Source organism: Moschus berezovskii, chromosome 11 (assembly GCF_049115385.1).
Source record: "Moschus berezovskii isolate FMDL1 chromosome 11, NW_MosBer_1.0, whole genome shotgun sequence".
Taxonomy (NCBI): Eukaryota; Metazoa; Chordata; class Mammalia; order Artiodactyla; family Moschidae; genus Moschus; species Moschus berezovskii.
Window position 1 is genome coordinate 59296634 of NC_142470.1, and position 144179 is coordinate 59440812.

At 42.8% G+C, this 144179-nt stretch overlaps 2 protein-coding genes across 4 annotated transcripts; one reads left to right on the plus strand and one right to left on the minus strand.

Annotated features, from left to right (window-relative positions):
• The first annotated feature begins 31573 nt into the window (after nucleotides 1-31573).
• RMND5A (required for meiotic nuclear division 5 homolog A) lies at nucleotides 31574-95691 on the plus strand. 2 transcript variants are annotated; one of them, XM_055399295.2, is made up of 10 exons: nucleotides 31574-32241; nucleotides 52675-52817; nucleotides 67315-67449; nucleotides 69477-69577; nucleotides 83289-83455; nucleotides 84245-84410; nucleotides 87883-87985; nucleotides 90296-90450; nucleotides 91230-91317; nucleotides 92381-95691. In XM_055399295.2, the coding sequence occupies exons 1-9, from the start codon at nucleotides 32100-32102 to the stop codon at nucleotides 91291-91293; spliced, it is 1176 nt and encodes a 391-aa protein (XP_055255270.1). In that variant the 5' UTR covers nucleotides 31574-32099; the 3' UTR covers nucleotides 91294-91317; nucleotides 92381-95691. The 2 variants fall into 2 exon arrangements, with proteins under 2 accessions (XP_055255270.1, XP_055255269.1); XM_055399294.2 differs by having other exon boundaries at nucleotides 31584-32241; nucleotides 91230-95691.
• A 9530-nt stretch (nucleotides 95692-105221) lies between these two features.
• CD8A (CD8 subunit alpha) lies at nucleotides 105222-119836 on the minus strand. 2 transcript variants are annotated; one of them, XM_088841363.1, is made up of 7 exons: nucleotides 119722-119836; nucleotides 112648-112934; nucleotides 112181-112546; nucleotides 111478-111594; nucleotides 111172-111282; nucleotides 109707-109737; nucleotides 105222-106550 (listed from the first exon to the last, which is right to left on the minus strand). In XM_088841363.1, exons 2-7 carry the CDS (start codon nucleotides 112697-112699, stop codon nucleotides 106499-106501), a joined length of 729 nt encoding a protein of 242 aa, XP_088697489.1. In that variant the 5' UTR covers nucleotides 112700-112934; nucleotides 119722-119836; the 3' UTR covers nucleotides 105222-106498. The 2 variants fall into 2 exon arrangements, with proteins under 2 accessions (XP_088697489.1, XP_055255906.1); XM_055399931.2 differs by lacking the exon at nucleotides 119722-119836 and having other exon boundaries at nucleotides 112648-112952.
• Between the last annotated feature and the right edge of the window lie 24343 nt (nucleotides 119837-144179).

Here is a 144179-nt window from a genome sequence, read left to right on the forward strand (position 1 = left end):
CCCGCCAGGTTCCTCTGTGCATGGAATTTTCCAGACAAGAATACTGGAGTGGGTTGCCATTTCCTACTCCAGGGGCTCTTCTCAACCTTGAGATCAAACCCACTTCTCCTGCTTCTCCAGCACTGGCAGGTGAATTCCTTACCACTGAGCCACCTGGGAGCTGTAAGGAAAAAAAAATTATATAGGCATTCTCTGAGACCTGAAAATTATTTCAAGAGTTCCTCTGGAGGGAAAAGATTGAGAAAGATTATGCTAGTGAAACTCTGCGTGGTATCTGAGAATTGCTCTGTGCCTTTCCTTCTCAATACAAAATATATTGTATAGGACCCATCACTGAAAATTCTTTAAAAAAGAAAAGATGAATCATGTTCATGGCATCCTGTAGTAAGTACATTGTGATATGTCACAACATACAGAAAGTAAAATAAACAGTATATCACAGGGTCAGTTGACAAAGTTGTTAAAGAGAAAACCAGGGCCCAAAGTGGCATCACTTTTACTAAAGCCCAGGATACCAAACCTAGATTTAATACCTGACCCAATTTTAGTTTCAGCTTTTCCCAGGAATGTCATCTTAATGGACCTGGGGTTTTCTGATCAACACCAGTGAGGTTATCTGGTGGACCCTCTCGCTACCCAAATCCCACCCCCAGAGGAAGAATGCATAATGAAAGCTGTTTTGTTCCCTTCTCTACAAAAGAAGATGGCTTGGCCTAAAATAATCCTTTGTTTTCTTTTGCTAATCCCTTCTTTTCCCATTCTTCTGGTTATAAAAACCTCCCATTCTGTACAGCTCCAGAGAGTGTTTTTCTCTTCATTAGATGGGGTGCTGCTGATGAATCATTGAATAAAGCCAACTAGATCTTCATATTTACTCAGTGGAGTTTGTTTTAGGCTTGCCTGGTGGCTCAGTTGTAAAGAATCCACCTGCCAATACAGGAGACATGGGTTCGATCCCTGGGTTGGGAAGATCCCCTGGAGAAGGGAATCGCTACCCACTCCAGTATTCTTGCCTGGGAAATCCCATGGACAGGGGATCCTGGAGGGCTACAGTTCACTGGGTAGCAAAAAAATTTTACATGAGTGAGCGACTGAACAACAACAACAAATACTAAAAAGATTAATTTGTTAAGGATAGATAATTTTAATTTATATATTGTGTAATACTAGAGTGGGTTGCCATTTCCTCCTCTAGGCAATCTTCCAAATCCATGTCTCCTGCATTGGCAGGTTGATTCTTCACCACAGTGCCACCTGGGAAGCCCATATGTGTAAATTGTATATTAAATTAAAACCATATATAATTTTAATAATTTATTTATGTATCTTAACAGATCATTTTAATAACTTCTTTCTGTATTCTAGCAGATCAAGGGCATACACACTCACTTTGGAAGCTACTGTCTTAATCACAGAATTCCTGCTGCTGCTGCTGCTAAGTCACTTCAGTCGTGTCCGACTCTGTGTGACCCCATAGACGGAAGCCCACCAGGCTCCCTCTTCCCTGGGATACTCCAGGCAAGAACACTGGAGTGGGTTGCCATTTCCTTCTCCAGTGTGTGAAAGTGAAAAGTGAAAGTGAAGTCGCTCAGTCGTGTCCGACCCTTAGCGACCCCACGGACTGCAGCCCACCAGGTTCCTCCATCCATGGGATTTTCTAGGCAAGAGTACTGGAGTGGCTTGCCATTGCCTTCTCCGCACATAATTCCTAGTCACACCCATATATCTAATGTCAGTTGATTTTCAACAAAGGTGCCAAGATCATTCAATAGTGAAAGAATAGTCTCGTCAATAAATGATACTGGAAAACTGGATGGCCACAAGCAAAAGAAGGAAACTGAACCCATAATTCACACAATATACAAAAATTAATTCAAAATGCTTTAAAGATTTAATATAAGAGATAAACCTATAAAACTCTTAGAGGAAAACATAGGGGTAAATTTTGATGACTTCAATTTGGCAGTGGATTCTTAGATATGACTCCAAAATCACAAGCAACAAAAGAAAAAAATAAGTCAGACTTCATCAAAATTAAAAAAAAAAAAAACTTTTGTACTTCAAAGGGGGTTATAAAGAGAGTGAAAAAATCCACAGAATGGGAGAAAGATATTTGTAAATTGTATCAAAATTGAGTAGGACCCTGGAGGGCCCTCCTGAGTACCAGTCCCTCTGTTTCCCCTGTTTCTTGTTTGTAGAAAGAGGCTTTAGTTTCCAAGCCCTTCATTAAGTTCCAAAGCACAGATTCGTTACTAATTAAGAAAGTGAAGGAATGCAGATAGAAAAATCAGACAGGCACAGAAAGTAATGATAGCTTAAACAATTGTTTGTTGTTCAGTCACTAAGTTATGTTTAACTCTTTGCGACCCCATGGACTATAGCAAGCCAGTTTCCTCTATCCACCACTATCTACCAGAGTTTGCTCAAATTCATGTCCATCAAGTCAATGATGCTATCTAACCACCATCATCCTCTATTACCTGCTTCTCCTCCTGCCTTCAATCTTTCCCAGCATCAGGGTCTTTTCCAGTGAGTCGGTTCTTCACATCAGGTGGCCAAAGTATTGGAGTTTCAGCTTCAGCATTAGTCCTTCCAATGAATATTCAGGGTTGACTTTCTTTAGGATTGACTGGATTGACCTCCTTGCCATCCATGGGACTCTCAAGAGTTTTCTCCAACACCACACTTTGAAAGCATCAATTCTTTGGTGTTCAGCCTTCTTTGTGGTCCAGTTCTCACATCCATACATGACTACTGGAAAAACCATAGCTTTGACTCTATAGACCTTTGTCAGCAAAGTGATGGCTCTGCTTTTTAAGACATTGTCTAAGTTTGTCATAGCTTTTCTTCCAAGGAGTAACCATCTTTTAATTTCATGACTGCAGTCACCATCCACAGTGATTTTGGAGCCCAAGAAATTAAAGTCTGTCACTGTTTCCGCATCTATTTGCCATGAAGTGATGGGACCAGATGCCATGATCTTAGTTTTCTGAATGTTCAGTTTTAAGCCAGCTTTTTCACTCTCTTCTTTCACCTTCATCAAGAGGAACTCTTCTTCAGTTCCTCTTTGCTTTTTGCCATTGGGGTGGTGTCATCTGCATATCTGAGGTTGTTGATATTTCTCCCAGCAGTCTTGATTCCAGCTGAGTTTCATCCAGCCTGGCATTTTGCAATGTACTCTGTATATAAGTTAAATAAGGAGAGTGACAATATATAGCCTTGATGTACTCCTTTCCTAATTTTGAACTATTCCATTGTTCCATGTCTGGTTCTAACTGTTGCTTCTTGTCCTGGTTTCTCAGGAGGCAGTTAAAGTGGTCTGGTGTTCCCATCATTTTAAAAATTTTCCACAGTTTGTTGTGATCCACACAATCAAAGGCTTTGGTGTAGTCAATGAAGCAGAAACAGATGTTTTTTCTGGAATTTCCTTGCTTTTTTCTATGATTCAGTGGATGTTGGCAATTTGATCTCTGGATGTACAAGCTGGATTCAGAAAAGGCAGAGGAATCAGAGATCAAATGACCGCATAAGGGTGTCGAAATTTCTCAAGATTTGGAAATTAACCATCTGAAAGGATTAGAGGAACTCACACAGGGACAGGAACTAGGCCTGTTCCTATAAGCCAAATTGGATAGCCTCATAATTTATGGCACACTGGGTGGAGTACTTAAAAGGATCTCACCTCAGTAGTAAAAAATAATTAACCTTTGACTACACATGGCCCTGGTCTCACCCAACAATTGTAAATTGAAAGGTTCAAAGTGTTTCCAGTTATCTTAACTGCATTCCAAAACAAAGTTCAGAGATATACACAAGGATAAAAATAGCCACCTCCCAACAAGGCAAAACTCATAATGTCTGGCATCCAATCAAGAATTACTACACATACAAAGAAGCAGGAAAATATGACCAATGATGATGAGGATTAAATCAATAAATTAAAACCAAACCAGAATTTACACAGTTGTTAGATTATCAGTCAATGACATTAAAGAATTATTATAACTGTGTTCTATATGTTCAAAAACTTAAGTTGAAATATAAAATAGATTTTTAAAAAACACCTAATTGAATTTGTAGAGATGAATACTATAGTGTCTGTACTGAATGTTGTTAATGGCAGATTATAAATTAACATAAAAAGATTAGTAAATATCAAAGCATATCAATAGAACCTATCTAAACTGAAGCATAGATTTAATAAATAATTTAATAAAAAAGGCACAGAAAATCAGTGATCTTTAGAGCATCTTCTAGTAGCCTAATATAAAAGTAACTTGAGTCCTCAACAGATAGGATTGGGGATCTACAAAACACTTAAAGAAGCATTGGTCAAACTTTTTTTTCACATTGATGAAGACTATAAATTCAAAGGTTCAAGTAGCTTGACAAACCCCAAGCACAAGAAATATAACAATAACTGCATCAAGGTACATCATTTTACAAAAAAAAAAAGTGATTAAAAACAACTAGAGAAAAGATACATGTAGAAAGAAACACCAGGTTTCTCTTTGGGAACAATACAAGTTAGATGGTAGAGAGCAGCATGTTTAAAATACCAAAAGAGGAGCTTTCCTCGTGGCCAGTGGTAAAGAATCTGCCCGCTAGTGTTGAAGACACAGGTTCCATCCCTGGTCCGGGAAGATCCCACATGCTGCAGAGCGACTGAGTCATTGAGCCACGCTACTGAGCTTCAACTACTGAGCCTCAACTACTGAGCCTGAGTGCCATAGAGCCCAAGAAACCCCAGCACCACAACGAAGAGAAGTTCCTGCTCACTGCAGCTAGAGAAAAGACATGCAACCAAAAGTAAATAAATAAATAAAAACAGAGAGCTCTCCTGTACCATGACCTTCTAATCTCAATTTATAGCTGAGGAAACAAAGTCACAGAGAAGTAAATGTCTCACCTAATGTGAAGGGCCAACTCGTTGGAAAAGACCCTGATACTGTGAACAATTGAGGGCAGGAGGACACGGTGACAGAGGAGGAGATGATTGAATGGTATCACTGACTCAATGGACATGAGTTTGAGCAAGCTCCGGGGAGATAGTGAACGACAGGGAAGCCTGGTGTGCTGCAGTCTGTGGGAACGCAAAGAGTTGGAAGTGACTGAGCAACTTAACAACAACAAAGGCCAAACGAGTGGGAGAACTGGGCTGGAACCCCAAACTTTTGACATTTATGTTCCATGCCCTTTATACTTCTTCATCTTCTTCCTCTTTCAACTATTTCTCTATTTCAACTCTTCAACTATTTCTCTCTCGATTTCTTTTAAAAGGCTCTCTGCTTAATCTCTTCCATGATTCGACACTAATATTTTCATTTATTTTTTTTTCCCCTTTATTATTTGCTATGTTGTTGCATTTCTCTGGGAGGAGCAAACCCATGTGGTCTGAAGACATTTTTAATAGCCTTGTTTCCCATCCTGAACATGACCTCTTTTGATAAGACCACCTATCCTAATTTATCGTTCTCAGGTCTTGTTTTGTTTTTATTTTCTTCCTGTGGATTGAGTTGCTTCAGTATCATTGTTTGAGGTTCTTATGATCTTTTTTCAATTTTTTCCTTTTCTTTGGGCCCTTGAGGATTAAAAACCTTTCCCTCATCCCTGTTTCGCTTTGTAAATTCATGTCTTATTTAAGTTCATTCTGCTTGTTTCCCATAGTCTTACTGTTATATTGTGAAGAAAGCTGATCGCCGCAGAATTGATGCTTTTGAACTGTGGTGTTAGAGAAGACTCTTGAGAGTCCCTTGGACTGCAAGGAGATCCAACCAGTCCATTCTAAAGATCAGTCCTGGGTGTTCATTGGAAGGACTGATGCTAAAGCTGAAACTCCAATACTTTGGCTACCTCATGTGAAGAGTTGACTCACTGGAAAAGACTCTGGTGCTGGGAGGGATTGGGGGCAGGAGGAGAAGGGGACGACAGAGGATGAGATGGCTGGATGGCATCACCGACTCTGTGGACATGAGTTTGTGTGAACTCCGGGAGTTGGTGATGGACAGGGAGGCCTGGCGTGCTGTGATTCATGGGGTCACAAAGAGTCGGACACGACTGAGTGACTGAACTGAACTGAACTGAACTTTTATATTAGTGGGTTTTTTTTTTTCAAAACACTCATATTCATTCCATTTCTTTATAGACCCCTCCTGCTTATAAATTACAAACTATCATGTGAAGTAAATCATGAGTAGTAATTGCAATGGTGATTCTGGTCTGACTCCAGTTAGTGAACCATCTCACCGAGTTTTAATTGTCTCTCTAAAAGGATGAAAGCTTTTTGCCAGGCACAGGAAACAAAACCGGTATGACATCAAATAAAAAAAGAAACATGAAAATAAATTTTTTAACTTAAAAAAATACTGGACAAATAAGATATCACCATCAGGATTATCCATTAGCTAGCATTACTGATTAATTAACTAATGTTGAACTTTAAAGTAAACCATAAAGGATAGTTACATGTATATTATAGTTAATTAAATGCTGGTTTGTTGGCAACATGGAGTGGATCACTGTCCTAGAATTCCTTTCCCAGAATCACATTCCAGAAGACAGTTTTAAAAAGTTGGAAAACAATTGAAATGATAACAAAACACATGATACATTCTGATTAATGTAATGCTCATGTAAAATAAAACGTGCTCATTTTCTTGTAATATACAAATTTTATATATAAAATTATGTATATAATATATACATATCTATTTTGTTGTTGCTGTTTAGTCGTTAAGTGGTATCCAACTCTTTTGGGATGCCATGGACCTTAGCCTGTCAGGCCCCTCTCTCCATGGGATTTCCCAGGCAAGAATATTGCTCTGGGTTGCCATTTCCTTCTCCAGGGGATCTTCCTGATCCAGGGATCCAACCCAAGGCTCCTGCAATGCAGGCAAATTCCTCGTAACTCCTTCTGGGTCCAGATATCTGGGTAACAGGAGAAGACCAGCCCAGGAAATTGTTCTAGAGTTTTCATTTTGGGAGTTGTTGGATAAAGGCTTTATCGCTTCTTCTCTAACAGTGTGTTGAGTCTTGAATTTTACTGTTAGTGTGAAAGTGTTAGTTGTTTAGTCATGTCTGACTCTTTGTGGCCCCATGGACCATAGCCCACCAGGCTTCTCTGTAGATGGAACTCTCCAGGCAAGAATACTAGAGTGGGTTGCCATGCCCTTCTCCAGAGGCTCTTCCAGACCCAGGGATCAAACCTGGGTCTCCCATGTTGAAGGCAAATTCTTTACTGTCAGAGCCACCTGGGAAGCCTCCTAAGGAAGGCAGATGCCAGGTGTAACACTAATGCCCTGAGTTAGAGTTGTGGCTCGGCTGGTGAAGAATCTGCCTGAAATGTGGACGACATGGGTCCAATCCCTGGGTTGGAAAGATCCCCTGGAGAAGGCAATGGCAACCCACTCCAGTATTCTTGCCTGGAGAGAATTCCATGGACAGAGGAGTCTGATGGGCTACAGTCCATGGGGTCACAAAAGTCGGACATGACTGAGCGACTAAGCACAGCACAGCACTATACTACTTAAACATTGTGGTAAGTTGGGAGAAGTGAAGGAAAGAGAAAATTTAAAAGAAACCTGTGATTTAGTTATGGAGTATGATGAAATCAGCTATTTTTCTGTTTCCCAAAAGGGATACTGTTGCTTTAAATGTAGTATGATGCAAACCACTGAAATCACACACACAAGCTCGAGTGCTATAACTTGCCAAGGAAAAAAATTGTTAAACTGGTAACTTAAGTCAGTAAATAAAAATTGCCAAACAGACTCCCTGTCTGAGATGGCCATGGGAAAGGGTAAAATTAAGATGAAGTTTTCTAACTGATTGAATATTACCTTCTGTTTGGCGGGAAATATGTAAGAAGTTATGGCTGCTGACTATAAAAGTGTCCTATGTATATTGTACAGAGAAATGACTGGAGAGCAAAGTAAGAGAGAGGTTGAAAAATTCTGGAAAAAGTTTCCCAAGAAAGATGAACAAAATCTGTCACCATTATAGTTTACTTCAGAAGTTTGTAGATGTTTTACTTCTGAGCCCAGGAGTAGTCACATAGAACCCTTGCCAGAAAAAAGTAGTAAACTTGACAAGTTGCTCACAAAAGGACTTAGTTTAAGTAAAAATCCAGGGAAATTTGAAAATTGCAGAGTTTCACAAATAAGAAACCACAAGGCAAGGAATCCTCATGTATCATGGGATACAGATATACAAATGTGTGCACAGGCACATATACTATACATAATATTTTTAGTAATATATGCTATAGAAATATCAACTTTAGGTGACTTGAATTTGAAGTTGTTTTAATTTATTTCTGCATTGTGATTTGGATGTCTAATTTTAATATTTCAGGCAGAAACCTACCATTTAGTTCAGGAAAGTCTCCTTCTGCTCCTGCCGCCTTCAACTTCAAGAATATGCAGCACTGTTTATCACCACCTGGTAGCACTGTACAGCATCTGCGGATCAAACTCCCACTTTACAACCTGTTCATCACCACCACCACGGGTCTTTGAAAATTGAGAACAAATATCGTGACAAGATGGCTTTATGATGGACACATAGAAAATGTTAGATGATAACTTAAAAATAATATTTGTTTATGAACCAAAATAAGCAGTGACAAATTTTATCTGCAAGAGTAATCCACAGGTGACCTACTGTGGAGCACAGGGAACTCTACTTAATGCTCTGTGGTGACCTAAATGGGAAGGAAATCTTAAGAAGAGGGGATGTATGTAGTGACAGATTTTCCGTTCTTGGGCTCCAAAATCACTGCAGATGGTGACTGCAGGTGTGAAATTAAAAGATGCTTGCTCCTTGGAAGGAAAGGTATGATAAACTTAGACGGTGTATAAAAAGCAGAAACGTCACTTTGTCGACAAAGATCTGTACAGTCAAAGCTATGCTTTTTCCGGTAGACATATATGGATGTGGAAAGAAAGCTGAGTGCCAAATTTATGCTTTTGAACTGTGGTGCTGGAGAAGACTCTTGAGAGTTCCTTGGACATAAAGGAGATCAAACCAGTCAGTCCTAAAGGAAATCAACACTGAATATTCATTGGAAGGACTGATGCTTAAGCTGAAACTCCAGTCCTTTGGCCACCTGATACAAAGAGCCAACCTATTGGAAAAGACCCTGATGCTGGGAAAGATTGAAGGCAAAAGGAGAAGAGGGCAGCAGAGGATGAGATGGTTAGATAACATCACTGACCTGATGCACATGAGTTTGAGTAAACCCTGGGAGATAGTGGAGAACAGAGGAGCCTGGCATTCTGCAGTCCATAGGGTCACAAACAGTTGGACATGACTTAGCAACTGAACAACAACAAATAGCTGATTCACTTTGCTGTACACCTGAAACTAACACAACACTGTAAAGCAACTTTACTCCAGTGAAAAGTAATTTTAAAAAAAGAGTAATCCATAGGAGACAGAGATCCAAGAGGGTCCCCATGGTGGGGGAGGCTTCAAGGAAAAATCATCATATAAACTATTCTCTGAAGGGTAGGCTCAGAATTCAGGGGATTGAAAAGGGCGTTAGATTAGCAGAGGTGTGGGAGGAAGCAAGGACAACGTGAGCAGAGAAAATGAGGAGACCCATTTAGATCAGAACTGAAGGTTCATTCTGGGAAGGAATTTCGAGAATAAAAGGGTCAGTAGTGAGCAGGACAGGAAGGTTATCAGATTTAGTAAGTGGGCATTGCTCAGAAATCCCTAGAAGTGCTATTTCAGGAGACTGGCAGTCACAGACAGAACTAGTTATTATTTATAATTTATCATTTGATTTTTTATAAATTATATTCTTCATTGCTTCTCAGGAAAAATAAAGCTACTACCCTGAAGATCTCTATAGGTTTTTATTCCTGTGTTTGGGAAGGAGTAAATACTGACAGGGGCTTCCGAGGTAGCACTAGTGGTGAAGAATCTGCCTGCTAATGCAGGAGACTCAAGAGAGTCGGGTTTGATCCCTGGGTTGGGAAGCTGTCTTGGAGTAGGAAATGGCAACCCACTCTAGTATTCCTACCTGGGAAATTCCATGGGCAAAGGAGTCTGGCAGGCCCCAGTCTATGGAGCTGCAAAGCGTCAGACACAACTGAGCGGCTAAGCACACACAATACAAATAAGAACAGGGTACCAGGATCTTTTTCTTTTTTTTAGTTTTTATTATTATTATTTAACAGAAGGGAAATTTTAAACTGAAGTGACTGTAGAATTTCAGAAACCATATTCCTTTTCATCTAATTAGAATTTTTAAATGGTTTCTTGTATCAAAACTAAATTATCTGACCTCCCTTTGTAACATTCATTGAGAATTCTGATTTTGTAAAGTACAAGATATGAGTAAATGAAACTGAGTACCAGGATCTTTAGTTCTGAGAGATGAAGTAGCTAAAAATCTCCCTTTATATTGATCATTTAAATCTAAAAACTAAAATTTGTCTTAAAATCCCAATGTTTTAAAATACGAAAAAGATTTTCTAACCCACTGGACTGGGAACAAGAGAAATAGATTTTAATTATTGTGCCATCAATACACACTCCTTGAGGAGACCTGTCAGCTTCAGTGTCAATTTCTCTGGTTTTTCTCACAGCACTGAACTCAGGTCTTCATAAGGAGAAATCCCCTTCTGTCTCCCCTTTCTCCAAGTGCTCTGTTGCAACTGCTGTTACAGATCAAACCAGAGGCTCCATGGCAAAGCAGATGGCTTTTGCTTATGCATTGGGAAAATATGTCTCAAGGACAGAGAGCAAGGTATGTCAGATATCTACTTTGTTTCATATCACAGGTGAATGAATGCAATTATAGCTAGAGATTGGAGAAATGCCCTATAGACGACTGAATGAGAAGAGTTCTATATGTTTTTATAATTTTATTTATTTATTTATTTTTGGCTGTGCTGAAACTTCTCTTGTGGTTTCTCTTGTTTTGGAGCATGGGCTCTAGGGCATGAGGGCCTCAGTAGTTAAGGCACATGGGCTCAGTAGTTTTGGCTCCCTGGCTCTGGAGCACAGGTTCAATAATTGTGGTTCAGTTCAGTTCAGTTCAGTCGCTCAGTCGTGTCTGACTCTCCGCGACCCCATGAATCACAGCACGCCAGGCCTCCCTGTCCATCACCAACTCCCAATAATTGTGGTACATGGGGTTAATTGCTCTGAGGCATGTAGGATCTTCTTGGATCAGGGATCAAAGCTGTGTCCCCTGCACTGGCAGGCAGATTTGTACCACTGAGCCGCCTGGGAAGCCCAAGAAGAGTTTTATTTGAATGCAATGCTGTGTTTTATTTGGTTGTACCTTCTTGGACAATCATAATTAAGAGTTGTTTTGGAAAAAAAGAGTTTAAATTATCCACATTTCTTGGCATCATGAATCCAACTATAAATAGACAAGATAAAAATTATGTGGATGAGCTTATTGAAATTTAAGATGTAAAATTAAGTTTTACCTCCTGATCTCTTGGAAGAGTGTCACACTCAAACCAAATATGAGGAAAAAATTAAAATGATGGATGTTTAAAATTTGTGTAATTACTAAATTCTCCAAAAGGTTTCAAGGCACTCACAATAAAGACTCAGAAAAATTTTGTTCTTTATTACATTTTTATTTATAGAATTTTGTTCTAGCTTAAGTTTTAGTGACAAAAGATTCTATACTTTTCCTTCACAACACAGAAGAAAGTGACCGTTTTCCTTTTGTTCGGATCTGTAAGAAAAGGTGGCAGTAGTTACAGTCCCTGCCTATAACGAGATGAGACTTAGGGAAATAACGAGTACAATTTGTACATGGGAAGAATGTGGATCACTGGGCAGGCAGCCTCTAAAATAGGCTCCAGGGAGCCCGGCCTCCTTTTATTCTTGTTTTTGTGTAATTCCCTCACCTTGAGCATGGGCTGGAACTCGTCTAACAAATAGAAGGCAGGAAAGGTGAAGGATGTCACTTCTGAGATTAGGTTAGAAAATCAGGGTGAATTCTCTTGCTCAGCCTGTCTTGCCGGTTCATTCAATGGAAGCCAGCCACCATGTTGTGAGCTGCCAGTGGAAAGGAACTGGAGGTGGCCAACAGGTAGTGAGGTACTGAGATCTGGGTCCGACAATCCGTGAAGAGTTTAATTCTGCCAACAACCACAAGATCCTCCCTAGTGGGGCCTTCTGCCAGCCGAGCCAACACCTTGACTTCAGCCTGATAAGAAGCCTGGAACCAGGGGAGCTACCTAAGTGTTTCCAGATTCCTAACTCACAAAGCCTTAAAATCATGTTTGTTGTTTTAATCATTAAGTTTTGGAGTAATTTGAATATAGCAATAGATAACTTACACTGCCCTCAAGTAGTTTATGAGCCAATTAAACATATAAACATATAAATAAAGAAAATGGGGACTTCATCAGTAGTCTAGTAGTTAAGAGTCCACCTTATAATGCAGGAGGCTCAGATTCAATCCCTGGTCGGGGAACTAAGGTTCCACATGTCATATGGTATGGCCAAAAATTTTTAAAAAGAAAATAGTTAACACATAGTACTTATTACTTGCCAGATGCCTTTTAAAGCATTTTACATATATTGTTTAATTTCATTCTTACAGCAACTCTATGAGGTAAATATTATTATTATCACCATTTTATGAAAGAGGAAATTGAGGCAACAAGAAGTTAAATAACTTGGTCATGGTCACACAGCTAGTGGAACTGAGATTCAAACTCCGTTTGATGCCAGAGTTCAAGTTCTTGATCACCGTATTGCACTGTTTCTGTTCCACTTTATGTGTCACAATAGAGGCATGTTGGCTCTACAGGAGTAGCATGGCATCATCATCAACACGTACTCAAACGTGTCCGATTCTTTGCAGTCCCATGGACTGTAGTCCCCCACGCTCTTCTGTCTGTGCAATTTCCCTGGCAAGAATACTGGAGTGGGTTGCCATTTCCTCCTGCAGGGAATCTTTCCAACCCAGGAATGGAACCCAGGTCTCGTGCATGTTTTGCTTTGCAGGTGGATTCTTTACCACTTGAGCCATCAGCATAGGAAATGATTATATCTGTCAGATCAAGAAAGGGGTCAGAAGGATTCAGACACCTGGGCAGTATTTGAAAGATGAAAGTAAGGCATTCCAGCCAGATGGAATAGCATATGCTGAGGTACGGGGACAAAAGACTTGCCCCCAGGACACATTCCTTTCAAATGTTTCAAATCAGTATATGCACTTCCTTATATCCTGACCTTTATTTCTACTGGTAAACATTACTCTCTTGGAGTTTTACTAAACTGTTACTCTTTTCCAAAAAGAGTAATGCCTGATTCTCAACCAAAGGTAAAGGCAAGAGCTCAGAATAAGTTGAGCTTGTTTCAACAAACAAGATGATTTAGGGGATTAGTAACCAAGTCATTGGTCTTTGCCAGCAACAGAAACTCACTGTTTACATACTTCCCATGTCCTGTCCACTAGGGAGTATGATGCTCTCCCTTCGCTTGGGACAACAAGGAAAATCAATCATAAGTTTGAGAACTGCAATCAGAGTTTCTATATTTAAAGATAACTTTAAATAACCTTGCATCAAGCCCAAATAACCTATTGATAATTTGATGGGCAAAATGGAGAAGACAGAAGAAGGGGGATTAAACATAATTTAGAATTAATCACTGAGACTTCCCTGGTGGCTCAGTGGATTAGAATCTGCCTGGCGATGCAGGGGACACGGGTTTGATCCTTGGTCTGGGAAGATTCCACATGCTGCAGTTGAGTCTGTGCCCCACAACCACTGAAGCCCACTTGCCTGGAACCTGTGCTTCGAAGCAAGAAAAGCCACTGCAGTGGGAAGTCCACATACTGCAACTAGAGAGCAGCCCCTGCTCACTACAACTAGAGAAAGCCTGGACAAAGCAACGAAGATCAGTATAGTCAAAAATAAATAAATAAAATTATTCAAAAAAATATTGATGAGGGTATGGAGAAAGGGAAACTGTACTTAAAGAAAATTAATCACTGGAAAAAGGAGCCAGGTAAACCTAAAACCCAAGGAGAAGAGGCTCTAGATACAATAATTAGAGGCATAAATACTAGTTGCCTTTCTGCTTTATTACCACGTGTGCATGCGTGCTCAGTAGCTCAGTGCTGTCCGACTCTTTGCAACTCTTTGGACTGTAGCCTGCCAGGCTCCTCTGTCCATGGAATTTCTCAGGCAAGAATACTGGACATTATTATTCTCAAAAGGCCGGTTAAATTTTTTTTGAGATAATTATGGATTCCTATGCAGTTATAAGAAATAATGCAGAGAGATCCTACATAGTGCAATATCACAACCAGGATACTAACACTGGTACAATGCATCAAATTTACTTAGTTTTAACACGCATGTGTGTGTGTGAATGTGTACATGTGTATGATGAATCCTACTTCTATGCTAATTTATCACATAAGTAGAGTTGTGTGGCTACCAGAAGTAAGATCTAGAACAGTTCTATCATAAAGGTCCCTCAAGTTCCTCTTGCATAGCCACAGACACCCTTGCCTCTCCCACTATCCCAGTCCCTGCCATCTCCAATCTGTTCTCAATCTCTATAATTTTGTCATTCAAGAATGATATATACAAATAATTTTAAGACAAACTGAGTTTGAGCAAACTCAGGGAGATAGTAAAGGACAGGGAATCCTGGCGTTCTGCAGTTCATGGGGTTACAAAGAGTCGGAAACGACTTATTGACTGAACAACAAACAATTTTTGAGACTGGCTTTTTTTTCACTCAGCATAATTCATGAAGATGTATCCATGAGGTCATGTGTATCAACAGTTCAGTCCTCTTAACTGCAGAGTAATATTTCATGGTATGGATGTATCACAGTTTGTTTAATCCGTCACTTGTTGAAGGACATTTGGGTTGTTTCCTGTTTGGGGCTATCACAAAAGTAAAGCTTTTATGAACATTTGCATACAAGTTATTTTTTGTGTGGATCTGGAATAAATGCCCCAAGGTACAACTGCTGGGTTATATGATAAGCAAGTTCAGTTTATAAGAAACTGCCATAGTCTGGTCCAGAATGACTGTACCTTTTTTTCCATTTTCAGTGTGTGGGTGATCCAGTTTATCTTCATCCTCACCGGCAACTGGCATCTTGCTACATTTTGTTTTAGCCATCCTGATAGGTATAATATGATACCTCATTGTGGTTTAAATTTGTATTTTGCTAATTGCTGCTCCTGCTGCTGCTGCTAAGTCGCTTCAGTCATGTCTGACTCTGTATGACCCCATAGATGGCCTCCCACAGGCTCCCCCGTCCCTGGGATTCTCCAGGCAAGAACACTGGAGTGGGTTGCCATTTCCCTCTCCAGTGCATGAAACTGAAAAGTGAAAGTGAAGTTGCTCAGTCTTGTCTGACTCTTAGCGGCCTCATAGACTGCAGCCTACCAGGCTCCTCTGTCCACGGAATTTTCCAGGCAAGAGTACTGGAGTGGGGTGCCATTGCCTTCTCCGTTGCTAATTGCTAGTTTTTCCTTTATTTTGTTTTTTTAAAAAATATATTTTATATAGGATTAACAATGTTGTGTGAGTTTCAGGAGTACAGCAAAGTGCTCAATTCTCTGTGATAACCTACATAGGAAAAGAATCTGAAAAAGAATAGATACATGTATAATTGCTAATTATTTTTGAACAGCTTTTTATTTGTTTATTTGCCATCTGCAAATCCTTTTCAGTAGCATGTATATCCACATCCTTTTCTTCTCTTTAATATTTATTTATTTGGCTGCGTTGGATCTTCATTGTGGCATGGGCATGAGAGATCTTAGTTGCAGCATGCAGGATCCAGTTCCCTGACCAGGAATTGAACCCAGCCTCTGCATTGGGAGCAAGGAGTTCTAGCCCTTGGACCACTGGACACCCTTTGCCTTTTTTCTGATTGGACTGTTTTTTCTTTTTTAAACTGGTGAGTTCTGAGAGTTCTTTATGTATTCCAGAAACAAGTCCTTTGTCAGATACAAGGTTTGCAAATTATATTCTCAGTCTATAGTTTGTCTTTTTATTCTCTTTGCAAGATCTTTTCAAGAGCAAAAGTTTTTAATTTTGATGAGGCTCAATGAATAATTTTTTCATTTTATGGATTATACTTTTGGTGTCAAATAAACATTCTTTGCTTATCCCTGTGTCCCAAAGACTTTTTGCCAAGTTTTTCTTTTTTTAAGTTTTAGGTGATCTGTTTAACATTTAAGTCCAAGATCCATTTTGAGGCAATTTTTGTAAAAAGTATTTGACTTAGATTGAGATTCACTTGTGTTTGGCCTATGAATGCCCAATAACTCCAGATGTATTTGCTGAAAAGGGTATTCTTCCTCTTTTGAATTTTTTCTAAACCTTTGAGAAAAATCACTTGGACGTATTTGTGAGTCTGTTTCTGTTCTCTATTTCTATTTCACTGAACTATCAGTCTATCCCTATGCCAGTATCATGCAGTCTTGGTTACTGTAGCTATATATTTAGACTTAGCATTGAATAGAATGACTTATCCTAGTTCATTCTTTGTTTTCAAAATTATTTTAACTATTCTAGGTGCAGCACTTTTGCATATAAATTTTGTAGCAAGCTTGTATATGTTATACCTTGCTGAGATTTTGATCAGAAGCACACTAAATCTATAGGAATCATATTGGAAAGTATTCATATCTTTACTGAGTAATCATACATTACACAAACACAGTGTGTTTATCATCATACAAATACAGTAAAAATACATACAAATATATCATACAAACACAGTATGTTTATCCATTTGTTTAGGTAGCTATTCAGTTCAGTTCTGTTCAGCTCAGTCGTGTCCGACTCTTTGCGACCCCATGAATTGCAGCATGCCAGGCCTCCCTGTTTATCACCAACTCCCGGAGTTTACCCAAACTCATGTCCACAGAGTCGGTGATGCCATCCAGCCATCTCATCCTCTGTCATTCCCTTCTCCTGCCCCCAGTCCCTCCCAGCATCAGAGTCTTTTCCAGTGAGTCAACTCTTTTCATGAAGTGGCCGAAGTATTTGAGTTTCAGCCTCAGCATCGGTCCTTCCAGTGATCACCCAGGACTGGTCTCATTTAGAATGGACTGGCTGGATCTCCTTGCAGTCCAAGGGACTCTCAAGAGTCTTCTCCAGCACCACAGTTCAAAAGCATCAATTCTTTGGCGATCAGCTTTCTTCACAGTCCAACTCTCACATCCATACAGGACCACTGGAAAAATCATAGCCTTGACTAGACGAACCTTTGTTGGCAAAGTAATGTTTCTGCTTTTTAATATGCTGTCTAGGTTGGTCATAACTTTCCTTCCAAGGAGTAAGTGTCTTTTAATTTCATGGCTGCAACCAGCATCCGCAGTGATTGTGGAGCCCCCAAAAATAAAGTCTGACACTGTTTCCACTGTTTCCCCATCTATTTCCCAATGAAGTGATGGGACCAAATGCCGTGATCTTAGTTCTCTGAATGTTGAGCTTTAAGCCAACTTTTTCACTCTCCTCTTTCATCAAGAGGGTCTTTAGCTTCTCTTCACTTTCTGCCATAAGGGTGGTGTCATCTGCGTATCTGAGGTTATTGATATTTCTCCTGGCAATCTTGATTCCAGCTTGTGTTTCTTCCGGCCCAGCGTTCCTCATGATGTACTCTGCATATAAGTTAAATAAGCAGGGTGACAATATACAACCTTGACGTACTCCTTTTCCTATTTGGAACCAGTCTGTTGTTCCATGTCCAGTTCTAACTGTTGCTTCCTGTACTTCATATAGGTTTCTCAAGAGGCAGGTTCGATAGCTATAGGGCTATTCAAATGATCTGTTTAGGAAATTCCCTTGCTGTTCAGTTGTTAGGACTCTGCGCTTTCACAGCTGAGCGTGGGTTCAGTCCCTGATTGGGGAACCAAGATTCCACACGCCAGGAAGGCAAAAAAAGAAAGAGAGAAACATAAAACAAAATGATCTATTTCATACCGCGCAAGTTGTGGTAGTCTGTGTTTTTGAGGTTTGTTTCATCTAAGTTGTTATATTTATGTGTATAGAGAGTAGAGGTGTAGCGTTTCCTTATCTTTTTTGAGGGGGCCGCACAGCATAGCATTTGGAATCTTAGTTCTCTGACCAGGGATTGAACCCACTCCACCTGCAGTGGAAGCTCAGAGTCTTAACTTCTGGACCACCAGGGAAGTCTTCTTATTATCTTTTTAATGTCTGCAGAGTCTTTAGTGATATCCAGTTTTATTCCTGATATTGTAATTAATGTCTTCTTTTATTCCTTGTCAATCTTATTGGAGGTTTGTTAATTTTCCTTTATGATTTTCTCTATTGTTTTCCTATTTTCGATTTTATTCATATCTGCTTTTGTATTTATTATTTTCTTCTTCCTGCTTGCTTTCAGTTTATCTTGCACTTCTTTTCCTGGTTTCTTGAGGTGAGACCTTTTTTTAACCCTGTATTATTTAGAAGTGTGTTGTTTAGTTTCTGAGTCTTTGGAGACTTCCTGTTATCTTACTGTTATTCATTTTTACTTTAATTCCACTGTGTTTGGATAGCATACTAGGTATGATTTCAATTGTTTTAAATTTATTGAGAATTATTTTATGGCCCAGGATATGATCTATCTTGATAAATATTTCGTGGACATTTCATAAGAATGCATATTTTGCTATTATTGGGGTGGGTATCTATAAATGTTGATCAGATTCTGCTAGTTGTCAGTGGTGTTAAGTTCTTTCATATCTTTGCTTACTTTCTATCTAGTTGTTTTACTAACTATTGAAAGAAGGTTGCTGAAGTCTCCAGCTATTAATGTGAATTTGTCTATTTCTTCTAGTTCTATCAGTTTTTGTTTCACATAATTTGTAATTCTGTTGTCTGGTGCACAGGTAGTTTGAACTGCCATGTCTTCTTGGTGGACTGACCTTGTTATTATGATATAATGCCCACTTCTACCTACAGAAGTTTTCTTTGCTTTGAAGTCATCTTTATATGATATTAGTATAGCTACTCCTACTTTCTTTCAATTAATATTTGTATGGTATGTCTTTTAAAATACTTTTATATTCAGCCTGTCTATATGATTATATTTGAAACAAGCTTATTGTAGACATAAGTTCGGTCCACTTATGTCTACAATCCACTTTGCCAATCTTGTCTTTTAACTGGTATATTTAGACCATTTATATTTAATGTAACTAACAATATGTCAGAGCTTAAGTTTGCCATTTTATGTTTTGCTTTCTGTGTTTTTGTTTTCTATTTCTCTAGTTTCTTTTTTCCAGCCATACTGTGGATTACTTGAACACTTTGAAAGAATTCCATTTTGACTTATTTACAGTGTTTTTCCCCAGCTTTATTGAAATATAACTGACATATATAACATTGTACAATTTAATAGGTACAACATACTGATTTGATACATTTATATATTGCAAAATTATTACCACTGCTACATTTTTAAAATTAATTATTTTAATTATTTGTGTTTAAGATTTTGGCAAAATATACACTAACATAAAGTTTACCATATTTAATCATTTTAAGTATGCAATTCAATACATTCACCATGTTGTATAGCCGTCATCTCTATCCATTTGAGAACTTTTTCATCATTTCAAACAGAAACTCTGTACCCCTTAAACAATAACTCTTCCTTTTCCCATTATCAATAGTATTTTTAATTTTACTTTTTGTATATAATTTTTAGTCATCACTCTAGGCATTATGTTATACATACCTATTAAATTCTTGTTTGTTGTTTAGTTGCTAACATGTGTCCAACTCTTTTTGTGACACCCATGGATGGCAGTCCACTAGGCTCCTCTGTCCATTTGATTTTCCAGGCAAGAATACTAGACTGAGTTGCCATTTCCTTCTCCATATCACCATTTACTTGCGTCATTTTATCAATTCAACTTAAGCATAGAAACCTTACCTCCCTTTATGTCTTTGTTCTCCCTGTTAATATGATTGTCTTAAATATTTACTTTACCTACATTTAGAAACACATCAAACAGTGTTATAATTTTTGCTTTCAGTGCCAATTTAGAAATTTAGAAAACTCAAGAGAAGGGAAGTTTATTGCACATACCAACATTTTTGCTTATTATATTCTTTCTTCCTTATGTTCCATTTTTTTTGTTTGTTTGAAAAATATTATTTTTGGTATGTCTGTGAGTGATTTTCAGTGGACATAGAATTCTGGGTTGACAACCCTGTCCTTTTAGTACTTGAAAAATTCTGACCTTCATGGTTCAGATGAGAAATCTGCTGTAATTTGTATTGGTTTTCCTCTCTACAAAATGGTGTCATTTCTTTTTGGCTGTTTTCAAGGTATTTTCTTTGTTTTTCAGAAGTTTATCATATATCTTGAAGTAGAATTCTTTGGGTTTATCATACAGTCTTTGGTATTTGTTCAACATCTTGAAATCATAGGTTTATGTCTTTGCCAAATTGGGGAAGTTTTCAGCTATTATTTCTTTGAATACATTTTCAGTCTTTCTCTCATTCTCCTTTCCTTCTGTGACTACAATGATATGATTGTTACTCAAAAAATAATATCCCACAGTCCCTGAGACTCTGTTCATTTTTATTCCAGACTATTTTCTGTTGTTCAGTTTCAATAAGTTCTATTGGTCTGTTCCTCAAGTTCACTGATCCTAACCTCTGTTATCTTCACTCTATTTTTGAGTCCAAACAGCAAGTTTTTAATTTTACTTATGTATTTTTCAGTTCTATAATTTGTTTCATTCTTTTAATAATCTCTATATCTTTGCTGAATTGTCTTTGTTTCAAGAAACTTTGTCAGTGATTGCTAAAGTATTTTTGATAGCTTTAATGCAATTATCATGGGCTTACCCAGATGGCGCTAGTGATAGAGAACCTGCCTGCCAATGCAGGAGATGTAAGAAATGCAGCTTTGATATCTGGGTTGGGGATTCTTTGGAGAAGGAAATGGCAAGCCACTCCAGTATTCTTGACTGGAGACTCCGATGGACAGAGGAACCTGGCAGGACAGGATTGCAAAATGTCAGACATGACTGAAGCAACTCAGCACTAATGTAATTATCAGATAATTCCAACATTTGATTCATTTCATTGGTATCTATTGATTGTCTTTTCTCATTCATATTGTGATTTTTCTAGTTGTTGGATGAGTAATTTAAAAAAATCACATCATGGACATTCTGGATAGTATATTAACAATGCCCTGGATCACATTTAATTTTCTTTTTCCTTTAGAGCAGGCAGTCCCCTATTGAGATTTAACACATGGGCTGCTGGGTATGTATGTTTAGCTTCCAAGCCCTGCCAACACACTTTGGCAAAAGTGGAGCCCTGAATCATACTGCCTTGTTGCAAAGAGGTGGGGTGGAAGTTCAGTATTCCCCTTGCTCCCAGTAGAAGGGTGGGGGGTAACAACTCCCACTGTCTGTTGTCTCTTAACCAGGGGTATAAACTCTGGTACCACCTGCTGGGGCAACTGGAGCACCACCTGCTTTTGCCAGGCAGGAGACAGAAGGTCAGCTCCCTACTCTGCCTTGCCAAAACCATCCTGCAGAGGAATTGGAGCGCTGCCTCCAGGTCCATGGATTAAGGTGGGGGTTGAGTGGAAAATTATGTCCCTGCTCAGCTCTGCTGATATCATGCTAGGGGGAAAGGATGCAGTTTTTTGTTTGGCTGGAATAGGATGGATATTGCCAGCAAAATTTTCAGTGTTAAGCCATCCCTTTTCCCATGCTTTGGTTAGGGAAAATAGGCTTTCTTGGAGACTTTATTGTGTGTGCCTGTTTGTGGTGCTGAGTGGGAGTCTTTTGCAGTACCCCATCTGAGATATGGGGGCTTCCCTGATGGCTCAGTGGTAAAGAACTCACCTGCCAATGGAGGAGATGCAGGTTTGATTCCTGGGTGAGGAAGATCCCTGGAGAAGGGAATGGCAACTCACTCCAGTATTCTTGCATGGAAAAATCCCATGGACAGAGGAGCCTGACAGGCTACAGTCCATGGGGTTGCAAAAGAGTCAGACACGACTTAGCAACTAAGCAACAATGACAACTGAGATATGGGAGAAAACCTGTGAATTAACCACCAGGTCATTCTTCAAGTCCTAAGATCCCTATTCTGCCCAACTTCTTTCTACCTTTCAAAATATTCCTATGTTTCTGTGCTATGTCCAGGGTTGTTTTTTTTTTTTTTTTTAGAAGCAACCTGGAGGAATGGGATTAATTCGTGTTTGTGGAACTGGAAGTCTCAAAAGGCCATGTTTGAAGCACTTGCTTAGTTTACTATCTGGAATTTCCCCCAGGTTGTCAAAAATCATGAATCTTGTATGTCAGCAATTTACAACCTAGACTCTGCCCTGAATAGATGCGGTAGGAAAAAGCAACCCACTCCAGTATTCTTGCCTGGAAAATTCCACGGAGAGAGGAGCCTGGTGGGTTACAGTCCATGGAGTGGCAAAGAGTTAGACATGGCTGAGCATGCATGCATGCACACAAAATACATAAACAGATGCATCAAATACATAAGTAAGAGGAAATAACAGCACCCTGGATTTTTATAGGGCTTCATGGTTTATAGAAAACTTTCTGTGAATCTATAGATATATATTCTTATACATTTACTAATTACATGTATACATTTACCATATAAAACACATTTAAATTACTTTAGAAATAAATATATATAACTCAGTGATGTTGCAAGGTGGGTGGATTGGAAATTGTTATTAAAAAAAAAATAAGACTGTTGGGTTAAGATTGTTGCCAAAAGTGTAAAAGCTGGCAAGTAGAAGTGTTACAATTTCTGTGAATTTTAGCCCTAGACTCTTATTACCTAACCACATTACTTAGAGTAAATGATCCTTTGTGTTATTAGGAACCACATGCTTAACAAGTAATCATGGAGCATAATTTTGCTTTTCAGAGGTAGAGTGCTAATGGGTTTTGGAGTCAGACAGATTTAAATTCAAATTCCGGCTCCACTGTGTATTAGCTATCTGATCTTGCAGAAATCCCTCTCTGCTTCAGTTTATTCCTCTGTAAAATAGAGATAATATAATATTTACTTCCAAAGTTGCTTCTGATAATCACATATTTAAAGCAAAGTGCCTGGCATACTGTAAGCACTCGATAAATGGTAGGTATTATTATTACTGGAATAAATAAACAAGGCCAAAGAGTGGTAAAAATTACACTTTTGCAATGAGGTGAAGTAGTGATTCAGCATCAAAATTTTCAAAAGCAGGGAGGGGGAATTCCCTGGTGGTCCAGTGGTTAGGACCCCAGCTTCCACTGTAGGGGACACGGATTTGATACCTGGTGTGGGAACGAAGACCCCAAAAGCCACAGGGTGTGCCCCCCAACGAGAAAAAAAGCAGGGAGGGTATATCTGTCTATTCCTGCTTGGCTGTGTAGTGCCTCCCGTGTTGCCTAATAAACACCGGCATCTCTGTAACTTTAGAACTGGAAGGAACTTAAAGGTCATCTATTTCAAGCTTCTTATTTTATAAATAAGGAAACTGAGGCTGGGCAGGGTGGAGTGAATTATTTCAGAATTACAGAGCTATCACCCTTCCTGCTATATCTGTAAATCACACAAAAGAGCGAGCAGGAAACAAGTATAGAAAGACACCCAGATTCCAGAAAGAAAATGGTCAGATCAATAAAACTTGTGGGACCAGGTCCAAAAGGTATAAAGACCCCCCTACAGGGTGTAATATATGAGGAAAATGCCTGCATATCATCCTCACAGAGATCTTTAAGGGGGTGTCTACACTAGAAGGTGGGCTTCCCTGGTGGTTCAGTGGTAAAGGATCTACCTGCCAATGCAGGAGACACAGGTTCAATTCCTGGGCTGGGCAGATCCCCAGGAGAAGGAAATGGCATCCCACTCCAGTATTCTAGCCTGGGAAATCCCATGGACAGAGGAGCCTGGTGGGCTACAGTCCATGGGGTCACATAGGAGTCAGACACAACTCTGAGACGAAACAACAACAAAACCAGAAGGCAGCCAATGAGAAATGCCCTGGCCTCCAGAAGGGATGAAGGCCACATTGGGGAGGGCTTTGCTGTTGAGAGAGGCTGTCTTAAACAATCATTAGTGGTGCTGAAAGAAGGTGGTAGTACAGAAGAAAAGGCATTGTTGGCAACACAGACTACCAGTAAGGTCATAATGGCAGGCAAGGTATAATCCAACCAGCCAGCAAACAGGCATGTAAGTGGCAATATGCCCAAACCACACAGGAGATATAAAAGAACTGAAAAACATTCTGATCAATATTTTTTGCTGGTAGTTATGCTTTCACCCATTTCTTAAATTAGTCTTAGCAGCAATTTCCAGAAATGTCACATGTGGAGATTTCGGTGGTTTTTTTTTTTTATGGCTTGAGAATGATGAAAATTGATTTTAAAATAAATGATGAAAAGGAGTGTTATTTTCAAAATTTGATATTTCATAATAACACATTTTGTCAATTTAACCTTAGTTTTTTGTATTGGCTGTCAGAACAGTCAGGAAATTAGCAAGGTTTAGCAAGGTCTCTTTCACAAGTTTTTTTTTTTTACAATTATAAACATAGTCTTTCTTACTCACATCTGAAAGTGCATTTTGCATAAAAAGCATATTTTAAACGTTTTATTTATAGATTCTCAAATTTGAAAGAAGAAATGTTTACTTTTTCTATCTTGTGTCTACTTTCAAGCATCTAAGAGTAAGTCAAGATGAAAAAAAATATGTATGAGATATACTGAATAACGGTGAATGCTAAGCTCTAGTGATGCATAACAGCTATTAAACATTTCGAAAAGATGTCACAAGCAGTTCTGAAAACTTTTTGTTAGAGAAATGAGTGTGCTTAGTCACTCAGTCGTGTTCCTTGGACTGTAGCCCACCAGGTTCCTCTGTCTGTTGGATTCTCCAGGCAAGAATACTAGAGTGGGTAGCCATTCTTTTCTCCAGGGGATCTTCCCAACTCAGGACTTGAACCCAGGTCTCCTGCATTGCAGATGGAGTCTTTACTGTCTAAGCCACCAGGGAAGCCCCAGAGAAATGTTTAGGACAACAAAAACAGTCTACAAAATAATTCTAAATAATGAGAAACATCCTTCACCTATGGGCCTATCTGTATATGCAAGAAAAAGTCTGGAAATTCATCCCAAGTGTTAAATCTAATTTTTGTTTTTCCTGGGTCTTGGGATTTCACTGGATGATTATTTCTGTTAACCTATTTGTATTTTGTAATTTTCTAACAATGAAAATATATTTTGGTCATAAAACAAAAGGATTTTTTTTTCCTTTCTTTTGATTGTTTTCTTAAATGTTACAAAGAATGGAATTTGGGGTGGAGGGGAGGACCAATGCAAAGTCTAGAATGATTGCAAATGAAATGGTCTCTAGATTGAACAAATTATCGGGGCAGGAGCTCAGTTGATAGTGGATGGGGTTTTTGTTTGTTGGTGTTTGTGTGTGAGTGAATTATTTTTTGCTGTGTGGTAAAAATGTAGTCATAGAAAAATAATTTGCAATTGTTCTGAAAATGGAATTTTTCTGCTGTTATTTCTAGAGACTCTTCTCTGAGAAATCAAGGTTTAGGCTGAAAGCGATTATGCACTAGGTAGGAAGGGCCAATACAAAGGAAAAAGGTAACAAAGATCTCTGCCCTTACAAGTACTGTTTTTCTTTCCTTGGTTAAATTTACAGTCTCTTCTCTTGTTGGGCTTCCCAGGTGGCACTAGTGGCAAAGAACCTACCTGCTAATACAGGAGTTTGATCCCTGGGTCAGGAAGATCCCCTGGAAGAGAGCAGGGCAACCCACTCCAGTATTCTTGCCTGGAGAATCCCATGAACAGAGAAGCCTGGTGGGCTCCATAGGGTCGCAGAGTCGGAGAGGACTGAGGCAACTTAGCACGCACACACTCTTCTTGTTTGTCTTCTTTCCTTTAACAAGTACCTAGGGCACTTTTTCTGTGCTGATTAAATCATGGGAGAGAAAAGAAAATTCATCTATGACCTAGGAGCTAACAATCTAGTTAGAAAACAAGATACATTTTGGAAAAGTTAACTAAAAATATGGGGGCAGTATGCACTTAAGCATTAAATGGCTTAACAGAGAAGTCCTCCAGCAATTAAAGGAACAGCTGGTAACCCTTAGGGTCATGGTCTAGATCAGAACTGTTCAACTGAACTTTCTACAGTAAAGAAAATGTTCTGTGCTGATTAACACAGTAGCCACTAGCATCTGTAGTTACTGTGCAGCTGAAATGTGGCTGGCACAACTGAAAAAATGAATCTTAAAAATTTAATTTAAATAGCTACATAGGGGGACTTCCCTGGTGATCCAGTGGCTAAGACAATGAATTCCCAATTCAGGGGGCCCGGGTTTGACCCCTGGTCAGGGACCTAGATTCTGCATGCCACAACGAAGACTGAAGGTCTGGCATGCCACAACTAACACCTGGTACAGCCAAATACATAAATAAATATTTAAAAATATAGCTACATATGGCTGATGATTACCATATTGAGGAGTGGCAGACCAAGATCTAGAAGGTATCAATAGCGAAAGATATTGATAGTAATAGGATCTGTCTTATTACTTCAAGAAAGGGAAGGATTTGAGTAGCTGAGAATAAAGAAAAGCATTTGAGGAGAAGAAAAAGCATGACAAAACTGTGCTTAATTCATCCTCAAAGTGTGAAAGTGCCCAGTGTTTGGATGGGGGATTGTGATGTGTTGCTATGCTGGGCAGACCACACAGCTAAGAATCAGGATTTGAAGCTGCAGGTAATGGGAAGTCTTGATTATTTCTCATTGGTGGATAATAATAGCTTTTACCATATCAGTTCAGTTCAGTTGCTCAGTCGTGTCCAACTCTCGGTGACCCCATGAATCACAGCACACCAGGCCTCCCTGTCCATCACCAACTCCCGGAGTTCACTCAAACTCATGTCCACAGAGTCGGTGATGCCATCCAGCCATCTCATTCTCTGTCGTCCCCTTCTCCTCCCGCCCCCAACCCTTCCCAGCATCAGAGTCTTTTCCAGTGAGTCAACTCGTCGCATGAGGTGGCCAAAGTATTGCAGTTTCAGCTTTAGCATCAGTCCTTCCAATGAACACCCAGGATCGATCTCCCTTAGAATGGACTGGTTGGATCTCCTTGCGGTACAAGGGACTCTCAAGAGCCTTCTCCAACACCACAGTTCAAAAGCATCAATTCTTTGGCGATCAGCTTTCTTCACAGTCCAACTCTCACATCCATACATGACCACGGGAAAAACCATAGCCTTGACTAGATGGACCTTTGTTGGCAAAGTAATGTCTCTGCTTTTTAATATATTATCAAGGTTGATCATAACTTTCCTTCCAAGGAGTAAGCGTCTTTTAATTTCATGGCTGCAATCAGCATCTGCAGTGATTTTGGAGCCCAAAAAATAAAGTCTGACACTGTTTCCACTGTTTTTCCATCTATTTCCCATGAAGTGATGGGACCAGATGCCATGATCTTTGTTTTCTGAATGTTGAGCTTCACGCCAACCTTTTCACTCTCTTCTTTTACTTTCATCAAGAGGCTTTTGAGTTCCTCTTCACTTTCTGCCATAAGGGTAGTGTCATCTGCATATCTGAGATTATTGATATTTCTCCATATACCCAGCATTATATTGAGTGCCTTACATGGTTTGTCTGACTTAATTCTTATAACAACTTTTTCAGGAGAATGAAGATTATTATTTTTTGAAGATTCATTTGATGGTACTGTAGAGGTAAGAGAAGCAATTATAATCTTGGAAGGATGACAAAAGTACTAATGAATGGACTTCCCTGGTGGTCCAGTGGTTAAGAATCTGCCTGAAAATTCAAGGGACATGGGTTCAATCCCTGGTACATGAACTAACATCCCACCTGCCATGGGGCTACTAAGCTCATGAGCCACAACTACTGAAGTCCACACAGCCTAGACTCTGAGTTCCACAACAGGAGATGCCACCTCAATGTGAAGCCCATGCACCACAACTATAAAGTCTGCTTGTAGCAACAAAGACTCAGCACAGCAAAAAAAATAAAGTACGAATGAAAGTGAGGCTCAGATGGTTAAGAATCTGCCTGCAGTGCAGGAGACCTGGGTTCGATCCTTGGGTTGGGAAGATCTCCTGAAGAAGGGAATGACTACCCACTCAGGTTTTCCTGAGCTTCCCTGGTGACTCAGACAGTAAAGAATCTGACTGCAATGCAGGAGACCTGCGTTCGATCCCTGGGTTGGAAAGATCCCCTGGAGGAGAGCATGGCAACCCACTCCAGTATCTGCCTGAAGAATCTCCATGGACAGAGGAGCCTTGTGGGCTATAGTCCATGGAGTCACAAAGAGTCAGACATGACTGAGTGACCAATCACAATGAAGGTGAAGGAAATAGAAACTGAAAAGCCTCATTTAAGACATTAGGAAGTTAGACTCAACACAGAACATGTGGAGAAAATGTGGAGGGTGAATGGAAAAGGAAGTGAGACAATCTGCATCCCTAGCGAAACTGATGAGGACATCTGGAAAGCACCAATAATTCTAGGGTGACCGAAGGCAGGTTACTTAGTGAAGGGATCTTGAAAAGGACATAGGTGGCAATGGAAACAGGTCAATGGAGTCAAGGAATCTGATGGAGTAAAGGTTTTCAAGAACCCTAAAGGAAAGTTAAGGGCTTCCCAGGTGGTGCAGTGTAAAGTATCTGCTTTCCAATGTAGGAGATGCAAGAGACATGGATTCAACCCCTGGCCAGGAAGATCCCTGGGGGAGGTAATAGCAACCCACTTCAGTATTCTTGCCTGGGAAACCCCATGGACAGAGGAGCCTGGTGGGTTGCAGTCCATGGAGTTGCAAGGAGTTGGACACGACTGGGCAATTGGGCACACACACATGCGCATGCACACACACAGAGACAGAGGTAATTAAAAGATGAAGACGGTGAGGTGGCATAGGAACATGGGAAAGTTAAGGTAATGTTGACAAAAAATGAAGAGTTAAGAGGAGGAGAGTCAGTTTTGGAAGGGAAATATGGATTCTGTTTTGACATGTTCGTTGGAGGTAACGAGTTCTCTGGATGACGATGTCTTGCTAGTTGGGGGGAATGCGAAGCTAGTTTGTAAGAACAGATCAGGACAATTTTAATGTGCTCTCACAGGACAGCAGGTAGACAGAAAACAAGGTTGAGAATAGAACCTGGGGCGAACGCCCATCCATATACGTGACTAAATGAGAAAGAAGAGCCTGTAAGAGAGAAGGGGTGACTGAACCGTTCCACGGCAATGCCCTGGAGGTCAAGGAAGGATTTTAAAGGGGATGGTGATTCGTAATTTTCATGTGTTGCAGTGAGATCAAGGGAAACAAGACCGAGAAAAGGGTGACTCCAAGGGTGACCCTTGGAGAAACAGGAGGAACACATGTACAGGATTTGCTTGGGCAGTTTGGCCTTGAAAGAACTGAGGAAAAGGGAAACAGATTGAGAAGGGTTAAATGAAAGTTCCCCCTACATTACCAGGTCAGGCGACAGCTTAGGAAGGGAGAAGGGACTCTTGTTCCTTCTGGTACTTGACAACAGTTCACAAAATGGATGGTATCAATAGACATATTTTGAGGAAAGGATTCTCAGTGAAGCAGGACTCAGGGTCACCTGCCAAGAAAGTAAAATGGGCAAGGGAGGGAAGAGAAAGGAGGTATGTAACAGCCACAGTTGGGGCTGCTCTTGAGAATCACCAAGAGATAAAGGATTGGGTGCAAGATCAACATGATTCCCTGACTAAACTGCCATCTCAGATTTATTCCTGGGAACTGACATCAAACACCACCACCATTCATCATGTGGTTATCATGTGCTGCTTTCTGGGTGTTTTCATAAATTATCTCACTTAACTTTCCTAACAATGGAGTTAAGTATTATTAATCCTAATTACTTCCGAATTATAAAAAAAGGAAATTGAGGCTCAATGAGATTTTACCTAAATTAAAAAAAGAAGATAGCATACCATGTCTTCAGGCACTGTTTCCTGCACAGAAAACACAGGCAAGGGGACTGCCTTATTGGAAATCTATTGAAGAGCTACAGACAGCAAAGTAAACGAATAAAACTAGGGAAAGGTCTTTTTTATTTCATTACCCATTCTTTACTTGAGAACCAATGGGATATAAATTATTCCCCAACATCAGTACTAAAAATAAAAGCACGCTGTGAGCATTTTTTCCCTTCTACAACTGGAACAATTCCGGGAATCGATATTTATTAGTTGCTTGTCTGAGTTAATAGTTTCCAACTCTCAAAGAGTTTAATTTTCAGATTAAAGAAATTATGATGTCACCTAATCTTCGAAATAACATTTTAAGTTGTTAAAACGATAATATACTAAATAAAAATGAAAAAGAATAAGCCATTTAATACGAATAAAGACTCACCTATGTAAAAAAAAAAGTAAATAACTGAATCAGATCATTTCAGATTTTAATAATGGGGCGCAAAGAATAAAACTGATGATACAATTGGTATTATAATAAATGACATAGCAATGGAGGAGGGAGTGTGGGCGGGTAGAGGATACAGTACTGCGGTCTGGGGAGGACCCGCAGTGGGACAAGGGAGCTAATTTTAGGATGAGAAGGTAGAAGAGTTTTCCAGGCCAAAGAAAATGCAAGTACAGAGGCCCCGCGGCAAGCAGCAGCTTGGCTCCTCCTCAGCTGCAGCTCAGTGAGCGAGTAGGTGTAGGCCAAGGCTGGAGGCACCATCGCCAAGTCAGGGAAGGATTTACGCAAAGGGGTAACTCTAACCTATTCAATGGAATAAGGCGCCCAAGAGGCAGGGGCCAGACTCCCCCAGTCTCCTACTCGTGTTTCCTGTCCGCGAAGCTGCCCGTCTTACACGCGGGGTGAAACACCCGATCAGGAGAGGCTCCAGGCCCAGGGGCCCAAGGGCCGAGGCCTGCGGGGCTGGGGTGGGGGGTGAGGCGTGTGATCTCCTAGTGTCGCAAGAGTCGAGGGAGCACCGCAGGCTGCGCCCGGCCACCAGGAGCCGCCTTCTACCCCACAACCTCCGCCGCCTTTCATTCTCGTTAGAGACCCTCGCCCGTAGCACCTCCCACCCCGTCAGGCCCAGCTGGATTCCCCTCCCCCCTCCCCCCGGGGCGGCGAATCCGTCTCCCAAAACTTCGGAACGACCGTACCCCCTTGAGTGATGGGGAGATGAAATAATACAAGGCTAGGGCGAAGTCCTACAGGAAATGGACCTCTTTATTTCTGCCTTGTTTTCCCTTATGGCCTCCCAAAAACGCCTAACTTCCCGGGATGCTCTCCAAGTCACCCCCTCCAACAACGAGTCTATTGGTTTGGCCCTTAGTCCCGGATTGGCTGAAGGATTACGCCTCGGCTCGGGATTGGAGGACGTTGGCTCCTTGTGTGTTCCCGGCGCCCATTGGTTCGTTTTCCCCGTTTCTGGGCGGAGTCGTTAGGGCCGGTTTCCACCCACTTGTTTACGGAGCGCGTAGTTGTAGCGCTCTCGGAGCTCTGGGGCTGTCTCTAAAGTTCCCAATTTAGCTCTTTGGACCAATTGGGGGCTGGCTCCACCCTCTCCCGTTCCCTCGCACGCCTCCCGCGTGGTACGGCCCGCACCTTTAGAGCGGCGGCGCGAGCGACTGTGTTCCTCCGCCCGCGCTCGCCGGGCTGACCCCCTTCGACGGTGTGCTTGGTACGGCCCGCGCCGCCTCCTTCTCTAGCTGGGGTGGTTGCCCCCCTCGGGTCGGCGGCGCTTGGTGCCGCCCGGGAGAACCAGGTCATCGGTCGGTTCCCGTGAAAACAAAAACAATCGGCGGCGCCGCGGCGGGCAGCCGAACGTGGCGAGCGGGGAAGCCGGGGCTCGGGGCCGGGTCTGACCAGCGAGCGAGAGCAGCGGCTCCGCGCCGGGGCCGGGGCGCCATGGGGCAGGCGGGCGCGGGCTTCGCGGGGCTCCCCTGGCGCCGGGGCTAGCGCCTCCGCCGCCTCGGCCTCTCGCGCCGCCCGCCTGGGGGACGAGGAGCAGGACGCGGCCTCGGCCGGGCCCGGGCCGAACGGCTGCGGACACTCGGGAGCCGGGGAGCAGAACACCGCCACCGCCGCCTCCGGGATGGATCAGTGCGTGACGGTGGAGCGCGAGCTGGAGAAGGTGCTGCACAAGTTCTCGGGCTATGGGCAACTGTGCGAGCGCGGCCTGGAGGAGCTCATTGACTACACGGGCGGCCTCAAGCACGAGATCCTGCAGAGCCACGGTAAGGCGGCCCGGGTGGTCGCGCGGGACCGGGCCCACCCATCCCGAGCGCCTCGGGCCCAGGCGGCCAGGAGGGTGCCTCCGGGCGGCCAGACCCGGCCTTCCCCGGGGCGCCGAGATCCCCAGGCCCATGTGACTTTTCCTCTTCCTCTCCCCCCGATCTATCTCGAACCTACCCCGACCTCGTTGTTAATTAAAAGTGAGTGGGGAACCATCCGGAAACCAATTCTGGAGCCTTGGGTTCCATCCAGGGTTAAAATCGGGCGTGGGGCCGGCTCGTCCCACCTGCAAACTGCCTCCTCCCTCCTGTGGTGGGCGCCCTTAGTTAATTGCCTTGGGCCCGAGGATCCGGGCGAAGAGAGGGTCAATGCAGAGAGCCCCACCCCTCCTCCTCGCCCTAAACATTTAGCCACGGACTGACTTTCCTTGTCTTTCTTCATTTTTTAAAATTAGAAACTCGCATGTTATTCTTAGCTGTGGGTTAACAAAACAGCCGCTGCTTCAACTCCATAATTTGACTCTCTGTAGAAGAAACCTTTCTTTCAACTTCGCAGAGGCCCTGATGTGATTCCTAAGAAACTGGCTAAATCAAACTGTTAAGCTCGCCCAGTTGCATTCTGCGATGAGACGGGAGGCAACCTCCCCAGAAACATATTGTGGAGCAAGTTGTTAGTTACATGAGTTATCTGGTCAAGTTTTTACTTGTTTTCCTTTCAAAAAGCAGGTTTTCAATGGAAGGTGTTTCTTCTCTATTATTATAGCCCTAGGCCCTGGGGGAAGATACTTAGTTGCAGTTAACTTGTGGAAGCTGGGTGGGATTCTTTGGGTTTGGGTTCTTTAAATAACATGAAAAGTCTGGTATTCTTTAGGTTATCTGTAGTAGTGATTCTTTGTGGGCAAGAAGTAATGGACTTTGTGGAATGGATTTTTGAGTTTGGGGGCCCTGCTCCACTCAGAGATTGAACAGGAATTTTTGATAAGGAAGGTTTGGTAGCTGGGGTCACATGTGGACCCTGGAGCAAGTGTGGTTGAGGACAGTGGCGCTGGCTGAATTTCTGTCTGCCTCTCCTTCCTTCCTGTACACTTTCCTTTCCCAGACTGCTTTCAGTTGAGAGTTAGTGCTCATCCATGGTGCCTGGGTGCGTGCTCAGTAGTATCTGACTTTGCGCCTCCATGGACTGTAGCCCACCAGTCTCCTTTGTCCGTGGAATTTTCCGGGCAAGAGTAATGGAGTTGGTTGCCATTTCCTCCTCTGGGGAATCTTTCCATCTCAGGGATCGAACTTGCGTCTCCTGCACTGGCAGGTGAATTCTTTATCACTGAGCCACCTGGGAAGCCCCATCCATGGTGAGGGAGTCTTATAACAGCATCTCATCCTGGACACGGCAGTCACTTGTGAACTCCAGGAAGGACGCAAACCCAGTGACCATGGTGGGGTTAGGACTTGAAATATGAATATGGAAAAATGAGCAGCCCTAGACGGCTGCCTGCAAGGGGGAAGGAGATGTGGGCTAGGATGGGACTCCTGGGAAGGCTCTGGTGAACTTGGTTTGGGACAAGTGAGAAACTGAAGGACCAATGAAGGTAGTCAAGGGCATCATGTTTCCTGTTGACTGAAGATGCATAGATGGAATTTGGGAGCAAAATAAGGTTTAAGATGGTGTCCTGCTGTCCTTCTACAAAGGAGAGTGAAGGAGATCATTGCACAGAGGAAAGACAGTGGGGTCTAACCACATTCTTGAACTCCCCTTGAACAGTGGAGGTCCTGGAAGTGCCAGCAGAAACAGAAAGGACAGGCTTAGGTTGGTCAGCTGGTGTTTGGCTACTGGGAGTCAGTGACCCTCTTTGCAAGCAGTTTCATAGACTTGTTAAACTAGATGACTAGGAGTTAAGAAAAATAATACAGATTGAGGTGAGAGGGGCTGCTTAAGTAAGGGGGCTCAAGGTGTGCCCCCTCCGCCCCTCATCTGGAGAGGTAGTCTTTTTGTATCGTTGAAGACTGAAAAGGGACTTCCCAGGTGGCGCTAGTGGCTTCTGCCTGCCAGTGCAGAAGACAGAAGAGCCGCAAGTTCGATCCCCGAGCCAGGAACATCCCCTGGAGGAGGGTATGGCAACCCACTCCAGTATTCTTGACTGGAGAATCCAAGGAACTTGGTGGGCTACAGTCCATAGGGTCCCAGGGGTTGGACAAGCTTCACGTGCAAAGACTGAAAAAGGTAGGTGAAGTAGGTGAAGGGTGTAGACTTGGAGAGGTGGAAGGAATGATTTCATTTTTAGGGGACAGGTTGAATATTAAGGGCTTGCAGAGTTTAAGAGAGAGAGAAGATAGAAACAATTAAATCCCTTTCTTCCATGAGAGAGAGAGAGAGAACATATTAATTGAAGGCGAATGTGATTTGAACTTCGTTTTAGGGGATTTGGGGCCCATCCCAGATGGATAAAATACTTTGGAGAACTTGCTGAAGCAGGAATGTGATTTAGACTTCTTTGCTTGGGACTTTTCGAGGAACTTATGGTTAGAGGGGTGTTAGCCACAGAGTTTGCTGTGTTGTTCAAACAGTCTGATGTGAATTGTGGCATTCCTATTTTTTACCTTCTTATCTAACAAATTGAAATTTTATATTGATAATCTCTTTGATTTTCTTTAATTCTTTAAGAATAGGATTAAGACTAAGGAATTCTCCAGGCAAGAATACTGGAGCGCATTGCCATGCCCTTCTGCAGGGGATCTTCTCGACCCAGGGATCGAACCCTGGTCTCCCGCATTGCAGGCAGATTCTTTACTGTCTGAGCCACCAAGAAAGCCCCTAAGAGACTAAAGGCAGCAATAAAATATGAAACAAAAATAAATACCACACAAGTGCTAGGTTTAGTTTTCAAAATAAAATCTTTCTTATGATGTTCCATTGTATGAAGACAAGAGATATCATGCCTTGGTGTCTGGGAGATGGTATTTTTCAAAGCAGAGGATTTCTAAAGTTCTCTGCAGACAATGTGGGTGTTACATTGAGTCTTAAGTATACCCTTCTTAAAGCTATATGGACTGATATCTGATTTTGGAACTCCATTTTCAAGTTTAAAGGAAGTTTTCAAAGCTCTGAATATACCTGTCTGGGCAAGTGATGTGGTGGTTTCTCATGACCTGATGGAGGGGCTCCAGTTGGCACCCTCTATAATTAGGCTTATTATAATCTAGTCAAGGCTATGGTTTTTCCCGTGGTCATGTATGGATGTGAGAGTTGGACTGTGAAGAAAGCTGATCGCCGAAGAATTGATGCTTTTGAACTGTGGTGTTGGAGAAGACTCTTGAGACTCCCTTGGACTGCAAGGAGATCCAACCAGTCCATTCTAAAGATCAGTTCATTGGAAGGACTGATGCTAAAGCTGAAACTCCAATACTTTGGCCACCTCATGTGACAAGTTGACTCACTGGAAAAGACTCTGATTCTGGGAAAGGTTGGGGGCGGGAGGAGAAGGGGACAACAGAGAAGGAGATGGCTGGATGGCATCACTGACTCTGTGGACATGAGTTTGAGTGAACTCCGGGAGTTGGTGATGGACAGGGAGGCCTGGCGTGCTGTGATTCATGGGGTCACGGAGAGTCGGACACGACTGAGCGACTGAACTGAACTGATAATAAGCTCATTCTTTGGGTTCATTTGTGATGATATTCTTGTAAGAATGTGATATGAATAAAGTAGAATCTTGGGGACTCTGCAGATCCCCCAACATTGCATCACACTGTTGGTGAGTGACTGCCTGATTCAGTAGTGTTCTTTAGTGAGGGCCAGGGGGTCAGGTCAGTTTTTGAGGTTGAATTACATTTTCTTATGTTTAAATTTCTCGTTTTCTAAAGCTGTGAGCAGACAGCTCTCCCACGTGAGGATGGTTAGGATGGCTTGTGGTGGAAACTGATCAACCATCAGAGGAAACGCATTGACAGCCGTGGTCCACTCGCACCACCCTTGTTCCAAATCGTGCTGTGAACTCTGCCCAAAGGGGGCTTGCCGGATCTCCCCTAAGATCTCTCTCATCTGCTCTCAGTTGCCCCCCATGGCATTTCCCTAACTCTGAGGGAAGAGGAGAGCACTGTGGTTTAGTTGTGTCCTCCTCTCAGTGAGTTTCCCTGTGAGCGTGACGTTGCTGTAAGACTCAGTGCAGCTGATGCTGTGGCTGATTGTTCTCACTCTGCCCTTGATCTCATTTGGATGATGCCCTGGTTCTTCTCAGACTTCACTCGCACGTGCACACTCTTATTTTTCAGGTAGAGTCACAGTTTCACTTCAGTAGATTTATCCTCCTTCTGGGCAATAATTGTGAAGTCATAGATTTGGCATGTTGGGTATAATCAACCTTATATTAAATATGTTAAAATACTCCACATACAGCTAAAGTCACCATTCACATCATTGGTAGGGGAGCCACACTTTGGACAGCCCTTGACTAACAGATAAGTGGTATTAGATACATTCTGGTGATTTGCCTTGTGGGCATTTATTGTTAACTTTTGGGGGAGGGCAAATGTATTTATATTTTGTTAATCATTAGCACTTCTGTGGTGGAAAGGAGAACACAAAAGAACCATAAACGATGTATTGCTAATATTCTGAATTCATGTTTGGTGATAGAAAATTAGGCTGGAACAACTAGGTAACTGTTTTATTACATGTATTTCAGTTCAGTTCAGTCGCTCAGTCGTGTCCGACTCTCTGCGACCCCATGAACCACAGCACGCCAGACCTCCCTGTCCATCACCAACTCCCAGAGTTCACTCAAACCCATGTCCACAGAGTCGGTGATGCCATCCAGCCATCTCATTCTCTGTCGTCCCCTTCTCCTCCCACCCACAACCTTTCCCAGCATCAGAGTCTTTTCCAGTGAGTCAACTTGTCGCATGAGGTGACCAAAGTATTGCAGTTTCAGCTTTAGCATCAGTCCTTCCAATGAACACCCAGGGTTGATCTCCTTTAGAATGGACTGGTTGGATCTCCTTGCAGTCCAAGGGACTCTCAAGAGTCTTCTCCAACACCACAGTTCAAAAGCATCAATTCTTCGGCGATCAGCTTTCTTCACAGTCCTCAACTCTCACATCCATACATGACCACGGGAAAAACCATAGCCTTGACTAGATGGACCTTTGTTGGCAAAGTAATGTCTCTGCTTTTTAATATGCTATCTAGGTTGGTCATAACTTTCTACTTGAAAAAAATTGCGATGTTTATAAGTGTAAAAGATGTACAGTATTTAATGAAGTTGTTATTTTGGGACTGTTATTAAAGGGAGTTCGAATATGGTTTCTGAAAGTGATTGTCAAGGAATTTTCTAAATTGAAAATTGTATTTTTTTTGAGTAGATAATACATTTAAATGGTATAAATTCAAATGATAAAAAGGATATCCAGTAAAAAAAAAAAAAACTCCCTCTCTGTCATTCTTATTCTCGGACCACCTAGTTTTCCATCTTGCAGCCAAAGATTTGGCTGTTTCCAAAAAAAATTTTAAGAAGCTTCTGGGAAATGATAATTTATCACTGTTTATTTTTTCTCTAAGGCATTGGACATTTAGTTCTACATACTGTGATTTAGGCTTAGTATTATCACAATTTGCAAGTTGGTAGAGATTGTTTCATTTGTGCATGCAATCAATATATATTATCAGCTAAAACTGTGTGTTTCTGTGTGGTCTAACATTTAGAGTATGATCTTCTACCTTTATCTCTTTGGTGAATCGAAGAGAATTTAATTACTAATTGCAGAATTGCTTCTTTTTTTGTTCTTTTAATTTGAGAGTGATAAATGAGAAGTAAGCAGTTAAACATGAAAGAAAAAGCAAATTAGATGGTCACGTTTTTAAGCTAATTTTTGTGATATAGTATTGGGTCAGTAGACAAAAAAACCAGAGGTCCAGGGTTACATGTTAGGTATAACTAACTTTACATTCTAGAATTTGAATTGTATATATTACATATATTTATTGAAAAGTTTATTTATATACGCAGATTCTCTGCTTTTCAGCATCTACCAGTGTTGAGTGTCTGTGTTGAACTAATTGTAAAATTAGTTCAAGATCAGGATTTGGTGGACTAGTGGTTTGTCTTACTTTGTTATCCTTATTCTTTGGTGTACTTTAAGTAGGCCGCATAGCTTGGTCCCCCATTTGTTAACTAAACTTTTTGCTAAGTACAAGACACTCTTAAAAGAATAACGCCGTTCAAGTTTTGAATAAAACTTGGTATCTCCATTTAGCATCTTATCTGGAAAGTAGCAAGATAAGTAGGTCAAAAAATTTTGTGTGAATTAGCCGTTGTTCAAAAACTCAAAAGAATAGACCAGTCACCGATCTACTTGGGCTGTTTTATAGATGGTGAGAATCATCTTAATAATAGGCTAGTGTTGGTGTTTCCAGTTGGGTTTAGAAGCAGATTTAACTTTGTCAGCCATTCCTTTCCAGGCTCATTTAGGAGGTAACTCTGTCATTTGGCACCTTACTCATTCAGACTGCTATATCACTCAGGATCCTTTTGGTTGCAGGTGGCAGAATGGCTTTAATTAAAATGGAATTTGTTGACTCATATCTAAAAAGGCTGAGGTTAGGCCAGCGGCTCCCGGGGCACAGAGGGTGTCATGAGAACTGGTTTCGTTCTCTTCCTCTCTCGCCTGTGCTTTCCTCCATGGTTGGCTTCATCCTCGGCAGAACTTTTTCCACATGGAAGCAAAGATGGCCCGTGGACTCATGTCATTCTTGTACTACTTGTAATCCCAGAGACAGGGACATGCCTGTTTTCTGTATTTCCAACAAAATTACCGGGGAATATTTCTATTGTCCTAGTTCAGATCAGTAACAGGGGCCGCTGGGTGGAGTCCATTCGCCACCTTGGGCTGTGCTTCCCAAATGTCAGATGATTCATGACCATGTGACCCGCCGTTGCTCAAATAAAGGAGAGAGTTCTAGAAAGGAAGACTTGCACCAGACAGAAGTGATAGGTGCCCATTGTAGTTGAGCCAGCTGCAAGTTACATCGATAACAGTATTCTTTGAGATGGTTTCTTGATTAGCCCAATCTTTACTTCTCAGCTTTCGCCTTGACTTCTAACTGTAGTGTTTAGATAATTCAAGCCCTGAGTTGCTGGTATGACTTCACGTATAGACTCTGAGACTACAGCTTGATTCATGTTACCTTTGGGAACTTACTTGAAATTACTTTAATGCTTGGTATAATAAAATCATTTTCCTAAGGTTATCTTATTTCCTGAGTAGTTTCTAATTCTGGATAATAACCTCGGTAAGGGGGAAAGTTGTCAGCACTTCTGTGATACTATCTTACTAGAGTTAATAGAGAAATTTCTGTTGTTTTCACGTTGTAGTCACTTAGTAGTTAGCATAGTGAAAGTGGTGTTTTAGGCAGACTGCTGTTCATTTGGGATATTGAAACTTTACTTGTTTTTATTTGGGGCCCTGCTTCTTCATCTGTAAAATCTTTGAAAATGACCCCAAGAGGCAGTTGTAGGGAGACCCGGGGAGTCCTGGGCATAAGCTATGTACTTGGAGGCCTGTAGTACTCCATGTTACTCCCCAAAGTTGAATACTGGGGAGGTGATAACTCTCAACAGAGCATTTCTTCTGGCCTTCTTAGATTACGTGCTGGTCTAACGGCTCAGAGAACAAGAGACTAGAATCTCTGGCAGCACTTGAGGCTTTTAGAAATAAGCTTCCACTCTGTTTTGGTTTAGTGATCGTATGGCTGAGCTCAAAGTGGTTCTTTGGGAACGTTGTCTGGGAAATCCATGTTTTCTTTTGCCAAGTCTTTCTCCACCTAAGAGGCCTGGGGCACAGTATGTTCTCTTTGATGAGTTTGCTATATCTGTGCAATCCATATAGATTTTAATATCTTATTATTGGTCTGCGAAGACGTTTGGGAGGAGATAAAGAGAAACTTTTTAAAAAAGAAGCATGGTATGAATGTCTTTAGTCTGTCAGGAAGGTAGAGGCTAGTTCAGGAGACAAGATGTGTCTGTGCTTGTGGAGAAGAACGTAAAGTTTTGTCCTTGAGCATTTCTGCGCAGTTGCGTTCAGCTCTTTGTCACCCCATGAACTGCAGCCTGTCAGGCTCCCCTGTTCTTCCTCCGGGGATCTTGCCAACCCAGGGATGGAACCCGCGTCTCTTGTGTCCTGCGTTGGCAAGTGACTTCTTTACCACCAGCACCACCTGGGAAGCCCTCAATGCTTCTACAATCTCACTTAACCTCTTTCCTCCTCAGTAGACTGATAGCTTATGTCATGGGTTGTGGAAATTAGATAGTATGAACTAGCTTTGAACTCTGTAAAACAAGGTTTACTCATTATTTTTAAGGTCTGTACCTTTAAGCAGTGTCTTAATTGAGGCACTGGGTTTAGATCTCTTTATTACTGGTGCATGTTAACTACCACTGTGTCCAGTGGTCTGCTTAACACTGTTAGGAATATTCGAAAAGTATTACACAACAGTCTTCAAGGAACTTTATTTGGATAATGAGGACAGAGTTTTACAACTGAGAGGGGAAAAACCATGGCCGTGGAATAGTACACAGCCTGATACTAAAGGGCTTCCCTGGTGGCTCAGACAGTAAAGAATCTGCCTACAATGCAGGAGACCTGGGTTTGATCCCTGAGTTGGGAACATCCCCTGGAAGAGAGGGTATGGCAACCCACTCCAGTATCCTTGCCTGGAGAATCCCCATGGACAGGAGCCTGGGGTCGCAAAGAGTTGGGCATGACTGAGTGACTAAGCACACAGCACACTTAATATTATTAGATAATAGTGCTTCTGGTTGGTGTAAACACTATCAGTTTAGAAAAACAGGAAGAGAAGGAGCCCTTAGAACGAACTGCTTAGAGGTGGGCTGTTTCATTTGCACTGTAGAGCACTTGGTCAGTAGTTACTAATCACCAGTTATATGTGAAACTGGGCTAAATCTTGTGGGAGTTACAGAGGACAAGCAGTCATCCTCATGCTCCAAGCACATTCCAAGTAGTTGGGGAGGTGAGCCCAGTATGTTTTTACAGTGCAAGGCCACGTGTGTACGGTAAATGCTGATTGAAGGATACCAACAGCAGGGTGGGATTTGAGACGGGGACAGGCTCTTCTAACCCGTGGGCAGTTTCAGTGTCAGAGACTGAGTGAGCGAGTGGGAAGATCGGACGGGGTGCTAGGGGAGGAGGCTGCCAGGACAGAGATGCAGAGCAGGGAGGGTACAAGAGGCATCCTGGGAACAGCGAAGGATCCGGGTGGGGAGGCAGGAAATAGAAGAATGAAAATTAAATTGGACTCAGGTTTTGTAGAGTCAGGGCTGTCAGGGAAGGTGGTAAACGAGAAGATACTGAGAGACTTGGGTTGGAGGCGGTGAACAGGGAAGGATAGGGACATGATCTGAGGCCAGTTAGCATTTTGGGTGATTGGAGTTGGGAGTGGAGTTTGACTAGAGGCAAGAAGACTAGTTAAGGTTCCTTGTCAGCATGCGACTGATGAAATAGGGGCCTATTCTGGGGTCGTGGTAGAGATGTAGAGACGCAGGCGTGGAGTCTCCTGAGGGAAGACTCGGGACATGGTGCAGAACAGGAGAGAAGGGCTGGAAAAATCAAAGGTTCATCTAGGGTTCTGAGCATGAGTGACAGACAATTACAGAACCAGGAGGGAAATGGGAAGTTCAGGAGAGGGGAAGGTAGAAATTTGAGTTTGATTTTTAAACAAGAAACCCATGTTCAAATGCTATAAGAAGCCCTATTTGGTTCACCCATTCATTTCAGAGATAAATAGATGTCTCGATTAATTCTCTACGTTTCGAATTTGAAGGGAGTGAACAGGCTCTCTCAAAATATCTTGTTGTTTAGTCACTAAGTTGTGTCTGACTCTTTGCAACCCCATGGACTGTAGTCCGCCAGGCTCCTCTGTCCATGGGATTCTCCAGGCAGGAATACTGGAGTGGTTGCCATTTTCTCCTCTAGGGGATTTCCCCGACCCAGGGATCGAACCCGAGTCGCCTGCATTGGCAGGGAAGTTCTTTACCACTGAGCCACCTGCTGCTGCTGCTAAGTCACTTCAGTCGTGTCCAACTCTGTGTGACCCCATAGATGGAAGTCCACCAGGCTCCCCTGTCCCTGGGATTCTCCAGGCAAGAACACTGGAGTGGGTTGCCATTTCCTTCTCCAATGTGTGAAAGTGAAGTCGCTCAGTCATGTCCGACCCCTAGCGACCCCATGGACTGCAGCCCACCAGGCTCTTTGATCCATGGGATTTTCCAAGCAAGAGTACTGGAGTGGCTTGCCATTGCCTTCTCCGTGAGCCACCTGGGAAGCCCCTAAAAATATCTAGCAGACATTTAAAAGCTTGTTCCTACATCTTCCTTCTCTTCTTCTCTGGCCAGTTCTTGCCTCACAGACTATTGTAGAGCTCCCTTTTCTTCCTGTGCCCATCACGTTGGTCTGGCTCTCTGCTCCAGAAGGACTGTTAGTCTGCGCCACATCATTTAGCTCTTAAAGATAAACTGAGGTGATTTGTTTTCTCTTGTGTTTGCCCTCGGCTGTTATTTGGTGCAGTGGATCCGAATACCCATCTGTGAATCTACCTTTGGGGTGGACGAACAAATGCTCTACTCTCCTTTTCTAGGTACATTTGCCAGCTGTTAATATGCATCACCGACTCGATGGACATGAGTTTGAGTGAACTCCGGGAGTTGGTGATGGACAGGGAGGCCTGGCATGCTGTGATTCATGGGGTCACAAAGAGTTGGATACGACTGAGCAACTGAACTGAACTGAATATACCAAAAAGTTTATTTTGTTTTCAGGGTGTACTGCCTCTAGGGAAAAAAAAAGAGTGTTTTCTATTTGTGCCTTTTCCTGCTTCCTCTGAGTATATCTCTGTTGAGTGGCTACTGTGTCCTAAGTGCCACGGTAGCACATGAGAAGCCCAAAACCTCAATGGGCCACAGTTTGGCTTGCTACTCGGGCTTCCCTGGTGGCTCAGACAGTAAAGAATCTGCCTGCAGTGCAGGAAACCCGGATTCGATCGCTGGGTTGGGAAGATCCCCTGGAGAAGGGAATGGCTACCTACTCCAGTATTCTTGCCTGGAGAATTCCAGGGACAGAGAAGCCTTTTGGGCTACAGTCCTTGAGGTTGCAAAGAGTCATACACAACTGAGTGACTGACACTATGGTTTGCTATATACAGTATGAAATACCCCTTTATTATTATTTTTAATACCAACCTTACTTTTTAGAGTTTCAAGTTTTTCTGTTTTAATATCTTGCAAGCATATCCATGTTCACCTTGTCAGTGACTTTTTTTTTTAATTTTTAATTGGAGGATAATTGCTGTACAGTGTTGTGTTGGTTTCTGCCATACATCAACGGTGAACCAGCCATAAGTATACATATATCCCATCCCTCTTCAACCTACCTTCCAACCCTGCCCTCCATCCTACTCCTCGAGATCATGACAGCCAGAGTACCAGGCTGAGCTCCCTGTGTTATACAGCAGCTTCCAGTTAGCTGCCTATTTTACACATTGTCAGTGACTTCTTTAGAATCAGTCTTATCCTTGAAATTGAGACGGTGTAGTACACAATCTATTATTTTTCTATTCATTCAGTAAATAGTTATTGAATGCCTAATATGTGCTGGTTTCCATGCTAAATATGGGAAATTAAATACTTATGTTTTCTACCTTCAAGTAATTTCATGGGAGTGATAGACAAATAAATATTTACAGTGTAGTGTGAAACCCTGGTAGAGAAGTACAAGAAGCTATGCAAGCAAATATTTTTCTAATTTACTGTTTCCGGGTAACTAATGGACATAAGGGCTTCCCTGGTGGCTCAGAGGTTAAAGCGTCTGCCTCCAATGCGGGAGACCCGGGTTCGATCCCTGGAGAAGGAAACGGTAACGCACTCCAGTATTCTTGCCTGGAGAATCCCGTGGACGGAGAAGCCTGGTAGGCCACAGTCCACGAGGTCGCATAGAGTCAGACACGACTGAGCGACTGAACGGAACGGAACGGAACGGAATGGACATAAGTCCTGAAATGGATAGGCAGTGAAGCTAAGGGCAGAGCGTGCAGTCTTAACTGGGTTCTATAAAAACACCTTCGTGTTGCCTGCTTAATTGCTCAGTCATGTCTAACTCTGTCACCCCATGGACTGTAGCCTGCCAGATTCCTCTGTCCATGGGATTCTCCAGCCAAGAATACTGGAGTGGGTTGTCATTTCCTTCTCCAAGTAATTTTCCTGACCCAGGGATCAAACCCATGTCTCTTGTGTCTTCTGCATTGCAGGCGGATTCTTTACCACTGTACCACCTGGGAAGCAAGGTAAAAATCAATTTAGAAGTTAGCTCACATATGTGTAATTTAGTTTGGCAGATGTCTGATTTTGGAGGAGACCATGCCTATTCTCCCATCCAAGTACTAACCAGGCCCGACCCTGCTTAGCTTCCGAGATCAGACGAGATCGGGCGCGTTCAGGGTGGTATGGCCGTAGACAGACCATGCCTATTCTAATTTCTGAGAATATCATGTTTAAATTTTGTTTATAAAAGGTACTATTCTATTACTCTAAAAGGAAAAGTATCTTTAACTTAGACCAAATGTGTATGTTGATTCTTTGCTTGGATTTAAGATCGATTATTGCCATACTAATTGTTTTGCTTGTTGAATCAAGTCAAATAATAGAATTGACCTTAAAAATAGTATTTTTGTGTTACAGCCAATTTGGAAGATGGTTTGGTGTTTTGTTACAAAACTAAACATTATTCTTACAATAAAAGGCAACAATCGGCGTTCCTTGGTATTTACCCAAAGGAGTTGAAACTTATCTCCACACAAAAACCTGCACCTGGATGTTTATGGCAGGTTTATTCATAATTGCCAAAACTTGAAGACAACCAAGATGTCCTTCAGTAGATGAGTGGCTGAAGTGTGGTTATACCCAGACGATGGACTAAATAAGAAAAGAACTCGAGGCTGTACATTTGTGGAGGCAGGGCATACTGGGAAATCTCAGTGCCTCCCTCTCAGTTTTGTTGTAAGTAAAAACTGATCTTGAAAAATAGTCTTTGAAAAAAAAGTATTTGTGGTGACAGTAAAAGGTGAGTGATTTCTTTTCATACTTGTGTATGGGTCCTGAGTCCATGGAGGTTTATTGCATTGCCAGACACACTTGGCACAGGACTTCATCCTGGGTGAAAACTGACCACTCTCCTAGTGGCCAACATGGATCCCAGTGTTCACCTTCAGCTCTGGTTGTTATGGTAAAGATGGCTGTCACAGGAACTGCCCAGTTTTACTTCTAGGAACTGAATCCAGTTAGTTTTCTTTCACAGAGAAGCAGGTTTCTGTTTCTCTTAGAAGCAGGTTTTGTTTTCAGATAAGTAAATGGAAAGAACATCAGGCCTCTCCCTTTAGGACTTAGAAGTTTGGTCTCAGTCGGTTTGGCGATGACAGTGATTTCCAAACCTGTTTTTACCTTTGGCTGCTTTCCACCGAATCCATTTGAAAATGCATTAGTGGAATCCTTCTCTCTGAACCGGGCTTTCCTGGGGTTCTCTTTCAGATTATGCCATTATACTTTTCTTCTGCTTCCAAATACTTTGTAGAAATTATTCTCCTTGGGGCATACTGAAAACTCAGTATTAATTAATTGACCTTATATTCCATCCATCTATGATTTATAAACGTAGCAAACTGAGTCACTGAAATTCGAAAATATCAATGGATTTTGAGGTTGGGGCCTAGAAGTTCAACTGGCAAATCCCAAAGGACCTCCCTCCAGCTTGAGCTTTGCTCCAGCGTTCCTTTAACCTTTTGTTTGTTGTCTACTAATTGTGGAAATAAACATGTACAGATGTTATGGTTTGCATTTTTAAGCGTTTTAAAAAATTAAGTTAAAGTTCACATACCACAAAACCACCCTTGGAAAATGTGAAATTCACTAGCTTTTAGTACATTCAGAGTTGTATAGCCATAACCATTATCTGAGAACATTTTCTTCACTCCAGGAAGAAACCTCTCATTCACAATCATTCTCCATTCCACACTTCTCCAGCTCTGGCAACTATGAATCTCCTCGCCTGTTCTGGACATTTCACACAAGTAGAGTCAAACAATATGTGGCCTTTTTTTGTGTGGCGTGTTTCACTTAATGTTTTCAAGGTTCATCTATGTTGTAGCATATATTAGTGCCTCCTTCCTTTTCATAGCTGAATAATGCTCTGTTGTATGGATTTGCCACATTTTGTTTATCGATTCATCATTTGGGTATTTGAATTGTTTCTATTTGGGGGCTATTATATGCTGCTGTGAACATGTACAAGTTTGTGTATGGATGTATGTTTTCATTTCTCTTGGGTATGTACCTCGATGTGGAATTCTTGGCTCATATGGTAGCTTTGTTTAACTTTCTGAGGAATGTTTTCTACAGCTTTTGCACCATCCCTCAGCAATATATGTGGGTCTAATTTCTCCACATTCTTGTCAGCACTTATTATTGTTGTCTACCTTTTTTCGTTATAGCTATCCCAATGGGGGTGAAGTAGTTTCTGACTGTAGCTTTGGTTTGCGTTTCCCTATTGATTAATGATGCTGAGTACCTTTTCCTGTGCTTATTGGTTATTTGTATATCTTTTGTTTTGGCCATGCCACATGACTTGTGGAATCTTAGTTCCATGATCAGGAATTGAACCTGGCCATGACAGTGAAAGTACCAAGACCTAACCATTGGACACCAAGGAATTCCCACTATATCTTATTTGGAAAAAAAATCTATTCAAATTCTTTGCCTATTTTTAATTGAATTGTTCATCATGGAACAACAGACTGGTTCCAAATAGGAAAAGGAGTACGTCAAGGCTGTATATTGTCACCCTGCTTATTTAACTTATATGCAGAGTACATCATGAGGAACGCTGGGCTGGAGGAAGCACAAGCTGGAATCAAGATTGCTGGGAGAAATATCAATAACCTCAGATATGCAGATGACACCAACCTTATGGAAGAAAGTGAAGAAGAACTAAAGAGCCTCTTGATGAAAGAGGAGAGTGGAAAAGTTGGCTTAAAGTGCAACATTCAGAAAACTAAGGTCATGGCTTCTGGTCCCATCACTTCATGGCATATAGAGGAGGAAATAGTGGAAACAGTGGCTGACTTTATTGTTTTGGGCTCCAAAATCACTGCAGATGGTGAATGCAGCCATGAAATTAAAAGACACTTACTCCTTGGAAGAAAAGCTATGACCAACCTGAAGTGAAGTGAAGTCACTCAGTCGTGTCTGACACTTTGGACCCAATGGACTGTAGCTTACCAGGCTCCTCAGTCCATGGAATTTTCCAGGCAAGAGTACTGGAGTGGGTTGCCTTTTCTTTCTCCTAGACAGCACATTCAAAAGCAGAGACGTTACTTTGCCAACAAAGGTCCATCTAGTCAAGGCTGTGGTTTTTCCAGTGGTCCTGTATGGATGTGAGAGTTGGACTGTGAAGAAAGCTGAGTGCTGAAGAATTGATGCTTTTGAACTGTGGTGTTGGAGAAGACTCTTGAGAGTCCCTTGGACTGCAAGGATATCCAGCCAGTCCATCTGAAGGGAGATCAGTCCTGGGTGTTCATTGGAAGGATTGATGTTGAAGCTGAAACTCCCAATACTTTGGCCACCTGATGCGAAGAGCTGACTGACCCTGATGCTGGGAAAGATTGAGGGCAGGAGAAGGGGACAACAGAGGATGAGATGGTTGGATGGCATCATCGACTCGATGGACATGGGTTTGGGGTGGACTCCGGGAGTTGTTGATGGACAGGGAGGCCTGGTGTGCTGTGGTTCAAGGGGTTGCAAAGAGTCAGACACGAACTACTGAACTGAACATCCTGATATTGATGAGTTGTAAGAATTCTTTTTGTATACTAGATATTAGACCCTTATCTGATGCATGATTTGCAGGTATTTTTCTCCCATTTTGTGGGTTCTCTCTTCATTTTCTTGGTAGTGTTTGAAGCACAAAAGTCTTTAAGTTTTGATGAAGTGAAAATCGCTCAGTTGTGTCCAACTCTTTGCGACCCCATGGGCTGTATAGTTCATGGAATTCTCCAGGCAAGAATACCAAAGTGGGTAGCCTTTCTCTTCTCCAGGGGATCTTCCCAAACCAGGGATCAAACCCAGGTCTCACGCATTGCAGGTGGGTTCTTTACCAGCTGAGCCATAAGGGAAGCCCTTGTTTTGCTGAGTCCAATTTAATTATCTTTTTGTCTGGTTGCTTTTGTTGTCATATCTAAGAAACTATCACCCAATCCAAGGTCAAGAATAAATCCATTTTCTTCTAAAGGAGTTTGATAGTTTCAGCTTTTAATTTCTGTCTTCTTTCCATTTTGAGTTAATTTCTGTCTATGATATGATTTTTTTGCAAATGAGTATCTAGTTATTGCAGCACCATTTGTTGAGTATGACTTTCTTTTTAACTGTTTTCTCCCCCTTACTTTATTTACCATCAATCTGTATACTTACATTAATAGCACCTGCAAATGTGTAGGGTATATAAGACTGTGGAGTATACAGTTTAAGAACTTGTCTTCCCTTTGGTTCTTACAGCTAGTTGAGACTGATGGTGTATATATCTGAAATTGTTAAATGGTGTTTGATTCTGTGCCAGAGGAGTGGTGGAGAAAACAGAATTCATTAGGAATTGAGAAGACTGAGTAAGTCTGTGGGCAGAGAAGTTCAAAGAGAAGATAAAGCCATTGAGGTTAGATACAGAAAGAGAAGAAATGGCCAAAACAGAGCTTACTGAAGCAATTAGGTTCTTTTAGCCCAAAGTATGTATAGGACATGTTTTAGACAGATTTAAAATTTTTTCCTGGATTACCAGGTCTTCCCTTAGCGTAAACTGCATCACTAGAAATTGGAAGCACCTGATACATACTTTGTGCTGTTGTGTTTAGAAATAAGGGCAATTTCTGTTTTGGCCACCCCATATTGAATTGGGTACCTTGTGGATACATTCTTCTGTTTACTTATTTTTTTACTTCTCTCAGTGGTTGTCATAAATGCTGGAATGCTTTCCCCTGTAGGGAAGTTTACATCTACCCTTGTGAGTTCTTGGCTGAGACTCCTATAATAAAATAAAAGACAGACTAGAGAAAAGCAGTGTGTTAACACATATACCTCATGTGCATGTGGGAGATGCACTCAATATTCCAGGGAGTAGTGAGTAACTCAAAGAGGTGGCTTCGAACTCAGGCTTACAGATCAGCTTCAGCTAAAGACAAAAGAAAGGTAGGTGTGGGTAGGCCAGTAATGGGGAGGTTAGCAGGAAAAGCACAGTAAACAGGGGTAAGGTTTTTTATGTAAATCTTAAGTCTGAGCTTTCATAAAAATTTCTTGTGATTTAGGAGAAGGTAATGGCAACCCACTCCAGTGTTCTTGCCTGGAGACTCCCAGGTTCCCAGAGGAGCCTGGTGGGCTGCCGTCTATGGGGTCAGTCACACAGAGTCGGACATGACTGAAGCGACTTAGCAGCAGCAGCAGTCATTCTTCTCTTCCTCATACAGAGATACCCTTAGAAGTGGAGGTTTATTTTATACATTCAAATTTCCCTTATAAAAGGGTCACTTCTACTGTTTTCAGAGCTTCTCCTGTGTTTGTTGTTTCTCAGAAACAATGAGCTCAAGCTCATCCTTCTGCCAAAAGGCTATTTTGGGGTGGCATATTCCACTACCCTTCCCCCCCTTCTTTCATGTTTTTGCCCGGATGTCACTTCCTCAGTGAGGCTTACCACGTCCACCTGTTTAAGATTACAGTGGCTCAACCCACAAACACTCTCCATTTGTTTTACTCTGGTCCTCTGCCCCTGCCAGGAGCACGTATCCTCTTTTGCAGTATTGTATAATTGACCGACTTCATATTTATCTTGCTCACCAGAAGTTATAGTTTGCTGGGATTTTTGCCTGGACACAGCTGTACTTGTCACATAATTGCTCAATAAATAGCTGTTAGGTGAATGAAGATCCTAAGACTGCTTTTACTTTTGGACTATTCTCTTTCAAATTCTTGGGCTCTATCCCAGACCTCTTGAATCAGAAACTCTGGGGATGTGGATCCATCTATTTTGTCTTAACTAGACCTGCAGATCACACTGATGTAAATTATACTTTTAAGAACTACTCAGTAAGATTTCAGGGGCTAGGTCTGTTGCTTACAGGTGTGGATGTGTAGGTCTATACTTGGGGTAGCTGACAAGTGTTACTGAATACAAATTCAGAGAGATAAAGAGAATACAAATAAAGAGAACAATCTCTTTTCAGACTTCTCTTCCTCCTGCTGCCTTTTTTTGAGGAGATAGCACAAGGAAAAGAGGATATCAGCTGTAGTAACTTTCTGTTGATTTATCAAGGAAAGAGTGTCCCCAAGACTACTTTGTAGTCTATGGGGTCACACAGAGTCGGACACGACTGAAGTGACTTAGCACTTAGCAGCAAGACTACTTTGTTGTTTAGTCCCTAAGTCGTGTCCAACTCTTTGTGACCCCCGTGGACTCCTGCACACCCCACTTCTCTGTCCTTCACCATCTCCCAGAGCTTGCTTAAACTCATGTCCATTGAGTCAGTGATGCCATCCAACCGTCCCATCCTCTGTTGCCCCCTTCTCCAGGCCTCAGTCTTTCTCAGTATCAGGGTCTTTTCCAATAAGTTGGCTCTTTGCATCAGGTGGCCGAAGTATTGGAGCTTCAGCTTCAGCATCAGTCCTTCCAGTGAATATTCAGGGTTGGTTTCCTTTAGGATTGACTGGCTTGATCTCCTTGCAGTCCAAGACTACTGTAGATTCCAGTAACTCAGGAGGAGGCACTGGACTCAACAGGTATTCACACACATACTCATGACTAACATTTGTTACAGCCAAAATGTACAAGACAAACAGCCGGGGAAAAAAGCACACAGGGCATTGTCTAGAGGAAACCAAGAGAAAGCTGCAAAGAGTCCTCTGCCAGTGGAGTCACACAGGGCATACTTAATTCCTCTAGCATCAAACACAAGTATGAAGTGTTATGGTATTCCCCTGGTGACTCAGTGGTAAAGAATCCACCTCCCAATACAGAAGACACAGGTTCGATCCCAGGGTCAGGAAGATCCCCTGGAGAAGAAAGTGGCAACCCACTCCAGTATTCTTGCCTGGGAAATCCCGTGGACAGAGGAGCCTGGCCAGATATAGCCCATGGGGTCGCAGAGTCAGATACAGTGACCAAACAACAACAACATGAAGTGTTTATCTCCAAGGGAAGCTCATTTGGAGACATAGTCTTTTGGTGTTTACTGGGTACTGTCATGTAGGTACCCCTGTCTGCTGCTGCTGCTGCTGCTAAGTCACTTCAGTTGTGTCTGACTCTGTGCGACCCCACTGACGGCAGCTCACCAGGCTCCCCCGTCCCTGGGATTCTTCAGGCAAGAACACTGGAGTGGGTTGCCATTTCCTTCTCCAATGTGTGAAAGTGAAAAGTGAAAGTGAAGTCGCTCAGTCGTGTCCGACCCTTAGCGACCCCACGGACTGCAGCCTACCAGGCTCCTCCATCCATGGGATTTTCTATGCAAGAGTACTGGAGTGGCTTGCCATTGCCTTCTCCGACCCTCTGTCTAGCAGATACCAAAATTCCAGACTACCAGAAGAAAAGCAGTTCAGCACAAACCACATTTTACAGTTTAGGCACAGCAAGCCATTCTTAACCAGTTAGAGTGGTGGGAACCCTCCTGAAATCCAAATTCCCGGATGCCCACCAGAGACCAACCTTGCAAGCCAGTCTGAGGCTGCTAATCCTTAGAAAGACCTGCTTGAAGGGTGGGCCCTTGGCTGGCATCTGGGAACTCAATGCCAAGAGTTCCAGAGAGTTCCTCCAGAGAGTTCCTCCCACCCTGACTGGTAGGGATGGCTCACTGAGGCTTACAGGTGGGGATATATAAACTCTTTTCTGCTATGTTCACTGTTTCTTCATGTTATCCAAAAAAGTTTGTTTTTTCTTCTTTATGTAGAACATAAAGCAATTAGACTTCTCTCTTCTTAGGAAATTTAGTAATAAAATGTTGTGAGAATGACTTGGACAGTTTAAGCGGATTGAATAAGTGAGTTTATTCACTGAGACATATTTTCTTAAAAATGCCTTGACAGTATTATTCAGTATTACTCAATTTAGTAATCACATAAGTGATTTATGTCATAGTAAAATTTTAAAATATATTCCAAACGATACAAAAATTAAAGTACTTTTCTTACTGTTTATTTGCAAAATATCACCTATGATGTTACCATCTGTTTCAAAGCGGACAGTTGATTTTTCTTCACATCTACCTTTTCATCTTCCAGAGGGCCAGTGTGATAACTTGCCATCTTTGGGTTTGCTTTTGTGAATAGACAGTCTTCTTTCTTTCTTTTTTTATAGGTCAAGATGCTGAATTATCAGGGACACTTTCACTTGTCTTGACACAGTGCTGTAAGAGAATAAAGGATACTGTTCAGAAGTTGGCCTCTGACCACAAAGACATCCACAGCAGCGTCTCTCGGGTTGGAAAAGCCATTGATAAGGTATGGTGTTGTCGGGAGTATTTGGTGTGTTCTAGCATCATCCACTGTTTCCCATGACTGCTTTCATCATGTTAGCTTTCTCATTGTTTATACTGTTTCTTTCATCCTTGCTTTTAGTAATACGGTTTTACTATGGTACTCTTGAAGTTCCGTGTTGCTGTTATTTCAAAAAAACAAGAATAAAAGCAAACCAAAATTTTTAAAAAACAAAACATTTTCTTGTATGATGACCACTCCTAGTGTCAAGGTGAGTCAGTTTCCAAATTTTTAACTTACTCTGAGGGAGTTTGTTTATAGAAGTAACTTTTCCAACTTCCTGAGTAATTCCCAGGGTGTGACTCAGCCTCTGTTATGGGATGATTGGGGTAACAAAGCTTGCCCTGCATCATCCTAGTCTCCTTGTCTTCCTGTGAGCTTGCTGGTCACTTTGCTCCAGTGTTGTTTGCTGTGTGAGTGGGTTGGTTGCTAGCCAGCAGAGCTGGTCACTTGAGTGATTTTCTTGTGACGTCTCTTAAATCTTTGACTTGGAGGTTTGCTTGTAAGCAGTTACCATTTTTAGCACTGGGCCAGTTTTGCCCTTGGAGTTCTTAGTCTTAGTAGAGCCCAAGAGAAATGGCTTAAGGTTACTGTGTGATACCTTGGAGTGTTTCAGCAATTGGGGAGTGTGTGACTGGTTGTGGACATTTTTGTTCACACGTTGTAAACTTCTGGGAGAGTAGAAAGAAATTTTGGGGAGAGCTTTTTGTAGTAAAACATGTCTTATGAGCTGCTCCATCTGTATGCATGAGGACAGTAGCTGTAACATGGAAACTCGTGGAATCCAGAGAATGGCTCTTAACTCATGCGCTAGCCTAACTGTTAGAAATAATCTGACAAAGTGGTAGTGTTGGCTGGCTAGACTCAAGGCAGCCCGAGTGAGAACTATAACAGGGATTCTTTTAAGGAAGTATTGATTGCTAACTTGTAGGAATGGTATGACAGGACTGAATGGCTGGGGCTCTGTAGATGGTTTGGGTATATGGGCCTTCAAAAGTGTTAGTGACCTTTGGGAGAGCTCTCAAGACTCCCAGTGTTGCTGAGGGCTTTGACTCAGCGAAAGAGGCCAGAGAAGTGGTGTTGCCTGCAGCGGTCCCATTTTTGGATCTATGATGGCAGTTGTCAGCAGAGGCTAGAAGGCAGTGTTCTCTGAAATAGCTCTGAGGTTGTGGGGCCTGTCTGCTAACTCTGAGGATGTAAACAGAGCTTTGGAAGTGGCTTTGGCTTCAGACCTTTTGGAGACTGTGATGTTGTATGTCTTCAGTTGGTGCCTGAAGTGATTATTGCTGTGTACTGATTCAAGGACCTTCTGGAAGAGTGGGGTTGGGGGCGCTTTAGAGATGATCTTAAATCTCTGTGAGTGAGGAATCCTCTTTAGGGTTCTTTAGGATGAAGTAACTACTGGTGATGTTTAGGAAGTTTCAGATATTGGCGACTGACAGTGACCAAGGCATTCTAGTGATGTTTCAGACCCCAAGAGGTTCCTGGCAGTGACCACTGGGCTACCTGCAGTTATGACAGTGTGGGGACAGGCAGGGCCAGAAGATGCCAGGACTGTGAGAGTAGCTGAAGCCTCCGAAGCAGCCAGTCAGAGAAAAGATCCCAGATTCTGGCCTAGGTGGGGATGGCTTCGCAGTCATACCTCGTGTATGGTCTCCTGGCTACCAAGATACAGGGCTTTGCCTGGTGCCACTGGTAGGGGGGCCATGTGTCCTCATTTCCTAGCTTATGTCTTGTCTGATCCTAATTACCATCAGTGTTAGTCCCTCTGTCTTGTCTGACTCTTTGCAACCCCATGGACTGTAGCCTGCCAGGCTCCTCTGTCCATGGAATTCTCCAGGCAAGAATACTAGTGTGGGTTTCCATTCCCTTCTCCAGGGGATCTTCCTGACCCAGAGGTTGAATCCAGATCTCCTGCATTGCAGGTGGATTCTTTACTGTATGAGCCACCAGGGAAGCCAGTTATCATCAGAGCCCTCTTTTACTCTTGTCCCCCAGCTACTGGTGACTTGCTTAAAGTGTCTTCTTCCGGATTTGGCAAGTCTTTATACATATTCGTAAGGCTTGTCGTGTTTTGGCTAATTTTTGAGACAAAGTATTTAAATGTATTTGGCGCTGGAAATGGAAGTATCTTTTTGAAAGTGGACAATAAGGGATCCACATAGTAACCTACATTCTGACCTTTTTAGTGGGGAGGTATTTGAGGTGAATATTGCTGATTAAACATTTTAATTTATTCATTTCTGTTTTGAGTATATTTTTCATGTACTTGGAAGTTATAAGGGCTTTTGCAGGTAATTTTTTGGGGGCAGGGTAGTTTTATATGTTCCTGTGAAAGTAGTTTAGTTTCTAGGTGACCTGGCTTCTAGATTCTTCTGATCTATCATGAAATGACACCATTAAGTTGATCCTGGGGTCACTTGGTAAATTATAGCCCTGAGGCACAGCTGAAAGCTTGGATGTCTTAGTGGAGTTCTATAACATTTTTCAGTGTATTCTCTTCCCTTTTGGGGGGGTTAAGGGGCGGCATCTACTTAGCCTTAGCTGTAAAGGAAGCTGTTACCCCACTAGAACTACCTAGACCTTGTACATGAACTTCTCGTGCACCTGAGGAATTCTGTGTTGACTGATGTTGTCCAGGATTCCATTGGTTTGTAAAGTCTTCCTGCCCTTGCACCTCATAAATTTGTGCAAGCTTCCGGGGCCACCTGTCATAAAGGCTGGGTGGACTCGTGGGTTGGCGAACAAACAGGATGAAGCTGAAGCCACTGTGGCTTAAGCCTTTAAGTATCACAGTAAATAGCCTTGAGTAATAAACTGGAATGTCGTCCGGCAGCCTGTGAGCACCATGTTAATGGGCACATGTTCCCACCCTGCAGAGAGGAGGACAATAAGGAAGCTGGTGACTCGTGTATGAGCGGGCTGGTTGTTGAGTGAGGAACTTGAGTAAATTTGTGACATGCTTAAAAAATTTTTTTCCTTTAGTGTTTCAATGCTTCCTTTAAACTTTTTTAGTCATCACTTCCCTGAAAACGTATACAGAAAAGTTTATGATGTTAGGCAAGACACTTTCTGGGTTTTAATTATTGCCGACATAAAAAATTATTGAATATTTCTGCTTTAATGTGTTGACAGTTTTCAGATGTCTGTAGTATAATCACAATTTAAAATAAATATCAACCACTGGGTTCTGTAGCCAAAAAATTGTTTTTTGTTTGTTCTTTTTAGTAAAAACAAATGTGTTTTTTATTTCCTTCTCTATTTTTAAGAAAATCTAGAATTCTTTACTATTTAGGATATTTTATTTAGTGTTTTACTTAGTCCTTTGACTTTTTTTAAGTTTAATTCCTAAGTAAGAAAAGTCAGTAAAAATACTGCTTTAGACTTCTGTGTGTGGGTGGATGAAATAATGCTAAGATTTAAGTATCTAGCATTTGCTGTGGGACAGTTGAAAGTGGAAAACATAGTACATGTTCTTTAGAAAATTGTGGTGTAGTTTATTTGTGTAAGGGTGCTTTTTGTACATGTCAAAGAACTGAAAAGATTCTGAGGCAACATACAGTAAGTTTGCTTAGTACAGACTCTGCTTACTGATAAAAAGTAAAGAGATGATCATTGAGTTCTTGATTAAGGTTGTGGAGTTGATATTTTATTTTATTTATTCATTCATTTATTTTTGGCTGTGCTGGGTCTTTGTTGCTGAGAGTGGCTCTCTCTAGTCGCAGCAAGTGGGGGCTGCTCTTCGTTGTGCTGTGAGGACTTCTCATTGTGGTGGTTTCTCTGGTTTCAGAGCACGGACTTTAGGCACACGGGCTTCGGTAGTTGCAGCATGCAGGCTCAGTAGTTGTGGCACATGGGCTTACTTGCTCTGAGGCATGTGGAATCTTCCCAGAGCAGGGATTGAACCTGTCTGCATTGGCAGGCAGATTCCTATCCACTGTGCCACCAGAGAAGTTCCATTTAGTTGTTTTTAATTTTTTAAAAAGTGTTTATATTTTTGGCCACCCCACAAGGCGTATGGGATCTTAGTTCCCTGACCAGAGATTGAACCTTCGCCCCCCTGCATTGGAAGGCAGCATCTTAACCACTGGACCACTGGGGGAGTCCGTGGAGTTGATATTTTTACATTTGACTTGTGAGAGTGGGTAAGATTTAGCACAGCAGAGCAGTGAGGTGTGGTCTTCTCTGGGGCCAGGCAAGGAACTGAACAGCTGAGAAAATGCTTGACTCCTGTTAAAGACTCTCAACGACTGACTTGACAAGAGCGGCTGCCCCTGTCAGGCAAGTTCAGGCTGGGGAGAAGGCAGTGATGGAAAGCCTAAAGATTTGATCCAAGGAGATTAGGGGGAAAAGGGAGGGAATGATAAAAACATTTGAGGATTTGCCTACCCTCCTTAAATAGGATGAAATTAGACTAAGGAGAAGGTAAAAAATATAGCTCTCGCTTACGGAGTATTGACCATATTCCACATACTGAGCTGAGAGTGTTACATACATTTAGAGGGCTTCCCAGGTGACGCTAGTGTTAAAAGAATTCACCTGCCAATGCAGATGACATAAGAAACTCCAGTTCGATCCCTGGATTGGGAAGATCCCCTGGAGGAAGGCATGGCAACCCACTCCAGTATTCTTGCCTGGGAAGTCCCATGGACAGAGGAGCCTAATGGGCTGCAGGCCACAGGGTCGCAAGGAGTCGGACACGACTGAAGCGACTTAGCACACGCACACACACATAGCCCATGACGCGTGTTAGCCACTCAGTCGTGTCCGACTCCTTGCAACCGCGTGGACTGCAGTCTGCCAGGCTCCTCTCTCCATGGAATTCTCCAGGCAAGAATACTGGAGTGGGTTGCCATTTCCTTCTCCAATAGCCTATGATACTAGCACATTATTCCCTTTTCACATGTGAGGAAACTAAGATTCAGAAATATTAAGTAACATACCCCAAGGTATGAAAGTGGTAGATCAAGGTTTGGGAAAAGGTTTCCCTCAAGAGTTTGTTTTAAACACTGTGTTGTACTAGGAAATCAGGCCATTGCAAGGCTGGTAATGTTTTAAGGGGGCAAATAATGGTTAAAAAAAAAACCCTTTTTGTAAACCACTTTTCCTAAACTGATCTGCCACTAGATGGAGCATATGCATTGGTGAAGCAAAATGATGACTGTGTTCAAAAAAATGGCGTAAGGCTATAATAAAAATGAAATAGAGAACATTGTAAAATAGTTCTGAATGAGCCTTTTATATAGGTCTTACTGGGGTGTAAGAGGAGAAAAAAGTAATGGCAGGAGAACATTTTTTGTGTTTAGTCTTAAACAATAGTTAGAATGGGTGAGGTCCGCTAACTCTGAAGTACTATTATTATATAATGGATAAATCCTTATGTAGTAGAGAGATGTTACTGTTCATCAAGGAGGGAAATGAAAAAGGCTAGAAAACTTACTCTGAGCAAGGTGAAAAAGATCTGAGTTCTGAAATATAGGCAGATAATTTGATACATGTATTGGATAGAATTTTCAGAATTACTGAAAAGAAATGGCTAACAAAGCTGTAAAAAGATCACAGTGATTAGAAGCTAGAAACTTATTCCATAAAAATTAAATAAAACATCAGACTAACCACACCCCCTAAAAAGTTACTAGTAAGACATTTAGTAAAAATCTCATATTTTCTCCCATTCTGAGGGTTGTCCCTTTGTTTTTGGTTTCCTTTGCTCTGCAAAAGCTTTTGAGCTTAATTAGGTCCCGTTTCGGAGAAGGCAATGGCAAACCACTCCAGTACTCTTGCCTAGAAAATCGCATGGACAGAGGAGCCTGGTGGGCTGCAGTCCATGGGGTTGCTACTAGTCGGACACGACTGAGCGACTTCACTTTCACTTTTCACTTTCACACATTGGAGAAGGAAATGGCAACCCACTCCAGTGTTCTTGCCTGGAGAATCCCAGGGACGGCAGAGCCTGGTCGGCTGCCATCTATGGGGTCGCACAGAGTTGGACACGACTGAAGCGACTTAGCAGCAGCAGCAGGTCCCATTTGTTTTCATTTTCATTACTTTAGGCAGTAGATTGAAAAAGATCTTTCTGTGATTTATGTCAAGAGTGTTTTGTCTGTGTTTTCCTCTTAAGTTTTATAGGATCTGGCCTTGTTGCATTCAGGTCTTAATCCATTTTGAGTTTATTTTTGTGTATGATGTTAGTGTTCTAATTTCATTCTTTTACTTGTCGCTGTCCAGTTTTTGCATAGTATCTTTTTTTTGTTGTGTGTGAAGTAGTAGATAACTTTTCCCAAGCTGCAAGGAGCCAGAGTCCAGGTCTTCTTCTTCTCAGTTAAATGTTCTCTGCAGTACCCCTTTCACTGCTAAACCAGATTAACTAGGTGCTTGGAAGGGAAATTGATTCCTGGTAGGTGCAACAAGAGCACATTGTTAGGGTCCCATGCCAGTTTTTCTACCAGAGTCGATGGAGAAGTTTTTTAAAAATTAGCAGTATTAAAGAATTGGCAGGGACTTCCCTGGTGGTCTAGTGGGTAAGACTCCTTGCTCCTAATGCAGGGGGCCCGGGTTCCATCCCTGGTCAGGGAACTGGATCCCACATGCTACAACTTAATGGTTCTCATGCTACAACTAAGACCTGATATAGCCAGATAAATAAATATTAAAACAACAAAGAAAAAGAATTGGCACTGAGGCGTTAAATACTGAGTTTTATCATATCCTTCTTTTGTCACTACTTACTCAGTAATTATAATTTAATAAAATGTATTTCAGAAAGGGATTGATTTTGGATGGTGAGCAGTGAAAGCCAGTCCTTAAATCTAATTAGTTCATAAGCATGTTTAAACAAACAGGTAGGGTGGTTTGTTTAGATTTCATAGTCTTATAAGGATCATCTAAGTTATTTACTTCTCCTCTGCCTAGCCTCCAGATTTTAAAACCTTTAATCCGTTAAAAATGTGAATGATACTAAAAGTACATGAGATAGTATACAAATTTGTGTGTCCTGCATTTCTCTTTTTAAACTGTAATATCTTCTCTAGACAGACACACCCTTGGATATGTGCTTTTTATCTTTTGAGAATGTGCCTTCACATTTAAGAACATCCTTCCATGTTTTTTCTTTTCCTTTATAAAAGGAAAAATGTAGTATAACAGAAGTGCTAATAGACAGGTGTTTCTCTTCACTGTCTACTTCTTGGCTGATTCGCGATGCTTCTGATTTCCTGGGCAGCCATGTAGATGAGTTTGGTCACCTAGCAACAGGGCCTGGAACTGATCCTTGCTCTGATGCAATAGTAAGAACGTGCAGTTATAACCAAAGGAGTTCTCATACTATATTACATTTCCTCGACCTCTTTTTACAATTTTAGCTTCAATTTTTACTACATGTGAGCAGAGAATAAGCCATGAAAAAAATTTACTCATCCACTTTAGTGGTTTAAGCTGCAAAATCTAAATGATAGAAGGGAGCTCAGAAATTTTCATCTAATGCTTTGCTTAGTCATGCTTAGTTGTGTTTTCCAAGACTAGCAAATAAGTTTATAGAACTTGAATGTCATATAGATGTCTTGAGTGTAAGGGTTTTTGATTTTTCTTACCACCAGTGTAGTAGTGAAATAAAATTTTATGAAGAGCATCATTGTAAAAGTGTTTACATTTGTTTAAATGTTAGACCATTTTAAAATTTTTCTAGATGATCAAAATTTACTTTTGGTAAGTATATGAAGGAAAGATTTGGAGAAATTGTTTTGTTTGAGCAGTTACTGTCTGGTGGTAGCTATTGGAATTATGACTAAATGTAAATGTATACTGCTGAAAAAAACTATTTTCATATGGTCTGTGCTTTGGAGTTGACCATTGTGTCTTCCAAAGTTATTTCTTTCTTTCCTGCAGAATAATAGACATCTGATTTGTTGGGGGTTGATGTGATTGGGGAATAATCAGTAAATGAATCAGTAGAAATCTGAAGGTTGTGTTTGGATTGAATGAGGTTGATAGATCAGTGAGAAATCGAAGCCTCAATGATTCTTGCCTACAGAGTGCATGCAGACACTTAGAGAGTTACAGACAGATTCCTGAGTTGGTAATAAATTCTGTCATCCTCTGATACCATTCCTTTATTCATTTGATTAGCCTTTTATCTGGGGGAATAAAATATGGGTGAAATCTGTAATATTGTTACTGAACCCAGGTCTGACTGTGCCTCGATAAGGAGGCCAGGTTGGTGAGAAGAGAAGTTTGCTTTGTTTTGGATGCTGGCAGCAGGAGGCGGGGAATGCTTGTCCAAAGGCTGACTCCCCACCCCCAATCAGGGGCAAGAGCTTTTATAGACAGAGGGAGGGGCTCCATGCAGAAACAGCACAGTCAGCTCTGACAGTCATCTTGGTCATCAGTGGTCTAATCAGCGTCATCTTCCTTGTTTTAAGAACAGTTAGTCTTCCATTCCAGGATTGGTTTGTTCCCATTTCCTTGAGGCCAGTTCTTGGAATTGTGCAGCTGTGTCATGGTGGCAGTCTGGTCTTCATGTAGTTAACTTCTCTACCTGGTAGTGGTTTCAGTATCTACAAGGACAGCTCACAGGATATGGCTCAGAATATTATCTATAGCCTTTGAAAAGAAACTGAAGGTCCCTGACTATACTTAATGACTAAACTAGTATTATTTGGTCTCCTTTGACTGTTTTCCTTTGTTTCTGTATTTTCTCGCTTCTCTGATTAAACTTAATTCTTTGGCTGAAGTTTTTCCACAGGCAAAAGGCAGGCTGAGGACATGGCGGGCAAGGCCCTTGGGTCCTGCTCCGTTTTACCATCAGTCACCCTTGTAGGCCTGTATCCCGCCCAGTCCAGAGGAGGAACAAGGTAGCCGCATCTTTACTTCTAGTGTTCTGGTTATCATAGACAGCATAAAGATGTAATAATTAGCTTAAAGGTATTGATAAACTGCTATAAAATCACCTCTCAACAGGCAGAATCTGGTAAGCAGATTGGATGAGGAAAGTAGAGAGCCACAACCAAGCAATTCTGATTTTTTTTCAGTGCTAGATACAGTCTCTTCAGTATGGGCATGGACGCTGTTACCTTAGCATCTAGGTACTCTGTATTATTTCATTCTTTAGATTAAGTACCAGGCCAAGAAAGAGGTCTATAAAAAGAAAAGAAATAAAATTTTAAGATTCTAAGAGTAATTTTGCTTTTTTGTTTCTGTGTTGAGTAATTCCAAATGTTAAATGTGTATATTTAGTTTTAGGCTACTGACTTGACATCTAAGAATAGATAGATCTTTAAAGAAAAGTGGGCTGAATTTTGGAGAAGAGAGCTGTGCTGTGTTGTGGTGATTGTAAATAGTATGTGGTTTGCATTTCTATTGCAGATTACTTACCACCTGTTCTTATGTGCACTGTAAAATAACCCTGTGTTGCTTGTACCACGCTTAAACAATGATTAACTAAGGATTGAATTAATAATTTCAGTTTAATATAAACATTAATTAAATTTATGTGCTTAAAAAACAATTCAAGAGGCTTCTCAGGGTTAAAAAGTGAAGTGAGGTCGCTCAGTCGTGTCCGACTCTTAGCGACCCCATGGACTGCAGCCTACCAGGCTCCTCTGTCCATGGGATTTTCCAGGCAAGAATACTGGAGTGGGGTGCCATTTCCTTCTATGAAAGATAAGGGAGTGGAAGTAAAATTGGGCACAGAAAACTTTAAGAGGTAGATTGGCCAATTTCTTTACTCTTGATGTTTCGAGTTGCCTTCTACTGGGGTAATTTCCCTGTTGTCAGAAGAACTTTAGCAGTTCTTTTAGAGCAGGTCTTCTTTCAACAAATTCAGCTTCCCTTCATCTGAGAATGTCTTTATTTAATCTTCATTCCTAAAGGATATTTTCACTTGATATAAAATTCTGGGATGTCAGTTCTTTTCTTTTAGTACTTGAAAAATGTGTCACTTCTTTCTGGTCTCTGCATGGTTTCTGTTGAAAAAATCTGTAGTCCTTTTTTCTTTTTTAAAATATGAAAGTATGATAACACATTTTCAGGAGATTTGGAAAATACAGAACAGAGTTGCATATGGTTCCACTATGTAATTTTTTTAAGTATATAAATTAAGATTTTTAGTTGAGAAATCTGTAGTCATTTGAATTATAGTTTCCCTATAAACAATGTATCACTTTTCCCTAGCTACTTTCAAAATTTTTCTTGGTCTTTAATTTTTAGCAGTTTGATTCTGAGATGTCTGAGTTTGGATTTCTTTGAATTTATCCTTTTGGGAGTTTGCTGAGCTTGAATCTGTAGATTTATGTCTTTTGACAAAGTTGGGAAATGGTCAAAAAAATTTTTTTTCCTACACTACACTCTTCTCCCTCTAGCAATCCATTGACATAATGTTAGATCTTTTGTTATTGTCCTACAGGTCCCTGAGATCCTATTCATTGTATTTGGTTTTTCAGATTAGATCATTTCTATGGATTTCTACTGACTTTTGTGCTGTTCACCTCTATTCTGCTGTTAATTACATCCTGTGAGGTTTTTTTTTAAAAAAATATTTATTTGGCTGTGCTGTGTCTTAGTTGCAGCATGGGAGACCTTAGTTCCCTAACCAGGGATTGAACCCAGGCCCCTTGCATTGGGAGCAAGGAGTCATATCTACTGGACCACCAGGGAAGTCCCCATCCACTGAGTTATTTTAAGTTTTGATTTAGTGGTCACTACCTTGTTGTCCGTCTAGTCAAGACTATGGTTTTTCCCGTGGTCATGTATGGATGTGAGAGTTGGACTGTGAAGAAAGCGGATCGCCGAAGAATTGATGCTTTTGAACTGTGGTGTTGGAGAAGACTCTTGAGAGTCCCTTGGACTGCAAGGAGATCCAACCAGTCCATTCTAAAGGAGATCAATCCTGGGTGTTCATTGGAAGGACTGATGCTAAAGCTGAAACTGCAATACTTTGGCCACCTCATGTGACGAGTTGACTCACTGGAAAAGACTCTGATGCTGGGAAAGGTTGGGGGCGGGAGGAGAAGGGGATGACAGAGAATGAGATGGCTGGATGGCATCACCGACTCTGTGGACATGAGTTTGAGTGAACTCCGGGAGTTGGTGATGGACAGGGAGGCCTGGCGTGCTGTGATTCATGGGGTCGCGGAGAGTCGGACACGACTGAGCGACTGAACTGAACTGAACTAAACCTTGTTGGACTCAGACTACAAGTTCTGACCAGTCTTCTCTGAGTTGTAGTTTCAGTGTCAGCTTATTTCCAAAGCTATTACAGAGCTGTTCAGATATGTCTTGTTAATGTGCAAACCAGTGGTCATTCTAGGACCTGGAAGCTAGGTCTGACCCCTCGTTCCTCTTTCAAAGTCTGTGCTATGCCGCTGAGGGTCAGACCCATGCCTGTGCCACTTGAGGGCAAGCCCAGGGGTTCATAAACAACTCGGGATGGGAGTGTTACTTTTCTGAGTTTCTTCCTCTCTCTCATCTCCCTGCTACTTTAGGGTTCTCTAGAGCTTCCTATTTAGTCATCCATCTAGAGAACTGGGCTTTATATACCCTGATCAGTTCAGTTCAGTCACTCAGTCGTGTCCAACGCTTTGTGACCCCATGGACTGCAGCATGCCAGGCTTCCCTGTCCATCACCAACTCCTGGATCTTACTCAAACTCATGTCCATCGAGTCGGTGATGCCATCCAACCATCTCAACTTCTGTCGTCCCCTTCTCCTGCCTCCCATCTTTCCCAGCATCAGGGTCTTTTCCAATGAGTCAGTTCTTTGCATCAGGTGATGTACCCTGATCCCCTGTATTTTATCATAATTCTGCCTGTATCTGGGGCTACGAGGTGGAGGGACAGAGAGAAAAGATGCGAGAGGAGTTTTGGCCCCTCCTTCTTGGGACCATCGCTCCTCTGATTGGAGAGAAAAGATCCCTTCCCTCAGAGTTTTAACTTGCCTTCTGTGGTGGATTTCCCAGGTGGTGCTAGTGGTAAAGAATCTGCTTGCAAGTGCAGAAGACATAAGAGAAGTGTGTTCGGTCCCTAGATCGGGAAGATCTGCTGGAGGGGAGGGCATGGCAACTCCAGTATTCTTGCCTGGAGAATCCCCATGGACAGAAAAGCCTGGTGGGCTACTGTCCATGGGATTGCCAAGAGTCGGACATGACTGACTTAACACGTGCAGAGCTCTGAAGATCTGCCAGGTCTTGTTTCCTGCTTATTCAATCAAACATAGTCTAGGTACTGCTGTGAAATTTACGACACCATTTCTTCTTTTTTTTTTTTTATGACACTATTTCTGTTGGGGAAAAAAAAAAGCTTACAAATGCTCCTTATTCACAATAGAAGCTTAACTGCAGATTGCCTTGAGCTAGGGGGTGCAAGAAAATGGAGGGAAAAAAGCATGTGATTTATTTCCACCCCCTTCGACGTGATAGGAAAACCCACTCCTGTTCCTCATGCCAGCCCTGGAGTTCTTCTCCTGGAGGTGCCTGCCCTGTTGTGGGTTTTAGTTGTACCACCTCCAGACTGATAGATAGATGTTGGAGGGAGGAAAGTAGTAAGCTCACCTTCAGTTCTTTGCTTTCCTCCCCAATCCACTTTGCTGTTCAGAGTTGCCTCGAGTAGCCCCTCCATTCAGTGCTGATTTTGGAACTGCATTCAGAGAGACAGGGTGGGCTGTACTTGCTTGATCTTACCCAGAACCAGAACCTTCAACACCCTCTCTTTTTGAAATAGATTTTGATGAAATCCTTTAGCTTGCTCTAAAAGGAATGTTTGCTCTTTGTGTAAGAGTGGTTATCTCCAGTGATAATCTCTGCTAGTACTTTATATATTCTTTTCACATTTGTTCTGTGAGCATTTATAAGCTTTTTTAAAAACAGAGATGGTGTCATTAAAAAAAATGGTGTCATAATTTTTGTAGAAGTTGCTTTTTTTTTCCACTTAAGGGCAAGAACATTTTTCCATGTTACTAGATACAGAGCAATGAACCTTACTTTTTAATTGTGAACAGTAATACTAACAAAGTAACAACTACTATTTCATTGCACCAATAAGACTATACGTTCCTGATCAAGGTGTGGCAGGCAGGGTTGGTTTCTTCTGGGGCCTTTCTCCCTGGTTTGTAGATAGCCATCTTTTTTTCATGTCATTACAAGGTATCTTTATCTGCTTGGGCTGCCATGACAAAATTCCAAAATTCCATTTAAACAACAAAAGTTTATTTTCTTCTGGTTGTAGAGACTGGGAAATCCAAGGTCACGGTGCTGGGCAATCACTGTCTGTTGAGGGCAGGCAGCCTTTTTCCTGGCTGGCAGATGAGCACCTTCTCCCTGGGTCCTCATGTGGTGGAGAGAGAACAAGCGAGTCCTGGTGTTTGTTCCTTGTCTCATAAGAACCTGGCCCTACTGGATGAGGGCCCTACGCTTATGACTTCACTTAACCTTTATTACCTTCTCCCGGACTCTGTCACGTGGGTTTATGGGGCTTTGTTGTAGGATTTGGGAGGGACAGGCATTCGGTCCATAACAGGCGGTCTTCCTTCTGCACCTGGCTGTGTCCTGCGTGCGCGCACGCGCAGTCGCTTCAGTCGTATTCGACTCTCTGCAGCCCTGTGGATTGTAGTCCGCTGGTCCATGGGATTCTCCAGGCAAAGATAACTGGCGTGAGTTCGCCACTTCCTCCTCGAGGGGATCTTCCCGACCCAGGGATCAAACCTGTGTCTCTGTTTCCTGCATTGGCAGGCGGGTTCTTTACCCACTAGCGCCACCTGAGACATCAGTTGTATTGGATTAGGGCTCAAAATGGTCTCATTTTAACTTTATAAGGTGCTGGGAGTTAGGACTTGAACACTGGAATTGTGAGAGGATACAGTTAAGTCCATAAAAGTATTTTCTCTACTTAAGCTGAGGCTCAAATATCTTGAGTGATTTGGCCAAGATTACACAGCTAGTTAGATGGAACCAGGATCCAGACCCTGGTGGATTGGCTCCAGAGCCTGCTCTCTGAGCCATTTGTCCAGTCTTTTTCCCCAACCCCCACCTTGGCACTGCAATTGTTGGGATGGGCCAAGGATTATTGAATAATCCTATGTTGGATATAATGACTCTTCTTTTTTTTCCTATTAGACAATGCTGCATTGAACATGCTTTTACAATTATCACTATACACCTGTGAAAATATTGCTGTCATATAATGCCTAGAAATCAATTTATTTATAGAATCATTATAAAGTTTATTTTTCCAAAATACCCTCAAAAATGAAAACATTTACGCTTGCAGCAATAATGAATGAGAGTGGGGATTTCAGAAAAGAACAGTGGAAAAAACTGCTTCCTGTCACAGGCTGCAGACAAATTGGAATTGGGGACTTATTGGAGGTGTTGCAGAGTTAAACAAAGGTGGTGGTTTCTGTTAAGGTAGGTGGGGTGAAAACGTATCAAGTGATGCATCCTGGTCAGTTCATGACTCGCTATCTTGTCTTTCAGAATTTCGATTCCGACATCAGCAGTGTGGGGATAGACGGCTGCTGGCAGGCAGACAGCCAGAGGCTTCTCAATGAGGTGATGGTGGAGCACTTCTTCAGACAAGGAATGCTAGATGTTGCTGAGGAGCTCTGCCAGGTGAGGATGAAATGAAAACAAGGGAGATCCCTGCTGTTTTTAAGTTTTCTAGCTGTAGGTAGATTCTTACATTTTAGTCACCAGTGCTGACCTCAGTTTACTAGGAAGTCTCTCTCCTTTTTTTTTTTTTTTTTAAAACTTGGTTAAAAATTATAGTCCTTAGGATTGGGGGTGGGAGGAGATGGGGACGACAGAGAATGAGATGGCTGGATGGCATCACCAGCTCGATGGACATGAGTTTGAGTGAACTCCGGGAGTTGGTGATGGACAGGGAGGCCTGGTGTGCCGTGATTCATGGGGTCGCAAAGAGTCAGACATGACTGAGCGACTGAACTGAACTGAAGAACTTGTTATTCTAATAATTTCCTTATTCTGGCCCGAGAATGTTGGTCCCAGGTCATCAGTCAAGGGTCAGAAGTGACGCTACTTTTCCAAACATCTCCTCTTTTATTTTTTGGGAGGGAGCCAGTGCATTTTACGTAATTTTTTAAATCAGTTGGGTTTTTTTTTTTATTATTGTACAGTTAATTTACAGTGTTGTGTTAGTTTCTGCTGTACAGCAAAGTAAATCAGCCATATGTATATATCCACTCTTTTCTAGACTCCATTTCCATATAGATCATTACAGAGCACCAAATAGAGTTCCTTGTGGTATACAGTAGGTTCTTACTTTTTACCTCTTATATATAGTACTGTGAATGCTCAGTCATTTTAGTCATATGTGACTCTTTCTGACCCTGTGGACTGTAGCCCACCAGGCTCCTCTGTCCACGGGGATTCTCCAAGAATACTGGAATGGGTTAGCATTTCTTCCTCCAGAGGATCTTCCCGACCCAGGAGATCGAATCCTTTTCTCTTACATCTCCTGCATTGGTCGGTGGGTTTTTTACCACTACTGCCATAAAACATCTCTTTGACAGGAAGGTTAGTATAGCAGAGAAGAGGACAAAGAGAATTATATTTGCTCTTCTAATCTGGCCCAGCTTAAAGAACTTTATCAAATGAATTTCAAGCTAAAATTTACTTTAGGTGAGCAGCTTTTGTCTTTTATTCCTATTAGACATGAATTTAGAACAGTTTACCAATACCACATAGTCATAATATCAGCATAATATGTATTAAGTATTTACCACCAGCCAAGCCCTGCCTTTATTCCTTATTGCAACCCTGTGAAGAAGAAATTATTTCCCCCATTCTACAAATGAGGAATCTGAGGTCTAGAGAAATAACTTGCCCAAGGCCATATAGGTTCTTAGTGGAGGATCTTGGATTCAGTTCCAGTTCATGTGTCTTCAAACTCTGTTCTGTGGCTTACACTTTGTGCTGTGTTGTATTTTCCATTTAGAAGAGTGAAGGACCATAACGTTTAAATAATTTAAAGCTAGTCTGTAAACCAGACCTCTAATCTAAGACTTTGCTATTTTAAACAATTTAGATAAGCAGTAACTCAAGTCTTTCTCTGTACATTACCGGATTCTGTGTCCATATAAATGTCCTAAAATAAATTGTGTCATTTAAGATTGTTTACAAGTATCAGAGACCCAAAATACCAATGGCTTAAACAAAAATGAAATTTATTTCTCTTACACAAAAATAGGAGATAATAAGCCATCCATGACATATGTGGTAGCCACACACCATGAAACTCTTAGGGATCTCAGCTCCTTTTAGCTCTGCTGTTTGCAAGGTGACCCCTGTCCTCATGGTCCAGGGTAGCCAGAACCCCAGCTTGACCTCTTTGTATTCCAGGAAGGGGCAAAGACATATGCTTGTGTTTCATTGGCCAGAACTTACATTTTGCAAAGCCCAGCTTTATTCCATATGCTTACGTGCCCAGCTAAAATATGGGGTTTACTACTGTCATAGGAAAGGAGGAGGAGGGATACTGGGGCTTAATCCTCGGTCTCTACCAGAGAAGTATTTGTTAAAAAGAAACTATCTTTAATGATTTAACTCACATTTTATAATGTAGAATATGCTTTTTACTCTGACTTTTGCTAACAAAAGTTCTTTTGATTTTTTTTCAGGAATCTGGTCTTTCTGTAGACCCAAGCCAGAAGGAACCATTTGTGGAGCTAAATCGAATATTAGAAGCGTTAAAAGTCCGAGTTCTGAGACCTGCTCTGGAGTGAGTTACTGAGTTTGTTTTCCTTTAAATACTTTGTGAGAACTCTGTAAAAAAATGGAATTAGAAAACACATTGAAGATTTTGAGATCTCTCAATCTCATGTGGGGTAGACCTCAGAGTAATCAAGGAAGAATTATATTATTTCTTTTAGTCGAGTGAATTTGGGGGATATGCAATTTGAGAAAATGGTTAACACTCATTTCACTTATCAGTTGGTCTGAATTCCCATAAGAGAAGAGGGTTTCCTGTAGCCAGACTAGCTTTGTAACTGAAGGACTGTAGTTCAGGGGATCTGAATTTGATATTTGAACTTCCATAATGTGTGGGGTTTGGTGTACATGAAGAGAACAAACATTGCGGAGTTTTACTCTAATTACCATCATAAAATAGTTCACTGTGAGCTTGTCATTGATGTGAATTCTATGAAATTAGTGGGTTAGCTCTGTTCAGTATTATCCTAGAACAGGGTCAAGCAAAGTTTTTCATTAAGAGCCAGATAAATATTTTAGGCTTTGCAAGCCACGTATGATCTCTGTTGCATGTTTTTCTTTATTTCATTTTATAACCTTTTAAAAATGTGAAAAAAAAAAAAAAGACAACAAAACCCACCTTAGCCATGTAGCATACGAAATAGACAGCAAGTCCTGTTTGGCTTGTGGCCATGGTTTCTAGGACCCCTGTCCTAGAAATTTTTAATATGATAATTACGTTATTTGTTTTAAAAAGGAAGAAAGGAAGGAAAGTTACAAACTAAAAGAAAGAATCTGGGTAATAGAAGCAGTGATACTGTTGTGAGGGCACAGCCTTAGAATCGTAGTATTTTAAAACTGGAAATACGTGAGCGCATTGTTATCAGGGGGAAGATATAGTTGGAAAGATCCTTGATGAGTTTTATAAAATACACCTTTTTTCCTTCTACTAACCCATTTAAATCTTCATAGCTTAGTTTTTTCTGTTTCTCATCATTTCTCAGTTCTTAGGAAATTCTGAAAGTTCTAAAACCAGCCTAGATGAACCCAGGCAGAGATAGTAAAAGTCACTCAGTTGTGTCCGACTCTTTGTGAACCCATGGACCATACAGTTCATGAAAAATTCTCCAGGCCAGAATACTGGAGTGGGTAGCCTTTCTTTTCCAGGGGATCTTCCTAACCCAGAGATCAAACCCAGGTCTCCTGCATTGCAGGCAGATTCTTTACCAGCTGAGCCACAAGGAAAGCCCAAGAATACTGGAGTGGGTAGCGGATTCCTTTTTCAGCAAATCTTCCCAACCTAGGAATTGAACTGAGGTCTCTTGCATTGCAGGCAGATTCTTTATCAACTTTCCCTGAGCTATCAGGGAAGCCTTGACAGAGATAAGAGTCCTATGTAAATTTATAAATTACAAATTTCTATATAAATTATAAATATCAGGTAGCTCATTTATTTTAATTCTTTAAAGATATAAATGTCACCCAGCACCACTGTGTACTATGCATATCACTTTTTAGTTTATTTTTATAATTGATTTTTTAGCAAGTTTTATTGTGACACACCCTTATAAGATGAAGTTTAATCAAATGCCTCAAACACCCTCTTAAATATGGCAGTCACTCTTGTCTCTACTTTCATATTCCACCTAAATGATTAAAGGAGAGTGAGGGAGCCTAAATACAAAAATGTGATGGGTTTCTCAGTTGTTTTATAGTGATTTAGAAATTATGTGTAAGTTGTTAATTGAGATAATATTCATTTATCCATTAATTTCTTAGATTTTTCATCAGACTTTTCTTGAGTGCTTATTACTATGTATCAGAGACTATACTAAGTATTTGGACTGCCTTAGCCCTCAAACTACTCAGGGTTTTTTCCTTTTAGACTGAAGAAAATTCATAAGACCCTCTTAACTGTGTACTTTTTCTGTAAGATCTCAAGTTTCTTACTGATAACTATATTATATATATCAGTTATTTCTGTAAATGTCTTTTGTTATTTGTAGCCTTAAGCAGCGCCTCTCAGGCAAAGGAAGGACTCATTCCATCTGCCTGGCAGTAACAGTAGAAATTTCTCTGTGGTCGTCTCTTAGTATACATGGGACATTGGTTCCAGAAACCTCTGTGGATACCAAAACTCACAGATGCTCAAGTCCTTTATGTAAAATGGCTTGTTACTTTTGGCCCTTTGTATTTGAGGTTCTACAACAGTGGATGCTGAGGGCCAACTGTATAACAAAAGTTTTCTTGTTACATTTTTCTGGGAATAATGCCACATTAAATACCTGCACGTGGGATATAGTGATAATTACAGTTATCTCTCTTGGAGTGCTTATTATTAATATATGCCTCATGTTGTTCTAAACGTTTTGTGTGTATTAACTTATTCAGTCCTCGTAATAACCCTATGAAGTAAGTACTCAGTTTACAGAGGAGGAATTGAGCCTGGAAGATACCCCATGGGAAAAAAAGGATATGGAGTCAGAAGATGAACTGAGGAAAGCTTCATGTGATAGTCTCTAGTACTCTCCTCTGAAGTCACTTTAGCATACCAGATGGGCCTTCTGCAGTTCTACGATAAAGAAACTCATTTAACTCAGTGAAATCCGTGTTTCCCGTGCATATTTAACCAAAGAACCCTTCTCTCCTTTCACCCCCAATAACACCTACTAAATAAAACTCACAAAATTTGAGATCTGTGGAACTATAGGGGTTTCCTTGATGGCTCAAATGGTGAAGAATCCACCTCCAAATGCGGGAAACCCATAAGTTTGGAAAGTGTTAGTTTAATACAAATATCTGTTACAGAAACTCAAACTTTTCCAATTCTTGCCAATTACTGGTGGATGCAAAGCAGATATTTACTCAACATCTTTTGTGGGCAAGGTTTGTACTTTCCAGGTGGCTCAGAGGTAAAGAATCAGCCTGCCAATGTAGGAGACGCATGAGACGCAGGTTCGATCCCTGGGTCAAGAAGATCCCCTGGAGGAGGAAATGGCAGCCCACTCCGGTATTCTTGCCTGGACAATCCCGTGGACAGAAAATCCCATGGACTGTAACTGGTGGGTTACAGTCCACAGGACTGCAAAGAGTCAGATGCAGCTGAGCCACTAAGCACATAGCACCCACGTGGGCAAGCACTCACATACGCAACTTGAATCAAAAATTTAAAAATGTGGGACATGAGTTTCCAGGATTCTGGTTCAGAAACACTGGAGAGAATCTTCCATATTTCATGTGTGGCATCTTCTCTTTGTACCTGGAAGCATCGTGGCACCACCCAGGAGCGGAAGAGGAAGGTGAAAGACTGCAACAGTTCCTTCAGGCAGCCTGGGCAGTTGAGGCCGAGGCCAACCAGAAAGATTGATATGGCTGGAGTTGACTAGATGAGAAGGACTAGATGAGAAGGAAGTCTGGTGAGCGTTGTCAGCTGTTAATTGCAGCCAGTAAAAGACAATGGAAAGAAGGTGGTAAAGAAGGATGATATGGCAGAGAGAAGTGACAGAAGATCAACTAATTATATATACAGTCAGGATCTTGCCTACTCTTGTTCCTGCCCCTGTGTTTCTGAGTTTGTGTGCAGATTTTTCTCAGATCACCCAATTTTTTGAGTTCCTCTTGGCACCTCGCAGAGTGCTTATTTCATTGTAGGCATTCAATAAATGATGGAATAATTTGTAGAAGAACTTTGAACAAAAGTGAACTCTTCCTTCATGTGGCAGATAGAAGCAAAATAAAAAACAATTAGTGTTGATGGGAGAATAACAGCAACTTAATATGACGAGATGGAGAAAATTAGAAAAATAGAAACTGTCCTTGTCAACATGTACCAGTTGTTGACATTTTGAAAGTGCTATCTTAAGGGGAAGCCAGATGGTTGCCTCCTAAAGACATTTCAAAAAGTAATACTGCCTTGGTGGATTTGCCACGGTCTAGAATTTGACTTTCAACCTTGCATACTTGGAAACCCATTTTCTTTTTCCTCAAACACCCAGAGCAGGCCTGGGGGCCTCATAGCACTTGTTTAGAGGAATTTGAAGTTCTGTTTGTAAAGCTTCAGGGAATGCCATAAGGAAACAGAAACTAATTGAATAATTATAATACTGAGAGATGTTCTAGAATTTTTTCACAGAAGAAAGAGTATTTCATTAGTCTAGACCACTGTAGAGTTTTAGATTGAACAGGCCATGAATAGTACAGGTAAGCTTTGAAATATGAGAGGACTCCATCTCTAAGCCTAGCAATTAGGTGAAGCTAGAGGTAAAAACCACAGAGGGGTGTGAAGTGAGCTTGCTATTGTGGTTTCTTGGTGGTGCGTGTGAACAGTGCTTTTGAAGGGAAGAAATTACTTGGTGGAATTAGAGAAATTGTGGTATTAGTGACTAAAACACTATTTATAAGCAGAGAAAAGTTTTAGAAAATGGAGGTTTTAGAAAAGTTTTTGAAAAGCCAGCAAGGATGTCTGGTCATGGAGCCTTGACTGCTACTAGAAAAGAGAGTGACAGTGATCGAGCTGTTTCTGGTGTCTGTTTTATTATTAGTTTTGTCTTCATGCAGGAGGCAGTCTTACTGACTCAGGTACTTTTAATAGCCATATAGAACCACAGAATAAAGGCTCTGATAGGTGTTGCCTGTCCCATTGGAGAAAATAAATCAAGGTTTGAACAAGTTGGGGTTTTCTCCCCTCAGTTTGAGTGTTTTTGTTTTGTTTTCTTTGTTTTTGGTTTTGTTGAGTGGCGTGTGCATGCTTAGTTGCTCAGTCATGTACGACTCTTTCCAACCTCATTGACTGCAGCCTGCCAGACTCCTCTGTCCATGGGAGTTCTCAGGCAGGAATACTAGAGTAGGTAGCCATTCCCTTCTCCAGGGGATCTTCCCAACCCAGAGATCGAACCCGGGTTTCCTGCATTGCAGGTGGATTCTTTATCATCTGCGTGGTGGCTCTTTTTAATTCTGAATGGGCCAAAGAGGTAAGTTGAGGAATGGGATACAGTTTTAACTCACTGTGTCCATGCACTGAATCCAGTGAAGAAAGAGCAACTCTGTTAAAAAGAAGCTATCTTAAAATGGAAAGAGGTGCACAGTGTAAAGGAGACAGGAGAGAAGAAAGGTCAATGGAATATAAAGGCCAAAATGGAAAAAAAAAATCTGGTGTGAGCACATCATTTTCTGTTGTCTGGCCAAAGTTTGCGTGAAGTTGCAAGGACAGTCTTTGCTTCTCAGGAGGAAGAAGAGACATGGCCATCTCTTATCTGGATCCATCGTCACCAAGGACTTGAGGATTATTGGAAACAAGTGGGCAAACCATGACTACAGGGAGACTGAGAATCTTCTTTTTAAAAGAAGGGAAAATTGAAATAAATTATCCGTGAGAGGAAGTATTTAAAAGAATAAGGAGCTGAACTAGGCCAGGAGGGGAGCTCAGGAAGATTCTGGAATTTGTTCTTATAAAATGCTGATATGTTATTAATTTAGGCTTATCAAACACTTGGTTTTGTGGTGGGAAATTAGCATTAAATAAGGCAATGTCATAGTTAAGTACTTTATTAAAAAATCACCAGTCTGTAGAACTGTACTGTGCAACATGCTGGCCACCCATGATATCTGTTAGGCATGCCCACCACACTCTGCGTGACTAAGACCCTCACGAAAAAGTTAAGTGAATGTGGTGGTTTAAAGACGTTCAAATGTGAATCACTGCCCTTTGTGTGGTTTCTTAAATAGCATGTAAGAAGGACAGAGATTCACACCAGCTCTGAGATAAGTGAAGTGTTAGTAGTTCCAGCGATGGATTCAACTCATACCTGAGGAGTTACCATTTGCCAGTAACCTCAGAAATGAAATGTTAGCTATCCTAAAGCAAAATGACAGGGTTCCTCACTGTTTTGGGCTGAACTTTGGTTTTTGCCAATCTCTGAATTTTTAAGCCCTTGATTTGGTCACCAGTAACATTCAGCCAAGTCTACCCCTGTGGAGTAAACTCCTGCCACTCATTTCCCTGACCTTCTGCTTTTACCCCAGGAAGATAGCCCCAAGATAGAAAAAGGAGACATTTTGTGAGCCTTTTAAGAAATGCTATGAGACTTAGAGAATGAACTTATGGTTGCCGGAGGGGAGGGATAGTTAGGGAGTTTGGGATGGACGTGTACGCACGGCTATATTTAAAATGGATAACCAACAAGGACCTATTGTACAGCACATGGAACTCTGCTCAATGTTATGTGGCAGCCTGGATGGGAGGAGATTGGGGGAGAATGGATCCATGTGTATTTATGGCTGAGTTCCTTCACTGTTCACCTGAAACTGTCACAGCATTGTTAATCAGCTGTACCCCAGTACAAAATAAAAAACTCAAAAGGAAAGAAATGCTGTGAAAGATTGTAGTGGAATGTGCCGTAGGAACTGGCAAGAAGCATTTTTCATTGGAAAAGACTCTGATGCTGGGAAAGATTGAGGGCAGGAGGATGAGGTCGTTGGATGGCGTCACTGGCTCAGTGGAAATGAATTTGAGCAAACTCAGGGAGATAGTGAAGGACAAGGAAGCCTGGCGTGCTGCAGTCCATGGAGTCGCAAAGAGTCAGACACGACTTAGCAACTGAACACCACCACCAACCAGAAATAGAAACCACCCCAGGATGGTGGGAGGAGAAAGGTAAACAGACCAGTGCTGTCAGTTAGTCCTGGGAAAGAACAGCTAGCTTGAAGGTGGAATCTTGTTTTAATTATTTTTGGATTAATAAGGAAATGCTAAACATGGAATGAACAATGGGCCAAGTGCCTGTGGAGGCCTGACAGTGAAGATAATGAATACTTCCCATTTCTGTGTGATAATTGCGTGGATGTGGGTTGCCTCTGACTTCGTCACCTAAGTAAGTAGTGGTGTTTTGGGATCTTTTTATGGAAGAGGCCCAGAAGGTCTCTTTATTAGCACTGCAGTGAACAGAACTGTGACATAGGTGACCTTACTCGGTGTCATTTTGTTTGCAGTGTTTCTCTAAACCCGGAATGGTTCCACAGCTGGCAGTGCTGTTGTGGTGAAACCTGGGAGATTTGGGAGCAGATTATTTTTTTAGAAACTATAGTAAAGCTAATAATTTACCTGAATGGTTACATTTAGCTTGCTGGTTATAGTGTGAGTGCATGTGTGTGTTTGTGTGTTAATGTTAGTTGCTCAGTCGTGTCTGACTCTTTGGGACTCCATGAATTGTGGCCTGCGAGCTCCTCTGTCATAGAATTCTCCAGGAAAGAATACTGGAGTGGGTAGCCATCCCCTTTTCACGGGGGTCTTCCTGACCCAGGGATCAAACCCCAGTCTTCTGCATTGCAGGCAGATTCTTTACCATCTGAGCCACCAGGGAAGCCGGTTATAGTATAGTGGGTGTTCAGTTCAGTTCAGTTGCTCAGTCGTGTCCGACTCTTTGTGACCCCATGAACCGCAGCACGTCAGGTCTCCCTGTCCATCACCAACTCCCGGAGTTCACTCAAACTCATGTCCATCGAGTCGGTGATGCCATCCAGCCATCTCATTCTCTGTCATCCCCGTCTCCTCCTGCCCCCAATCCCTCCCAGCATCAGAGTCTTTTCCAGTGAGTCAGCTCTTTGCATCAGGTGGCCAAAGTATTGGAGTTTCAGCTTCAACATCAGTCCTTCCAGTGAACACCCAGGACTGATCTCCCTTAGGATGGACTGGTTGGATCTCCTCGCAGTCCAAGGGACTCTCAAGAGTCTTCTCCAGCACCACAGTTCAAAAGCGTCAATTCTTCGGCGATCAGCTTTCTTCACAGTCCAACTCTCACATCCATACATAACCACTGGAAAAACCATAGCCTTGACTAGACAGACCTTTGTTGGCAAAGTAATGTCTCTGCTTTTTAATATGCTGTTTAAGTTGGTCATGACTTTCCTTCCAAGGAGTAAGCGTCTTTTAATTTCATGGCTGCAATTAGCAGCTGCAGTGATTTTGGAGCCCAGAAAAATAAAGTCAGCCACTGTTTCCCCATCTATTTGCCATGAAGTGATGGGACCAGATGCCATGATCTTAGTTTTCTGAATGTTGAGCTTTAAGCCAGCTTTTCACTCTCCTCTTTCACTTTCATCAAGAGGCTCTTTAGTTCTTTGCTTTCTTTATAAGGGTGGTGTCATCTGCATTATCTGAGGTTACTGATATTTCTCCCAGCTTGATTCCAGCTTGTGCTTCGTCCAGCCCAGTGTTTCTTATGATGTACTCTGCATGTAAGTTAAATAAGCAGGGTGACAATATACAGCCTTGATGTACTCCTTTTCCTATTTGGAACCAGTCTGTTGTTCCATGTCCAGTTCTGACTGTTGCTTCCTGACCTGCATACAGGTTTCTCAAGAGGCAGGTCAGGTGGTCTGGTATTCCCATCTCTTTCAGAATTTTCCACAGTTTATTGTGATCCACACAATCAAAGGCTTTGGCATGGTCAATAAAGCAGAAATAGATGTTTTTCTGGAACTCTCTTGCTTTTTTGATGATCCATCAGATGTTGGCAATTTGATCTCTGGTTCCTCTGCCTTTAGTGGGTGTTAGTGTTTTAAAAAAAATGAAAGATCAGAAGAAGTCTTCTGCCAGAAATGCCATGAACCAGAATACAGCACCCCATTCCTTTATTAACTGTTTTTTTTTTTTTTTTGGTCTTTCTGTTGTGTGTCTTCCGGTGCTGTGTAGACAAGTAGTTTTTGGTGCTGAATGTAGTTTTGTGCTTTTGTAGTTTCATGTGCTTCATTGTTTTTGGATTTGATGGTTTTCAGGTTAATTAAGGTGGTGACTATCTTCTACCCCTTACTCCTGCTCAGTGAATCAAACACCCACAAATTCAGTGTGAAAATTTCAAAATTTTTTGAAGGGAGTTAGGTGGTACATGCTGATTCCCAGAGAGTTGTTTCTAGAAAAATCAAAGTAACACTGAGTATTACATGGAAGTGCCCAAGTAACTTTTAGATTGTCACTTTCTAATTAATGGCTTTAGAGAATATTATGCTTATCTCTTCAGTAAACACATATTAAGTAGCTTATTATTGTCAATTTGTGCCAGTCTCTGGGCTCGCTGCTTTAACTTGCCTCCTCATTTAATGCTTATAACCCTGTGAGTTGCCCCATTTTATAGTAAGGAAATGGATGTGAATGCATTAAGTAACAGATCACCACGATTCACACCACAAAGCCAGCATTTAAATCCATGCATGTTTGGAGAAGGAAATGGCAACCCTCTCCAGTAGTCTTGCCTGGGAAATCCCATGGACAGAGGAGCCTGGCGGGCTATATATATATAGTCCATGGGTCGCAAAGAGTTGGATGTGACTTAGTGACTAACAACAACGACGTTTGGCTCTACTGGCCTGCTCTATCCTGTGCCCCTTCAAAGTAGGTGGGGTGCCGATCTGAGCAAGGCAGAACCCCCGCCTTAAGAGACCATCCTCCCAAGTGGATTGTGTGAAGAGCTGAGAGAGGTTTGAATAGAAAATATCTAGAGTTCAGTGGATGAAGAGGTTATTCAGTTCAGTTCAGTTCAGTCACTCAGTTGTGTCCGACTCTTTGCAACCCCATGAATCACAGCACGCCAGGCCTCCCTGTCCATCACCAACTCCCGGAGTACACTCAAACTCATGTCCATCAAGTCGGTGATGCCATCCAGCCATCTCATTCTCTGTCGTCCCCGTCTCCTCCCACCCCCAATCCTTCCTAGCATCAGATAGAAAATGTGGTAATTGAGCCTTGAATTTTTCAGTTCTGTTCTCAGCTACTCAGTTTGCTCCACTGTACTTTTGTAAATATACAGCTGCCCCCTTCTCTGGGAGAAGGGACTATGGCTCTCATTTCATGGAAGGAACTAGCGTTCTCTCCAAACCAACTTTGCATCACCTAAACGCATCACTGTTCATGGTGATGCAAGTTGCTGCATCAGGTTGTCTGAATATGTTTGCATGTTTTTATTGGCATGCTCTTCTCTCTGCCTCCATCCTGTTCTCAGCAGCCCTCTGAATTTCCTCCTTTAATGCTTCCCACCACATCACAAATGCCTCCAGCTCACCCTGTTGGCTTGCCACTGTGTTCTTCCCTATGTTGCATAACCTCCCCTCTGGGTTTTCCAGCCTCCCCTCCTCTCAGAAAGAAGAATGGATGGGGCGGAGACCTCAGTGATGATGGACCCAGTTTCTCAAACTTCTTTCTTCATTATACCACTCTGGGCCATCTGTGTCTTTATAAAGTAACCTCCTGCCTCTGAAATCCTTATTTTTTTTCTCTACCGAACCTATGGGCAGTTCTTGCTGCACAATTCCCAGTATGCCCAAATTTCACCACAGTTTAGTGAGATAACACCAATTCCCCAGCAACACAGTTCAGATTTCAGTCACCATGGTATATTGTGAGTAGGTACATAAAATACAAACTTCTCTGCCAGCTTTTCAGTCGTGGATCACAACATAAATAACAGATGTGCAGCATGGTCACAGCTAGTCACGTCACTGCTCTTCAGTCTCTTGGGGCTTGGTCACAGCACATTATAATATTATATAATATTATAATAGTAACTGAGGGTTACTCAGTTCACCCTCAGACAGCAAGTGTGTGGCTCTGTTGCCTCCTCGCCTCCTGGTAATAAGCCCATGTGACATTACAGAAAGGGATCATTTAAAGACAGGCTTGGTCAACAGAGATGAATTACTGGAGGTAAAACTGAATGCATTGAGGATGATTTGAAAATGATGACAGCAAGGGGAAGCTTGGATGAGAGCTAGACTTACATGAAGCTGTGGTATGAGGCATATTAAAAAGTCCTAAGGGGACCATGGTGGTGCAGTGGTTAAGATTCCATGCTTCCAGTGCAGGGGGGCCTGGGTTCATTCCCTGGTCAGGGCACTTGATCCCACATCCAGCAACTGAAGATCTTGCGTGCCACAACTAAGATCCGATACAGCCAAATAAATAAATAAATACATTTTTTTTTTTTTTTAAAAAAAGAAAAATCCTATGAATGTAAAAACCAAGTTGAAGTTGCTTCAACACCTTTTAATGTAAATTGCACTAGGAACAGAAAGCTGCTTGTGGTTTAAATGATGGAGCGTTTACTTCTACTTTGGATTGAAGACTAAAAACAAACAAAAACCCAAAAAGCCTTGCCATTCTGGGGACTTCCCTCTGGTGGTCTAGTGGTTAAGAATCTACCTTGGTGTTACAATTGGACTGCATTAACCTTAGTGCCAGTTAAGGATCCAAGGCTTACTTAAATTTAAGTAAAGATTTCCAAGATCCAAGTGATTAGTATTTTAAAAAATTATTTTGATTTTGAGATCAGAGGGGCTTCATGATTAGACTCTAAGATGTGACTGCTTCAACAGATTGGTTAGAATATTGATATATGAAAAAAAAAAAAAGAATATTGATATATGGATTTGCAGCCCTTTGGGGAAGGATAGGATCCAGTGAGGGCTTCCCTGGTGGCTCAGATGTAAAGAATCTACCTGCAGTGCAGGGGACCTGGATTCCATCCCTGGGTGGGGAAGATGCTCTGGAGAATGGAATGGCTACTCACTGCAGTATTCTTACCTGGGAAATCCCATGGACAGAGGAGTCTGGAGGGCTACAGTCCAATAGGTCGCAGAGAGTCGGACATGACTGAGCAACACATGCAGGATCCAGTGAAAGTGCCGTCTGTGAAGTCTAATGCCAGTCAACTGATTCATCACAAGTAACTTGAAACATTTTACTCTCATATTGGGTTGACCCATAAGTTCATTTGAGTTTTCCTTATCGTCTTAATGGAAAAACCCGAACAAACATATTGGCCAACTCAATAGTAGAGTAACTCAGTTTAGATTCTGAGGGTCCTTAGTGAATTGGGTTAAATGGGGAATATTTGTCTAACTGAAGATCAGATTCAGTTCAGTTCAGTTGCTCAGTTGTGTCCGACTCTTTGCGACCCCGTGAATCACAGCACTCCAGGCCTCCTTGTCCATCACCAACTCCCGGAGTTGGAGTTCACCCAAACTCATGTCCATAGAGTTGGTGATGCCATCCAGTCATCTCATTCTCTGTCATCCCCGTCTCCTCCTGCCCCCAATCCCTCCCAGCATCAGAGTTTTTTCCAGTAAGTCAACTCTTCTCATGAGGTGGCCAAAGTATTGGAGTTTCAGCTTTAGCATAAGTCCTTCCAGTGAACACCCAGGATTGAGCTCCTTTAGAATGGACTAGTTGGATCTCCTTGCAGTCCAAGGGACTCTCAAGAGTCTTCTCCAACACCACAGTTCAAAAGCATCAATTCTTCGGTGCTCAGCTTTCTTCACAGTCCAACTCTCACTTCCATACATGACCACTAGAAAAACCATAGCCTTGACTAGACGGACCTTTGTTGGCAAAGTAATGTCTCTGCTTTTTAATATGCTATCTAGGTTGGTCATAACTTTCCTTCCAAGGAGTAAGCGTCTTTTAATTTCATGGCTGCAATCAGCATCTGCAGTGATTTTGGAGCCCAAAAAAATAAAGAATGACACTGTTTCCACTGTTTCCCCATCTATTTGCCATGAAGTGATGGGATCAGATGCCATGATCTTAGTTTTCTGAATGTTGAGCTTTAAGCCAACTTTTTCACTCTCCTCTTTCACTTTCAAGAAGAGGCTTTTGAGTTCCTCTTCACTTTCTGCCATAAGGGTGGTGTCATCTGCATATCTGAGGTTATTGATATTTCTCCCAGCAATCTTGATTCCAGCTCGTGCTTCTTCCAGCCCAGCGTTCCTCATGATGTACTCTGCATATAAGTTAAATAAGCAGGGTGACAATATACAATCTTGATGTACTCCTTTATGTGATATCTTCTGCATGTGAATATGTTTAGAGAAATAAAGCAGTGCTTCTTACCACTTGCTGCAAATTTGATTTTAACAGCTAGCTGATAGACTTTTCTGCTTTAGTGCTCACTTTTAACTGGTAGTCCCGGCTGAAGATAGTTATTCCAACTTTTTGTACTACAGAGGCTGATGTCACTGTACTTTGGATCATTCAGAACTGCATATTGTTCTTTCACACTGCTGGTACAGACCTTTTTGGCACTGTGACACACTGCATGATATTTATATAGCTTTATCAGCCTGATTAGTTCAAAAACACCTTGAGGGTAAATACATATATTTACTATTTTTAATCTAAAAGCAAGTAGCACAAAATCTTGCAGCAGTGAAAGCTTGTTTTAAATTTTTATTGGAGTATAGTTGCTTTGCAATGTTGTATTAGTTTCTGCTATTCAGCAAAGTGAATCCACTATATGTATACACATATCCCCTCTTTTTTGGATTTCCTTTTCATTGAAAATTTAAACATAGATGGTTCTCCTTCAGAATCTTCTGATACATTTATAAATATAACAGTTTTAACAGGAAGAATAGTGGATCTAGACAGCCAGGAGTGAATCTCATGAGTGACATTGGTTTCAACCTGTGGCCTTGTACAGTTCCAAATATGTCAGAGTCGATCTTGTCTTTAAAACCTTATTAAATAGTAATTGTCATATAATTTGATGTTTTTCTTTCTTTCACTGGCTGCAGAGCATCTTTTGGTATAGTTTGTTTCTTTTCTTTACAAAGTCTCTGGTCCTAAGGGTTGATGTTACCACCAACTTCCACAAGATGGCAGACTAAACCCATTTTGTTGTTAGGTTTCAAACCACTTTTAACATACATGCCTGTGTTCTTTATTACTGTTAAATCTTTTTTTGCTTTTTCTTTAGATGGGCAGTATCAAACCGAGAAATGCTCATAGCCCAAAACAGCTCCTTGGAATTTAAGCTACACAGACTCTATTTTATTAGCTTGTTAATGGGTGGAACTACAAATCAGCGAGAGGCGTTGCAGTATGCTAAAAATTTTCAGCCGTTTGCCCTAAATCATCAAAAAGGTGAGTCTAGAGTCTGAGGGTTTTAATGGTTGAAACAGGGCTAAAGCTGCCACTGGAATTTGTTTGTCTTAACTAGCTGTAACATGTATTGCTGAGAAACTGAAACAATTGTAGATGATAATCACTTAATTAAAAAAGCTCTTGACTGGCTCTAGAACAGAAGTAAAATATTAAAGCCTCTTGACTGAGGGAATTCCCTGAAGGTCCAGTGGTTAGGACTCTGTGCTCTCACTGCCAAGAGCCCCTAGTCGGGAAACTAAGATTCTACAAGCTGTGGAGCAAGGCTTAAAAACAAAATCTCTTAATTGAAAAGCCGGAAAGAAACTTTACATTTTGGAGGATTCTGTTAAACTAAGAGGAGACAAAGTATGTTCTTGTTCCACCACTCCCCCCGCCACCCCCTGGGCTACTGTTGTCACCACAGCCAAATGTCTGAAGGCATAGCAAGGTGGCAGCCTTAACCCAAGAACCAGTGTAGGGGGACTGGCTAGCTTTACAGCCAAAGATAGTGATGGCCCCACACGACTCACCTCTGGATAATGGCAATCACACTGTGCTGTGTATAAGAATAAAATAATTACACATTCAATATTTAGTGCTTTCCTTTTCTTATTTTTCTCTGTGCTGTTTCTTTAAAAGGCAGCAAGCTTAAGGACCAGAATTTTAAAAAACATTGTTAATAAGTTATTTTATGCCATGTCCACTGGGGAGATGATTGCCTTTCAGTGTATGACTTGCAAACTCAAGTGTGAGCATTCACGGCTCCAAACCACTGCCGCTTCTGTTTAGACATTCAGGTCTTGATGGGGAGCCTCGTGTACCTGAGACAAGGGATTGAGAATTCGCCGTATGTTCACCTGCTTGACGCAAACCAGTGGGCTGACATCTGTGACATCTTCACCCGGGATGCCTGTGCCCTCCTGGGGCTCTCCGTGGAGTCCCCGCTCAGTGTCAGGTATGGACGCTGGCCTGTCCAGTTTTTGTTGTTGTTGTTGATTTTTGAGGGTTCCCTCTGCTCTATAGTTGGTTCTCGTTTGTTAACTGTTTTTACACAGTAGCATATATATGTTGATCCCGATCTCCCAGTCCATCCCATCCCCCCTTCCCCCTTGGTATCCATAAGTTTGGTCTCTACACCTGTGACTCTTATTTCTACTTTGCACAAGCTCATCTCTACCATTTTTCTAGATTCCACATATATACATTATATACATGGTATATATCATATATAATTATATACATTATAAATTATATATATAGATTATATGTAATACATTATTTATGTATATTATATATACCATATTTGTTTTTCTGACTTACTTCACTCTGTGTGACAGTCTCTAGGTCCATCCTTGTCTCTGCAGATGGCACAATTTTGTGCTTTTTAACAGCTGAGTAATATTCCATTGTATATACGTATCCTATCTGTTTTTTAAACGTTCATCGCATCAGTCAGTTCTGCTTAATTTGCGGTCTAGTTCTTGATGTTCAAAGCTGAGAGAACGTTTGTCTTTCTAAAGAAGAGTTGGTATTTCAGGAGATCATCACACTTGGCGACAGTTTTAGAGGAGCAGTTAGCAGAGTGTGGTCTGTGATCCTTCGGGGGTCTTTTAGAGCCTTTCCCACTGTGTTCACGTGGTGGGTTAATAAAGTCCTTCAACCCTAGCACAGATGAGGGCAGTGGTCCCAAACCCCACAAAGACTTGCTGTATTCCTCACCACTCACACTTGCAGATATTTTAGTTTTACTTAAAAATGTTCTTGACAAACCATTAAAAATCATTCACTTTATTTGTGTGCCTGAATAGGAAGTTCAAATAAAACTCTTCAGCTCATGCTAGGTCATGACATAATATGATGATGTCTCAAGAAAAAGTGTCTGTATAATGTTTGAGTTATGAGCTAAAGAACTAGTTGCTTTTTCCTAGAACACAGTTTTTACTTAAAAATCCACTGAAAGACTGCAGTTATTCAATTCACACTCAGGCTTTTGGCAGATATCTATTCAGATGAATGAAGTGGGGCTCTCATGTCAGGGAAAGCAACTGGTGGTATCTTTTGCCACAGTGATGGAATTTTTAAGCTAAAATAGAAATTTGGGGAAACTTGAACCCACCACGGTGAGCTTGACAGCTTCCCAGTGCTTAAAGACATTTCTAATGAAATTGGTGGTGATAATAATTTTAATTTTTCTATATATAATAAAATGTGCTAGCTCTTAGAAGAGTAGTATGATCTTACAAAATCATGCATGAGTCATGGATTAATTCAGAGTTCAAGACTGTTGGGTTTTAGTAGAGCAGAGTACAAAAAATACTTGACATAACAGCAAGGATTCAGATTCCACTTTGCAGCTAACCTTTTTAACAGACTGTTACTTTGTGGTGGTTTAGTGAGGCATTAATGAAGAATATCCACAATTATATGAAAAGGCAGTTAAAGTGATACATATCTCTGTGAGACTAGATTTTTTTCCCACTTCAACGGAAAGAATACATTGCAACAAATTGAATGCAGAGGAGGGTATAAGAATCCAGTTGTCTTCTGTTAAACCGGAGGTTAGAAAGATATGTAAAAACAGAGAACAGTGCTGCTCTTCTCACAAGGTTATTTTTGGCTTGGAAAATATAGTTATTTTCCGAGAATGTCATCTATCACATGTAATATATTTATTATTTTCAACATTTTAAACATTTAAATTTTAAACATTTTAGTTTTGCTTTCTAATACAATAAATAATGATGGAACCCACAAAACCAAACACCCTCTGAGATCCTTAATTTTTTTTTTAATAAAAAATATACAGCAACTTCCCTTTAGTTATCTGTTTTACATATGGCAATGTGTATATTTCTGTGCTACTCTCTCAATTTTTATTATTGTTTTAATTCATATTTTTTTAAATTTTGGTACCTCTGTCTTCTTTGACATAACACAATGTTTTCAATATTCACCGATGTTGTAGCATGGATCAGTGCTTCATTTTTTTCTTTTTTTTATATTTTTAATTTTTATTTAATAAATGGTACAAAGCACAATGCCAAAAACATTAACAGTTAAAATTTCACCAAATGAAAAAATACTATAGAATACAGTTGTAAAAAGCTACATTAAGTTATTTGACAACTACCTCAGGCTGCAAAAAGAAAAAAAACCCAATGCCATACCTAAGTTATCCCTCTTTCAAAGTAATGCCATTTATGTTATAAACCATGAGCACCCCATCAAAAGACGGGAACTACTTTTGTTAATTCACATATATATATATATATGACTGTATCACTTTGCTATACACCTGAAACAAACACAACACTGTAAATAAAATATAGTGCAATACAGTAAAAATAGGTAACAGACCTTTGGGGCTTTACACCAAGTTAGAGTTCCTATCAGAGGGATAACAGCACCACAGCCGCACTGAATCCACATGAAGGAGGCACGCGAATGACTGGATTACAAGAGTTTACAGGAATGAGAGCTGCCCACTTCCCAGAAACCCCAGCTCACAGAAAACCAACAAATGTTTCAGCCTACAAAGGGGTCCTGGAATCAAAAGGCCTAAGAACCCGTTTCCAGAACTGACTCCTGCAGCCCGACTCATTTGATTCCTCTGGTGTTTTGAATCTCTGCTCCGTGCCAGGCATTGTGTGGGACACAGATGAGTCAGGCGCAGCCTGTGTTCACAGGGGTCAGAGTCCTACGTAGGAGACAGAGCAGTTCACTTGAACGTGCTGTGGGGCTGCAGGGTCAGGTTCCCTGGGACAGACTTGAAATGGGGGGAGGCAGATGTGCAGGAGGCTTACTGGGATCACCCCCTGCAGGCAGCGAGAGCAGCAGGATCAGGCAGAGAGGAAGGCTGAACTCTGATGCAGTGTCACCAGAGGCCTCAGCCCACCCCTGCAGCACTCCGGAGCTGCGGCGGCCGGTGGAGTCATCCCAGTTGGGACAACTTTTGTATCATCAGGTGGAGCTGTCTTAGAATGTGACCCTGGTCCAGTCGCTTCCTTCAGGTGAGGGCAGTCTTGAAGAGGGACTCAGCAGAAAGTTGACCGCCAGCACTTGTAGATCTGAGAAGTGTGTACTTCTGCCCTGGCTCTCCAGGGTGATCCAGGTCTGGAACGGGCTGTGCAAGGAAACGTTTCAGAGTGTCATTAATGCTAAGAATTCTGTTGGGGGGGAGGTGGGGGCCACAGTTCCTGAGGCACTAGCCTGCTGTCAAAGAAATCTACTCTCCTCCTACGCTTGAAAGAAAAAAAGAATGCGCATGTGAGGACGCGCGCACTACTTGAGCAAAACAGGGGCTCTGTCATGCCTGGAGTCCAGTGGGACCCTCTGCACACAGTATGCGGTCTGGAGGAGTCGGTGTTGCCTGGGCCCAAGCTTTCTGCCGCCGGGCCTGGCTTTAACAGTCCCTCTCTGCCCTCCAGTTTCTCAGCAGGTTGTGTGGCGCTGCCAGCTTTAATTAACATCAAAGCTGTGATCGAACAGAGGCAGTGCACTGGCGTTTGGAACCAGAAAGATGAATTACCTGTGAGTGCCATTTCCTATTGGTTATTATCTCTCCCGTCAAGAGAAGAACATGGATGTGATGGATTTTAAATGCTTATTTTGCCTTTTAATCAGGAAATTTTATTGTAGCCATTTGATAGGAATTCTTTTATCTGTACGGAGACATGAGTAAACAGTAAAAGCAGGGTAGGTAGTAGTGTTAGCCACTCAGTCATGTCTGACTCTTTGTGACTCCATGGACTGTAGCCTGCCAGGCTCCTCTGTCTGTGGAATTCTCCAGACAAGAATACTGAAGAGGGTTGCCATTCCCTTCTCTGGGGCATCTTCCCCACCCAGGGTTGGAACCCTAGTCTCCTGCATTGCAGGCAGATTCTTTACTATCTGACCCATAGGTACATTTTGGAGGATTGGAGTTTTCTTCCCATTTTGACTTAGAGCAGCAGTGACAGCTGGTGAAGGAAAAGGTCAGAAGGGGGAAAGGTGGATGTACTGAGGCATGTGTGGTGTTCTAAGAGCTGTCGACTTCAAAAAACGTGTATGAGAGTTGTGAGTTAAGTATTATTGGGGACAGAATGAGGACTGCAGCCTGGGAGGCAGCACCTTAGATAGATATGAGGCGGTGCTAGGACTGGGCTTGTAAAATCAGTTCCTGAAAGGATTTAACTATCTGCAGACCTGCTGCGCCAGTTTTCCCGGAGCAGAGTGCCTCACTCCTGTTCTCCACTCTGCACTACCCTTCAGGGTGTCTGGAAGGTCAGCATCTACTCTAGTCACTTGCCAGCTCTCTCCCTTCTCAGAGTGGTAGTTTGTCTATCTCTAAAATGGGGACCATCCTTCTCTTTATGGGGCTGTTAAAGGCTAGATAGAGGTAACAGAGGAATGCTTAGAATAATATGAGACATACAGTAGGTAGTCAGGTTTTGTTGCCATAGGAGTTATGACATGGAAGCATAATATAGGTCATCGTGTGTGTGTGTGTGTTTCCACTAGGCCTCAGACAGTAGGCACTGAATGTTTGACAGGAATTCTCATTCCTGCCTGACTTGGTCATGGATCCCAAAGGCCAAAAATATGTATTTAGCTTTTTGCTTTACTTCTGCCACCTCTGTGTGCAGGTTTATCTGCAGTTCCCTTGTTCTTCCAGCTGGTAACTGTCAGTTGGTTGCCCCAGCTTCTCAGGATCAATTCTGATTAAAGGTGCAGGTGCACGCCCAGACTTGACTGTGGTCAGGACACAAGCAGTACCTGGCGTGACAGCTGCTCGTTGAAACAAGTGAAAAGAACTCGAGCCTTCCCTCGCTTTGCTGAGGCAGGTGCCTGCGAGAACCTGGCAGTTTCCCAACTGTATTGTCAATGTCTGACACTTGCACCCTAGAACAGAGCACACCAAAATCTGAATTCACCAAGCGCCTGTGTGTCAGGGGAATAAAGTAGTTGGGGGTGGAGGGGAATGATCTGGTTATTTTATCTCGGGATCATTGTTACACTCTGCCAACTTTCTTGGAAGAATCTGGACAATATAGACTTTTCTGTTGATAGCCATTTGAGATTTAGAAGAAAAGAAAACAGAAGGAACTGATGTTTGTGAAGCCTCTGTCACATGCTAACCACTATGCTAAGGTGATTTCATAGCTTTTGTTCACTGCAGTCAGAGAGAGCTGATAGAGTGCTATGGGCGCAGATGGATGGGGTGTGAATTCTCCGGCTGAAATTTAGTTTGAAGCCCTTGTTTCAGGTGGTTTCTCTGGACAGTTGCATACAAAACATGGGAAGCCCAGATCTAAAGCCCACACAGCAATAAACAGTATTTAGTCTGCCTTTAATGAATTAGCACACTGAATTGTATCAGTGCGTTGTGAAAACCATCAGCATTTCTGGTGAGTTTATTCATTTGGTCATGCTGTGCAGCATGTGGGATCTTAGTTCACTGACCAAGGATCGAACCCCTGTCCCGGCAGTGGAGGCACAAACTCTAAGCTCTGGACCGCCAGGGAAGTCCCTTGGTGGGTTTACTCTTTTATACATCTTGATGAGTTTTTAAGAGTATTTGACTTCCAGAGTATTTTTGCCTTGCCTTTGACCTTTGCTTTCAGGCAGTAGAATTTGGTTTGCTATATAGTGTTATAAATAATTTTGACGGTTGATTTAGAATGATGAGGTAATACTTTGAGTCCCGAAGACTGTCCATCTTTGAGTTAGTTTAGAAGAGTGCTGTAAAAAGTTACCTTCGTATGAGCAGTTTTGATGGAATGTTCTTTGCTGCAGAATACATACTGGCATGTGGATGGTTTCCTGAAATATAACTTGAGTCCTTTACCTTTTTAAAAACAGATTGAAGTGGACCTTGGTAAAAAGTGCTGGTATCACTCGATATTTGCCTGTCCTATTCTTCGTCAGCAAACAACAGATAACAATCCACCCATGAAATTGGTCTGTGGTCATATTATATCAAGAGATGCCCTGAATAAAATGTTTAATGGTAGCAAGTAAGTGACTTAACTTTTTTAATAATATATATATGTGGAACTTGTTGGGACAATAAATATAAGGATAAATAAACATAGCTAGAATTTAGAAATATATAGATTTACTTATTTAGTGGGTGGTATCTGATCTTTTCTCAATCTAAAGACTGAGAAGTTTGTTCAAGAATTTATTAATTAGATTTTAAAAAACAATCTCAAAACTCTGTTTCTAGCATAGGCAGCTAGAGAATTTCTCATTGGAGTTCATTTCAGACTCATGACAGTGAAGTCTTTCTTTGAAGAAAAGGTGTTTGTGCCCTTCTCAGCAGCTGAGTGCGGGTGGTTGGCAACTTGGTTCAGACCATGCTGGTTTCTGACGCCACCACAGGGTGTCGTGTGCCACCACGGGCATGTAGGCCTAGCAGCTGGCATCAGTTTTGCTGCGCATGTGTGGATTGTGACATCAGTGCATCTGAAAGTCATTCTGAGATAGGTGCAAGCTAAACCTTGGAGAAAAAAAAAATTGAATTTCTTCTGAAACCCCAAAAGCAATTTCAGAACGGTTGTTTTACTGATTGCCACTGAAGAAGAGCCTTGCAATGTAGGGTCTGTCTTGGACGGTGTTTATTTTTAACTCTTCAAAACATGGCTGTTCTATTAAGGGAAAGCACAGTTATAGATCTGCACAGGCAAGCTTATGTGTGAGTGTAATTGTTACAAGATACTCTGTAACTAGATAAAAATTGAATGCTCAGTACTGATTCTGATTCTTGATTCAATGTTTTCTTTCTTGTCTTTAGGTTAAAATGTCCATATTGTCCAATGGAACAAAGTCCAGGGGATGCCAAACAGATATTTTTCTGAAGAAATAACTTTAGTTTGCAATTTGTAAGTGAAACTGAATCGAGGGTGCATTTCAGAAGAGAACGTTCCATTTAATGCAGCTAACCAAGGACTCCCATGTTTCTATAAGCTAATGCTCCAGAAACTTTGCCAACATCTTAGTGTGTACACACGGTGGGGAGTGCTCCAGTTGGATATTATCATAGGGCTTTATTATATTCTTGGTCTTCATTTCTGATCAAGTAAATACACCAGCAGTTGTCATTCAATGCAGGTTTTTGTACTTAATTATATGGTGATTTTTTTACTTTTTAAGAGCAGAAACAGAAATTTACCTTCCTGCCATGTGTTTAATAGTTCTCCTGCTTTTACTTTTGTCATTCTCCTGATAACTGTAAGCCTTGAGAATGTTTGTGCAGAAGTTTTATTTCCTATTATGTAACATAATTAAATGAAAATCCTTCAGAAAAAAAGTTTGATAAACTGAATTGTGGTTACGAAACTCATCTGCAGGGTTTTGTTTTTTTGTTTTGCTTAAGGAAGAAAGCTGTGATAAATTGCACATTTGCTTTCTGATATTTTCCTCTGCTCTAGCTCTCACTGAGAAGTCAGCAGACCTGCACCTGAGCTGTGCTGGTAGCCCCAGCAGGCTGCCCGTTGCAAGATTCCATAATGAATTTATTAGCAGGTCGGTGTGACCAGTCTTCCACTAGAACAGAGTGGAAGCAGTACTATCGTTTCTTTGCTTTTATTGCCGAGAGGTGCTTGTTTTAAGAGTGTGTTCAATAAAACAAAATTCTGATGTTCGCAGCGTTAAGTTGACATTTGCTCCCTTAGTCTTGGTAGCCCTCTTCTCTGAAATCTGCCTTCAGGACTTGGCTGTGTATATTGCATTTGTGTATCATTGCAGACACAGTGTTGTGCATGTGTGTGTACATATATGTGTACATGTGCACCAGCATCAAACATTGTGTAGCTGGAAGGGAAGAAGCATGTTCCAGTCCTCAGATGCAGTTATCAGACTCATCACTTTCAGTCCTTAAAGTTAGAAGTTAGCCAATTTTCTGTAGCACAGAATGTTTATTGCTGTTTTTTTGTATTTGAATAGCATCCTGTTCAATGCCTCTCTTCTGCAAAACGTATCATCTCATTGACTGTGAATCTGTATATTATTCTGATGGATACAGATAATGATCGTTTCTCTTGTGAGGTATCTTCATTTAATGCACTGTCCGGAAATAGCCATGCGTGAGAGTCTTTCTCTGTATGATGAACTACAAGGAAAAGACATCTGTGGACGCAATTCTGACTTAAACCCATGAAGTTACTTCATTTTGAGGAGAATGTCCTATGGAAATCACCAAATACTTTGTAACTCTGTATCATCTGACTTAGAACTGAATATCAATATAGGAAAACTTCCACAAGAAAATGAAGAAAGGAGACGACACAGAAGCGAAGAGAAACGTGACGCTTCACATTTTAAACTGCAGACTGACTTTGTTTCCGTGGGCAGGGAGGAGGGTGATACCGGATTTGGTGCTCGGTTATTGGAAACCGGCAGCATTTGCTGTCATATATACCAGCCTGGATAGTTCATCCTGAAGTGTTTACCAGGGAGAGCTGCGATTTGGTTGTAAATGAAGGGGATACTGCTTGGTTGCTGTGTGTGGTCAGGCTGACGGTGAGGGTTGTATTACTGTATGCTGTGGGGCTGAGCCGGGATTTGATTGGCCTGCTCAGTGCTCGCTTTGCCCGACTTCCTGCTTTGGCCAACTTCCGGCTCAGCTCCACAGCTCTCCTGTTGGAACCCGCTGTCTGCTAAAGCAGTGAAGGAAGAGAGCAGAGAGTAGCTCCTCGGACTCCAGGAGAAGGTAGAGAACTCCAGGCAACACTTGGGCCGAAGATGTAAAAGTGATTTATCTTTCAGTTAAACCCAGAGTGTCTTTTTTATTTTTTTTACCTTTTGCTCACTAGGCCAGATTTAGTTTTAGTTACAACTTATTCTCACCTTTCCACCTCAAACACCCACACAATATTGAGGCTTTGTGTAAGGTTCCTACATTGCTGACATTGCCCTGGAGGCCAGTGGTATGTGTTTTTGACAGCCAGACCCCACAGCAGCTGGCTTAGGCCCCTTTAAAGAAGAGACGCCAGTAAAAGCTCCGCTTTGTCCCTCTCGCAGTGTTGGCAGCCCCATTGACAGTTTTCTGTGCAGCTCGTGAAACTTTAGAAAGAATATGCTTTAATGGAAGCATCTGATTTTGCATCTACCTGTGCAGGGTCCTTGTGGTTCCCACTGGGCAGGTTAGGGCCAAAAATTTGAAACTGTTGATCTGATAATTTAACATACAAATGATGTCTTGTGACCTTCTATAATTAAACATACGGACTTAAAATTCACTGGTGACTAAATGTGAAGGAAAGAGGTGGATTTGAAGAGACCAGAGCTTAACCAAAGATACGGAAATGCAGCATGCTGCCCTTTCAACTCTAGAAACACCTTCCCCAATGGTGTCAGGACCAGGTCGTCACTGAGACTGTTAGTGCAGTCATTGCATTCTGCTCTTAAAAACGGTCGTGATAGAGCCAAGGTTTTACAGTCAGATTAATGGTAACAGTATGCATTTAAAACAGAATCTGAGTGATTTCTTAAATCTCTTGGAAACTATTTCCATTTCCCAGGCTCCGACAGAGGCCGTGGAACTATGCTAAACCAATAAAACCTTATCAGATCCTTACATTCTGATTTAGAGCCACTGTGCTTTCAAGTACACACTGAAGTGCAGCGGCAAAGGTTGTCTTTTGATCTTTTTTTCTCCTTTGTGCAATCATCACTGATGCCATTTCTGTCATTTTAGTGGTGATTTTATGATACTTCTAATACATAAATGAACGGGTATTGGTGCCTCTTGATTTTTAAAATTTTGAAGAGAAGAGCCACCTCATATTCATAGGGTGTATGAGTATCTTGTGAGTGTATGAGCATTTGATTGAACCTAAGAAAGTGATGAAGCAAATCTTACTGATTTTTCTGTAGCAGCTGATGTATACAGACACACTAAAACCCACATCTCATTATGTGGGGCATGAAGATCCTTTTTTTTCTCTTCAAGTAGTCCCACGGGGTTATGCAGTTTAAATTCAGTATATTGTATGCTGTGAGTTATTTTCCACCTCGGTGATTTCACCCTCTGGGACAGTAGATTTTGCAAAAACCAAGAATTCTTGGTTTATCTGCACAAGACAAGCTGCTGGTAGACATTAACCCTCCGGTTTTCCAGCTCAATCTCTGATTAAGTGGATGGACAGGCTGGCCAGTCTGCTTAGTCAGCTGACTCAGGTTAATTTCAGGGAAGGCATGGAGGCATGTTTGGTTAACTTCATCGCTAGGCTGTGTGAGGTGAAGACACAAACCAAATACCTTTCATTATTAGCTCTACTTGCATCATCTTTGGGAACACTAGAATGCTGTGGTCTTGAGGGAATGTTATTAGCAAAGAACACGCAGAAGATTTGGTGCTTTGTAAGGCCGTCCAGCAATGGCAGGTGTTTTGCAGCACAGTGGTGTTTACCATAAACAGGTACAAACTTCACAAACTGTGCTTATTGAAGGAGAATTGAATAGATACCAAAAAATAGAATGACAAATGCATTTTAATTGCAGTGAGGCAATTAGTTTTAGGGCAAGTTTTTCTTCTGTTGATTTTACTTCAAGACTTAGGGAGAGAAAACAGTGTAGTTTTCAAGACATTTCCCTCTACAGTTTTAAACTGTAGTGAGCATATGCTTCATTTACTTCCAAAGAGGCAGAAACAGCTGGAATTGGCGTATAGCACATGCTTCGTTTGATGTTAGGGGTGATGACCTACTCTTACTTTAGCAGTCACTTGATGTTCTCCAGCAAGGCAGATGTGGGGTTCACTGGGACTTAGTGCCTGATGTTTTCTTTTGGAAAGGGGTGGGAGTGAATGTATCGGGGGTGGGAGGGTAGCAGGAGAAGAAACGGGAGACTGAGTGAGCGTGCATGTGTCTGAAATTCACCGTTTACCGACACCTGTGTCTCGCTGAACAGGTATTTAATGTATTTCGCTCCTGACTGCAGTGTGCATGTATTTTTTCCCCCTCCTCCATGTTTTCTAAACCTACACTTAAAAGGATTCATCAGATCATCTTTTTCAGATGGCTCAGGATTGCATTTCTTTTGCTTACCCTGTGCTCTTGGGTTCTATAGTATTTCTATAATTATGTAACAATAGTGTTGCACTGTAATCTATCATATAGAGCTATATGTATGGAAAATTTTGATCAGTTTTTTTTTTTAAGAAATGTATTCTGTTTGCAAAGGCACAATAAAGTTGCATCTTATAGACTATAGGCAATAAAGCTAACAATAAACCTTATTTAACACAAACCATATTCACATTCTCTGTTCATTTGATCTTGAGAAAAAGTCGAGCATATCTGGTAGTTTCAGGGATCTCATTTTAACTTAAAAGGTTCTGATATATTTAATTTATAAATTTCAGACATATAATAGAGTTTTGGGAAACTATAAGAAATGCTTTGTTAATGTGTGTATTCCTATGTAAAACACATGGCTTCTCCTGTGTATATTTTTCAAAATTAAAGAAATGCACATTTGAAAAGTGTTTTGTGGAACCAGTCTGTATAAATGTGACAGGTGCCAGAGGCAGGAGGGAGGGAGGGAGCATGGAGGTGAGAGAGCACTGCTGTCTGCCTTTGCTGAGGGTCTGCATATAAAGAGTTTAAGAAAATATCTTTGTCACCATCTCTTCCTTTTCCTGTTGCCACCACCAGTGTGAGAGGAGGTGTTGGCTGGGCACCGTCCCCAGCTTCTAAAGAAGGGGGATTGGGTTGATAATTACAGGTTCCTGCCCCTCATGCTCATCCTGTGGGTGCCTGGGACCCCCTGACCAAGCAAACAATGGGAAGTTGGGCCCAGAAACAGCTGCTGGTGGAGGAGGGTGGCTACACCCAGTTTTGCCAAGGAGGAACAGAGGATGCATTATCTGTCTTTCTCCATGACACCCTGAGGTGGTAGAGACCCAGAATCTCTGCTCCCGTGCTGCTTCTCTATTTTTCTGAGCGAGAAAGACTCATTCTCATCTGAGATTTTCTGATGAATCCTACACCCAGTGGCATCTGGAGCTAGGAGGTCCAGGAGGTATAGATGAAGCCTGGCATCGCCACCTATCCCTGCAGCATTTGGGGTTTCTCCAGATTCAAAATGCAGCCTTCCCTGGTGGCTCGGCAGTAAAGAATGAGCCTGTGCAGGAGACATGAATTCAATCCCTAAATCGGGAGGAGGAAATGGCAACCACTCCCAGTTTTCTTGCCTGGGAAATCCCAAGAACAGAGGGGCCTAGCAGGCTACAGTCCATAGGGTGGCAAAGAGTCGGACACAATTTAGCAACTAAACAAGACTCAGCATCAGCATCACAATGAGTTCCCTGGATTCTCCCTTATCTCCCTTTGTCTCATTGACCTGGGGGTTTTTGCAGAAACTAACAAACTGGCCGGCAATTTGTTATGTAAGTGAATATTGAAGCATCTCCAGTGAATAACGTTTGGATAACAAAAGCAAACTCAGGGAGATAGTGATGGACAGAGAAGCCTGACATTCCGCAGTTCATTGGGTCACAAAGAGTCGGACATGACTTAGCAACTGAACAATAATAACCAAAGACCTATTAATATGTGGTCACTAATGTGTTGTATGTGCATGCGTGCTAAGTTGCTTCAGTCATGCCCAGCTCTTTTTGACCCCAGGGACTGTAACCCGCCAGGCTTCTCTGTCCATGGGATTCTCCAGGCAAGATTCCTTGAGTGGGTTGCCATGCCCTCAACCAGGGGCTGGCTCTTCCGAACTCAGGGATCAAAACTGTGTCTCTTACATCTCCTGCATTGGCAGGCGGGGTCTTTACCACTAGTGCCACCTGGGAAGCCCGTTACAAAGTATTGACTGTTAGTCGCTCAGTCTTCCGACTTAGCAACCCCATAGACTGGGGCCCTCCAGGCTCCTTTGTCCATGGGATTTTCCAGGCAAGAATACTGGAGTGGGTACCCGTTCCCTTCAGGGCATCTTCCCAACCCAGGGATCAAACCTGGGTCTCCTGCATTGCAGGCAGATTCTTTAACATCTGAGCCACCAGGGAAAACATTATTAAATATCCTCCCTCTTAAATGTGGCAGATAAGGGTCACATGCACTGAACAAAATTTAGCCTTGATGACTAAGTTATGAGTCATTGAGAAAAGTTAAATTTAGTGTGCTTTGAACTCTTTTAGTACAGTTATCTTAAAAATCAGTGTGTTTAGGCATCCAGGTAACTGAGAGACCCTGTTGTATTGTTGTTCAGTCCCTAAGTTGTGTTGACTCTGCAGCTCCGTGCACTGCAGCACACCAGGCTTCCCTGTCCTTCACTGTCTCCTGGAGCTTGCTCAAACTCATGTCTGTTGAGTCAGTGATGCTATCTAACCATTTCATCTTCTGCCACCCCCTTCTCTGCCTTCAATCTTTCCCAACATCAGGGTCTTTTCCAGTGAGTTGACTCTTCACATCAGGTGGCCAAAGTATTGGAGCTTCAGCTTCACCGTCAGTCCTTCCAATGAATATTCAGGGTTTATTTCCTTTAGGATTGACTGGTTTGATCTCCTTGCTGTCCAACAGACTCTTCAAGAGTTCTCCGGCACCACAGTTCCAAAGCATCAATTCTTTGGCACTCAGCCTTCTTTATGGTTCAATTCTCACATCTGTACATGGCTACTGGAAATTTGCAGCATGGCAAAATACATTTTCCACCCCTTTCCACCAAAACGGGAGAATGAGCACCAAAGATGTAAAATACTGGGGTTTTGTCATGGTAAAATAAAAATTGAAAAATGCACCTTCTAATGAACAGCTTGATATCCCTCACCTCCCCCCCACCCCCAGAGAAGTTTGAAGATAAACAGTATCCCAGCAAGCAAATGTCACTTCCCAGAGGACACTCTTTCCTACTTTTTTCCTGGCAACCAGTAAGAAATTAGTATAACCCTGTATACATGTAAAATTTATAATTCTCAAAAGTTTTGCAAAAAACTACCTAGTGTTTATTATTTGGTTTATGCTTATCAAGACAATTGATTTTCATGACACTAGTGGGTCAGAATCCACTATTTTTTAAAAAAGCCTTGCATTGAAAATTCCTTGGCAGTTCAGTGGTTAGGAATCTGCATTTTCACTGCCAAAGGCCCACAAGTCACGAGGCACAGCCAGGATAAAAAAGGAAGCCTTAGACTAAGGGATGATAATGGAATGATCTATTCACAAAGCTTTGTTGAAATCGCTGTTAATATGTATGATAATATTTTTTTCTTTTTCCAAAAACGTTTTCTTTGCAGTGGGATGTGCTGCTCCTGTGAGTCTTACATACTAGCAAATGTAAAATAGTTAAACATTAGAAACACTGTCTTAAGCAAGGGTGCTTGTGTGTCAGGGAATTTCTTGTTTCCTTAACTATGTTTTCCTCCAGCTCAGAAAAGTGCAAAGTGCTTTAGGCTAAATATCGGCTTGTGCAACAGAATCCATTAGTAACTTAGGCAGATGTGTGCCTGTGAAATGCAGAAAGTAACATAGTATGACAGCTTCAGTCATTCAACATAGAGTTTTTTTTTTTTTTTTCTTAAGTGCCAGGTATTAGGAAGAAGCAGAGTCCTGGTCCTCCAGGAGCTTATGGACTGCCCTGCCAATAGGTGCAGAAAAGTAGAAGAGAACCAAGAAACTGTAGTGCAGTTAATGCCCACCAGTGACCTAACTACTGCAGGATGATGGGAGGGAAGAGAAAGAAGAGATGTAATGATGTGAGGCGGGGGTGGGAGGGTGGGAGCGAGTGGAAAATCTTAGTTCCCCAACCAGGGATTGAATCGGTGACCTCAGCAGTGGGAGCTTGAAGTCCTTGCCACTGGACCGCCTGGAAATTTCCTGATTTGTGTTTGTTAACTTATTTTAATTGAAGTATAATTGCTTTGCAATGTTGTGTCAGTTGCTGCTGTACAGCAGTGTGAATCAGCTGTAGGTATTCATATATCCTCTGCCTCTTGAGCCTCCTTTTCACCCCCACCCCCATCCCAGCCCTACAAGTTGTCAGAGAGAACCGAGCTGAGCTCCCCGTGCTATACAGCAGGTTCCCACTAGATATTTATGTGTTTTTAAGGTCCACTCTGGCCACAGTGGGATGAAAGGTGGTTGGGGAGAGGATGAGGTTAGACCCCGGGAGGGCCTGTTTGGTAGGTAATGAAGGTGAGTGTGAGTTTTTGTTGAACACAGTAGGTCCTGGTGGGTAAGAATGGTGAATAAGACAATCTTGGTCTCTCCTCTCAAGGAGGGTAATCTGAGAGAAATTAAATGAAAATACAGCAAGATGATGTTTTTGTCACATACAACGCTTGGAAGTCTTTCAATATAGTGAAGCATTAAAGTGTTCTTGCCTCTAAAGTGCTGGGACTCCTTGCTCTGATGGTTCTAAAAATCATTCCCATTTCCTCCTATTGTCTTCACTTTCTGGGTGAGTTTCTAACTTCTTCACACTCTCCTTACTTAATTGGCTTCCTATGCTATGTGGGCTTAGTGATGTTCTGCCGGTCTCCTGTCGGGATTCACCTTTTCACTGCATTTGGAGACCACATTCAGCCACCGAGCAAGTGCTGCTTTTCCAATGAAGGACTTTGGTGTCATTTCCTGTCGGAAGCAAAGATGTGCCTTAAAAAGAAGCGTGTTATTTGTTAGCATTCAAGTCTGTTTCTTCTGGAGCTTTCCCTTCTGAACAGATTAGAAATGACATATGTATATCACCATGTATAAAATAGCTAGCTAGTGGGAAGCTGCTATAGAACACAGGGAGCTCAACTCTGCTCTGTGATGGGGTTGGAGGTGGAAGGCTCGAGAGGGAGGAGATCTACATAATGTATATATATAGCTGAATCATGTACAGCGAAAACCAATACAAGAAGATGAGATGGTTGGATGGCATCACCGACTCAATGGACATGAGTTTGAGCATACTCTGGGAGACAGTGAAGGTCAGGGAATCCTGGCGTGCTGCAGTCCATGGGGTCACAGACTCAGACATGACTTAGTGACTGAACAACAACAAAGCCCAATTAAAAAAAAATGCATTTCAGGTTTCCTTTCGTAGCACAAACTATGTTGCTTTTAGTTAATTTAGATCTGTGAGCGCATCAGCCCTGCAGAGGAATTCCACAGGAAATTATTACATTGTCATGAAAGCTTTGAGAAATGGTTCTGGAAATTTGGGCTGAGGACCTGTGTTGGTGATTATCAGCAGCACACATGCAGTAGGCTATTAGGTTTGTGTGGTGGCTTCATGCCATCAGGGACCCACAGTCTTGCCGTGTGGCCTCAGTTTCACCTCTGATCACGTCTGTGTTCCAGGCAGCAAGGAGGAAGCAAGTGGGGAAAGAACAAGCTTCCACCTGGGTTAGCCCTTTTGAAGTCTTTCCTGGAAGTTCTACCTAGTGACTTACTAGCCACACTTGGCTGCAAGGAAGTCTGGGTAATGAAGTCTTTGAGCCAGGCACATTGCTGCCTATAATAAAAGGAAGGTCCTGTTAGGAAGGAAGAAGGGGTGAATGGTTTTTAAGAAAGTAACTTGTGGTCTCTGCCACAAGATGCATTTAACTGTGCATCTCAGCCAGGTAACAGGTGAAATTTCATTCATAGAATGGAATTAAGTCATCAACACCGTCAATGCAACTTCTCACATGTCCTGAGATGTGAGACAAATGAGTTTGCTATTACTGGAATATCTCCTCGACCTGCATTTCTTGGCCTCTGGTGGTATTCATGGTAGAAGCAGGAACCTCACTCTAACTACAGACAGAAGCCCTGTTCTACACTTGTTCTGGAACATTCTTATTGCCATGTGTCAAATTTCAGAACCAATGATGACCTTTGTTTTCTATCTTGGCCTGTGTAGGTAAAAAGTGTGCATCTTGGTTTTGAGATGCTTACAAAGCTTTAAAGCATTTTTAAATGCTCTATTGGAAAACCTTATTTTATTGTATTTTGCTTTATTGTGCTTCACAGATACAGTGCTTTTTTTAAACAAATTGAAGTTTTGTGGCAACCCTGCATCTAGTAAATTTGTGGGTGCCATTTTTCCAAGAGCATTTGCTCACTTTGTGTCTCTGTCACATTTTGGTAATTCTAGCAATATTTTAAACTTTTTCATTATTATATGTTATGTGATCTGTGATCAGTAATCTTGGATGTTACTGCTGTGACTTGCTGAAGATTCAGATGATGGTTAACATTTTTTAGCCACAAAGTTTTAAAAATTAAGGTATGTGCATTTTTTAGACATAAAGCTGTTGTACATTTAATAGACTATGGTATAGTATAAACATAACTTTTATATGCACTGGGAAATCAGAAAATTCTTGTGATTCACTTTATTGTGATATTTACTTTATTGCAGTGGTCTGGAACCAGATCTACAATATCTCAAGTATGCCTGTATTTGCCTAATTTTAAAGTTAAAGACAGACTATAAAATAATCAATATAGCAGGACATTTAAGAGTTTGGCGTATGGGATTAGATCTGAGTTCAAATCCTGATTCCACCAAATTCCAGTTGTGTGATCTTGGGCAAGTAATAGAAACTTCCATCCAACTTCCTTGGTGGTCCAATGGTTAAGAATCTGCCTCCCATTGCAAGGGACACAGGTTCGATCTCTGGTCCAGAAAGATTCCACATGGCGTGAGGCAACTAAGCCCATGAGCTACTACTACAGAGCCCACACTCTAGAGTCCACTCACTACCATTAGAGAAAAGCCTGCACAGCAGTGAAGACCCAGCACAGCCATAAATAAATAAAATCTATGCCTTAAAAAAAAAAAAAGAAACTTCCTATCTATGCCTTAGTTGACCCATCTGTAAAGTAGAATAATAGTTTCTCCCTCGTGGTTTTGCGTGTGTGCTAAGTTGCTTCTGTCATGTCCGACTCTTTGTGACCCTATGGACGGTAACCCACCAGGCTCCTCTGTCCATGGGATTCTCCAGGCCAGAATCCTGGAGTGGGTTGCCATGCCCTCCCTCCTCCAGGGGATCTTCCCAACCCAGGGATGGAACCTGCATCTCTTACGTCTCCTGCATTGGCAGGCAGGTTCTTTACCACTAACACCACCTGGGAAGCCCCACCTCATGGTTTTGATGAGGCCTAAATGAGATCCCTGGCCCATGGTGAATGCTGACTACCTGGCAGGTAGGTTTTATTTCTTCAAGCCAATAAAACATGAGGCACACAACATATGCAAATTATAGCCAGCTCAGAGAGAGCAGAAAAGGGGAACTGGTAGCTGGCGTCTCAGAGGTGAACTAGGCCCACAGGGATGGGGCCTTCAGTAGGTGCTGAGATGACCAACAGCAGAGTACAAGCTTTTCATACTGTTTCTGCTGTACAAGTTCACATCTGCCTTGCTGGAGAATATTAAGTGACTGCTAAAATGAGTGCAGGTCATCACATGAAACAAAGCATGTACTATAAGCCAGCTGTTTCTGCTTCTTTGGAAGTAAATGAAGCATATGCTCACTACAGTTTATAACTGTAGAGAGAAATGTCTTGAAAACTACACTGTTTCAAGGATGGCAAGACTCTTGCCACACACAGAGGGTGTGGCGCTCAGGATGCCAGGCTGAAGGGAGCTTCTCATCATGCAGTGCAGAGGCCGTGTGCATCTGAGACTGAGCTCTTGTGAGATGTGTATGAGATGTGTGTCTCTCCCAACCCTGGAACAGAGATCCCTGCGTATACATAGTACATGGACCCCTCAGGAATGACTATTGTGTACCCCTTTTATGTATATATATATATACATGAGAAGTTGGAGGAATCAGACACAAATGGCTGTGTTCAGAGTGTAAGTGGTATAGCAGTAATTTTGACAAGTTTAGTACACGTTCATTTTTTCAGGATACGTTCGTTACTGTATTCCAGAAACTGTTCCAGGCACTGAAAAAAATACATATATTCTTGCCAATAACCTTTTGAGATAGGGATTATTGTTATCCCCATTTTACAGGTGAGGAAACTGAGGTATTGAGGCACTGTCATTTGCTGGAGAACACAGTTACTTTCTAGCACAGCCAAGAAGCTGCTTTCAGCCCCTCTGCATTTAACCGAATCTCGGGTAACTGAGGCCTCCTGCAGTTCCCTTTGGTGGAGAAGAACGACTCAAATCTGCTTTTAAGACTAGCTCCTAAAATCATGGCTGTCGTAAAATTAGCTATTGTAAAATCATGTGCAGGAAGGATTTGCACACAGGCCCAGCGCAGAAGGGAGGGGCAACTTCTTGCTGGTTAAAAAAAAGAGAGAGAGAGAATTTTCTCTGACCCACTTGCTGAAGTGTCACAGGGGATTTCCGTAGGGTGGGCTCTCTTAAAGCAGTTTAAAAGCTGGAAAAAAGAAACAACCGATTTCTCTTTTTCTTCAACAACTAGGCTGTGGTCTTGATAAGAGAATGCATCCTTACTAAACATTGAAACTGAATTCTGGCCAGCTGAACCAAGCTTACTGCATAGTACAAAAGTGATTTCTCTAAGTTCCTGTTTTTCAGGGTCCAAAAATGTGTTGTAGGCATCTTTCACGTAGGAAAATTGGTAAAAACAGTGCTTCAGGCTAGAGATTGGCAAGTAAAAAAAAATGACTGTTGGGACTGCAGCCTCCGGCTCTGAACTGTCGGTCCTCCTCCTGCACGTGTAGAGCAAGCAGGCTGGATGTCTGTGGTCTCCAGTGAGCCCTGAGCCTGGATTCACAGCCCACCCCTAGCATGCCTTAGGCCTCCGGCTCTATACACCACTGCTCTATTTCCTTCCTGGTCTCGAGGGCCAGTTCTATGATTGCTTTTTCCTGTGTTAATATTTTTAATCTCCAAATTGCTGTTTTACCATTTTATTTGTGGTAAGTGAAGAAATCTTTTCATGTGTGTGTTAGTTGCTCAGTCGTGAGGACCTTTTGCAATCCCAAGCACTGTAGCCCACCAGGCACAGATTCTCTACTGTCTGAGTCATCAGGGAAGCCCAACCCTTTCTTGGGAGATATGAAAAAAATATCAGGGAGTATTTAACCCTTTCTGAGGCTTCATGGTTGCTCACACCTGAGCTGCAGGTTGGAGAAAAAAGTGTAGAAGAATGTAGTCCAGAAAGAACGTGTCCCTTTTACTGTCCCTCCCTTTGAGGAATGCTCCTTCTCACCTCTTTCAGGAAACACAGAGACAGCCCAGAGCCTGCAACCCACTCCAAGCTGGGCCTCTGTCCCTGGCTGCTGCCCCCTCCATCCCCATTCTGGTTAGCTTGATAGGTTTGGGAGGAGGGGTCAGAGCCAGATTTTGTCTTGAAGGAATGTTCCCAGTTTCTCTTCTGCTTTCCCACACTCAGGATACTTTTTCCTCTAGATTTTCGTTCTCTAAAAATAGATTGCTTTTTAAAATTTAGGCTGTGGAAGGCCATTTCCAGAGGGTAGGGAAAGTTCTGTTTCTGATGTGGTGCTGGCTATGTGAGAGCTCACTGAATAACGACTTGGAATTGTACGCTTACGGTTTGTGCAATTTTCCGTATGTCTATTTCACCTGAAGGGCAAAATGAAGATTTTGTGATTCATTACAAGAGGAGTAGCAACTCGTCTGTTACCAAGGAAGAACAAAATGAAGGAAGATGATACAAGAAGAGACGAACTGATTTTGATTGATGTGAAAATGGGGAGTCTGAGGTGAAAGTGGGCAGCGACCCAAGAATTTTAGGGATCTGTCCTCAAGATGTCTGCAACTTTTCAGTAGTATTTGTTATTACAGTAGTGGGAGATTGGAAACAATGAAATATCAAGTCATGGTTAAATAATGCACAACCAAAAGTGAAATACGACCTTGCTGTTAAGAAGTAAGCCATCAATGTTTATTAAAGCCACTTATAAAAGCATAGTGCAAACCCATTTTTAAAAATTATATATTTTATATGTAGGCACAGAAAATAATCAGGAAGAATGTAGCCCATAATATTAACAATGGATTATCCCTGAGGTAAAGAATTATGGATGATTCTTACTACCTTAGATACATTTTTTTCTTCCAGTGAGCGTGCATTTTTTGCAGAATACAGTAAGAAAGGAAATGCCTTGTAGGGCTGCAGCTGGGCTCAGCCTCCTCACCAGAGTCTGTCTGCACATCCCCTCAGCTGCTAGCCTGGGGTGGCCAGGGCCTGTGCCAGCTGCTCGGTCACAATTCTCCCTTTACAAACTATAAAAACTCACCGATGACCCAGGAGCATGTTTGAATACGGAATCTCAATGTTTAGAGAGAGCTGAACTCCATTCAACTTTCCTGACGTTCAAATCATGCTTGCAGAGGGTGGCCTCCCCTTTTTCATGGGTCCTTCTGAAACACAAGGGCTGGGAGAACCATCTTGCCTCCAGGCTGGGATTTCCCAGAGATTTTCTTCAGAGGTCAGGTTGTTCATTTTCCAGGGTTCGGTTCATTCCTTCCACTTCCTTGGAAGAATTCCTATTATCTATATCATTTCACGCTTGATTATAAAAAAAAATCTGATCCTGTTCAGCAGTATCACAGAACTCTGTCCAGTTTTCTTGTCCTATTTCATTACCTCATTGAGGCTCTGGGTGCAGTCATGGGTCTATCACAGGTACTTCAGAAATAGCTAGTTCTCTTGAGGCTTGAGATCCAGCTCCCCATGCTGAGACAGAGGCCTCGGGAAGAAAGACCTCAGCGGCGTGGAGTCCTGCTAGGACTCTGATCCAGCTGTTCCCCATCTCTGGGCCTTAGCATCCTCTTTGTAAAATGGGTGGAGGAAAAGTTGGGGCTGAATGGGTGCTGAGGCCCCCACCAGTTCTCACAGCCAGGTTCTGAGAATATGGCTTGCGGTAACTCTGGCCTGCCCGCCCTCCAACCCAGTGTGGGAGCACAACAGCATGATAACCCTTGTGGTATGCCGTAGACACGACAGTCTGTTTTGTATCAAAGTAAATAATAAAGAAAAAGTAACTCTTCCCACCCCACCCCCATGAAAAATAATAATAATGAGAAGGAAGGAAGCGCTGGAGAAATCGAAAGGGAAGGACTCTTGCTCTTCCTGTCAGGAGAGTTCTCAGTCTGAAGTCTTGTAGTGGCTGTCGCACGGGGCCCATCGCCATGTTAGATATATTTCTCTGTAGGACTGGGCTTGCCTCCTTGTCTGACCACGGGCCTGAAAGAGAGGTGAGTGACTGTCAGTGCAGCAAGAGCCCCTGCAATTTGATGCAGCATCCACCCATGTCTACCCACACACCCCTCCACACACACCAGCTTCCCAGCCTTCATGGGGTTCTGAGGACTTGTCTCCAGGCCACCAGCATAGGACTGGGTGAAGGACCTCAGCAACCCTGCCAAGAACTTTCCTTGTGCCATCTTGAGATGAGAGGTTGGAGAACAAGCCCAAGTTCACGCATGTAGCTAGGAGGGGTTGGAGCCAGCATCTGAAACCAGTTAGTCTAGCTTCTTAAAGACTCTGTCAAGGTCCCTATGGAGGTGTGAGAAGCCGGCTGATAACCAAGCCATCATCTGAGTTGATTCTCAGCCCTTGAAAGGATCACAGCGATAGGGGAAGATGTGAATGAACCACCATCTGTCAGTCAAGTAGAGCTACTTTACCTAAAAGTCCCTTTGATAACCCATATTTGATGTGTTAATTCACTACTGGGCTAGCACCTTCTAAATGGGCTGATTCATCGTGAATGTCATGTCTATACACACCATCCTCCAAAGGGTAGGGAAAGTTCTGTTTCTGATGTTTATACACACCATCCTCCAAAACCTGATGTCTATACACACCATCTGTTTCTGATGTCTATACACACCATCCTCCAAAACCTCTGGGTTGAAGCTGAGCTGCCCTTGGTCATCACTGAGCTTATTAACTCAGGTGTGTGAATTGCTCATAGTTTTAATCTGCATGGTTTTGTATTTTGGGACAGAGTTTTATTCTGTTACTCATTTCAAAATTTCAAAAAAGACAGAGATAAGGGATGATTCATCCTGGGTGTTCATGGGAAGGACTCCGCTAAAGCTGAAACTCCAATACTTTGGCCACCTCATGCGACGAGTTGATTCACTGGAAAAGAGTTTGATGCTAGGAGGGATTGGGGGTGGGAGGAGACGGGGACGACAGAGAATGAGATGGCTGGATGGCATCACCGACTCGATGGACATGAGTTTGAGTGAACTCCGAGAGTTGGTGATGGACAGGGAGACCTGGCGTGCTGTGATTCATGGGGTCACAAAGAGTTGGACACGACTGAGCGACTGAACTGAACTGAACTGAAAGGATGATTCTCCTCCAAAAACTTCCCAATATTGAAACTGTTAAAAAATCCTTCTCTGCTCTTAAAGGGTATTCATTGGTATATCACCTCTAGTATATGCATTGGAAATTCATTACTTTTCCATTGTTAAAAAATAACAATGTATAAGACACTGAACTTAGGTTTCTGCAGAGAAATATCAAGGAGTGTGAAATACAAACCTCAGGTATAAAACCTGAAACATTTTCATCTACTGAAAGGAACTGGTGAATAGAATTGATTATCATTAACCCCCTCTGCCCTGGCCCCCAACCACAGAGAGGAGCCTGGGCTTTGAACAGAAGTTGCAGCTCTCCTGCTTGCTAGCAGTATGGCCTCAGACAAGTCACTAAAGGTCCTAAGCCTCAGTTTCCTCATCTATAAAATGGTAACCACACTGACTACTTTAAAGGTTGTTATGAAACTTGAAACTTAAAAACTTTATATATAATCATATATATAAAGCACTGGTAAACTTTAAAGTTGTTATGGTTGAGTTGGCCAGAAAGTTCATTTGGGTTTTGGGAAAAACCTAAATGAACATTTTGACCAACCCAATATTATTGATTGTGGCTCAGTGGTAAAGAATCCGCCTGCCAAGCAGTAGACGTGGGTTCAGTTCCTGGGTTGGGAAGATCCTCCGGAGAAGGAAAAGGCAACCCACTCCAGTATTCTTGCCTGGGAAAGGACAAAGGAGTCTGGTGGGCTATAGTCCATGGGGTCGCAAAGAGCTGGACATGACTGAGCAACTAAACAACAGCATTATTGATAGCTGATGTGTACACATGACTCTGCCACCTTGGCTAGATTTCCTGATCTCTGAGCCAGTGATCTGTGAGATGGCACTGTGGTGCTCCCTATCGGGTTACTGTGAGCATAAGGAATTCCCTGGGTGTGACTCCCATCACTATGCTGGGCTAGAGAGGGCATTTGCTAGATGTTAGGGCAGTGCTACCTCAGACTAAGCTGGAAGGAGAAAGGAGACTTAGGCCTCTCTTTCAGACACCGTTTTTCGCTTATGTCTTTTCCTGATCATTTCAGAATGGTCATGGGCTGGAATTGGATGAGGGAGTCACTTGAACTGCCAGATAGTTCTTTGCCTCTATCCCTGACTTCCCCTTCTTCCCCCTCCAGTCCTTGGCAGTAAATCAAGGCCCTGAGTTGCCACAGGGAAATGAGCAACAGAGGCCATCTTTTTTTTAATCAAGTGATATCTGGTTCAGGTGATAAAATTGACTCTCCCCCCCACCAAAAGCTAGACCAAACCAATGGGAAAATTAAAAAGTTTTCTTAAGAAAACAACAAGACCTGGACTTCCTTAGTAGTCCAGTGGCTAAGACTCTGTGCTCCCACTGCAGGGAGCCCAGGTTTGATCCCTGGTCAGCGAACTAGATCCCACATGCTGGAGCTAAGTGTTCACATGATGCTGCTAAAGATCCTGTGTGCCACAATTAAGACCCAGTGCAGCCAAAGAAATAAAAACTTTAAAAGAAAGAAATCAATACTTATGAAAGAAAGAAAGAAAATAAGACTCAAACGGAATCGTCCAGATAAAAGAACCTGTGGTCTTTGGGGGCTTCCCAGGTGGCGCAGTAGTAAAGAATCCCCCTGCCAAATGCAGAAGACAAAAGAGAAGTGTGTTTGAGCCCTGGGTTGGGAAGAAACCCTGGAGGAGGAAATGGCAACCCACCCCAGTGTTCTTCCCATGGACAGACGAGTCTGGAGGATATCCACGGGGTTGCAAAGAGTCAGACATGACTGAGCACGTATGGATATAGGATTAAGTGGGGGAATTCTTCAGGTTAGGCCAAATAAGATGGACGTTTCCTGAAATCACACTGCTCTGTCCATTAGTCCAACTTGGCCTCCATCTCCTCCCTAGTGTCAGCCTTCTGCCTGCATCTGTTCAGACACTATGGTAACTCCCTGGACCTCAGGACTCTGCTGCCATGGCCTCTGTCTGCAAAAGATCCCCACCATCTGCTGCCTGGGGTGAGCAGGTCCAGAGATTATAAGAGACTCACCTCGGACATTTGCAGACACGTCTTCGGTTCCCTGGATAAGGAAAAAGAAGGGGTTAAATGACTATCTCACCATGACCAACAGTTCCAAACATGATTTCTGCTTCACTTTTCCTGTTTATTTAGGATTATAAGTTTTTTCTAGTGTAGCTATGACTATTTTACTCAAAGCAAACAATAACTACATCAACATTATAAAAAATACATCATAGGTGTTTGGTGGTCTGGTGTATAGGACTCCACACTGCCAATGCAGAGGGCCAGGGTTTGATCCTTGAGCAGGGAACTAGATCCTACATGCTGAAACTATTACTGAAAGATCCCACGTGCCACAACTAAAACCCAGCGCCGTCAAATAAGTAAATATTTGAAAAAAAATATATCATAATAAAGTAAACTTGTAAAATGACAGTGTATAATAATGATTGACACTGAAAAGAAGATTAATTTACTAAAACAAGCTATAAAGCATAATATATTTACATTTTATGGTTTTAATAATTATTATTAAAAGTGAAAAATTGAAGTATAGTTGATTTATAATATTGTGTTAGATTCAGATGTATAGTAAATTGATTCAGTTTTATATATATATATGTAAATATATGGGGCTTCCCTGGTGGCTCAGATGGTAAAGAATCTGCCTGCAATGCAGGAGATCCAGGTTTGATTCCTGGGTCAGGAAGATCCCCTAGAGGAGGAAATGACAACCCACTTTAGTATTCTTGCCTGGGAAATTCCATGGACAGGGAAGCCTGGTGGGCTACAGTCCATGGGGTCCCAAAGAGTCGGATGTGACTCAGGGAATAACACATATACATATATATGTAAATATATATACATGTATATGTAAATAAATATTTCAGATTCTTTTCCCTTATAGATAATTACAAGATATTGAATATAGTGTTATGCAGTAAGTAGCATTTAACTCTTGAGAACTGAGGTAAGGTCTTCTTTCCCACCCCTCTTTACATCAATTTAAAAAGCATTGCAAAAACAGACGTGGGTGGACATGGGTTAGTACGGCCACCTGCAGTAGGATCCAAACTGGGGTGGGGGCTCACAAGGAGGGGGCCAAGGATAAACCACTGCCTGCAGTGGTTTTGACCCGGACTTCCTGGGCACTGGTCCCCGGGCCACAGCCGGGCCCCGCCCTGCCCCCATCCCCATCCCAGGCGTTTGTAATAAGCCCAGACCTGCGGGCTTTGCGGGTGGAACACCGCACCCCTGCCGCTGCCGCTCCGGGGATGGGGCTCTGCCTTACTAAAAACTTCCCGGGGTGTGGAAAGAGACGGGGTTTTCCCCGCGTTCTCTCTCCAGGAAGGACATAGGCAGTGCCTGGCCCTGCGGTGGCAGCTCAAAATTCCAGAAATCCGAACCCAACTGAACTGCCCGCAAGGGCTGCCTAGAGCAAAGCGATGCAAAAATCGAGCTGAGTCTTCCCGCGCGATTCCCCAGGACTTACGGCGGTAGCAGATGCCGGTGATGACCAATGACAGGAGAAGGACGGCGCAGGTCCCGACCAGGGGAGCCCAGATGTAGATATCGCAGGCGAAGTCCAGCCGGCTCGTGTCCACTGACGACACAGAAGACGCGGACATTTAGGAGAGGGCCCGGGATCCCCCACCCCACCCTGGGGACCGCCCCCCTCCATCCCACTCCGCTGGCGCGGGCACGTCCCTTTCCCGGTTCCGGCTCCGTTTCCCCACCGCTTGGGCTGCTAGGAAGATGAGTGGGGCCCCGGTGAGGGCCTTTGCCGCGCCCTCCTCACCTGCGCTGCCCGCCGAGGGCCGGCACACCTCTGAGCGCGGAGAGACAGACCTAGTCTGCGGCGCGATGGTGGGCGCCCGCGTGGACCGCCGCATCGCCGGCGTGGTGGCGGGCTTCGCTGCGGGAGCAACGGAGAGTGCTTAGGGGCCGCGTTGGAGCTGTGCCCGCGAACCCTCCCCACCTCTCCGCCAGCCTTTGCCAAGGGGGCGCTCCCTCCGGGTTAGCCACTGGAGGAGCCGTAGAGGCTCAGCGGAGCTCGGCGCTCCGCGCAGGGAGATGCTGAAAGACCACCTGGCCGTCTGAGTGCACTGGGTGCCTTGGACATGAACACAGAGGCCCGTGCCCCTCCACCCGGCCTCTCTCCAGGGCCCGACCAGAAACCTCGAGGGTTTGGAGGAGGCGGGGGTGGCAGGGTGGGACACCCGCCTTCTACTGACCAGCAGAGGGAAGCTCAGATAATTTGAGTGCAATAACTTGCCCAGGATCATACCAGCCCGGAACTCGAGCCCAGATCAACCAGAGCTAAAAAGTCACCTTGAATTACTACCCAGTCGCACCCTAGCCTCAGTTTCCTCTTCTGTGAATTGGGAATAGTATCTCAGTAGCCCCCAGAGGCTCGAACCCCAAGAGACTCGAAAGTAGCGGTGTCCGTGTGAAAAACGGACTCAGACGTGAACCCCAAAGCCCACCCGGGACGCCCGAACCTGGCAAGAAGACAGGCACGAAGTTACTGAAGTACAGGATCGAGTTGCTCAAGACCGAGCAAAAATAGTAGCCTTGGTCCTCCTGGCGGAAGCTGCTCAGGGTGAGCTGGAATTTGGAGCTGGCGACCCTGGCGCCGGAAATGTGTTTGGGGTCCAGTCCCTCGGCTAGCTTGGCACGTTGGCTGGAGAGGTACATTAGGAAGGTGGGTCTGGGGTCATCCCCGGGTATCTGGCGGAGCCAGGAGCACCCTGATGCCATGCCGGACTGCAGCAACTCGCACTGCAGCTCCACCTTCTCGCCCAGCCTGGTCTCCTTCTGCGTCGGCGACATCCGGAACGAGAGCGATCCGAGGACCTTGGCGGCATCTGCGGGACACGAGCAGCGAGCCTGAGCCGGGAGCCCCGCGCCGCACCCCCCCATCCCACGCCAGCCCCGCCCCCGCCTCCCCCAGGGCTCGCCGACTCACCGAGCAGCAGCAGGGCCAGCGGCAGGATCAGGGCGGTCAAGGGTGAGGCCATGGCGCGCTCCCCGCCGCGGAAACTCCGAGGCGCGCAGGAGCCGGTGGATCACCGACGGGGGCCGGGGCAAGTTTCGCCCTTCGACCGGCCGCCGAGCCCGATTTCGCATTCGGAGGATGTGATGTCACTTGAAGCCCCGCGGAGGAGAGAGTCGCCCTCCTTTTCGCGGTTGTCACCCTCCAGCCCAGAGAGGGGTGGGGTGTGGGGGTCGGTGAGTGGGGGCCGTCGAGGCAGTCTGGCCAGGTGGAGAACAAGGACGGGGATGGTTGGAAGTGGCCCTTGGAAGGGCTCTCTTGTGGGTGTGACAGAGGCAGAACATAGAGATGAGAGATTTCTAGAAGGGAGGGTGAGCGAGCAGGAAGGCGAGCGAAATGTCCACTTTCTCTGACCTCATTCAAAGTGGCCCTGGCACCACAACTTGGGGCTTTAGGTCCCCACGAAGTGGGCCCTGAGGGCTGAGACTAAGGAGTTAGTGACTGGCCCACGTCTGGGGAACTCGGACTGGGGAGTCCCGGTGCCCACAGAGGAAAAAACCTTCTTCCTTCCATTGAGGAGGCTTCCACCAGTCAGCCAGTCAAGCAGTGTGTGGGGCTTGTGATTTTCTGCTCCTCATGCCCTTTCATCAGCAGTTAAACCTGGCCACCACAGGCTCATTCCTCCCAGGCCACTGCAGCAGCCTCCACACTAGCCCCTGTTCCAGCCAGTACACCAACCACACTGCTGTGAACAGTATTCTCCTAAAGGGAATGTGATGGTGTCACTCTTGAAGCCTCCTGGTGACCTGCAGGTCTGCGTGGAAGCTCTGTCCTGCCTTGACTTGGAGCCTCTGGTTCTGCCCAGCCCCCTTCCCAGCCTCCTGCCCAGGCCCCTGCCCTGGTCTTTCCTAGTCACCCCCCACTACATGCCCATAGAGTCATCCTATGGTGTGCTCAGTCATGTCCGACTCTTTGCAACCCCACAGACTATAGCCTGCCAGGCTTCTCTGTCTGTGGCATTTTCCAGGCAAGAGTACTGGAGCGGGTTGCCATTTCCTACTGCAAGGGAATCTTCCCAAGCCAGGGATCAAACCCGTGTCTCTTGTGTCTCCTGTGTTGGCAGGCAGATTCTTTATCACTAGCGCCACTGATGATCTGAACTGTGGGCTCCCCGTGCTGGAATGCGCTTCTGTTTCAGCCCCTGGCCAGCTCCCAAGTCTTGGGACCTGAATCTCATTCTTCTGGCTCTGGGTGCTTGGCAGGCACATGTGTCAGCCTGGGTGGAGACGGTTCTTCCTGTCTGAACCTGACACACAATTGGCCCCTTCCTTTTTTGTCTGCTGCTGTCCTGAAACCTTCCACCCCATAGTGGGTCCCCTCTCTCATTTCTTTCGGGTCTTCCCACTTTGCATCCCATAGTGCAGCGATTCCCAAACTTTTTGACATCAGGGACCAGTTTAGTGGAAGACAACTTTTCCACCAGCTGGGGGCAGGGGATGGATAGTTTGGTGATGTTTCAAGCACATTTTGTTTATTGTGCACTTTATTATTATTATTACATCAGCTCCACTTCAGATCATCAGGCGTTAGATCCCAGGGGTTGGGGAGCCCTGCCACGGTGTGTGCCCCTCATGCTGCTGCCCCTGTTTCTAGAGATAAACCACCTGGTGTTATCTGTTCCATATGTCGGCCCCATCCATGAGTTCTGCCCGGTGGCGAGGCCTACGTCCCAGACACCCTCCCAGATGTCACATGTCATATCACAGCAGGCTGAGCTGTGTTTGAAAAACTGAAAAACTCTTTTCATGGAGTCTGAGCTTGGGTGTTGGATGGGATTTTTTTTTTTAACTTTGACGTCAATCCTCTCCCTCAGACCTCTACCCAAGGCGTCCGAGGTACTTACTCTAACACACACCATTTAATGTTTCATATTTAGAGATTTTTTAAAAGTGTCTTTTAAATTACAAAAGTTATATATTATTGAAAAACTTCAGACAATACAAAAGAAGAGTATGGGGAAGTTTCCCTGTCTCAACTCTCCTTGCATCGTCCATTCTTGAGAGAAAACCACTTATTTGTGCCCCTCATATATAGTCTATGCACAGATGCTTATACATCGTTTTAGATACATAGTTGTAATATACACATATTTTTTTGCAGCCTGCATTTTTTATCTAACAGTAGAAGAGGAAAGCTTTTCATGTCAGCACCTGTAGATCCACCCATACTTCTAAAGGGGCATATTTTATATGCTTAGTCATGTTTGACTCTTTTTTTGACCCCGAGGACTGTGGCCCACCAGGCTCCTCTGTCCATGGGATTTCCCGGGCAGGAATACTGAAGTGGGTTGGCATTTCCTTCTCCAGCATTTTATATGAGTGTTCCATAATTTAATTCCCCTATTAACAGACATTTAAGGAGTTTCTCAGTTTTTAAAAAAGCACTTCTTTACTTATTTGGTTGTGCCCGGGCTCCCTGCATTGGGAGTGTGGAATCTTAGCCACTGGACCACCAGGAAAGTCCCAGCAGTCTCTCAATTTTTGCAATTACTAGTAAGGCTGTAGTAGATCCAGTGCATCCATATCACTGAGCAATCCCTCAAGTACATGGAACATTTTCAAATGGAGGACTCGGGAGGTTGAGGAAGGAAAAGCCTTTGTAATGATGGATATGACTGTGGCACACAGCAGTGGTTCCCCTGGCATACCAACATGTGCGTGTGTTTGTGTCCCTGGCTGTGTAGACACAGCCTTAACTCACATGAGTGAGGGTGACAAGGAAACAGCCAAGTCCAGATAGGCCACTGACAAGGCAGTCTTCATTTTAGATAATTTCCCATTTTGCTTCATTTCTGTTCCCACTGCAAGAGTGTTAGATGGCCCTTTTGGCCAATGGATGCCGTCAGGAGGATGATGAAGAGGATGGCTGGCAAAAGAAGCATTGGAGGGGAGCCAGAGTCAAGCTGCAGATATTTGGATCTTGGGGACCAGGTTCCTGGGGATAACGATGCCCAGATTCTGGGGTACAAAGCTTGAAAATAGAATCGTCCTATCCCACTCTCCCGGAAGTGAGCTGTAACTGGCATGGAGGTCTTCTAGCCTTGCCACTTAGAAAAGTTTCAACCAGGGGGCTGGCAGCCCCCTTGTGCAGAGCATGACAGAGGATGGGGGATGTCGAGGCAACATGTCAAACCCACCAAGGAGGCTCTGTGACCCCAATGTTATTTTTCAGAGAGCTGGTAGATTTTCGGCATAACCACAATGACATCCGCCCTGTCGCAGACCGAACAGATGCAACTGTGCACGTTCTGGCAATGCTTGTTTGCTGTCGGGCCAGGTGTGCAGAGGGCTGGGTGAGGACTGCCAGGTGAGCTCCACATCCCACACTGGCACTCACATGGGGTAGATGAAGAAATGGGAGCAGCCTCCCTCTCAAGTAAACTCCTTATTTTTAAACACATTCAGGGAGTGACAGGGTAACAGAGTCACCAGTTTCTAGGACGGAGAGGCCAGCACTCTTCCAGTGCTTCTGGTCCCTTTCAGTGAAGACCTTGTCCTGCTAACCTGGTCTGTGCTCCATCCTGCCAGGGCTTTCCATGGTCCCTTAGAAAACACCAGTTTTTATGCTGATTTAAACAGGTCACCGGTTTCTAGGCCAAATTTAAGCAGGTCTTTGTTTTCCTCGAGGTATATGCTATTTTTTTTAAGATTTTTTTTAATGTGGCCCATTGTAAAAGTCTTTATTGAATGTGTTACAATATTGCCTCTGTTTTATGATTTGTTTTTTTTTTTTTTGGCGATGGGGTATGTAGAATCTTAACTCCCTGACCAGGAATTGAACCCGCACTCCCTGTATTGAAGGCAAAATGATAACCAATGAACCACCAGAGAAGTCCGAAGGTATACGTTCTTACACCACAGAACTACTCAGCGGTAAAGAAACCACTTGCCAAGCAGGAGACGCAGGTTCAATCCCTGGGTCAGGAAGATCCCCTGGAGAAGGAAATGGCAACCCACTCCAGTATTCTTGCCTGGGAAATCCTATGGATAGAGGAGACTAGTGGGCTATAGTCCACGGGATCGCAAAAGACTTGGACATGACTGAGCATGCACACCCATATCCACACATATTAATTAAAGACCTATTCAGAATGTATAACTGGGTGGGGTAGTGGTAGGAAATTAGTCAGGGCCCTGTGCCCCAGCTCCTGAGATGCTGATTCAGGGCCAACCTGGAATCATGATGTTGGAAGCTAGCTGTTATCTCCCCTTGCTGGTCCAGGAGATATTACCATCTCCTTGAAAAGAGTTAGCTTGCTTGGGCCTAGAAAGATCTTTGAACTCTAGAATTTTCAGGGCCTTGCTTTACCTCAATCACAAACACCTGTTAATTCTACCTTACTTCTGCCATTCCCACTTTTCTCTACCCCCAACCCCCCAAGTTCAACTAGGCAATCGTCATCTCTTATCTTGACATTTTGCAGTGGTCTTCTAACTGACCACCCCATTTCTACTCTGGTCTCTTCCAGTGCTCCTCGTCCCTTTCAGTGAAAATCTTGTCCTGCTAATCCTGTACTCCATCCTACAAGGGCTTCCTGTGGTCCCAGGGGAAACACTGCGTGATTCTGAACGTTGTCGGAGGCCCTGCACACTTGGCTCTGCAGCTCCATCTCCATCTTCTCCTGTTTGCCTTCTTCACACCTCCTAAGCTTGGTGTCTCTTGGTTTCTCAAAGAGACCTTGCTCCTTTCTACCTCAGTGCCATTAAACATGCTATTCTCTTAGCCTGGATTGTTCTCAGCTCTGCTGTCTGCTTAGTAATCTCCTCTTCCTTAAGTCCCAGTCCAAGCATCTCCTCCTCCTGGGGCTCAGTCCCTCACCCCCTCCCCCTGCTCCTAGGAAGTATAGACCATAGGCTTCCTGATGTCACCTGGACCTTGGGTGTTCCTAGACTGAAGCACTTATTCTGCACAGCAGTGGTTTATTTGTTCATCCAGCTTGATGACCAGAACCTTGGTCCCTTGAGGAAGAGACCTCATCTTGTTCATGGTTATTATCATGGTGCCTAACAGGACTTGCTACACACTTGGTCTTCAAGAACCCTGTTTGGTAAAAGCTAAATGCAGGTAAAAGCAGAGTAGAGCAGACAAGAAGATGTGGAGGTAGTTCATTTCAGAGAAGAGTGCTCAGGAAAGGCTTTACGAAGTGGCTGACTTATAGATAAAGTAAGAATAGGGAGAGAGGTTATTTTTAATCAGGCATTTAACACTTTTCCCTCGTGGCACAGGGGACAAGAATCTGCCGGCCAATGCAGGGGACACAGGTTTGATCCCTGGTCTGGAAAGATTCCCCATGCTGCAGAAAAATGAAGTCTGTGTGCTGTAGCTGCTAAAGCCCGCGTGACCAGAACCCGTGCCCTGCAATAGGGAAGCCCATGCACTGCAACTAAGAGTAGACTCCCACTTGTCCCAACTAGAGAAAGCCCGCACGCAGCGATAGAGAGCCAGCGCAAGCCAAAATTAAATACGTACATATTAAAAAAAGAAGAAGGAGGCATTTGATTCCTAATCAAGACGGTGCTGACACCATGTTTTAATACGTAGTAATGGTATGGTTGAAGGTAGAAGGAGGAGAAGGAGGAAGGGGAGAAGATGGCCTCATTCAAAAGCAAGGTGAATATGTCCTCAATGTAAGGGTGGAGCCAGGGCTGAAATCAGGAGCCAGGGGGTCTGTTCTTGAGCCCGTGTCTTGAGGGTCCATCTGAAGCAGAGGTACTGAGGGTTTGACTTCTTCATCTAACAGGGTCCCAAAGTGCTTCATCTATGGGGAGAGGATGAAGCCAGGCTCTCTATTTGAAACTGGGGGTTGGGTCAGGATTTCTCAGTGAAAGACTGGAGGAAGCTGTGCATTCTTCCACAGTCATGGCTCATATGGGGCTGTGTCCCTACAGTGATGGCAGGGCAGGCCAGAGACTGCAGGCACCTGATTGCCAGTGTCACCGCTGAACAGAGCTCAGAGCCACCAGAATAAGGCCTAGTTCTGACTGTTGCCCTGAAAAAAATAGGAGGATGGAGTATAAAGAGAGAGAGAGTTTTTGCTTTTTGTTTTTTTAACTTTCATTGTGTCACTGAACTTTGTTACCAATGTCATCATTTCTGCCTACATCTGCTGAGAAAAGGAGAAACTGACATTTACTGAGCACCCTCAGTGGTCTAGAACTTGGCAGGATTTATTTTAAATCTCATGGGCCCTCTGAAGTGGGTGTAATTCTCCTTTTTTCAGAGAAAGAAACTGAGGTTCAGAGATGTGAGAATAACTTACCCACGGTTGCACAACTAGTCAGTGGTGGAGATGAGATGGAAACTCAGCCTGGCTCCTAACTGATCCTTCAGTCCCACATTCCCTCTCTCTCTTCCTCTCTAAAAAGACAGATTTTTAAAGTTCCCATTCAAGGTGAGAGTATATACACACTGACAATTCAAAATACATGTAAAGATAACTTAGTAAAATTGGGATGGGAGTTCAGAAGAGATACAAATTATAGAACAATCTGAAAAGAGTTTAAAACAGAGAAAAAGAAGGTATAGAAAATGCAGAAATTAAACAAGAACAACTGAATATGATAAATACTGAGAATATTGGAAATAAAAATCTATATATAGTTTAGATATAAACTAGGATACACCCTACACTGGACATTCCATCCATTCCATTCCATCGCTCAGTCGTGTCCGACTCTTTGCGACCCCGTGGACTGTAGCCTACGTTGAAGGAATAATTAGTAAAATGGAAACTAGCGCTGAGGAACTAACAAATTGCAATGCGAGAAGATGCAGAAGCAGTTTGAAAAGCTGTTAAGATGTGGATGAGCACTGTGAAATATTTAATAGAATTTCAGAAAGAAGAGAATAAAGAGAGGGTGGAGAAGGAACACTGGAAGAGATCTTGGCTGAAGATTTTCCACAATTAAAAGACACAAGCGCTCAGATCAAAAGGGCTCCCAGAATGCCAAACAGGATAAGTAAAAAGATGTTCGTCTCTGAACTTACCAAGTTGAACCAGAAGACTTCAGAAGCACAGAGAGGAAGGCAGTCCAGGAGGCCAGAAGAAGTTGAGATAATATTTAAAATACCCTTGGGAGAACCTTAGTCACAGCTTGGATGGGGTGAAGAGAGTAAGAAGCTGATCTGTGACGGGAAAAACCCACACAGCCGTTGACAACTTATAATGATGCTGTGTCATTCTCTTAGTGCAGACACGCACTTGCTGTAAAGTTGGGGGCCAGCTTGCTACAGATCTTTAACGTCAAGAACATTCAAACGGAAGCATCCTGAATGCCAGTGGAGAGGCAGGATTTGAGTTTGAGAGAGGGACCAGGGCTGGGAACCCAGCCTGTGCAAGGTTGTATTCATCTAAGTTGTGAGAGTGGGTCTGATTGCAAAGGCAGGTAGAGTGGAAAGGAGAAGCAAAGGAGAATATTGAACCTTTAGGGAAGGCACATTTTTAAGGAGAGGGAAGAAAACAGTGGCAGTTATTCAGGTGGTGTAGGAAATTCAGGATGGGGCTTGAGAGGTGGCAGTCCTTTATGGAGAGGTGGCTGCTGTGGATTTGGGAGCTTTGGGAGGCCACGGAAGCTTGGGACGACTTGAATGCAGCCTGTGGCAGGAAGAGATTGTAAGCCTGTGTTCAACACCTGGCCCACTAAGGACATCAACTCCCACATGTTTGTCAGAGGAAGACTCCCAGGTAAAGAGGGAGGTGGGGGCAGGAGAGGGTGGAGAGGGTAGGGAGCTGGAGGAATATTGGATGAGGTGATGTTGATGTCTGGATTTCATTTATTGTTCATTCACTTAAATGTTTCTTCCATTCACCCTTTAATTTTAAAGAAAACATTTGAACACAGAAAAATAGAGCGAATAATATAAAAACACCCATAGGCTCCCCAGAAAGCACCCCTCAAAACTAATGTGTTAGCATTTTGTCACATTTGCTTCAGATGAACATTACAGATAAAACTGCACATCCTCAAATACCTTGCCTCCTGTCCAGAAGCAGCATTTGGGATCTATCAGTTATGAAATTTGGATGTTACATTTCCAGTCATGTTCCTGGATTTATCTGTTTCTCCCTTTAATTCTGTCCATTTTTTGCCTCTCATATTTTGAAGCTTTGTTGTTGGGTACACACACATCTAGGATTGTTCTGTTTTCTTGGCAGATTGACCCTTTTATCGTTACAAAATGTCCCTCTTTATCTTTGGTGATACCTTGTTTTGAAATCTAGTTTAATATTCACATGGCCATTCCAGCGCTCTTATGTTTTCTGTTTATTTTTTCTGGTTTATTTTGTCTTCAATTTTTAATTGGAGGATAATTGCTTTACAGTGGTGTGTTGGTTTCTGCTGTACAATGTGAACCAGCCATAAGTATATGTATCCCCCGTCTGTTTTGCGTTGTAGTTTTTAGTTTTTGAGGAACCTCCTTACTGTTTTCCATAGCCGCTACACCAGTTTTCATTCTCACCCACAGAGTATGCACATAATTTTAAGGGGGTTGTTTTCCAGATCCTCAAAGCCTATTTATCCTTTTTCCTGAGATGGATCTGCACAAGAACAAATGCCATTGTCTAGTTTTCACAGATTCTCTTTCTTCACTCCATATTTCACGATTGTTCTTTTTTCCTGCTTTAAAACAAAACAGCAGGCCTGTGGTGCAAACAAAGAAAAGAGATACATGCACCTCTATGCTCAAATGTTTTTCATTTAATGTCCATTTGCTTAGGAATTGACAAAGAATGCATTTCTTTTAAGAAGAGTCTCTGAGATGCTGGAAAACAGGACATTGGGCAGAAATGCTGGAGGCTGGCCATCTCCTGAGCCTCATCATTCTACCAACCTTTCTACTGTAGAGCTGGAGTTCAGAGAGAGACAGGTATTGTGGGATGCACATTAACATGTTCATTGGAGAACTTGCCTGGTGATGCTGAGGATAAGAATCTGCCTGCCAATGCAGAGGACACAGGTTCGATCCCTGATCTGGGAGGATTCCACATGCCACAGAGGAACTAAGCCAGGGACCACAGCGACTGAGCCCATGCTACACAGCCTGAGAGCCACAAGTACTAACACCCGTGCATCTAGAGCCTGTGCTCCACAACAAGAGAAGCCATCGCAATGAGAAGCCCGAGCATGGGAATGAAGTGCGGCCTCCGCTCACCGCAACTAGAGAAAGCCCATGCAGCAGTGAAGACACAGTGCAACCAAAAACACATAAATTATTTAATTAATTTAAAAACATGTTCATTGGAATTGCAAAAGGAATCAGACTTCTTTTTTTAACAGAAGGTAAGCCTGATTTGCTAGTTGGTTTGACATTGAAGCCTGTGCCAATGAGGATAGTTGTCAGGGTTTTTATATTTTCCATGAATCAAATGAGAGAAACCTTAGATCCAAAGTTTTGGTGAAAACAAGGTGGAAAGCCTTTGATAAGATGAAAATATTTTTTTGGTAAATTTGTATGGTGATTAACAATATTTATATTTTCCCAACCATTTCTAAGTCCATCAGGGTAGGCGACTGCTTTTCGGTGAGAGAGGGACAGTAGCTTTGTCAATAGCTACTTGAGAGGCTATAGTATAAAGCCTATTTTGGTGACTCCAGAAACTGAGAAGTGAATAAGTCTAAAGATCATGACCAGTTCACACGTAGGTCAGTGCTTCCTGAGTCTTTGATTCCAAAACAATTGAAAGAGGACCTGCTAGAGTTGGTAAGTGTTATAGATTGACTTATGTTCCCTGTCCCCTCCCTGCCACCCACAAAAAATTTACTTATGAGTGAAGTCCTAATTCCCAGTACCTCTGAAGTTGACCTTTTTTGGAGATAAGGTTTTAACAGAGGTAATCAAGTTAATGGGTGGCTCAGACAGTAAAGAATCCACCTGCAATGTGGGAGACCTGGGTTGGGAAGATCCCCTGGAGGAGGACATGGCAACCCACTCCAGTTTTCTTTCCTGGAGAATGCCAGGGATAGAGGCGCCTAAGTGGGCTACAGTCCACGGGCTCTCAGAGTCAGACGCAACTGAGCGAATAGCACTAATCAGGTTAATGGGCTTCCCAGGAGGCACTAGTGGTAAGGACTCTGCCTGCTGCTGCAGGAGACACAAGATTGGGTTTGATCCCTGCGTTGGGAAGAGTCCCTGGAGCAGTATTCTTACCTAGAAAATTCCATGGGCAGAGGAGCCTGGCGTGCTACAGTCCATGAGGCTGCAAAGAGCTGAGCATGACTGAATGACTGAGCACGTACACAATTAAGTTAATATGAGGTCATTACGAGGAGTCTTAATCCAATTTAACTGGTGTCCTTAAAAAGGGGGAAATTTGGATACAGGCACACAGCCAGGGAGACCATCAAGTGGAAATAAAGACATAGATGGGATGACTCTTCTACAAGTTAAGGAACCCCAAAGACAGCTGGCAACCCACTGGAAGCTATGAAAGAGTCATGGAACAGATTTTCCTTTCAATGTTCAGAAGGAACTAATGTAGCCAACCCCTCAATCCTGCATTTCTAGCTTCCAGAACTGTGAGATAACACATTTCTGTTGTTTAAGCTACTTAGTTTGTGGTACTTTGTTAGTTGCAAACTAACGAAGCAACTAATAGATCATTAAAACTACATTTTGATGATACATCACTATTATGGGGTTATTGTTGGTTTTCTTTGGCCAAAATTTTTTGTAAAAAGTGAAAAAACTTAATGACTCTGCTGTAACAAAATGTTAGTGTTAGTCATTCAGTCATGTCTGGCTGCAACCCCCTGGACTGTAGCCCACAAGGCACCTCTGTCCATGGAATTCTCCAGGCAAGAATACTGGAGTGGGTTGCCATTCCCTTCTCCGGGGGATCTTCCCAACCCAAGGATCAAACCTGGGTCTCCTGCATTGTAGGTGGCCTCTTTACCAGCTGAGCCACCAGGGAAGCCTGTTGTAACAAAACCAACTATTTATTTGTGGGAACAAAATTTCTTAGTGCTTACACTGTGTGAAAAAGCAAAACAAACAGAAAACTAATTGATGCTGAATCCTGTCTCATTCTAACAATAGGTCATATTATCCCATGGGTTCATAAACTAATTGGACCCTATTTATCTCATTAAGAGCTGAATTTCCCCTCCAATTTACTTTTAAATAAAGCTTATTATTTTGAGATGATTATAGATTGACATTACAATTGTAACAAATAATATAGACAGATCCTATGTATCCTTCACCTATTGGTAACATTTTGTATAACTATAGTACTTTATCACCAAAGGTTACTTTTTATGTTTAATAATTATTCTTTAATAATTTAAACTTTTATAGTTTATAATTAATTTTATTTGTATTTTGTTATTTTTGAGTAATTGTGTACTATATTGCAATGGTGGCATAATCTAAATTTTTAGTACTTAGGAATTTATGGTTTTAGAAATTTAAAACTTCAATTTGTTTGCTTTTGTGGGGGCAGAGAAGTATTATCAATAAAAGTTCTTCAAGCATAAGAACATATCACATTAGAATAAATGTCTATGGAAGAAGTGGGATAGAATTCATAAGTGTGAGGGGAAAAAAGAATGATGGAAAATTTCCAAGTTAAAGAACTTGTTCTTATATTTTCAAAATGGGTGATTACTGAAATAAAATTGTTATATAATTTGTTCTATTAGGAACAAAAAGGGTGATGTGAAGTTTTATTTTAAAATATTTATGGGGAATTCCCTGGCAGTTCAGTGGGTAGGACCCCTGGCTTTCACTCCCAAGGGTGAAAGTTCAATCCCTGGTTGAGGAACTAAGATTCCAAAGCTTGTGTGCCCCACCCCCAATCAATATTTATTTGCAACACGTTGGAAATTATATACTTTACAAGTATTTATGATGGAAAGTGTTTGATGTCAAGTTAAAACTGAGTGAAGAAGTGTGACCTAGATGTCCACTGATGGGTGGATGGATAAGTGAAACGTAGCATATACATACAATGGAATATTATGCAACCTTAAACTGGAAGGAAATTTGACATATACTACAGCGTGGATAAACCTTGAGGATGTTATGCTAAGTGAAATAAGGCCATCACAAAAAGACAAATACTGTATGCTTCACTTAGGGCTACCCTGGTGGCTCAGATGGTAAAGAATCTGCCTGCAGTGCAGGAGACCACAAAGTATCTGGGGTAGTCAAAATCAGAGACAGAAAGTAGAATGGTGGTTGTTAGGGGTTGGAGGGGATGGGGAATAGGGAGTTATTGTTTAAAGGGTACAGAGTTTCAGTTTTGCAAAATGAAAACTTCTGAAGGTGGATGGTGGTGATGGTTGCACAAGAATGTACTTCACACTGCACATTGAACTGTACACTTAAAAATGGTTAGGACGGTAGATATTATGTTCCGTGTATTTTACTATAAAAAGTTTCTTTTTCATGAGTGGAGCACATAGTCTTTCATATTTGGGGGGATACAAGAGAAGTAATCAATCTGATTTCAGTATTGACCATCTGGTGATGTCCACGTGTAGAATCTTTTCTTGTGTTATTGGAAAAGGGTGTTTGCTATGACCAGTGTGTTCTCTTGGTAAAACTCTGTTAGACTTGGCCCGCTTTATTCTGTACTCCAAGGCCAAATGTGCATGTTTGTCCAGGTATTTCTTGACTTCCTACTTTTGCATTCCAGTCCGCTATAATGAAAAGGACATCTTTTTTGGGTGTTAGTTTTAGAAGGTCTGGAAAATACTCTGATGCTGGGAGGGATTGGGGGCGGGAGGAGATGGGGACGACAGAGAATGAGATGGCTGGATGGCATCACTGACTCAAGGGACATGAGTTTGAGTGAACTCCGGGAGTTGGTGATGGACAGGGAGGCCTGGCGTGCTGTGATTCATGGGGTCGCAAAGAGTCGGACACGACTGAGTGACTGAACTGAACTGAATAGGTCTTCATAGAACCATTCAACTTCAGCTTCTTCAGCTTTACTGCTCAGGCCATAGACTTGGATTACTGTGATATTGAATGATTTGCCTTGGAAACGAACAGAAATCACTCTGTCATTTTTGAGATTGCATCCAAGTACTGAATTTCAGACTTTTGTTGACTGTGATGGCTACTCCATTTCTTCTAAGGGATTCTTGTTCACAGTAGTAAATATAATGGTCATCTGAGTTAAATTCACCCATTCCAGTCCATTTTAGTTTGCTGATTCCTAAAATGTCAATATTCACTCTTGCCATCTCCTGTCTGACCACTTCCAATTTGCCTTGATTCATGAACCTAACATTCCAGGTTCCTATGCAATATTGCTCTTTACAGCATTGGACTTTACTTCCATCACCAGTCACATCCACAACTAGGTATTGTTTTTGCTTTGGCTCTGTCTCTTCATTCTTTCTGGATTTATTTCTCCACTGATCTCCAGTGGCATATTGGGCCCCTACCAGCCTGGGGAGTTCATCTTTCAGTATCCTATCTTTTTGCCTTTTCATGCTGTTTATGGGGTTCTCAAGGCAAGAATACTGAAGTGGTTTGCCATTCCCTTCTCCAGTGGGCCACGTTTCATCAGAACTCTCCACCGTGATTTGTCCATCTTGGCTGGCTGTACACGGCATGGCTCATAGTTTCATTGAGTTAGACAAGACCATGGTCCATGTGGTCAGACTGGTTAGTTTTCTGTGATTGTGGTTTTCATTCTGTCTGCCCTCTCATGGAGAGGATAAGAGGCTTCCTGATGGGAGAGACTGACTGGGGGGGAAACTGGGTCTTGTTCTGATGGGTGGGGCCGTGCTCAGTGAATCTTTAATCCACTAGAATCTTAAATTAAACCTTAAATTAAAGATTAACAGAATCTTTAATTCTGTTGATGGGCAGGGCTGTGTTCCCTCTGTTATTTGACCTGAGGCCAAACTACGGTTGGAGGTAATGAAGCTAATGGCAACCTCGCTCAAAAGGCCCCATGCATGCACTGCTGTACTCAGTGTCCCCAGCCCTGCAGAAGGCCACTGACGACCCACGCCTCCACTGGAGGTTCCTGGACACTCATGGGCAAGCCTGGGTCAGTCTCTTGTGGGGTCATTGCTCCTTTTGTTTGTGCCCTCCAAGAGTCTGTTTCCCCAGCCCTGTGTAAGTTCTGGCGGCTCTATGGTGGGGTTAATGGTGACCTCCTCTAAGAGGGCTTATGCCATACCCAGGTCTGCTTTGCCCAGAGCCCCTGCCCCTGCGGCAGGCCACTGCTCACCAGCACCTCTGCAGGAGACGCTCAAACGCTGTTCCGTCTCAGTCTCTGTGGGGTCTCTGGGTCCTGGTGCACACATGGTTTGTTTGAGCCCTCTGAGCATCTCAAGTGGGTATGGGGTTTGATTCTAAACACAATTTCACCTCTCCTACCACCTTTCTGGGGCTTCTCTGCCCTTGGACATGGGCTATCTCCTCAAAGTTGCTCCAGCACTGCACAGCTGCCCCTCCAGTTGGTGGTGGACATCCCCAAGAAAAAGACTCTACACATGGACATCACCAGATGGTCCATTCTGAAATCAGATTGACTATATTCGTTGCAGCCAAAGATGGAGAAGCTCTATACAGTCAGCAAAAACAAGACTGGGAGCTGACTGTGGATCAGATCAGATTTAAATTGAAGAAAGGGAAAAGCACTAAACCATTCAAGTGTGACCTAAATCAAATCCCTTACAATTATACAGTGGAAGTGACAAATAGTTTCAAGGGATTAGTGCCTGAAGAACTATGGATGAAAGTTCGTGACTTTGTACAGGAGGAAGTGATCAAGACCATCCCCAAGAAAAAGAAATTCAAAAAGGCAAAATGATTGTCTGAGGAAGCCTTACAAATAGCTGTGAAAAGAAGAGAAGCAAAAAGCAAAGGAGAAAAGGAAAGATATACCCATTTGAATGCAGAGTTCAAAAGAATAGCAAGGAGAGATAAGAAAGCCTTCCTCAGTGATCAATGCAAAGAAATAGAGGAAAACAATAGAATGGGGAAGATTAGAGATCTCTTCAAGAAAATTAGAGATACCAAGGGAACATTTCATGCAAAGTAGAGCACAATAAAGGACAGAATGGAACAGAAGCAGAAAATATTAAGAAGAGGTGGTAAGAATACACAGAAGAACTATACAAAAAAGATCTTCATGACCCAGATAACCACAATGATGTGATCACTTACCTAGAGCCAGACATCCTGGAATGTGAAGTCAAGTGTGCCTTAGGAAGCATCAGTATGAGCAAAGCTAATAGAGGTGATGGAATTCCAGTTGAGCTATTTCAAATCCTGAAAGATGATGCTGTGAAAGTGCTGCACTCCATACGCCAGAAAATTTGGAAAACTCAGCAGTGGCCACAGGACTGGAAAAGGTCAGTTTTTATTCTAATCCCAAAGAAAGCCAATGCCAAAGAATGTTCAAACTACTGCACAATTGCACTCATCTCACATGCTAGCAAAGTAATGCTCAAAATTCACCAAGCCAAGCTTCAACAGTAGGTGAACTGTGAGCTTCCAGATATTCAAACTGGATTTAAAAAAGGCAGAGGAACCAGAGATCAAATTGCCAACATCTGCTGGATCATGGAAAAAGCAAGAGAGTTCCAGAAAAACATCTACTTCTACTTTATTGACTATGCTAAAGCCTTTGACTGTATAGATCACAACAAACTGTTGTGATCTGAAAATTCTGAAAGAGAGTGAATACCAGACCACCTGACCTGCCTCCTGAAACATCTGTATGCAGGTCAAGAAGCAACACTTAGAACTGGACATGGAACACAGACTGGTTCCAAATCGGGAAAGGAGTATGTCAAGGCTGTATATTGTCACCCTGCTTATTTAACTTATATGCAGAGTACATCATGAGAAATGCTGGACTGGATGAAGCAAAAGCTGGAATCAAGATTGCAGGGAGAAATATCAGTAACCTCAGATATGCAGAAGACATAACCCTTATGGCAGAAAGCGAAGAATAACTAAAGAACCTCTTGATGAAAGTGAAAGAGGAGAGTGAAAAAGTTGGCTTAAAGCTCAACATTCAGAAAACTAAGATCATGGCATCTGGTCCCATCACTTCATGGCAAATAGATGGGGAAACAGTTGCAGACTTTATCTTTTGGGGCTCCAAAATCACTGTAGTTGGTGACTGCAGGCATGAAATTAAAAGACACTTGCTCCTTGGAAGGAAAGTTATAACCAACCTAGACAGCATATTAAAAAGCGGAGTCATTACTTTGCCAACAAAAGTCTGCCTAGTCAAAGCTACGGTTTTTCCAGTAGTCATATATGGATGTGACAGTTGGACTATAAAGAAAGCTGAGTGCCGAAGAATTGATGCTTTTGAACTGTAGTGTTGGAGAAGACTCTTGAGAGTCTCTTGGACAGCAAGGAGATCCAACCAGTTCATCCTAAAGGAGATCAGTCCTGAATATTCATTGGAAGGACTGATGCTGAAGCTGAAACTTCAATACCTTGGCCACTTCATGTGAAGAACTGACTCATTTGAAACGACCCTGATGCTGGGAAAGATTGAAGGCAGGAGGAGAAGGGCACAACTAGGATGAGATGGTTGGGTGGCATCACCGACTCAATGGACATGAGTTTGAGTAGGCTCTGGGAGTTGGTGAGGGACAGGGAAGCCTGGCGTGCTGCAGTCCATGGGGTCACAAAGAGTCAGACACGACTGAGAGACTGAATTGAACTGAGGAGAAGATTTGATGACAAATGCCACTGTTTATTTCTCTAGTCCTCTGTTGATGAACCTTTTGGTTGTTTATAGGTTTTGCCATTGCAAACAACACTGCAGGGAACATCCTTCTACATATACTCCCTAGAGGCCATATTCAAGATTTTCTCTGGTATATCAACCTGGAAAAGGAATGACTTAAGGAAGACACTGGCCTTGAGAGGAGTGATGACTTGAAGCATCTCCTTCTCTTACTCCCATGTGTGTGCTCAGCTGCTCAGTTGCGTCCAACTCTTTGCAGTCCTGTGGACTTGTAGCCTGTGAGGCTCCTCTGTCCAGGCAAGAATACTGGAGTAGGGTACCATTTCATACTCCATCTTACCCCCATAGCTATTCATAAAATTCTTTTCAAAGTAATGGTACCCGCTTATACTCACACCAAGCTATGGATGAGTTTCTGTTTGCCCACATGCTTTCTAATTCTTGGTTTTGCCAGTCTTTTCAATTCAGCCGATCTGATAAGTGTGAGTTGGTATCTCTATCTCCTTAAACATGGTTGAGATTGAGCCTTTTGTCTGATGTTGGCCATTTAGCCTTTTTTTCCCAAATGGCCCATTTGCTTTCTTTGTCTTTGAGTGTCAACAATGTTTAAGTAACTCCCTCACACCAGGTGCTGTCCCTGCCTTCCAGAACTCACATCACTTAAAATGCAAATTTCATTGGTGCTTAAAGAACCTGCTTTCTTTTCAATCAGTTGTTTACTACTAATTTCAACAATCAAATGAGACTTCAGCTCTTCTGTTTGTTCACAGAATCCCAAGTCCTCCTGTATCCACAGTTCAGGCTCTGAAAAAAAACTTGGTGGGGCAAAATAAACTATTAAAAGTCTCCTTTCTTTCTGTCCTCTCCTTCACTTCCTCCCCCAACCTCCTCCTTTTCCCCTCCTCTTCCTCCTTTTTTGTTTTTTTAATTTTCAAAATTTTTTATTAGAAAACTGAAATTTACAATGTGTTTATGTCACTCACTGAGTACATGGCATTTAAAAACATCATTACAGAAAGATAACAAAAATACAAAGTCACCTCCTACTTTTTTTGGTGAGACGATTTGTTGCCTGGAAACAGTTTACCCAAAACAGAAACTTTAAAAAGACAGTGGAAATTTTTCTTTTTATACAGGAGGGTTAATTCTTTTATTTGGTGCAACCAGGAAGTAACCTCAGCTCAACCAGTAGGTTTTACATGGTCACATTTTACAAACTATGACTTTGCGGGTGGTCAGCCCCCCGGGCAACTTTCGGTGGGGGGGATCTGAGTTGTGTTCTTGGGTCACCCGTGTGGTGAGCTGTGGAAGCTGGAGGGCACAGCAGTGGAAACATTGCAGGAGGGGAGAACAACTGTTTCCAGAGCTAACCACCAGAAGCAGACAGCAGGCCCTCTAAGAGGCCCCCAGCAGCTCCTGCTGCAAGGTGACCCATTTACCGGAGACTTCCCACGGAAGAAGAGGAGGGAGGTGTGGGCCTGGAAAGAGGGGGGGCGGGGAAGGCAGAAAAGGCGGAGCTGGGAAAGCAAAGAAAAGGTGAGGGAAGTTGAAGGCATTCCCCTCCATTCTCTACTGGTCCTCCAGTTTCCCCCGCCCCCCAAGTCCCCTGCCTTTGTTGGGTTTCAAATGATGGGGGTTAGAAGATTTCTCAGGGTGGTTTGCACCTTTTCAGTTTAGCAGGAAGGAGAGAGATGAGCTGTTCGCTCCACACCTCAGACACTGGGATAAAGCGCCCTTCAGGAATGTGCCTGCTTATGTCCAGAGGACGAGGTCTGAACTAGGATCTCACCTGTGCTCCAGTCAGGTTCTTACTGGGAAGGCACAGGCGGCGCCCCGCCCCCCTCCCCCGCGGTTGTGCAGTGGGGAAAAGTACAGGGAGCTGGGGTGTGGGTGGGGTTTGCCGTGGGTGTGGGGACAGACAAGGGAACACGTGATGATACCACGATGAGGGTGCCAGGATGTGGTGGGTGCAGCCCCCGGATAGGCTCACTGGGAGCCCAGCCGCCTGCCGCCCCCAGCCAGGTGGGGTGGAGACTGGGGAGGGCGATCAGGGCGACTAGAGCCAGCTTTGCCTGAACTCAATCTTCCTGGAGGCGAAGAAGCAGGCGTGATGGGATTGGGGAGAGTGGGCGGGTGGGGAGCCAAGCTGCAGGCAGGCAGTGTTGCCAAGGCAAGAGGCAGAAGCAGCTCGCAGTGTGTCTGGGGAAGCCAGCACCCGGCCGGGCTGTTGAGGCATAGCTGATGCTGGAGAGGAGGCGGGGCCGGGTCACACTCCCTTCTTTTCTTGGTCATTCTGTTCTATATAGTTCTCTGGGCCAGACTTGGCAGAGGTCTAAAAGGGCCACACCGATGGATCCAAGGTCAATCGGTGATCCCCCTTCACCGTTTCTCTTAAGAACTCTTTTTTTTTTCTTTCTGGAGACAAGACAGCCCTGATCAGAGGTAGGCAGCACGTTTATGCTCTTACTCCAGGAAAACAGTGGCCCCAAACGGGGGTCAAGTCACGACCTTGTGCGGCTGCACACACGGGGCACAGAGCCCAGCGCGCAGCACTGGGATAGAAACTGGGGCGCTGTGGTGGGTGGGCAGGACCATGCGGTCGGAAAGATGAAGAAGCGCCTGAGGGGCCCTGGGTGGGGCCGAGGTGGGGGCAGGAGAAAGGAAGGAGCTAGAATCTGAACCTGGAAGTGAGCTCAGAGAAGAGACCATCCAACACATTTCTGTGTTATAGAGGAAGAAAATCGGAGGCTCAGGGAGGACGAGCAATTTAATTCAGGAGGCAGTGACTGAGCCGGGACCAAGTAACCCATGAGGCTGCCTACCAAGCCCGAGCATTGCTCGCTCAGGATAAAGTCTAATGCCCCGCTGTGTCCTGCAGGGGGCGGCGTTGCTCTAGTTTGGTCCCGGTTGAGAGTCGGGGAGGGGAAAGGAGGGAGCTTACTCCTTGGAAGAAAAGATATGACAAACATAGACAGCATATTAAAAAGCAGAGACATTACTTTGCCTATGAAGGTCCGTTTAGTCAAAGCTATGGTTTTTCCTGTCGTCATTTACCGATGTGAGAGTTGGACCATAAAGAAGGTTGAATGCCAAAGAATCGATGCTTTTGAACTGTGGTGTTGGAGAAGACTCTTGAGAGTCTTTTGGACTGCAAGGAGATCAAACCAGTCAATTTCAAAAGAAATCAACCCTGAATATTCACTGGAAGGACTGATGCTGAAGCTGAAACTCCAGGACTTTGGCCACTTGATGCGAAGAGCTGACTTATTGGAAAAGACCCCGATGCTGGGAAAGATTGAAGGCAGGAGAAAGGGGCAACAGAGGATGAGATGGTTGGATGGCATCACCGACTCATTGGACATGAGTTTGAGCAAACTCTGGGAGCTGATGAAGAACAGGGACGGACGGCTGGTGTGCTACTGTCCATGGGGCCACAAAGACTCGGACCTGGCTGAGCAACTGAACAACCAGAACAAAGGAGGGAAGAATTTTGAATTTAGTTCGTGCTTGCCCACCTGCAAAACTGAAGCTGGTTCATGTTCCCTCCCAGCCAGCTGGGGACCAGCCATCTTCAACGCCCCCACCCAGCTGTCCCCCAGCAGTGACTTTGGACCTCGCCTTTCTCAGGATTCCCACCCCGACTCCCAGGAGTCCTATTACAGGCCCCTAGAATTCCTCTTTTCTTCCTCCCCTGGGGGATGGAGTGGAGTGGGATGGAGGGTAAGACTTGCATTTGACTGGGGATCAAAAGACTGGTTAAAGATGGAATTTCTGGCTCCAGATAGAGGGGGGCCAGGATATGCTTCCTGTAGACTCCTAACCTCCCCATTCCCTCAATATCTACCAGTAAGTCCCTGTCCTTAGAAATAAAATGTTGATGCTTTCAGGGTGGGATGAATGCATGCATGCTAAGTCGCTTCAGTGGTATCCTTGTCTTTGTGACCCTCTGGAGTGTAGCCCACCAGGCTCGTCTGTCCATGGGATTCTCCAGGCAAGAACACCGGACTGGGCTGCCATGCCCTTTTCCAGTAAGGATGGAAAAGAGTCCTCAAATTGAGAACCTCTTTCTTCTCTGTGCTAGACTGCAAGTTTCCCCAACTCTCCTTCCCTCACTTGTCAAAAATGAAAAGGGACCTGACCAGAGATCCTAGGTCATCCCCAGCTCCGGGAGCCCCGCCCGGGACTGACCCGACCGCTGTCTGCAGGTCCCCTGGCGCGGACGGCTGGGACCAAACAGCAGAGGGGACACGGATGGGGTACTCTCGACTGCTCATCCGGACCTGCATCCCCGAGTCGGGATGGGGATCGAGCCGAGGGGAAGGAAGGAGGGAGGCACCGGGCAGGAAGCCGATGGGGCAGGGGGCTCGGGATGTCCTAGGGGGACAGGTGGAGCGTCAGTCCCTGGTCGCTCGCGCCAGCGGGACGCCGAGGTCGCCGTGCAAGGAAAGGTCTAGGAGGAGCTGGGCTCGGGCTGGTCCGGGAGAAGGGAAAGGCTCTGAGCGCTAGGTGGGAGGTTACAGGGGCCAGGGCTTCTCTGAGGTTCCTTGGCCCGATTCACCGATTTCGTTGGGCTCTTGGCTTTAGTTTACAGGGAAGGCCCAACCCCGCGGGGTTCTGGGAGGAGCTAGAAACCAAAGACCCTCTGTCAAATCACGGCCTGCTGTCAGGAACCACCAAGTACCTAGGTCCGGCCTGTTTCTTCTGGTGATGTCAGTCTCTGTTTCTGGTTGCTGACATGAATCCTGAGCTGATTAGATACAGAAATGGAGTAGGGGTCGGGGTCGGGTGGGTGCAGAGGGTGCCTCCCCATCCCTCCCCTCTGCACTGACTGTGACTCTAGCACATCCCTAAATTACTCTCTGCCTCGGATGGATGCCATCAATATTTAAACCCAAAAAGGATTGCCTGTTCGTCGTCTAGGTTAAAACATTTTGGGGGGAGGGGGAGGAATACAAAAGAAAAAATAATTGCTCATAGTGCCAGTATGGAACTATGTGTGTTTGTTGAGTCCCTCAGTCCCGTCGAACTCTTTGCAGCCGCATGGACTGTAGCCCACCAGACTCCTCTGTCCATGGAATTCTCCAGGCAAGAATGCTGGAGTGGGTTGCCATTCTCTTCTCCAGGCAATCTTCCCCATCTAGGAATCAAACCCTGGTCTCCTTCAGTGCAGGTCTGAGCCACCAGGGAAGCAATCTGTCTTAACATTTTGGTGTATTTATTTATTTTGTGGTCTTTCCTTTGAATCCTATATTTATACATTAAAAAAAATTTCCCACTATTGTCATATTTTCTATTCTATTGTAAAAAGGATGCTGTTTACAATTCTTTTACCATCACAGTTCTCTTCAAACATGATCTTCGTGAGTCTCACCTGATCTCTACATAATATACTGCTCGTGTTTTGCCCAATCAGTCCCCAGTTAGTAGGGCATTTAGGTTAGGTTCATTATGATACAGTGGTTTCCAAATAGTGTGTAATTTAAATTTTTATTTTCTAATTATCCTGAACGTTCGTTGAAAATGTTACATTTTTTTAAGTTTGTAGATTTTTTTCCCATTTGCTTTTCATTTTATTGTCTGGTGATCTGAAGATGTGGCTTGTATTTACATTTTGGAATTTATTGAGCTTCTGACTGATGGTTAATTTTTAAAATAACTTTAAGCATAGTTCTGACTGACTGAATACAAAACTATATTAGATCAAGGTTAGTAAATACATATTATCCATATTTGCTATGTTTTTGATTTTAAGCTACTTGATTTGTTAATTTCTGAAAGAACTGTAAATTTTCAAAATCTGTTTATGAATTTACCATTTCCTATTTATATTTCTAATAGATTCTGCCTTCAGTTCAGTTCAGTTCAGTCGCTCAGTCGTGTCCGACTCTCCGCGACCCCATGAATCACAGCACGCCAGGCCTCCCTGTCCATCACCAACTCCCGGAGTTCACTCAAACTCATGTCCACAGAGTCGGTGATGCCATCCAGCCATCTCATTCTCTGTCGTCCCCTTCTCCTCCCGCCCCCAACCCTCCCCAGCATCAGAGTCTTTTCCAGTGAGTCAACTCTTCGCATGAGGTGGCCAAAGTATTGCAGTTTCAGCCTTAGCATCAGTCCTTCCAGTGAACACCCAGGATTGATCTCCTTTAGAATGGACTGGTTGGATCTCCTTGCAGTCCAAGGGACTCTCAAGAGTCTTCTCCAACACCACAGTTCAAAAGCATCAATTCTTCGGGAATCAGCTTTCTTCACAGTCCAACTCTCACATCCATACATGACCACAGGAAAAACCATAGCCTTGACTAGACGGACCTTGGTTGGCAAAGTAATGTCTCTGCTTTTTAATATACCATCAAGGTTGGTCATAACTTTCCTTCCAAGGAGTAAGCGTCTTTTAATTTCATGGCTGCAATCAGCATCTGCAGTGATTTTGATTCTGCCTTACATATTAATTAATTAATTTACATTTTTTTGTTCAAGCTTTATTGAGATATGATTGACATATAACATTGTGTAAGTTTAAGATGTAAACAATATGATGGTTTGATATGCATATATATTTCAAAATCAGAACAATAAAGTTAGTTAACACATTTATCACTTCATATAGTTACATTTCTTTCTGTGTGTGCCTTGAGAACATTTAAGATTTACTCTCTTAGCCACTTTCAAACATGCAAGATAGTATTATGAAGTATAGTCACCAGGCTGTACAGTATTTTCCCAGAACTTATTCGTCTTATAGCTAGAAGTTTATACCCTTTGACCATTTTATTTTCTTATTTTAAAGTAATATGGTGGCTCAGATGGTAAAGCGTCTGCCTACAATGCGGGAGACCCAGGTTCGATCCCTGGGTCGGGAAGATCCCCTGGAGAAGGAAATGGCAAACCACTCCAGTATTCTTCCCTGGAGAATCCCATGAATGGAGGAGCCTGGTGGGCTACAGTCCATGGGGTCGCAAAGAGTCGGACACGACTGAGCGACTTCCCTTCACTTCACTTCACTTCATTCTTGGGGTAAAAACCACATGGCTCTTGAGTTGATAAATATGCATAGTGGTATATGTATCTTTTTACACATTTTGAGTTATTTTCTTGGTCTGGATTTTCAGAAGGAAGTGGCCTTGAAAGCCAAATTGGCCTCTTAAGGATTTGACAAATGCACACTGTTGGTGGCACATGGTCAGCAAAAGTTATAAAAAGAACACAAACAAATAAGACAGTAAGAATCGCAGATGCTTTAAAAATTTTGCTTTGATTTTTATTGAGGTTGACCTTTTTTTTTTTCCTGTAGGTCTAATCAGTTCAGTTTTCCTTTTTTTGTGAGTGGATTGTCTGTTCTTGCCCTTTTATGCTTCTTTTTTCTAAATTTTCATTTGTGGAGGTTAGTCTCTTCCAGCCCTTACATTCTAAGAATTACATTTAGTATTAGTAAGTGTTCAGTTGCTCAGTCATGTCTGACTCTGAGCCTTCATGGACTGTAGCCCGCCAAGCTCCTCTGCCCATAGGATTTCCCAGGCAAAAATACTGCAGTGGGTTACCATTTTTTCTCCAGGAGATTTTTCCAACCCAGAGATCTAACCTGAGTCTCCTGCATTGGTGGGTGGTTCTTTGCCACTAGTACCACCTGAAAAGTCCAGGAATTATGCTTATTCTGCCATAAAACACCTTTTTGAAAAATAAAAATCCATCCCTTCAAACCTGATACCCTGAATCCACCCTGACTGCTTCTCTCCTTGCTGCCCCTGCACCTGAGCAAGTCTTTCAGTGTGGCACACAAAGCGGGTTCTGTGGGACCCAGAGCTTATACAACTGTGGGAGAGATTTCTTTAACTCATACTTAGAACAGTGAGGGGGCTTCCCCAGTGGCTCAGTGATAAAGAATCCACCTGCAATGCAGGAGCCACAGGAAACGTGGGTTCGATACCTGGGTTGGTAAGATCCCCTGGAGGAGGGCACGGTAACCCACTGCAGTATTCTTGCCTGGAGAATCCCATGGACAGAGGAGCCTGGTGGGCTGCAGTCCAGTAGATCGCAAAGAGTTGGGCACCACTGAAGCAACTTAGTATGCACACAGGACAGTGAGATTTTAGGATTGGTTGAGCTGAAATACAGGGAAAAGTGAAGTCCAATGAGATTACATGATTTTCCTGGAATTGACAGATTCCTGTTCTAATGGCTCTCAGTTAAAGGGTGTTGTTGGGGAAGTGGGGTAAGGTGTGGGGAGCTGAAGTCCTTTATTTTTTCAGGACTAAGAAAGAGGAGGAATGGCCCAGCTTGTCAGACACAAGTAGTTCCATCGATTTACAGTATCCCTTCAGCATCCCTTTAATGTCCATGTGCTCAGTAGAGATGACCCTGCTTTCATTTCTCTATTAGTAATTTGTGTCTGCTCTTCTTTTTTCTTGGTTAGCCTGGTTAAAGATTTATCAATTTTATTGATCTTTTCTAGGAACCAGCTTTTAGTTTCCTTGATTTTCCCTATTATTTCTGTTTTTAATTTCATTGATTTCTGCTTTAATTTTACTTCTTTTCTTCTGCTTACTCTAGGCTTAAATTGTTCTTCTTTCTCTTATTTCCTGAGGTGAAAGCTTAGACTTTTTATTTTAGATCTTCCTTCCTTTTTAATATATGCATCTAATGTTATAAATTTGCCTCTAAGCATTGCCTTTGCTGCATCCCACACATTTTGATAAATTGTGTTTTCATTTTCATTTAGTTCAAAATATTCTTAAATTTCTGGGGACTTCCCTGGTGGTCCAGTGGTTAAGAATTCACCTTCAATTAGAGGACATGAATTTGATCCCTGGTCAGGGAACTAAGATCCCATATATCATGGGACAATTAAGCCCAAGCCCCAACACTAGAGAAGCTTGCTTGCTGCAAAGAAGAGCTGGTACACAGCAGTGAAGACCCAGCACAGCCAGGGGGAAAAAAAAAGAAGCAGGATATTCTTAATTTTATTAAGACTTATTCTTTGACCCATGTGATATTTAGACTTATTTTGTTTAATCACCAAATAGAATATATTATTCAGATATCTTTCTGTTATTGATGCTAGTTTAATTTCTCTGTCTTCTAAGAACATACTTTGAATGGTTTCTATTCTCTTAATTTTGTAAAGGTATGTAATTTTGTAAAGAGTCAGGTCTGCTTTGGTGTGTATTCCATGTGAGCTTGGGAAGAATGTATATTCTGCTGTTGTTTGATGGAGTATTGTATAAATGTCAATTAAATCAAGTTCTTTGATAGTGCTGTGCAAGTCAGTTAACTCATGATGGTTTTCTGCCTGCTAGCTCTACCAGTTACTTAGAGAAGGGCATTGAATATCCAACTATAGAGACTTCCCTGGTGGTCCAGTGGTTAAGACTCCAAGCTTCCAAGGCTGGGGTTGTGGGTTTGATCCTTGGTCTGGGATCTAATATTCCACATCTAAGTGGAGAGGTCAATTTAAAAAAAATCCAACTGTAATTGTGGATTTGTCTGTTCCTCCTTGTGCCCTCTCAGTTTTTATCTCAAATATTTTGATGCTCTGTTGTTAGATGCATTCATGTTAAGGATTGTTAAGTCTTCTTGGAGAATTGACCCCTTTAATAATATGTAATGACCCTTTTCAACCCCGTTAATTTTCTTTGTTCTGAGGTCTGTTGTGTCTGACTGCAGCTTTCTTTTGATTAGTGTTAGCATGCTAAAGCTTTTCCATCCCTTTACAACTCATTTGAGTCTTTTCATTTAAAGTAGGTTTCTTGTAGACAACATATGGTTGGATCTTGTATTTTTATGCTGTTATGATCTCTAGGCAGTTTTGGAGGAGGGAATAGGGATGAAGTCAGTACTAATATTTATTTCTTAAAATAAAAAAACTGAAACAAACTGGAAAAATATTAAACTTTCTAAATCTGACAGGAGTCTCTGTGTATTTATTATATGACTTTCAGTACTTTTATTTGACATATTATACAATTTAAGACAAAATTTTTAAAACTCCATCATCTTTAGACATTTAATAGAATAATTACATGTAATAAGTACCTTATGTGTCCTATGAACTGCTTGAAGTACTGGAAATTCCAAGGTTAATGAAGCAGCTGTTTCCTGGCCTTGAGTGGGGGTGGGATTTAGGGTATTCAAAAATAGCCAGGGAAATCATATATCTGAGAAGAGGTTAATATCCAACATATATGGGCTTCCCAGGTGGCTCAGTGGGTAGAGAATCTGCCTTCAATGCAGGAGATACAGTAGATGAGAGTTTGATCCCTGGGTCAGGAAAGATCCTCTGGAGGAGGACATGGCAACCCACTCCAGTATTCTTGCGTGGAGGATCCCATGGACAAAGGACCCTGGTGGGCTACAGTCCATAGGGTTGTAAAGAGTTGGACACAGCTGAAGTGACTGAGCACGCATACATCCAACATATTTAAAGAATTCATACAACTCAATAGCAAAAAAATTGAACAATCCTATTAAAAAATAGGCATTCAGTTCAATTCAGTTCAGTCGCTCAGTCGTGTCCAACTCTTTGCGACCCCATGAATCACAGCACGCCAGGCCTCCCTGTCTATCACAGACTCCAGGAGTTCACTCAAACTCACGTCCATCGAGTCGGTGATACCATCCAGCCATCTCATTCTCTGTCGTCCCCTTCTCCTCCTGCCCCCAATCCTCCCAGCATCAGAGTCTTTTCCAATGAGTCAACTCTTCTCATGAGGTGGCCAAAGTATTGGAGTTTCAGCTTTAGCATCAGTCCTTCCAATGAACACCCAGGACTGATCTTTAGAATGGACTGGTTGGATCTCCTTGCAGTCCAAGGGACTCTCAAGAGTCTTCTCCAACACCATAGGAACATTGAATAGACAGTTTTCCAAAGAAGACATACAAATGGCTAATAGGTACATGAAAAGGTGCTCAGTGTTACTATATCAAACACAAGTCAAAACCGCTCTGAGATTTCACCTTGCTTCTGTTAGAATGCTGTTATCAAAAAGACAGGAGATAGCAAGTGTTGCCGAGGATGTTTAGAGAAAAAGGAACCCTTGTACACTGTTGGTGGGACTGTAAACTGGTGCAGCTACTATGGAAAATAGTATGATGGTTCCTTAAAGAATTAAAAATAGAACTACAATAAGATCTAGCAATTCCACTTCCGAGTATTTATCCAAAGAAAACGAAACCACTATCTTGAAAAGTTATTGGTATCCCCATGTTCATTAAGCATTATTAAAGTAGTCAAGATATGGAAACAACTGAAGTGTCCTTAAATGAATGGATGGATAAAGAAAATGTGGTATATATAAACGATGGAATAGTATTCAGCCACAGAAAACAAAGAAATCCTGCCATTTGCAACAACACGGATGGGCCTTGAGGGCATTAACAAAATGCAGTAAGTCAGAGAAAACTAAATACTGTATGACCTCACTTATATGTAGAATCTAAAAACACTGACCAAAGAAAAGCAAAGATTAGCAGTTACTAGAGGTTGGTAGTGGGGAAAATGGATGAAGGGGATCAAAAAGTATGAACGTTCAGATGGAAGGATAAATAAATTCCAGGCATGTAGCGTACAGCGTGGTGACTATAGTTAACAACTCTGTACTGTGTATTTGAAAGTTGTTATGAAAGTAGACCTTCAAAGTTCTTATCCTAGAAAAACTTGTAACTATGTGAGACGAGGAACATCAACTAGACTTATTCATCATTTCAATCTATGCGTATATCAAAGCATGATAGTGTACACTTTAAATGAGTACAGTAATTTATGTCACTCTTATTTCAATAAAACTAAAGAAAAAATAGCCAGGGTCACTTGCCCAGCACCACGTGGCAGCCCAGGTCTGCCAGATACCAGGCTCTGTCCTAACTACTGAGCAGTTCTGTCTGCCCCCAGGACCCCCTCCACCTCCCTTCCAGTCTCACCTCTTTTCCTGAACCAGTCTGTGTAGCTGGACTTCATTAATTTGAAATTTGAGAAGTTGAGGATTCATTAATTTGAGAATTTCTTCTCCAATAATTCAATTACTCAGACTTTGATCAGGTTATACAGGCTTCTCCCAAGTTTTTCCACCAAACTTGCATCTCTTCAAAGCCTTAAAGAGCAGCTGGGTTATTTCTGGCACGTGTGTGTAGTAGGTAAAGCGTTGGAGTCAGGTCCCTGGGGGTTGAATCCTAGCACTTCGATTCATTAAACGCTGTGTGATTTCAGCCATGCTGGGGAGCCTCTCTGAGCCTCAGTCTCCTCACGTTAAACGGCTCACTAAAAGTGCTGGTACCTGGGGGGACTCAGCGGATAGGAGTTTTATTACCCATCTTCATCTTGTAGTGATGAAGCAGCTGGGGTCTAGGCCCACCAGGTCTCACTTGAGCTGAAGTGCTCCAGGGTTCCTTCACCCCAGCCCACTCTGGGACACAGGGTGAGTTGGGACTCTGCCATAGGGCTTGGTAACCGAAAGCTGGAGGACTGTTTTCAAGTCAGTGTAGACCCCCAAAGTGGAACATCTTCCGTCCCAGGGTAAACCACTTCAGAACCCTTGGAAAATCACAGTTTCACTTTTAGCAAGACCACGATGCAGTGGGGGAAAGCCCCTACAGTAACCAGCCCTCCGAAGGCAGAGTCCACTTAAGGGGTGAAGTTGCACTTGTTCTCTGCCCCTTGCTTCCTGCTCCCTTTCCTTCCCACTGCTAACCCCATCTTGCCTTCATTATTCTTTTTCCTTTTCCAGCTCTGCTTCTCTCTTATTTTGGAGAACTACTGACTTCTCTTGGGTTCCGGGTTGTCCCTCTGCCCTCTGCTTGTGTGAGGGTGAGGTGGAGTTCTGACCAACAATTTTGGTGAAGACTCTCCTGCTGTCACCTCGAGCAACTCAGTGTAACCCTGTACTTAGATCGCTAGCAAATAATCCCGCCCTAAGGGTTTGCTGATTTTGTTTCCAGGCAGCAGATACCCTCCTTGGCATGCAGGCAATGCAGCAAATGGAAAAGAGAAAAAACCTTAGGGTGGGTACCTGGTGCCTAGAAACAAAATTAGTATATCCTTGGAGCAGGATTATTTGCAAGTGGTAATTTAAGTACAGGTTTCCCTGGTGGCTCCGACAGTAGAGAATCTGACTGCAATGCAAGAAACCAGGGATCAATCCCTGGGTGGGGAAGATCCCCTGGAGAAGGAAATGGCAACGCACTCCAGTATTCTTGCCTGGAGAATTCCATGGACAGAGGAATCTGGAGAGCTACAGTCCATGGAGTTACAAAGAGTTGGGCACAACTGGGTGACTAATACACACACATATATATATACTGGAGGGTAATTGCTTTACAATATTGTGCTGGTCTCTGCTGTACATCACCGTGAATCAGTCATAATTATATATGAGTTCCTGCAGTGTTTCTAGCATAAGTTCTATGCTTTAGGTCTATAAACACAATAGCAGGAAGGTCTGTGTACTACAAGGAAAGCTGTTCCACCTGGGAAACACAGAGTTTTAAAACACTGCATTCTAAGACACGATCCTTGAAAGAAGTAAATGATAAGATAGACTTCATTGAAATGAAAAACTTCAGCTCTGCTAAGACAATGTCAAGAGAGTGCTAAGACAAGCCACAGACAGGAAGAAGTATTTGCAAAAGATGCATCTGATAAAGGACTGTGATCCAAATTATACAAAGAACTTTAAGAACCCAACAATAAGAAAATAAACGACCTGATTAAAATAAAGACCACAATCTTAACAGATACCTCACCAAAGAATATATGAAGATGGCAATTTAGCCTGAGAAAAGATGCTCCACATTATAAATCATCAAGGAAATGCAAATAAAAACAATAATGAGATACCACTACACACTTATTAAAAAGACCAAAGTTCAAAATATTCATACTGACAACATCAAATGCTGGTGAGGATATGGAGCAACTAGTGAGAATGCAACATGGTTCAACCACTTCAGAAAACAGTTTATCGGTTTCTTTCAGAACTAAACATATTTCAGTCCTCTGATCCAGCAATCATATTCCTTGGGTTTACCCAAAGGAGTTGAGAGCTCATGTCTACACGAAAACCTCACAGAGATGTTTATAGCAACTTTATTCATAATTGCCTGATTGGAAGCAATCAAGATACCCTTCCAGCTTCTCTGGTGGCTCAGACGATAAAGAATCTGCCTGTAATTCAGGGGACTCAGGTTCAATCCCTGGGTCAGGAAGATTCCCCTGGAGAAGGGAATGGCAACTCTTTTCAGTATTCTGACCTGAAGAATTCCATGGACAGAGGAGTCAGGTGGGCTACAGTCCATGGGGTTGCAAAGAGTCGGACATGACTGAGCGGCTAACAGAGACAAGATACCTTTCAGTTCAGTCAGGTCAGTTCAGTTGCTTAGTCGTGTCTGACTCTGTGATCCCATGGACAGCAGTACACCAGGCCTCCCTGTCCATCACCAACTCCCGGAGCTCACTCAAACTCATGTGCATTGAGTCAGTGATGCCATCCAACCATCTCATCCTCTGTCATCCCCTTCTCCTCCTGCCTTCAAACTTTCCCAGCATCAGGGTGCTTTCAAATGAACCAGCTCTTCGCATCATGTGGCCAAAGTATTAGAGTTTCAGCTTCAACATCAGTCCTTCCAATGAACACCCAGGACTGATCTCCTCTAGGACGGACTGGTTGGATCTCCTTGCAGTCCAAGGGACTCTCAAGAGTCTTCTCCAACACCACAGTTTAAAAGCATCAATTCTTCAGCGCTCAGCTCTCTCTATAGTCCAGCTCTCACATCC

What these genes read in the sequence shown, in the direction of transcription:
- RMND5A (XM_055399295.2), top strand. Translation starts at nt 32,100, where the DNA reads ATGGATCAGTGCGTGACGGTGGAGCGCGAGCTGGAGAAGGTGCTGCAC. An exon ending in GAGTCCCCGCTCAGTGTCAG is followed by an intron (nt 84,411 to 87,882) that starts GTATGGACGCTG and finishes TCTGCCCTCCAG; the next exon opens with TTTCTCAGCAGGTTGTGTGG. An exon ending in ACCAGAAAGATGAATTACCT is followed by an intron (nt 87,986 to 90,295) that starts GTGAGTGCCATT and finishes TTTTAAAAACAG; the next exon opens with ATTGAAGTGGACCTTGGTAA.
- CD8A (XM_088841363.1), bottom strand. Translation starts at nt 112,699, where the DNA reads ATGGCCTCACCCTTGACCGCCCTGATCCTGCCGCTGGCCCTGCTGCTG. An exon ending in CGTGCCTGTCTTCTTGCCAG is followed by an intron (nt 111,595 to 112,180) that starts GTTCGGGCGTCC and finishes TTGCTCCCGCAG; the next exon opens with CGAAGCCCGCCACCACGCCG. An exon ending in GCCCTCGGCGGGCAGCGCAG is followed by an intron (nt 111,283 to 111,477) that starts GTGAGGAGGGCG and finishes CTGTGTCGTCAG; the next exon opens with TGGACACGAGCCGGCTGGAC.